The sequence below is a fragment of the Erythrolamprus reginae genome, chromosome 2 (genome assembly GCF_031021105.1).
Source record: "Erythrolamprus reginae isolate rEryReg1 chromosome 2, rEryReg1.hap1, whole genome shotgun sequence".
NCBI classification, from domain to species: domain Eukaryota; kingdom Metazoa; phylum Chordata; class Lepidosauria; order Squamata; family Dipsadidae; genus Erythrolamprus; species Erythrolamprus reginae.
In genome coordinates this window covers 61,794,254-61,907,766 of record NC_091951.1, presented here as the reverse complement: position 1 = coordinate 61,907,766, position 113,513 = coordinate 61,794,254, and the positions used below count along the sequence as shown (strand labels likewise).

Below are 113,513 nucleotides of genomic sequence, written 5' to 3'. Positions count from 1 at the left end.
GGCTATAAAGTGATTTCGCTTTTAAATCTCGGCGTCTTTTAAAGGGCTGCCATTCGCATTTACCAAAAACGACGCGCGGGGGATCCTATTCTTTTTAAACTGGTTTTTAACTGATCATTTTTTAAATCCCCGTGCAAGGAAAACTTCCCAGACAAGGATCCTTTACGATCCTAATCTGGGTGAGTCACCGGGAGCTATCGGATTCCGAAAGCTCAAAAGGCTAAACTTCTGGTCCCTGAGACCCACCCAGATTGGATCCTGCAACATTATCTGGAGACACGTAGATTCCTCTTCGTTAAGGATCGTTTTAATCCGTGTTTTCTCCACCTTAGGTTCTATTATTTTAAACGCCGTTAACGAGATGCTGTTAAGTCAATATGGCCTACATCATTCCATGCGTTTTGGTAAAATGGCTATTAATAGTCGGTCAGAAAGCGAGTCAAAAAATAAGCCAATTCCCGCCCCCCATTGTTTTTCTCTTCGTAAAACCAAAGCCGCGCGAGCTCAGAAGGAGCGCACGCGCAGAACGAGAACTCCGGCTTTCCTCCCGCCCTGATATCTGTCACGTGGGTTCTTCTGCTGCCTGGGTCGTTCGGGTTTTTTTTTTCTTTTCCAGCATCCGTATCACTTTCGTGCTACCTCGACCACTTCTGATTGGACGAGTTCTTCCAATGATCTTTCGATCCGCCTCCCCCCCAAGAGCCCGCCTTCCTATCCGCTTGACGGTTTCCTATTGCGGAAGAGCAATTGGATTGACGGTACGCTGCAGCCCGTAAGGAGTCTTATCGCCGTCAGAGAATCGAAAGGCTGGAGGCGGAGAAACAAATCGGGAAAACGTGGGAAGCTGCGTGTGGAAGTGTCCGAAGGTTCCATGGGCGGTGAGTGTTGGCGAGGGGCTCATTGGTGGCACTCCTGTTTCCTTACTTTAATTGCTCAGTGTGTAGATGAAGGAATTACCGCAGGAGTGAAAGACTGGGCAGCCCGTAGAGAAAGGGGCAATTAATAGCGGTCGTCTGTCATTTTCATTCCAAATGTAGGAGGAAAGGGGGCATCTCAGAGTTTCTATATATTAACTGCCTTCTGGACAAAAATCTGCAGTTTTTATGGCAAGTTTTTTTAATCCCCAAAAGTGATTTGCTATTTGCCTTTTACGGCTGAGAGAAACTGAGAAGGTCGTCCAGCTGACCGTGTCTAAAACAAAACTACTCTTTTTCTTTCAATTTTTTTCTATTTTCTCCATAACTTCCCATACAAATCAATATGCATATACCTTAAAGTATTAAAATAAAATACATAGTTATATATTTTTTATCAATCATTCAAAACTTTATTCTTGATCTCCCAATTTCCAGCCTAATGTCTTAACCACTACATCAAATTGGCTCTCAAAAAGAAATGTGGGGGACCTGCAGAAAAATACATAAGCATTCTGCACATAACCATTTGTTTAGTGACCAGTTACAACGGCACTGAAAAAAAGTGACTGACAGTTTTTTTACATGACTGCTGCAGCATCCCTAAGATCACATGATCAAAATTCAGAAGCTTAGTGTGTAAGTTGAACTGATGGCTGAATAGCCAGGCCAGCAAGTAGTGCTGTTCTTACAGTTCTAATGTTGGATAAGTGGAAGTGATGGATGGATGGTCAAGGATTCATTTCCTCTCCCACAAAATATTTCATCCGTGCTTCACTCCAAACTTCTGCTGTGATTTGTCAGTCCAGTTAGCAAGACTGGTTCAGGGTGAACCAGGCCAATCAGTGGTAAGTGAGCCTCATCCTTGCCTACTACTGCAAGGATGGCAGCAACCAGACATAAAAGGGCAGCAGTTCTTTCCAAGTATTAAAAACAAGTATACTCTTGTGAAATTCCTCATTACTGGTAGTCTTTAACTTATAACCATTTGTTTAGTGACCAAAGTTACAATGGCACTGAAAAAAGTGACTGACAGTTTTTTTTATATGACTGCTTCAGCATCCCCATGGTCATGTGACCAAAATTCAAATGCTTGGCAGTTGGCTCATATTTATGGCAGTTGCAATGTCCCAGGATCATATGATCACTTTGTACAACCTTCTGGCAAGCAAAGTCAATGGGAAAGCCAGATTCGCTTAACAACCATGTTACAAACTTAATAACTGCAGTGATTCCACTTAACAACTGTGTCAAGAAAGGTTGTAAAATGGAGCAGAACTCACTTATGTGTCTTCCTTAGCAACAGAGAAATGTTGAGCTCAATTGTGGTTGTAAGTTGAGGACTACCTATAATGCACTTACCGGGAGAAGAATCTGGTATGCAGTTACAGTGATCCCTCGTTTTTCGCGGGGGATGCGTTCCAAGACCATCCGTGAAAAACAAATTTCCGTGAAGTAGAGGAAATATATTTTTTATGTAGTATTTGGACTTTTAAAACCCACCTTGCATTAAACAGTCATTCTATAATATTTCTCAGCTGGAACTAAATAATAATAATAAAAATTATTATTATTATTACATTATTATTATTATTATTATTATTAATTAGATTTGTATGCCACCCCTCTCCGAGAGCATGTGATATCCTACCAGTTTCTTTAGAGTACAGTAGTACTATAGAAGAATTTTATGAATTTTTAATGGATTTAAATTTTTTAATGGATTTAAGCCCCCTTTGAAAACCCGTGAAATAGCAAATCCGTGAAAGATGAACCATGAAGTAGAGAGGGATTACTGTACCTATCTGGCTCCCTTTGCTGGGTTAAATCAATTTTCTGTGTAGCACAATAATAGTGATAGTCTGAAGTGAGCATTTGATGGAGTTAGAAACTAGTCATTGCTGGATGCTAACCTGTCTAACTGCCTTTGCAGTTTTTATTGCTATATATATAATATTTTCCAAGCAGCAAAAGGTAACAAAGAGCAACAACATTTTGAATATTCAAAAGGGTTAGGGTTCACAAACTTTTAAGTGTTATTGTATGTTAAGCTAGCAGGTTTGAAGAAGATGTGATGTAGCATATATAATAAGATGTGTATTTTGGGATTATCTATTTAGGAAAGTGTTTTATTATCTCTAGGAAGAAAATGGTTTTGTAATACCAAACGATACAGCTGTGGCTACAGTTGACATATGTTGTTTATAGCTATGTAACTTCAATGTATAATTGTATATACACTGTACAGTAGAACCTCGACATACGAGCTGCTCTATATACGAGCATTTCGAGATGCGAGCTAGGAGGGGAGAGATATTTTTGTTCTACTTACGAGCCCAAATTCGGGATACGAGCGCTCACCGCCTGTCCCTGTCAGCGGCCCAGCCACCTTCACCCGCCTGGACAACCGCCAGAGGGGCTCCTCCGGAGGGGCGCACAGGGAAGGGCTTGAGCCGCCGCCTTCTCCTTTCCCCGTGGGAGCGCCGCACCTCTTGTATGCCCGGCCTGAGAGGCACGAAACCGGTGCTCATGCCGGGCGGCCCGCCTGGAACGCCAGCAATGCCGCCGGGCCGATTGCCGAGCGGGGGCGCGGAAGGAGGCGAAGGCGAGGAGAGCGCTGCTAACTGCAAGAATCTTGTAGAAGTTTGCCCGGGGACGCTGCCCACATCTCAGAAGGGAAGTGGCGTAGGGAAAAAGCGGGGCGAAAAGTCCTGAAAACACCGCCAAAGCCGGTATCCCAAACCGTACGCGAGGGAACTCTCAGGAAGAAGGATGAGTCAGAGGCAGGTCTTGCCAGGCTGATTGCCGAGTGAGGGCGGGGCGCGGAAGGAGGCGAAGGCGCCGCCGCACCGGCCCCCTCAGGCCGCTCCGTCCGGGATGGGGGCCGGCGCGGGGGCACCTTCGCCTCCTTCCGCGCCCCGCCCCCGCTCGGCAATCGGCCCGGCAAGACCTGCCTCTGACTCATCCTTCTTCCTGAGAGTTCCCTCGCGTACGGTTTGGGATGCCGGCTTTGGCGGTGTTTTCAGGACTTTTCGCCCCGCTTTTTCCCTACGCCTCTTCCCTTCTGAGATGTGGGCAGTGCCCCCGGGCAAACTTCTACAAGATTCTTGCAGTTAGCAGCGCTCTCCTCGCCTTCGCCTCCTTCCGCGCCCCGCCCCCGCTCGGCAATCAGCCTGGCGGCATTGCTGGCGTTCCAGGCGGGCCGCCCGGCATGAGCACCGGTTTCGTGCCTCTCAGGCCGGGCAGACAAGAGGTGCGGCGCTCCCACGGGGAAAGGAGAAGGCGGCGGCTCAAGCCCTTCCCCGTGCGCCCCTCCGGAGGAGCCTCTCTGGCGGTTGTCCGGGCGGGTGAAGGTGGCTGGGCCGCTGACAGGGACAGGCGGTGAGCGCTCAGAGGGGGCACAGCCCAGAACAAGACTTGGCCTCCGCTGCGGCTGCTGCCCGTCTGCTTCTCTCTCCCTCCTTCCCTCTCTCTCCTGACATGCATGGCAAAGGTGCGGGGAGGATCGGGAGACTCAAGCCTCCTTCGGTGGTGGCGGCCGGTTTCTTATTTTTGGGCTTGCACGCATTAATCGCTTTTCCATTGATTCCTATGGGAAACAATGTTTCGTCATACGAGCTTTTCGACTTACGACCCTCCTTCCCGCACCAATTAAATTCGTAAGTCGAGGTTCTACTGTATATATTTCTAGGTAAAAGTCTGCTGTGTAATACTAAATGATAGTATTAAAGCAGAGATAATTGTCTAATTTACAATGTATGGATTTTGGAACTTCTTAAATAGTTACGTGTGCTTCAGTTTAACAATATGACTTGACTTGACTTACAACCATAATTGGAGTAAACTCCATTCCATTACTTCCATTGCTAAACAAGATAGTTACTAAATGAATCCTGCCCAGTTCTATGAGCTTATTTGCCAGTAGTTAATCACACGGATGTTAAGTGAATCCAGCTTCCCGCATTTAGTTCTGGAAAGCCAGCTGGGAAGGTCACATAACCCTGAGATCTTGCAACTGTCATAGGTACTGATTGCCAAGCATCCATATTTTGATTTGTGGGAATGCTGTGATGGTCATAGCTGAAAGGACTGGTTGTAAGTCATTGTAATTTCTAATGGTCACAAACAAATAGAATAGAATTCTTTATTCAAGGTATTGGGCAGCATAGAAGTCTAATAAAATAAAATAAATAAATAAATTGGCCAAGGGCTACCTTTGAAAAGTGTTCTGAGGTTCCAGCTAGTCCAGACTGCATGAGCTGTTTGTGTGTATACCTAGCTACACCTACATCATACCAATACTCCATGTGCTGCACTGGCTACCGATTGGTCTCCGGTCACAATTCAAGGTGTTGGTTATTACCTATAGAGCCCTATATTGCTTAGGACCCGACTATTTACAGGACCATCTCCTGCCGCATACCTCCCAGTGACCGATAGAGCCTATAGAGTTGGCCTTCTCTGGATCCCGTCGACTAAGCAATGTTGGTTGACGGGCGCACGGGGGAGGGCCTTCTCAGTGGCAGCCTCAGCTCTTTGGAATCAACTACCCCCCCCCCCCGAGGTCTGTACTGCCCCAACCCTACTGGCTTTCCAAAAGGGCTTGCAGTCCTGGGTACCATGAGACCTGACATTAATTCCGGCCTAGACATTATTTCTTTGGGATGTTTGAAGGTATGACTTTACTGGCATATTTGAGGGGTTTTATAGTATTATTAATTGTTGTATTTTAATTATTTTATGGTATATTGTTTTTATTCTTGTTGTAAGCTGCCCTGAGACCTACAGGATTGGATGGCATACAAATCTAATAAATAAATAAATAATAAACAAATAAGTGTGATTGGACACACAAGGAACTTGTTTTTGGTGTATATGTTCTCAGCATACATAAGAGAAAAGCTACATTTGTCAAGAATCATGAGGTACAACACGTAATAATTATCATAGGGTACAAATAAACAATCAAAATCAATCTTAATATAAATCATAAGGATACGAGCAACAAGTTACAGTCATACAGTCATCAGTGGGAGGGGATGGGTGATAGGAACAATGAGAAAATAGCAATGCAGCCTTAGTGAATAATTTGACAGTGGTGAAGGGATTATTTGTTTAGCAGAGTGATGGCGTTCAGGAAAAAAATGTTCTTGTGTTAGTTGTCTTGGTATGCAGTGCTCTGTAGTGTCATTTTGAGAGTAGGAGTTGAAACTGTATTGTATGTTGAATAGTTGTATGCTGAGGGATATATGAGCTTTTAGAGCTTCTGTTTATTTTTTTTATCATATTACATATGTGTAGGTATATTTTGGATTTATATTACCACTGTTTTGTTTCTCTGTGTGTGTTTTCTTTGCTAAATATTAAAAATAATAAAAATTGGGAAAATGCAGCTGGCATAGGACGTTGAGATTCCTGCAAATAAAGATGGCATTTTCCTTATAGCATGACAGTTTCTTTGTTTCTAAAATTAAAATAATTTAGAAAATTATAAATTGTCAAGAGGGACTGGAACTTTGCTACTAGCAAGATGCATTGACATTCTCAGGCATTATGCTGGAGAATTGAGCTTTTGACCAGTAGCAATGCTGAGACTGAAGAAGGAAGCAACTGTAACACTAATAACAACAACAAAAATTAATTCATTTCAGGAATTGAGTCGAACAGCTTGCAAACCCCGCTGCCTGCTGAATTAAAATAAAATCTGGATCCATTATAATAGGTACTTCCCAAATTTGTAGATTTCCAAGAAATAAAAATAATCATATAATTTCAGTTAACTGGAAATACTTTATTAGAAATCTTCAGTCATTTTCAGGTGTTCAAATGCTATTGATACACACATCCCAAAAATAATTTGTTTGTTGTTGTGACTGTTTTATAGGTGGTGGTATTGATTTTTCTGAGAGTCATCATGATAACTCCGGTATTTGAACTGAGTCAAGATCCAGATTTTCTCACAATAATTATCAAAGTACCTTATGCACGAGTTTCAGAATTTGACGTCTGTTTTGAGGGGAATGTGTTTCGTTTTTATGCAAAACCTTACTTTCTCAGGTAAGCAATGTTCATTTTCATCTAAGCTCATCTAATCTCTGAACTTAAATTTGTATATTTAATTAAATTATTTTTGCGAGTTTTTTCCTGCTGGTTTTTTTTAAGTGCACAGCTGAAGATCATAGATTGTTAACTGCTATCAGACAAAGCTGCTACTACTATTATATTGGGGCATTAAACATGGTTTGTTTACATCACAGTATCTCGTATGCAAATTAGAAATGGTTTAATCAGCATACGGAACATTGACATTTCTTCTGCAGAGGAGAGAAAATGGATTTTTGAATCCTATGTGATGTAACTTTGAATTGAAACAATGTTTGGTTTCTATAGGTAACTATATGGAGAAATTTTTTTGCATACACACAGAGAGAGAAACTTGTACACATGCAAGAGCAAATGTGTAAATAGGATACAGCAATTAAGTTGCTATGCTAAGAGAAAAGAGATCCTGCTACTTAGGCTTGGAAACTGGTTTGGTGATTTGGAGCCAGTCATTTACTCACAGCCCTAAAGTGAGAAGTTAAAAATATCTACCAATCCACACTGGCATTATAATTATGGTACATTGCACAGTCAGCCAGATGTTTAGACTGGATTTGGCATTTTTATCCACCTACAGAGTCATTCCCAAGAACCTTGGATAGGCAGATGATGTTATTTAATGCAGTGTTTTTCAACCAGTGTGCTGTGGCACACTAGTGTGCCGCGAGACATGGTCAGGTGTGCCGCGAAGAAGGAAGCTCAGGTTCCGGTCTCGCAACTTTTTGCTGTGAGAGTGAGAAAGAGAGAGAAAGAGAGAGAAAGAAAGCAATAGAGAGAGAAAGAGAGAGAGAAAGAGTGAGAGAGAGAGAGAAAGCAAGAGAGAGAGAGAAAGAAGGCAAGAGAGAGAGAAAGAAAGCAAGAGAGAGAAAAGGAGAGGAAGGGAGAGAGAGAGAGAAAAATGAGCAAAAAGGGGAGAAAAAAGAAATGAGAAAATGATTGAGACAGAGAATGAGAGGAAAGAGAGAGAAACAAAAGAGAGAGAGAAGTGACTCTTGATTTAAAGCATATGATAAAAAGCACCCAAAGAATAAGAGAGAAAAACCCCCAGCCCTCACCTGTTTTTGGAAATGGTTCAAGAGTGTGTATACACACACACACACACACATGGATGGGGAGGCGACAGGGATGGAAAAAGAGAGGAGAGTGTCTTAGTGTGTCATTTTGGTTGGTGGTGTGCCCCAGGATTTTGTAAATGTAAAAAACGTGCCGCGGCTCAAAAAAGGTTGAAAATCACTGATTTAATGGTGTTAAGTGGTATTATTGTGGGATGTAAGGTATTCCAAGCAAAGCTGCCTTTTGCAATTAACTGATGGTTGTTTGTCAGTGCTGATCATATTCCAGATGTTTTGGAATTGTATACAAAACACTTATACTACTGTTGTTGTCTTTGCTTTCTTTTGCCACAGTTGTTCTATGTCAATTGTTCTATGTCAGGGGTGTCAAACTGGCAGCCCGCGAGCTGGATGAGTCATGTGCAAGCTACACCAACCCCAGCTCTGAAGGGAAAAAATATCACAATACATAACGTTATGGCAATGTGACTTGGCGAGTTTGACATCCATGTTCTTTTTTTTTTTTAATTTTATTTTATATGACTTACAAACATTTAGACATCAAACAATACAACATTAAACATTTACACTTAATATATTTACAAGATTTATTTTTTAACAATTCTATTTACTATACCTTTTTCTTGATTTCCACCCAGTTGTAAATAGTCCTTATTTTGTTGGTTTTGAATTTCGTATGTTAATTTGCTAAATTTGGCGCAGTCTAATATTTTTTTAATTACCGTTTCTTTGTTTGGAATCTTATCTTGTTTCCAGACTTGTGCATATGCTAATCTTGCAGCAGTAAGTAAGTGATTTATTAAGTAGTAATTTTCTTTGCTATGTTTGCCTCTAATTATGCCCAATAAATACATTTCCGGTTTTATTTCAATTTTATAGCCCAATATTTCTTCCATCCATGCCCTAATTTGAATCCAAAATTTTTTTGCTTCGTTACATTGCCACCATATGTGGTAGTATGTTCCCACTTCTTTTTTACACTTCCAACATTTGTTACTAATGTTTACATTCATTTTGGCTAGGCGTGCTGGCGCATAATGCCATCGGAAGAACATTTTATAAAGATTTTCTTTATATGGTGTTGACAAAGTCATCTTATAATTAACTGACCATAGTTTTTCCCAGTCTTCTAGCTGAATTGCATATCCAAAGTTGGTCATCCAAGATATCATGTTAGGTTTAACAATTTCTTCAATGTTTTCATAGTTTAATAGATAAATATACATTTTAGTTATAAATTTTTTGTCAGATCCTGTCAATATTTTGTCTATTTCATTTTGTTTATTACATATTCCAAATTGTACCAAGTCCCTTTTATATCTGCTTTGAATTTGGTAATATGGAAGCCAATCTATTACTATACCTTCCTCTTTAAGTCTTTCTCTAGTTTTAAGACTTCCTTTAGTGTTTAATAGGGCTTCGTAGGTTATTTTTTGTTCTTGGCTTATTATGTTTGGATGAATTTGAGCTTCTAGAGTGGATAGCCATCTGGGAATTTCATTATAGTATTTTTTCCTGACTTTCCGCCAGTATGTCAATAGTGTATTCCGAATTTGGTGTTGTTTAAAGTGAGAATGTTTTGAGTGTTCTTTTTCCCACAAATGTGCGTGCCATCCTTCATTTATATCGTGGCCTTCTATTGTTAGAATTCTAGGATTTTCAAGGTTGACCCATTCTTTAATCCACAGTAATTTAGTGGCTTGGTAGTATATTTCTAAGTTGGGTAAACCGAATCCTCCTCTTGTTCTTAAATCTTGTAGGGCTTTCATGTTTATTCTAGGTTTTTTATTGCACCAGATAAATTTAGAAATTATTTTATTTATTTTAGCAAAGAACGATTTGTTTAGTTGTATTGGTGCTGTTTGGAAGAGATAGAGCCACCTTGGAAGTATATTAGACTTTATTGTATTGATCCTTCCCATTAAGGATAGATTTAACTTTGACCATTTTTCTAAATCTTCTTTTGTTTTTGTTAATAATTTTGTATAATTTAGTTCTTTTAGTGAAGAATACCTTGTCGTAAACCAAATCCCTAGATATTTAATTTTCTTTTCTATTTGAAAACCTGTTTCTTTTATTAATAATTTGTTTAAATCTTGATTACAATTCTTGGTTAATATTTTAGTTTTGTTCCTATTTATTTTTAAGCCGGCCACTTTCCCATAGTTCTCTAATTCTTTTACTAAATATATCATTGAGCTAACTGGATTCTCTAAGAAGAAGACCAGATCATCAGCGAAGGCCTGTGTTTTATAAATTTGTTGTTTAATTTGGGTGCCCTGTATTGATGATTCCCCTCTAATTCGGTTTAATAGTATTTCTATAGACATTATATATATTAAGGGAGATAGTGGACAGCCTTGTCTCACTCCTTTTTTAATATCGAATGTATTGGTTAAATCTCCATTTATAATTATCCTTGCCTTTTGTTTGGAGTATATTTTATTTATTGTATTTTCAAAGTTCTCTCCTAAATCCATAGTATTTATTAATTTTTTGAAAAAGTTCCAATTGAGGTTATCGAAGGCTTTCTCAGCATCTAGAAATAGCATTGCAAACTCCTTATCATTATGGCTTTCATAATATTCTAGCATATTTAATGTAATTCTTATATTATTTCTAATTTGTCTGTTAGGTAAGAAGCCATTCTGATCAGAGTGTATTATTTTGTTTAATATTTTTTTAAACCTGTCTGCTATTATTGCCATATAAATTTTGTAGTCTACGTTTAACAGAGATATTGGTCTATAATTCTTAATATACTTTGGATCTGTGTCTTCTTTATGTATCAGCGTTATGTTAGCTTCTTGCCATGATACCGGGCATTCTCCGTTCGTTAACATTTTATTATAAATTTCTAATAATAATTCTCCCGTTACATGGAATGTTGCTTTATAGAATTCAATTGGGAAGCCATCTGGGCCTGGTGTTTTATTATTATTCTGTTTCATAATTGTTCTTTCCAATTCTTCTTTTGTTATTTCTTTGTTTAATATTTCTTTATCTTCTTTACTTATTAAATTGATTTTACATGTCTCTAAATATTTTAATATATCTTCTTCCTTAATATTTTCTTCACTATACAATTCTTTATAGTATTCTAATGCAATTTCTTTCTTTTTTTTTAACTGGTAATGTGTTATTTCTTTTTTATCTGTTAATTGTTGGATTAATTTCTTCTCTATGTCTATGCTTAAGCAGGGGGTTGAACTAGAATACCTCCAAGGTCCTTTACAACTCTGCTATTCCATTCCATTCATTATTCTATTCTATTTGGAAGTCTTTGTATTATGATTTTCTCCATTTCTTTTTCTACTATTCTGCTATCGCCATTCTTCTTCTATTCTTCCACTATCCAAACTTTATTGTCTTATCAACAATTGTGAAGTCTGGGATGTTGTGTTGCAGGTGCCTGGTTTTTTTTTAATTCTAAAGTCCCAGAACACTTCAGTTTCTAATTATTATTTAAAATATATGCACACACAAACTTAAACACAGATTCAGATATTGTAACAATAAGATACTTAACATTTATGTATATGTTGAAACACAATAGTTAACACTCCATTTCTATAATTCTTATTCTCTTAAAGAGATGTTATGTATTACAGTAGAAACTCAGTGGATTGTTTAGGGAAGAGAAATAATATTTATTAAAAGCAAATGTACAGTAAATTCAAATTTATATAATAGTTGTTTTTTATGTCCATTGAATGTTGTTTTTAATTTTGCAGTACTGTACAGAATGCATAAAAGTTATCTGGAACTGAATGGGGTACCCTGAATCTCTTGGCATTTGAATGTATAAATAAAACAAGCTTTCTTCCTGAATTGAGTAGATCAAAATACAGAGAAAGAAAGCAAACAACAACAAAAAATTGAACAGCAGCTGAAGTCTGACAGAACTTTAGCATGTTCCATTCACAATTCTACCATGGACATGGTGATTACTCTGGCATTCCTGATAAAAGTAATACCAGTAATTGTCCATTCACAAATCATATTCACTTTCCTGCTTGCCATCTCTCTATAACTTACTATGTGGAGTTGTTTTACCATACATTGTAGAGTCTGTGTAATTTGATTTTTTTAAATTGTTCCATCTGAACGATGGTAGCTTATTTTTCTTATACTAATAATAGATATTAAATAAAATACTTGCTCTCCCCCCCCCCCCCCACTTTCACAGATTGACACTTCCTGGAAGAGTTGTAGAGGATGGAAGGGAGAAAGCATCGTATGATGATTCAGGTTTGCTTTGCAAATATTTTCATATATAGATATATTGCAGCAGCATATATTTACTTTCAATTTCACCAATAATTCATGTTATCTTCACTTCTGGCAGGTCCTTGATTTAAAAGGCCTGTTCTGCAGAGAGATAAACAACACATTTAAAATGATTTATGGACACTAGACAGAGGATAAGGAAGATTCCCATGTTACAAATATCTTTTCACCAAAATAATATCATACTCTATTGAGACAAAAAAGCCTTGAATTGCTGGTGAACCCATTTTTGCCTCTTTTTTCTGAACGTTGGTAAATAATAAATGAAAGGAAAGAGGATTTCCTGATCTTTCCCTTTAGAGAAGGAAGGAAAGCCAACTGAGCCAAATAGTTTGAAGGTTTTCTTTGTTGTACCAAATTCAAAAAAGCTAATGTATATTATGTAAATGGAAGTCTACATTTATAGTAGGGCTTTTTCATTATATTACACATCCCTACAGCTCTTTTACTTTATTAGAATTTGCCCTGAGGGATCCCTCAGACCTCTGGTGTACGTTTTGGAGGAATGTTTGGCAATGTAAGAAGTAATCCAATCTCATCTCTCCGCACTCTCCACCCCATGCAAAATTTTACAGAAAATGGAAAAAGCAGAGAGGACGCTATGAATATGTCCTCGTGTTCCTGAATGAAAGGCATGATAAATTTAAGCAGGGCTGGGTTCCATTTACTTTCGCCACCAGTTCGTATCATGATGTTTCGCGCATAGAATGCAGCTGCGAGAGCAGTCATGGCCTTACCTAGGTATGCCCATGTTTCACCAACACTCCGCAGTTTGCATTGGTTGCCGATCAGTTTCCGGTCACAATTCAAAGTGTTGGTTATGACCTTTAAAGCCCTTCATGGCACTGGACCAGAATATCTCCGAGACCGCCTTCTGCCGCATGAATCCTAGTGACCGATTAGGTCCCACAAAGTGGGCCTTCTCCGGGTCCCGTCAACTAAACAATGTCGGTTGGCGGGGCCCAGGGGAAGAGCCTTCTCTGTGGCGGCCCCGACTCTCTGGAACCAACTCCCCCCAGAGATTAGAACTGCCCCTACTCTCCTTGCCTTTCGTAAGCTCCTTAAAACCCACCTTTGTCGTCAGGCATGGGGGAACTGAGACATCTCCCCTGGGCATATACAATTTATGCATGGTATGTTTGTATGTATGTTTGTTTAGTAAATGGGTTTTTTTAAATCAAACCGGGGTTTTTTAAATATCTTAAATTATATTTAGATTTGTTATAAATTGTTTTATTCTGTTGTGAGCCGCCCCGAGTCTGCGGAGAGGGGTGGCATACAAATCTAAATAATAAAATAAATAAATAAATAAATACATGCTTGCTACACTTGTGCACACATGCATGTCCCTTCATGCAATTCTGCTTCCTCGCATGCTCAGTAGCTATCATCAGCCAGAAACACAGCTGAGGAGCCAGGTTCGCCTGGTTTACCAGTTGCGGCCCTATTTGGACAAGGAGGCTCTACGCACAGTCACTCAGGCCCTCATCATCTCCCGTCTTGATTATTGCAATGTGCTCTACATGGGGCTACCCTTGAAGAGTGTTCGGAGACTGAAATTGTCCAGAATGCAGCCTCACGAGCTGTCATGGGTGTTCCTCAGTACATCCATATAACATCTACGCTCCGCGAGCTGCATTGGCTTCCTATTGGTCTCCGGTCACAATTCAAGGTGTTGGTTATTACCGATAAGGTCCTACATGGCTTAGGGCCAGACTATGGGTTGCTACCAGTTCGATCCAGTCCAAACCAGCAGGAAGCCACCCCTGCATTTAAGAAATAAATAAATAAGAAAATGAAGCAATTTTTGAGGGGGAGAGCCTTCGGTTGATTATTTCCTTTTATTTTTTAGGGATATTTACAATTCACCTTCCCAAAGAGACTCCTGGAGAGAAATTTGATGGCTTAGATATGTTGACGGCTCTGTTAGCACCAAAGAAATCCCGATCAGCTAAACCTTTAGTGGAAGAGATGGGTTTGTATGATTTTATTTTAAAAAAAATGATTTGCGGGCTCTTGTTTCTCTGTGTATAGCATACATTGGAGGTTAAGACATTTTGTAAGTTAACTTTTAATGATTTGAATAAAATAGTAAAGCTGCTTCTGAGTGACAAATCTATTGGAAGATGTCCTCTAGCATATTAAGAAATGGTTTATTCTGATGTTTTACTCAATATAGTAACAAATTCTTTTATGGATTGGATATTAAGTAAAATAATCCAGATTCATACTTCATTATTTGTCCTACTTCTTCTCCATGATTTCTTGGAGTCATATATCTCATTTCTAGCTAGAGGTATTAAGAGCTGAGTTGTTATCCTTTTCTGTAGCTATCTCTATATTTCTGATTACTGAATATCTTCCATCTGTGCACTAAATTCAGGCTATTGCTTTGCTCTTTTTTAGAAAAAAAGAAGAGCTAAAATGAATACAGTAAATCTGTTCTTGGGTACAGCTTTCCACCAAGCAGGTGGAGAATTGTGAAAGGCTACAATTCCATTTTCACTGAGTCATGGTTTGATTTGACCATCATTTTTAAGCAGATCACACCAACTGACCCATGACTTTATTTTAAACAAGATTAGTGGTTTAGAAATTATTTTTTAATACTTAAATGTATTGTTCACCCAACTCCAATAGACACAAGGCAATGTATAAAACTAGGAAGAACAGAAAAACACTAAAACACTAAAATGGGCATCCCAGGCTAAAATACAATTAGCCTAACAATCAGTCATAAATTATTATTATTATTATTATTATTATTATTATTATTATTATTATTTATTGGATTTGTATGCCACCCCTCTCCGCAGACTCGGGGTGGCTAACAACAGTGGTAAAACAACATGAACAATCCAATTAATAAAAACAACTAAAAAACGCTTATTATAAAAAACCAAACATACACACAAACATACCATGCATAACTTGTAATAGCCTAGGGGGAAAGGATAACTTAACTCCCCCATATCCATAAGGAGATTTAAATTGCCTCCATAAATTGTGAATGCTCTAATGCTATAAGTTTTTAAGAAGAGATTTGTCTGAAATGGTATAGGGCAGTGATGGTGAACATTTATTGGTCGGATGCCAAAAGGGTATGTGCGAGCGCAATGGCTTGTACACATGTGCCCACACCCATAATGCAATGCCCTGCCCCCATGCATGCACACAAACCCCCACTGTCCCCCATGCATGCGCACAAGCCCCACCACCACTGCCCCAGTGCACCGGCCTCACTGAAGACTCCAGACTTCCAGTAGGCCTGTTGTGTTGTTTTTTGCCATCCCCAGGGTTCATAAGGTTTTCCTGAAGCCTGGGGAGAGTAAAAACAGCCGAAAAGAAGGCAGAAAATCAGCTGATTAGCACGCACATGTATGTTGGAGCTGACATAGGGCAACGCCTCGTGTGCCCTCAAATATAGCCCCGCGCGCCACCTGTGGCACCCATGCTATAGGTTCACCATCACTGGTATAGGCCTGAACATGGGGTTGGTCTGGAAGACCTCCAAGATCCCTTCCAACTCTGTTATTCTCTCACAAATATGTTAGATGGCCATTTTTTAATAAAGGCTGAGGATGGGGTAAATTTGGGTATTGGAAATAACCTGCCCTCAAAACAAGCTTAAGGTAAATTTCTTCATTAAACCAAACTTTAAGCAAGGTCCTTTCACATGTATATTTTTTTCCCTGTAACTTAAAAGTTATTGAGCTGAGAAATATTAGCCAGATCATCCAGCCTTGTAATTCTGAGCTTTTTAATCATATATTTTTGAATTACTACGAAGTACTTTTGTGTTGACTAGGTGGTTTCTTTTATTTTTTAAATTTATTTATTTTGGCAGTGAGTGAAATCTTGATCCTGAGCTTATGTGTTTGTGGTTAATCTAAAAAAACAGCATAAATCATATGATCCCAATTCTTTCAGAATGTTTTAAGACAATTGTTCATCAAGTAAAGATATTTTAGGTGGAATTTCATATAACACATTCTAGATGATGCAAAAGTTTGATATTGCTGTAATAGTAGCTTTTGATGGCAATGTTTGTTCAGATGCTCCAGATGACATGGAGGAAGAGGAGGAATTTGACTGGGAACTAGAACAACCTCTTCAGAAAGATAACTTGGAGGAATCCTTATGTTCATCTGGTTCCTATGGATTTGGAAGTCAGAAATCAGGAGTTTTTAGACGTCTCCAGGTAAGTTTTTAGATATCTCCAGAACATTAAATAAATACAGATATTTCGTAATCAGAAATATATTTTTCACATCACAGAACAATGATATCTGAAAAAGTGCTGAGTAATATAAATATAAAATATAGCAATAGCACTTAGACTTATGTATGGCTCCACAGTGCTTTACAGCAGTCTGAGCGGTTTATCGAATCAGCATATTGCCCCCAACAATCTGGGTATTTATTTTACCAATCTCAGAAGAATGAAAGGTTGAGTCAATCATGAGCTCTATCAGAATCAAACTCCAGCCAGTGGGCAGAATTAGCCTGCAATACTGCATTCTAACCACGGTGCCATCACAGCTCCCTATGGCCAGAGTCTTCAAATTAGATGGTAATTGGTTGTTTAAGTTAAGATGTCTAAAAGATAGTTTAATTTTTTTAGAATTTTTTTTAATAGTGTTAGTAGTCAATAGGAAATAGAAATTGAGTCATGTAAAATGTGATAGAATGTGTTTACAAAGGGGGAGGTGGTATAATGGACAATAGCAAAGTAGCATTTTCCCAGAAAAGTGGAAGGAACACATTCCAAGAAGGGGGTGAGACAAAAGATAACACAGTGCAGAGCTTGATAGGAGACAGAGGAAGTAGTTTCACTTCCCAGAACTTCCGGTTGACTTGTTGGGCTGTTTTCACCATGGGGAGAGTGAAAATAGCCAAAAAGAAGGCCAAAAATCAGAGCTGACATAGGACAGCGCCTTGCGTGCCCTCAGATATGGTTCCACATGCCACCTGTGGCACATGTGCCACAAGTTCGCCATGACTGCCCTATATTGTGCAGTTTATATGAAAAAAAGAGTAAGTTGTAAATCTTACATATACATATTGCTTGAGGATGGTGGATTTTCTATTGCTTTGTTTTTAAGAAAGATATTTCTGTATAAGAGAAAAAGCCAAAGTGGAAACATTTTTGAAAAAGATAAAACATGAAAAGGAAAACTTTAGTGATGGATGAACCATTTTGCTTTAACCATTATGACATCCCTTACACCCATACATCTTTATGTTTAGACATGTGCTTTAATACATTCTCTTAAATAACATGAAGATAAGGGTAAGTTTAAAGTGGTCATATTTATAGATGTATTCTTCAAAGCCTTGAGAAAGCCTTTTTTCAACACAGCAAACTGAAAAAGGAAATGACAAAGGATGAGTCCCAGAGGAAATGATACAAGCAGTACATGGACAGGAAAACACAGTCTTAGGAGAATAGAATAGAATAGGAATTAGAATAGAATAGGAATTCTATATTGGCCAAATGTGATTGGACACACAAGGACTTTTTATCTTTGTCTTTGGTGCATGTGCTCAGTGTACATAAAATAAACATTTGTCAAGAATCATGACATATAACACTTAATGATTATCAGAGGCTTCAAATAAGCAATCAGGAAAAATATTAATATAAATTGTAAGGATACAAACAACAAGTTACAGTCATACAGTCATGAGGAGGAGATGGATGATAGAAGCAATGAGAAAAATTAATAGTAATAGTAATGCAGCCTTAGTAAATAGTTTGACAGTGGTGAGGGAATTATTTGTTTAGCAGAGTGATGGTATTCTGGAAAAAAATGTTTTTGTGTCTAGTTGTTATGATATGCAGTACTCTATAGCAGTGTTTTTCAACCAGTGTGCCGCGAGACATGGTCAGGTGTGCCGCGAAGCTCAGAGAGAAAGAAAGCAAAAGAGAGAGAAAGCAAGAGAGAGAGAGAGAGAAAGAGAACAAGAGAAAGAAAGAGGGAGAGAAAGAGAGAGAGAGAAAAAGAGAGAAAGAAAGCAAGAGAGAGAGAGAAACATAAAAACATAGAAACATAGAAGTCTGACGGCAGAAAAAGACCTCATGGTCCATCTAGTCTGCCCTTATACTATTTTCTGTATTTTATCTTAGGATGGATATATGTTTATCCCAGGCATGTTTAAATTCAGTTACTGTGGATTTGTTTACCACATCTGCTGGAAGTTTGTTCCAAGGATCTACTACTCTTTCAGTAAAATAATATTTTCTCATGTTGCTTTTGATCTTTCCCCCAACTAACTTCAGATTGTGTCCCCTTGTTCTTGTTTTCACTTTCCTATTAAAAACACTTCCCTCCTGGACCTTATTTAACCCTTTAATATATTTAAATGTTTCGATCATGTCCCCCCTTTTCCTTCTGTCCTCCAGACTATACAGATTGAGTTCATTAAGTCTTTCCTGATTCGTTTTATGCTTAAGACCTTCCACCATTCTTGTAGCCCGTCTTTGGACCCGTTCAATTTTGTCAATATCTTTTTGTAGGTGAGGTCTCCAGAACTCCAGAAAGACATATAGGGACATAGGGAGGGAGAAAGAAAGAGAGCAAAAAAGAGAGGAAGGGAGGAAGAGAAAGAAATAGGGATGGAGAGAGAGAGAAAGAAAGAGGAAGGAAGGGAGAGAAAGAAGGAGGGAGGGAGAAAGAAATAGAGCGAAGGGGAGGAAGAGAGAGATAATTTTTTGTCCAAACTTTTTTTAGCCCCCCCCCCCCCCCCCCCCGGTCTCAATGTGCCCCAGGATTTTGTAAATGTAAAAAATGTGCCGTGGCTCAAAAAAGGTTGAAAATCACTGCTCTATAGTGACATTTTGAGGGTAGGAGTTGAAACAATTTATGTCCAGGATGCGAGGGGTCAGTAAATATTTTCACGGCCCTCAATGGAAGGCAGATTTGCAGTAATTGTTTTTTCTGAAGTTCTGATTATCCTCTGAAGTCTGTGTCTGTCTTGTTGGGTTGCAGAACCAAACCAGACAGTTACAGAGGTGCAGATGACAAACTCAGTGATTCCTGTGTAGAACTGTATCAGCAGCTCCTTAGGCAGTTTGAGCTTCCTGAGTTGGCACACAAAGAACAAAGAGCTTTTTTGATGTTTTTTTTAATGTTAAGTGACCATGTTAGGTGCTTTTTAATGTTAAGTGACCATGTTAGGCCCTGAGTCGCTTTGGGAAGGGTGGCATAGAAATCAAATCAATCAATCAATCAATCAATTAATTAATTAATTAATTAATTAATTAATTAAGGTCTTGAGAGCCTAGAGATTTGAAGGTCTTTACTGTTGATATTGTGTTGTCTAGTAAGAGGTGGTAGGATGGGAGCGTTGTTCCTAAAGTCTACCACCATTTCTACAGTTTTGAGTGTGTTCAGTTCCAGTTCAGGTTGCACCATGAGGCTAGTTGATCAACCTCCCATCTGTATGCAGTTTCATCATTGTCTCGAATGAGACAAATCACTGTTGTAAAATCTGCAAACTTCAGTAGTTACAGATGGATCATTTGAGATGCAGTCATTGCTATATAGAGATAAGAGAAGTGGTAAGAGTACACAGCCTTGGGGGTCCCTTGTGCTAATTGTACAGGTATCTGATGTTTGCCTAGCTTCACCTGTTGCTTCCTGTCTGTTAGGACGCTTGTGATTCACTTACAAGTGTGTTCAGGTACTGCTAGCTAATTTACTTTAGTTAGTAGAATGTCCGGTATGATGGTGTTGAATGATGAACTAAAGTCTACAAAGAGGACCTTGCGTAGGTCTTTGGAGATTCAAGATGTTGTAGGATGTAATACAGAGCCATATTAACAGCATCATCTGTTGATCTATTTGCTCAGTATGGAAATTTCGGGGGTGGGGGAGCAACAGTGGATCCGTGATGGTTTTCAAGTGGGACATCACTAGCCCTTCAAAAGTTTTCATAACTACATATGTCAGAGCAACTGGTCTGTAGTCATTCAGTTCTTTGATGGAGGGCTTTTTCGGCACTGGGATGATAGTGGAGTGTTTGAAGCAAGAGGGAATATGGCATATCTCTAGTGATTTGTGGAAGATTTGGGTGAAGATGGGGGCAATTGGTCAGCACAGACTTTTAAGCAAGAAGGAGTTATCTAATCTGGGCCTGGTGCTTTTCCTGGTTTCTTTCTGTGAAATAAATCTTGCACTTCTGTTTCTGTGATCACCAGGGGTTATGAACCCAATGGGATGGGTTCATTTGTAGGAGGTGTGGCAGTTGTTATGTCTGGGTTGGAGGTTATTGAGATAGGTGGCTGTAGTTTTTCTACAGTCACCTGTCTCCATAACCTTTCAAACCTGCAGTAGAAGACATTCAGGTCATCTGCCAGTTGCTGATTTCCTTCAGCTTGGGAAGGTGGTTTGCTGTAACTGAAGATGTTTTAAAGAGTTTTCCACATGTTTGCTGGTTCATTTGTTGAGAACTGATTCCTTAGCTTTTCAGAGTACAGTGGTACCTCGAGATACGAGTTTAATTCGTTCCGGACCTGGGCTCTTAAGTCGAGCAGCTCTTATCTCGAACGACTTTTCCCCATAGGAATTAATGTAAATAATTTTAATTGGTTCCAGCCCTCAAAAAACTCACAAAGTTAGTCTAAATTATGCAGAAAGACATGTTTTTAATGAAGAAATGTACATGTACATATAAATGAATAATGAAGTTTCTTTCACTTAACTTGTAAACTTTCTTAAACTTTTAAATTTACATATGTTCAACTTCTCTGCCACCCAATCCTGTAGGACAGAGGTCCCCAACCCTTTTTGCACCAGGGACCGGCTTTAAGCGATCAAGAGAGGAATGGGTGAATGAATGGACGGAGGGTGGGAAGGAAGGAAGGAAAGAGGGAAGGGACAGGAACAGAGGAAGGAAGCAAGGAAACTTATGAAAGGGGAGAGTAAGAGAGGAATGAGTGAAGGGAGGGAGGGAAGAAGGTGGGAAGGAGAAAGAAAAGAAGAAATAGAGGAAGGGAAGGTAAAAGAGAGAAAGAAAAAGAGCAAGAAAGAAAGAAAGAAAGAAAGAAAGAAAGGGGAAGGGACAGGAACAGAGGAAGGAAGCAAGGAAACTTATGAAAGGGGAGAGTAAGAGAGGAATGAGTGAAGGGAGGGAGGGAGGGAAGAAGGTGGGAAGGAGAAAGAAAAGAAGAAATAGAGGAAGGGAAGGTAAAAGAGAGAAAGAAAAAGAGCAAGAAAGAAAGCTGCAAGCACCCCCCCGAGCCCCCCAGGCCGGCTGCAACCTTTTAAAACACGCGCGCCGCTTCGCAGCTGTCTCCTGAAGCCGAACGCGGAAGTTAGCGTTTGGCTTCAGGAGACAGCTCCTTGGCGCTTGTATCTCGAATTTGGGCTTGTAAGTAGAACAAAAATATCTCTCCCCTCCCAGCTCTTATCTCGAGTTGCTCTTAAGTAGAGCAGCTCTTATGTCGGGGTTCCACTGTAGTTTCTTTTTGCTGCTCTGAAGAAATTAAATTATTTTACTTTTATCAAAAAGCAAGTGTTATATGGTTGTATGAATTTGAATCCCTAACATGAAGCGTTATAACTGCCAAGGGGCACTGTTGCCCACTTTTCAGTTAGCTATGCATTGATATTAACCAACTATCAGTACGCTAAGAACTGAACAGTCACTAAAGTTAAAGAAAATTATTAACTGTTAAACAAAAAAATATTTATTTATTATTTATTAATTTGACTTCTATGCCGCCCAATCCCGTGGGACTCAGAGCGGTTTACAACAATATAAAAATATAATACAATAGTGAAAAATGTCAAATGTTAAATACTAAAAACAATTTTAAAAACCCATTATAAAACCCATTAAGCAATCAAATCAAATCAAACATGCATACCAATCAATCATAATTCAGTCATGACAGATGTTAGCATTCAAGGCCCCCAGGCCTGCCAACAAAGCCAGGTTTTCACAGCCTTTCAGAAGGCCAGCAGGGTGGGAGCAATACGGACATTGGGGGGGAGTTGGATCCATAGAGATAACTAATCAATTCCCTGATTTTATGTTCCCTTTGAGAATTTTTCCTTTTATACCATAGAAGTGTAACAAAATAATTTCTACTTTAGTTAATAGTTGTGCTTTTGTTTATAATTAAATATGCCTGTCTGTCTAAAAGAGTTTCCTGTGCTGCAAAATTGCAGCAATAATTGTAGCAATTTCTTCTTTAGATTTCTTTTTATCATGACTATGTTTTTATAAATATGTAAAGAGCTCTAGATAAGGGAAGAGTTAACAGCATTTGATAAATGGTGTATGGCCACCAAGCCTCTGTAATAGACACAATAGGCTATTTAATAAATAGAGAAAGAGATTTGAAATCTGAACCTGATGAGTCAGCTTTTGTGGCACAACAATCCTTTTAAATCCATTTAGCATGCCATTAAGAATTGACTATAATTCGTAGATGATATTATGTGCCTTTAGAATTACATTATATTAATTACAGACTTTTTAGATTGTACTGGTGGGATTATAATCAGATTTGTACACATTGCTATCATTCATACCAGTGCTAATTTTAGGTGCTTACGTGGGTCAAAAGTTTTTGAGGAGATTGTAAAGAAAAATAATGGGTGATTTCTAACAGTTAGTGTAGTTTTATTTCCTATAAATTGTGATGGAAGCTTTTTTTCTTTTTCTTTTTAACTATCACATTTATCAGGATGAAATGGCAGAAAACTATGCTGTATAGTTGTGTTGTTAACAGTGTGGAAGGATATGGTTGCCATTGCTTAGCCTGACAAAAGAGTGCCACCTTCTGGGGAGACAACTTAAAGTTTTGCAAGGATGATTTGGTTCACTGATTTTAAAATATGGGAAACTGCATAGAAAAATCAGCACAGTAACAAAATATCTGGAAGAATCTGTTAAGTAAGAGGTTTCTTTCAGATTTGTTCTCCTTTTGATCATATTCACTGTTTCTAAAAAATCCTTTTACCTGCACAAATTTCTTTGATGCTAAAATATAAACAATATATCTTAAAACATTTGTAGTGATCAATATTAGCAATATATTTGTATGTGTTTTAAAATTATATCTATTTTAGTCGCTTTTTTGTGTCTGTTGATGTTCTTCTAATTATCCTAATTAAAAAGGGGGGGGAACCACCTAGAATCATTTGGGTGGTATATAAATTTAATTAAAAATATAAAATTGGAGATAAAAACAAGAGGAGGGATGAAATCTGGAGTAGGGAGCAACAGCAAGACCAAAGACCAAGGAAACTAATGCCCCTCCCAGGGCCATCGTGTGAGAATAACTAGCCCAAAGATTCACAGCCTGTTTGGCTCATTTGGAATTTTATTATTTTTTAAATGTTTTTTAAACATTTTCTCCATATTCATCATACAACTTCATGTATCTTCAATACATCTTAACCCCGCTGTTCTGTTCGAAAAAACTTCCTAGTATTATGTTCCCGGGTCTATTTGACCCGGACTGCAAATTGATCATTTTAGGTACTTATATTTGGTCTTTTTGAAAGCTTTTTTCACCTGGAAACATGTTTGAACATTTCTGCACACAATGGAATGAAAATTGAACTGAAAAAATTAATCCTTATTGGTTTATTTTGCACATAAATGTGCCCCCCCCCGTTTTTGTGAAAGTTTTTTCAATTTATGGATAGTTTTGCTTGCAAAATCCATTCTATTTTACTAAAGTTGGTGTGGGATTGGTAGCTTGAACATTTCTGCACACAATGATATGAAAATTGAACTGAGAAAATTAATCCTTATTGGTTTATTTTGCACATAAATGTCCCCCCCCCCCCGTTTCTGTGACATAGTCTTCACTTTATGGATAGTTTTGCTAGCAGAATACATTCAATTTTGCTAAAGTTGGTGTGGGATTTGTAGCTTGAACATTTCTGAACATAATGATATGAAAATTGAAGTGGAAAAATTGATGCATATTGGTTTATTTTGCATATAAAGTTATTTCAATTTATATAAAAATTATGCTGTTAATTTCAAACTTACATACTTTTTTTTAGTAAAATGGATTTCTTTCATAAAATTAGTTATCTGGCTACAATGTGGTTGATTTTCAAAAGGATATTCCAAATATTTCTAGACAAATATGTATAAACAGTGACAATAATGGCACACAGCAAGGCCGGGGGGGGGGGGGGTGTCCCTTTTGTGGCAAAAATAAACCAATAAGAACCATTTTTTTCAGTTCATTTATATTTTTCTTATATTCAGAAATGTTCAATTTAGTATATCAAACCTTTTGGGGGGAAATTCCTTAGGGATTTGTAGCCTTAAAAAATAGAAATTGACACGAAATTCAGAAAGGATGGGGGGAGGGGCTTTTTGATCAAAATAAAAATATAAGTCTCAATTTTTCCAGTTCAATTTTCATATCATTATGTTCATAAATGTTCAAACTAGTTTTCCAGTTGAAAAAGTTTTCAAAAAGATCAAATTCAAGTACCTAAAAAAAATATTTTTGGTCCGGTCATATACGAACAGAAACAGATTCGAAGTTATGATTTTTTTTTGCCCAGAAAACAATTAGCCACCACCCCAAAAATATTTTTTGATGATCAGCATTGTTAAATTGAGTAAATGAATGCCTAAGATTTTAAAGAATATTTCGGATTTGGAGCATAAAAGAATAAAAAGTGAAAATGATTGCAAGCAGCCGAGGGGGGGAGGGCTTATTTCTGATTTTAAAAAACCAGTAAGAATCATTTTTTTCAGTTCCTTTATATTTTTCTTATATTCAGAAATGTTCAAGCTACCAATCCCACACCAACTCCAGTAAAATAGAATGGATTTTGCAAGCAAAACTATCCATAAATTGAAAAAAATTCACAAAAACGGGGGGGGGGCACATTTATGTGCAAAATAAACCAATAAGGATTAATTTTTTCATTTCAATTTTCATATCATTGTGTGCAGAAATGTTCAGACTACTTTCCAAGTGAAAAAAGTTTTCAAATTGACCAAACATAAGCACTTCAAATGAAGAGTTTTCGGTTCGGGTCGTATGTGACCCGAACATAACATTAGGAAGTTTTTTTGCCCAGCAAAAACTAAGCCCCCCACCCCCCAAAAAAAATTATCATAGAGAGAACCCCTGAAATGATGAAAAGTCATGAAATTTCAAGTTTCAGATATGCAGGGAAATTTTTTTACAGGGACTCAAACTTGGCTTCGGGTCACATACGACCCGAACAAAACAGCAGGGTTTTAATACACATGAATCATTATCCAAATACAATAAACTAGATCACATTCCAGGTTTGCTTTATATTATTTCATCTGGATCTAACTTTCTTCTCTCCACTTCCCTCGTTTTACCTCAGGCGGCTATTCTGCCTCTACTACCTACTTTCGTACTCCTTCTCCCTCCTTCTACTACCATTCCCTTCTCCTTCCTCCTTCTTTCTACTCTTTCTCCATTCTCTCCCCTTCTTCTCCTTCCTCCCTACTTCCCAACCACCCTCTAAATCCTTCCCTAAGTGGATAGTTCTATTATCATTACATAACAGATTAAAATGTTTTTATTTGGAATTTTAAATGGACTATCACCATATAGGCCCCTTGGGGTAAGCTTGCCCTTTTCCAGCAAAGGTTATTCCTTGTGTGCCAATCATAAGAGAAAACAATGAGGTTTCTCTCTACTGTTCTATAGTTTTCTGGGTGTTTCTTACTAGCATTGATTCTCTCTGCTCTCTGGGGTTTTTTGTAAAAATGCCTATGGCCATCTGAGATCTTGAATCATTTGAATTAATGATGATATTAGAGATTGTTGCTTTCCTTTGCATCAGTGTGTCCCTTTCTGTGATTAAAAAAAAGTACAGATGTTAAAATCAAGTAACACATTAAATCTTTATAGGTGTCACGACCTATCTATTTACAACTTAGCATTTGCAATTGTGGCTTATTTAATAAATTCTTGTTTATTTATTTACTTATTTGACTTCTGTGCTACCCAATCCCGAAGGATTCCGGGCAGTTTACAATATAAATAAAAATACAAATAGATACAGAACAATAAAAAATAGTGGTAAAGTTTAGTAAAGTATTAGTCTATTCACAATTTAACATCCAGGTTTTAAATTTTAAAAAGTACTCTGGTTTATTCTCCCTTATCAGTCACACGAGGAAGAGTGCTCTGTTTATGATCTAATTTAAAATAATAGTTATATGTATATGTATCCATTAAAATAGAATAACATATCCTAATCCAGGGTTAGTGAGGCATGGAAAATAATATATCCACTTGGAATAGGAGGCTAATATATTGATCATGCAGTGATTGAGTGTGATCTCCCAGGACTATTTGGAAGGTTCTTGTTGCATGAAGAGTACAGCTGATTGATGAAAGTGTATTCTTGCTATCTTTCAGTTCTTTGTGTTTTAGAATATTTGCTTTTCATGAAGAATTCTTTATGATACCTTCAAACAGCGATGGGCTACGAGCCAGAATGCTAAATTACGCTCGCCATCGCAGCTCGTAAGTTCTTGCGGGACCAGCACGATTTTACTACTACACCTGTGGAGGTAGCAAAATTGCACCCGTGTTTCGGTGAGGTTTTACCTGTGGCTCCATGCTCAAGCCGCGGCGGTGAACACAATTTAGCATTCCGGCTCGTAGCCCACAGCTGCCTTCAAAGCATTTTTATTATCTTCATGTACAACTTTCTAAACTCTAAGCAATGTATGTTTTGCTTTTTTTTTAGCCAGTGATTCTTAATTGGTTTGTTCTTTTCCTTACAGGATGAACTTAATGAAGTTGTTGATGTTAAAAATCCAGACATAACACCTGCATCTGAACGCAGAGAAAAACGACTTGCAGCAGAAGCTGCTAAATTTGATCCTGATCATTACCTGTATGTATCCCTGCTTATGTATTCTGGCAATAAATATTTAGGGCCACTGTACTGTGCAAATGGATTTAAATCCTTCTTAACCTTTTCCATTGACATTCATTGCCCTTCTTAGTTTTCCTACTCTTTCATCTGGTCTTTCCCACCTCAGTTCACATTTAAACAAATTAACATATCCCAAAACAGGTTTTTATTAATTGTATTTATGTTGGCCGATTTGAGGATAGGAGTTGAAACAAACTATGTCCTTGTCTCCTGGACATAACGAGGACATAAATTATTTCAACTCCTGCTAGTGAAGGGCTACCAAAATTTTTACTACCACACTGTGGGCGTGGCTTATGCAGGAAGCCCTGCATTTTCTTTCAACATCTTTCAGTGCAAATTGAGTGCTCTGGGGTGGAGCTCCATTTTTGCTACCCCACTGCATTCCTCCCTGTCTAGGCAGTAGCCCACCCCTTACTCCTGCCCTCAAAACAATGCTATAGAGTACTCCACACCAAGACAATTAGACACAAGAACAGCCCCCCCCCCCCCCCCCCCCCCGAATGCCAAAATAAAAGAATCTGGCAAGTCTAAATGCCTTTTCCCCTTCCATCCCTCTATCTTTGGGAGAACTAGGGTTGGTCTTGTCTAAGGCATTTATAGAACAGAACAGAATAGAATTTTATTGGCCAAGTGTGATTGGACACACAAGGAATTTGTCTTGGTGCATATGCTCTCAGCATACATAAAAGAAAAAGATACATTTGTCAAGAATCATGTGGTACAACACTTAACGATGGTCATAGGGGTCAAATAAGCCAGTGTTTTTCAACCAGTGTGCCGTGGCACACTAGTGTGCCGCGAGACATGGTCAGGTGTGCCGCGAAGAAGGAAGCTCAGGTTCTGGTCTCACAACTTTTTGCTGAGAGAGAGAGAGAGAAAGAGAGTGAGAGAGAGAGAGAAAGAAAGAGTGAGAGAGAAAGCAAGTGCTAAAGAGAGAGAGAAATCAAGAGAGAGAAAGAGAGAAAGCAAGAGAGAGAGAAAAAGATAGAAAGAAAGCAAGAGAGAGAGAAAAGTAGAGGAAGGGAGAGAGAGAGAGAGAAATGAGCAAAAAGGGGAGGAAAAAAGAGAAATGAGAAAACGATTGAGACAGAGAATGAGAGGAAAGAGAGAGAAACAAAAGAGAGAGAGAGAAGTGACTCTTGATTTAAAGCATATGATAAAAAGCACCCAAAAAATAAGAGAAACCCCCCCCCCCAGCCCTCACCTGTTTTTGGAAATGGTTCAAGAGTATGTATACACACACACACACACACAAGAGGGGGAGAAGACAGGGATGGAAAAAGAGGGGAGAGTGTCTTAGAGTGTCGTTTTGTGTCATTTTGGTTGGTGGTGTGCCCCAGGATTTTGTAAATGTAGAAAATGTGCTACGGTTCAAAAAAGGTTGAAAATCACTGAACTAAGCAATGAAGAAACAATCAATTATTCAAATTCTATTGCAGCTTTGGGCTTAGCCCTCTTTTTATCTGACTGTTCTCTTGGCGGAAGCTCTTCCCCCCATCCCTTAAGGCCATTTCCTGTGCTCTCTGCATTGGTTTTATATCCTTTGCCTTTACCATGCTCAGCTACTACTTCCTTCCTATTCTCCCCAGTTTGAGAGATCACTAAAATCCGTACATGTTTTTTTACCTTCAAAGATGTACCAATAGTCAAGTGCATGCTATTTTCATTTATTTTACTATGAGTATGTTGATTCATACATCAAAAGCAAAGTGCCCGCTCTGTGAAACTGCAGAATAAAGACTGGTGAATACCGTTTATTTCTGTCCATTTCAACCTATTTCTTCAAAATTCAATGTCTAGAGAGAAAGCTTCTCTGTCATTAGCCCCATTGTGTGGAATCTTCTTCCCCTGGAGGTGAGGCAGCCACCCACCTAGGGGCAGGTTGCAGTTGAATTTTATTGATTGATTGATTGGATTTGTATGCCGCCCCTCTCCGGAGACTCGGGGCGGCTAACAGCAATAATAAAACAGTGTACAATAATAATCCAATACTAAAAATGATTAAAAACCCATTAATATAAAAAACCAAACATACATACAGACATACCATGCATAAAATTGTAGAGGCCTAGGGGAAAGAGTATCTCAATTCCCCCATGCCTGGCGGCAGAGGTGGGTTTTAAGTAGCTTACGAAAGGCAAGGAGGGTGGGGGCAATTCTAATCTCTGGGGGGAGTTGGTTCCAGAGGGCCGGGGCCGCCACAGAGAAGGCTCTTCCCCTGGGTCCCGCCAAGCGGGATTGTTTAGTTGACGGGACCCGGAGAAGACCCACTCTGTGGGACCAATTTTGTTATAATTTTGCTGTGCATGCGTTCCACTGCATGATTTCACTTCCCCACATGCTCAGGGCCACATTACAAGCCTAAACACTCAGTTGTGCTACAGAGGAAGAATAAAGAATAAAGGTCGGCATTAAGACAAGGGCAGGCAGGAGAGCTTCTTCCGACATGGAGATGTCGGGGAAAAAATAGCCAAACATTGTATCATCAGTGGGCTCCTGCCGATGCAAGCGCTCAGGACCGCACCAGTAAGAATCCACCACTGCCCCCCCTCTTTCCTGGCCTTGCAAAAGGAGTTAAAGGATGGCTGTGCTGCCTCGCGTGGGGAGCCCAGAGGAACACACAGCAATGGGGCTGGATATTCCCCCACAAACCCTCTCTTGGAACTAATCTTCATAGTACTTAATCACTGTTGCTCCTTCTATTTTTTTTTAACTTTTACATACATTGTTTTATGAAGGGAGGCAAACGTATGTGTCCCAAAATAATGTTGCAGAATCCAATCTGGGATAAAAAATATATACTGTTTTATATTTTAAAATTTTATCGTATACTGCCCAGAATCCCTCTTTGCAGAAGATGGGAGTCCAGAATTGTGAAATTGGGATTATTTGGGAGAAAGTGGAGGTTTTTTGGCCATGTATGTATCTTGACATTTCAAATTAAAGGGGAAGGGGGAGGGGAGAGAGAATCCTGGTCCAATAAATAACTGATAAACAAAATCCCTCTAGTTCTCTTCTGCAACTTTGAAGACAAATTTAATCTACTTTAAGAATTACTAAAAAAAAGGAAACAAAATTTTTCCTTAATTTAATTTAAAAGTTTTTGCTATTCCTAATGAAATAACTACAGCAGGATCTACCTTTGCACAATCAAAAGCTATAAGTCTAATTAACATTTTTGCCTTACCCCCTTCCTTCTCTGTGATGAAGTAACCCTGCTTGATTAGCATGAATTGATTTAGTTAGATGTTTGTGCTGTTACAATACTGAGACTTACATGACAAGCTCCAAATACTGACGTAAAACCTCAGGTGGGCCAGTAAAATATTTTGTAGAGTAAGAAAGGCAGATGGCTGTATGCTAGCACCTCACTTGGAAGCTTTCCAGACCATTTAAAATAAAATAAAATAATCTCCATTGTAGATGCAACACTTCATAACCCTGAAAAAAAAAACATAGATTTGCATTAACTTTTCAAGAGAATAAAATGATGCATTGTTTATTGCATTATGTAATAGATCACATAAATTTCAGTGAAAAAAATGCAACAGGACATTTCAGAGATCTTGGTATGCGAGATTGAGGCTACGTGAACATGAGGACATACACATGTAGACACCTACATGTGTATGTATGTTTCCCAATATAATTTATCTGCTGTGTTCTTTAATATTCTGTAGGCTGCTTTCTCAAAACGGGTTGTTTAAAACAAAACTAATTCTATTTTTTCTTGATCATGAACTAATATTGGGGCCATCCAGAGATGGTATTTCCCAGTTCTCCGAACTACTCAAAATTTCTGCTACTGGTTCCCCAAAAACTGTCAGAACCTGCTGTATTTCAACCCGATACATATATTGAAGTATACCAAGTCAGCTACACTTTTAAGGGCACCAAAGTTATGAGAATTTTAAATCTTTCTAATACTTAGGTTAATATCCTAAACTCCCAGTTTGTATTGAAGTTGTACTCTTTAAGAGTCTAAAGCTGATGTAGGTGGCTGAGATGTCTGTAAGATTACTGTAGGATTACTATGGTACATATGTATATTCCTCATATCAAAAGCTTATCATATTCATAAGCTTTTCTATCTTTCCAGAGCTGATCTTTTTGAAGATGAAGCTATTCACCGTCTGTTGAACTATAAGCCCTGGTGGGTTAACGCCTACGAGTTGATGATGAATGCTCAAGAAAGCACTTCATGGAGTAAGTACAATCAATCCTCACTTGGTAGGATTGTATTTCTACAGCTTATATAAATCCCTCTTGTCTGTGCTACTTGACATAATAGGTCTCCCACTGTTGTAAAAGGAACTCAACGCAGTTTGTTTTTTCTAACGGCTGGAAATATTACTAGACAATATTTGAGCTTTTCTGATATTTATATATCTGTAATGGATGAATAGTAAGTGGACTGCATGCAGTCCCTGTTCCTCCCTCCATGTATTTCTGATTCCAAGCATCCTATGATCACATAGATGATTTTTGATAGAGAAATGGGTGAATTTTGGCACTGTTCTTGGGTTTTTTCCCCTTCAAAATTAAGGGATCAACAGAGGCACGCTTTTGTTTTTCCTGTGAGTTCTCAAGAAGGTTGAAAGCAAAGCCATGGCCCTTGATATTTATTTATTTATTTTATTTATTTTATTTATTTTATTTATTTTATTTATTTTATTTTACTTATTTATTTTATTTATTTATTTTATTTTATTTATTTTATTTATTTATTTTATTTATTTTATTTTATTTATTTTATTTATTTATTTATTTATTTATTTATTTATTTATTTATTTATTTATTTATTTATTTATTTATTTATTTATTTATTAGATTTGTATGCCGCCCCTCTCCGTAGACTCGATATTTGATAACCAAATATCACTCATTATTGGTCTATAAAAATTAAGAAAATGATCTACATTATGAATTGATGGATATCTTTTATTATCTTTCTTGAATCCCCCTTTTACTCGCTCCCCTCCCCTCATTTTTCTCTTCCCAACATCACAAAAAAGCCCCACTAATTGTTTTCACCAATTCAAAATCATCTCAGATTTCTAGATTTGGAGTGGATCTAGCATAGATACTCTCCAAATGTTACTGGGTGGATTTAGTTGCTCTTGAGCAAAGCATAGGTTCCCTCAAGTTACAAAAGGCTGAGGGAAGTAAGAGACAAACAAGTCAGGACTAAACATTTGCATCCATGTCACCATTGTAATCTGAGGAAAAATTACAGTGGATCAGAACATATACAGTAAACAGTTGTATCTAATAGATTTGGGTAAAATCTATTATTCCATACCTACTCTGGACCCAATCTGACTATTTGTGGGGGACTGATCATACAGTATTCTGGAATTCCAGGGCTATTCAACCTAAACAACTCTGTTTCATCCAGAACATCATGTTTGAACAAATAATTGCTGGTTCAGAGGATTGATAATTCAGAAAACCAATGGACCACTCCTGGAACAGCATGATCCAGAAGAGATATGTTGCATCTCTCTCTGTGGTGGTGCAGTGTGCTGATTTGTATGCTGCCCCTCTCCGTAGACTCGGGGCGGCTAACAACAATAATAGAAACAGCATATAACAAATCTAATATTTGAATTACTAAAAACCCTTATTAAAAACCAAACATACATGCAAACATACCATGCATAAATTGTATAGGCCTAGGGGGAAGGTATATCTCAATTCCCCCATGCCTGATGACAGAGGTGGGTTTTAAAGAGCTTACGAAAGGCGAGGAGGATGGGGGCAATTATGATCTCTGTGGGGAGTTGGTTCCAGGGGGCCGGGGCCGCCACAGAGAAAGCTCTCCCCTTGGCCCCACCAAACGACATTGTTTAGTTGATGGGACCCGGAGAAGGCCCACTCTGTGGGACCTAACTGGTCGCTGGGATTCATGCAGCAGAAGACGGTCCCAGAGATATTCTGGTCCGATGCCATGAAGGGCTTTATAGGTCATAACCAACACTTTGAATTGTGACCGGAAACTGATCAGCAACCAATGCAGACTTCGGAGTGTTGGTGTAACATGGGCATATTTAGGGAAGCCCATGATTGCTCATGCAGCTGCATTCTGCACGATCTGAAGTTTCCGAACACTCTTCAAAGGTAGCCCCATGTAGAGAGCGTTACAGTAGTCGAACCTCGAGGTGATGAGGGCATGAGTGACTGTGAGCAGTGACTCCCGGTCCAAATAGGGCCGCAACTGGTGCACCAGGCGAACCTGGGCAAACGCCCCCCTCGCCACAGCTGAAAGATGTTTCTCTAATGTGAGCTGTGGATCGAGGAGGACGCCCAAGTTGTGGACCCTCTCTGAGGGGGTCAGTGATTTCCCCCCCCCCAGGGTGATGGACGGACAGATGGAATTGTCCTTGGGAGGTAAAACCCATAGCCACTCCGTCTTATCCGGGTTGAGTTTGAGTCTGTTGACACCCATGCAGACCTCAACAGCCTCCAGGCACCGGCACGTCACATCCACTGCTTCATTGACTGGACATGGGGTGGAGATGTACAACTGGGTATCATGCGCATACTGATGATACCTCACCCCATGCCCTTAGATGATCTTACATGTTATTACAAACATAATATGGGATAAATATTTTTTTAGGAAAAGCAAAAAACAGATTATATCCATAATTATGTAAAAAAAAACCTTGAAAAAACTTTAAGCAAATTGCTTGAAATGTTTTTGGAGGTTTTTCTGCTGAAATATGATTAGTTTCACAATGAAACAATTGAAACTGGAATTCCTTTTAGATTCTGCCAGAAATCTTACGTTGAGATGTTTTTTAAAAAAGTACAAGTGAACATAATTTAAGAGCAGACCGTTGTCATTTTTATTCATTTTCAGTATTAAAAATCTTCTACAAAATGCAGAGATAATTGCATTGCATATGCTAATTTGCATATTCAGAAGTTTAAAATCTCTGGACTGCCTAAATTTAGTCCTTTAAACAGAGTGGGCAGCTTGGCTTTTGGATCCTCTGAAGTTTTTTTTTTTGTGCTAAAAGATGTATATTCATTCTCCAATGCACTTTCAAGGAGAGTCCAAGATGGGTTATTCTTCAGTCTGATTGGTAGGGACTGAGTTTTAATTTAAATATTAATTACTAGGCAGGCACCGCCTCCCCCTTAGCCCTCCAGTCTAAAAAACTCAGTCGCAGTAAAGGGACTCCTGAGTTACTTCTCTTGTATAGTTATTGTTTTTTATTGCTTATCTTTGTGTTATACTAATTCCTTTTTTTCTCCTTTCCTTTTTCTTTTAGGTGCAGCTGGGGGAATCTTGCCTCGGGCGGGCCTGGGTTCAAAACCTCCCGCGGGTTTAACCCAGTTGCCTGCAGCTCCTCCCTGCTTAAACCCACACAGACAGAGAAGACTCTGCAGAGCTGCCATCGTGGGTTCGGGAGTGAGCGCCTGGGTAGCCTACCTCCGCGGTGGCTCCCGGAGGACGAGGAGGTGGTTGACGCCTCAGAGGGTCCGTCCCTCCCCTGGCGAATATACCACAGGGCCAAGAAGAGCGCTTCTCACCAGCGGCCCACGAGGGAGGCCGTTGCCCCCCCCAACGAAGGCAGACGAGAGCCGATCCGCGTCCTCAGTTCGCTCGGCTCGCAGCAGCGGATCGGCTCCCTAGAGAGAATTGAGGCCATTGCAAGGCCGATCACAGAGGGCGGGAATCGTCGGCTTCCCGCCCGCCTCCAAAAGTAACAATCGGTTGCCAGGGAAACCGGCCGGCAGCCATTTTGGTGGGGTCGCCGCGGCAACGATCGGCGGCCATCTTGGGATGGTCCGGAGGCACCCGGCAGCCGCCTCTTGCGCCCAATCAGGTCCCGTCGCTATGGGAACCAGCCGGCGGCCATGTTGGTGAGGTCGCCGGCTCGGAACTGCTCAGGCACAGCCTCCTTTGAGACCGGCAAGGAAGTCGCGCAGGCGCAGAGGGGGATTCATTCCCTCATTGCACTTTCGTTTCTTGGAGGCTGGCTGCGGTAGTAAGGAGCTCTGTGGACAACGCAACAGTTTTCCAGGCACTAAACTGTGATCGTGAGTTGCTATTCTTGGCATGGCAGACCAGGCAGCACCAGTTGGGGAAGAGGCCACCGCTACCAAGCCTAGCACCCCCAAAGAAAAGGCCTCTAAGGCAAAATCTGCCCAGGGCTCCTCATTGAGGGATGCAGAGAAGCGCATCAGAGCGCTTGAAAAACAGCTGGAGGCCTCGCAGAGAGCAACGGGGCCGGCTTTGCCTCCCAACCAGCAATTGACTACCAATCCCTCTATATCCCCCCCTATGTTCTACCCGGGGGTAGCGACCTCAGCCTCAGAGAGGAATTGGTCCCCAGAGAGAGGGGCCCAGACCCGGCCACCACCCAGGGCCGAACCCTATGGCCTGGGGAGACAAGCTGCAGGGTGGCCTCCCAGCTACCCTCCCTCTCAATCCTTGCAATACGCGCAGACAGCCACTTTCACCCCTACTTCTGCAGGCCTTCGCAATCCCCAGGATTCTTGGCAGAGCATGCCCCAGGCCCTTCAGGACCTGATCACTAACACATATAACCAGGGCATGGCCACGGGGGCACAACAGCACCAGCAGGTTCCAGTAGGACTCCCTCCAACGAGGTCTAGAGACCCCTGGACGGCTCCTGCTACGCAGTCCTTGATGGGATCCATGGATGAGGAGGATTCCTACAGAGATGACTTCAGCGCCGCTGAGGATGACCTGTCTGGAGATGACCAGCCACCAGAACAGCCCAGCTTCACGGACCTGTTTAAATCCTCCCTCTTCAAGGTGCTCCTGAATAAGGCAAAACTGACCATCGATCAGGCTGGAGAGAGCGGTCAGGCGGTGCCCTCTGAGGCATCTCAGCCAACAGGAGGTCTGTTTGTCTTCCCCAAACAGGAGACAGTGAACATCCCATCTTCCCACCTGTTCCTGGACACCATTCAACGCCCATGGGAAAACCCGGCGGCAGCCCAGGGGCCCTCCAATCTTGACCGCAGATTTTACACCTTTGACCAACAGATGGAGGAGCTGCTAGAATTCCCATCTGTAGATAAGCCTGTAACGAGCCTGGTGTCTAATGCCCTCGTACCGTCTGAGTCACAGGAAGGTCTGAAGGCTGAGGACAAAAGGGCGGAGAACGTGGTTCGCAGGACCCACCAGATGGCGGCCTGGGCCGTGTGAGCTGCTTCGGCGGCCTCGTTTTTCAACAGGGCCATGATCCTCTGGATTCAAGAAATCCAGGCCAGAGCTGATCCAGAGGACGGAAGACTTCATCAGGACCTCAACAAATTGTTGGCGGCCACGGAGTTTTCAGCGGATGCCACAGTCAATGCCGCAAAGTTCGCATCACGAGCAATGGCTTCTTCTGTGGCCTCGTGCAGACTCATTTGGCTTCGCAACTGGCAGGCGGATGTCAAATCAAAATGGAGTCTAGCCTCCTCCTCGTTCAAGGGAAAGAAGCTATTCGGGGAGGTCCTAGATGATGTCCGAGGACAAGGACAAAAGAAAGGTGATGCCCAGGGCTAGCAGACGGCAGGATAGGCGTTTCACCCCCTATCAGCGGCGACAACCCTTTCGAGCAGAGCCCTCCTCGAGCAACTCCCAGACGACGAGGCCATACTTCCAGGGTTCCTTCAACCAGGGATCCTTCAGGTCAAACAGGACCTACCAGACGGACCGAAGTAGGTCGTACCAGGGTTGCCGCCCCTTCAGAGGAGCCAACAGGGGCTTCAGGAAAAACAAGTGACTTTCCGGGCAATGCCCCCCTAGGCGGCAGGCTGCTGCATTTCCCGGGCATCTGGGAAGCCACGTCCTCAGACGCATGGGCGACATCTACGGTTTCCCAGGGCCTGAGGATCGAGTTCCTTCGACCTCCCCCCCAACGTTTCCTACCTTGCCGTATCCCGTCAGACCTGCAAAAGAGAAAGCTCCTATACCGAGAGGTGTCTCACCTTTTAGAGATAGGGGCTATAGAAGAGGTACCCCTAGCCCATCAAGGCAAAGGATTTTACTCGGCAATTTTTCTCGTGCCAAAGTCCTCGGGAGGAGTCCGAATGATCCTCAATCTTCGGCAGTTGAATCTCTACCTAAGATACAGGAGATTCAAAATGCATTCACTAAAATCCATCCTGGCTTCCATAAGGCAGAACGATTTTATGACATCTATAGATTTGAAGGAGGCCTACCTTCACGTACCCATCTTTCCACATCACAGGCAGTTCCTGAGATTCTGTTTAAACGGCGCCCATTTCCAGTACAAGGCGATGCCCTTTAGACTTTCTTCCGCTCCCAGGACATTCACAAAATTACTGGACGTCCTCACGGCCAGTCTCAGACGCCAGTCGGTACGCATGATGGCGTACCTCGACGATATCGTCATTTTGTCAAGAACCAGGGAGCAGGCACACAGAGACTCGCAGCTGACAATTCAGACACTACAGGACCATGGCTTTACAATCAACTGGGAAAAAAGCCACTTAACACCTACAACTCGCCTTGCCCACCTGGGCACCACTATAAACTCCAGCCTAGGCATGGTTTTTCTGTCCCAGGAAAGACAGAGAACAATCAGGAATCTGATAGGGGAACTGGGGCCTCAACAATACCCCAGTCTTGCCCAGCTGTCAAAAGTCTTAGGAACTCTAGTCTCATGTATCGATATAGTGCCATGGGCAAGACACCATCTACGCCCGCTCCAATGGTTCCTGCTGCCATATCAGAGACAGAAGACCAGCCACTCTCACAGGAGAGTCCCCCTCAGTGCCAGGGTATGCAACTCTCTACAATGGTGGAGGTCCCCTTCGCTGACCAGGGGCTCCATATTCCTGGACATGGACTTTATTACAATAACAACGGACGCCAGTTTGACAGGGTGGGGAGCACACCTTTCCTCACACATGGTTCAGGGGCTCTGGGATCCTCAGGACCTGCAAGAGATCAATATAAATTTCCTAGAACTGAAGGCTGTTTCATTGGCCCTCCACAGCCTTGCTCATCTGGTACGGGGTCATCATGTACGTATCCTGACCGACAACGTCTCCACGCGTTCCCACATCAACCGACAGGGGGGAACACGGTCAAGGAGGCTGATGAAGGAATCGACATCACTTCTCAGATGGGCAGAGGCGAATCTAGCCTCGCTGTCAGCGGAACACATCTCGGGAGTGGAGAATGTGTGGGCGGACTGGCTCAGCCGTCAGACACTCGACCCGGGCGAATGGCGGCTGGACCCCGAGATTTTCCAGGAGGCGGTGAGGAGATTTGGGGATCCGGTGATGGACTTGTTTGCAACCAACCTCAACACCCAACTTCCCCGTTTCTTTGCTCGCTATCCGTCCCTGGGTGCAGAAGGAGTGGATGCTCTAACCCTTCGATGGCCTTGGGGTCTTCTATATGCGTTCCCGCCTCTATTCATTCTTCCCAGGGTGATACGGAAGATCCTGGAAGAGAGAGCAGAGGTTCTGCTGATAGCCCCGTATTGGCCCCGTCGCACCTGGTTCGCGGACCTGGTACAACTATCGATGTCGCCCAGCTGGAGAATCCCGGACCAACGGATCTCTCTCACCCAGGGGTCCTTTTCTCACCCGGAGCCACAGTGGTGGCAACTAACCGTGTGGCACTTGAGCGGGAACATCTAAAACGCCAAGCTTTGCCAGACACGGTCATTGACACTATACAAGCAGCCCGCAGACCATCTACCAGGACAGTCTACCAGGCCACTTGGGCTGCTTTCTGCAACTGTTGTGAACAGCGGGAGATAGATCCTCAGAGGGCATCACCGCACGTTGTCTTAACCTTTCTACAGACAGGCCTAGAGAAGGGCCTTGCCCCCAATACATTGCGTCGTCATGTCGCCGCTCTGGCCACCATTATTTCGACAGACAGCTACCGTTCCCTTACCAGACATCCCTGGATCAGGGACTTCCTGAAAGGAGCGGCCAATCTTAAACCGCCGGTGATACATCGTTTTCCTTCTTGGGACCTTCCCGTGGTGTTGCATGCGTTGACAGGTCCTCCCTTTGAACCCATACATCAGATCTCATTAAGGTTTCTGACTCTTAAAACCGCCTTCTTGGTTGCAATCACTTCAGCCAGGAGGGTCTCTGAGATAGCTGCTTTGTCAACAAGACCGGACCTTTGTCGGTTTGAACCAAACAGAGTAATCCTTAGACTAGACCCGGCGTTTATACCGAAAGTAAACACTTCCTTTCACAGGACTCAGGATATCATACTTCCAGACTTCTGTGCTCATGGGACTCACCCCTCTGAATTGAGGTGGCATAAAGTGGACGTGAGACGAGCCCTAAAAATTTACGTTCGGAGGACTCAGCCTGTTAGGACGTCAGAAGCCCTGTTTGTGTCCTTTTCCACTAGGACCATGGGCACCAAGGTGTCCTCACAAACTATCAGCCGCTGGTTGAGGGAATGTATTTCAGAGGCATATAGGACGAAAGGATCCCCAATTCCACCGGGGATAACAGGACATTCGACTCGTAGTGCGGCCACTTCATCGGCCTGGAGAACCCAGGCTTCTTTGGAGGACATATGTAGAGCAGCCATGTGGGCAGCGCCATCAACTTTTATCAAACATTATCGGATTGACTCCTTTGCTTCGGCAGAAGCAGCGTTTGGGAGGAGGGTACTGCAAGGGGTCTGTTCCTTCTCGGAGCCCCTGGTCCAGTCTTGTCCCTCCCTGTGATCATAACTTGGGCATATCCCATCTTGGACTCTCCTTGCAAGTGCATTGGAGAAAGACCATTGAACTTACCTGAACGGTCTTCTCGATGCACTGCAAGGAGAGTCCAAACCCTCCCGACTCTGGGACCAGGGCTACTGTGGGGGGTTGAGTTGTCCAGTTACCGTTAGTGTTTGGAAGTTAAATTGTTTAATAAATGGTATTTTGCTTTACTGCTCCTTCGCTTTACTTTAGACTGGAGGGCTAAGGGGGAGGCGGTGCCTGCCCAGTAATTAATATTTAAATTAAAACTCAGTCCCTACCAATCAGACTGAAGAATAACCCATCTTGGACTCTCCTTGCAGTGCATCGAGAAGACCGTTCAGGTAAGTTCAACGGTCTTTTTGGTGATGGCTCAGCCTTAGGCGATACTTGCTTTGGTGAGGCAAAGAGACCACTTAATTCACTTCAACAAACAATTTGAGTGACCTCATACCTCCAGTAGTACAGGAGCTGACTCCCATCATCTTTCTTCCTAAAGTAATGGCATACTGGTGGCTTAAAGGTGTACAGGAAGATCAACAAATACTCCATTGAGTCTAGTACAACTTCAGTTTGTGCAGGCAGTGCTATGGAAGAAAACTCATAAAGAAAGCACATAAGGGAAGTTCTTCCTTAAAATCTTCTCCATATATACACAGTATGGAGGATGAACCACAGTAGTGGTGACTAGTGCCATTGTGTAGTGGAAGCAGTTAGAGCCTCCTTGTTGCATCCCAAGGTTCTCCATACCTAGGCAGTTGCAGCACTAGCAACAATTATTTCTTGATGGTTGTCTTCTGACCCTTGGTGAATGATTGAGAGAGGACAACAGCATATGAAATACATTTTCAACCACATTCCAGCTGTCTAGTGGTTGAGAGATCCAGCTGAATAATGGATCTTCACAACATGAAACCTTTTGGAATTTGGTGGGCTGTCATATGTTATGTGGCTAGACAAAGAGAGTTGGCTGGGGGTTTTGTTGAGTGATAGTGTTAGCTGTGCAGCCTGGAAGATTCCTGATTTAACACTGCAGGAGAGAAAAGCTTCATCTTTTCCCATTGGGAAAGCTCTGCAGAAGAAGAACAATTGAATACTCTCCAGTGTAGAGTGCCAGAATGTTTGCTTTAAATTGGTATTGAACCTCATTTACTTTTGAAGCACCTTTGAGAACATCTTTTGTTCAAAGCTTCATAAATGTGAAGCACCTATTTGAAGCTTCACTCAACCTTAATAAACCACCTCTGGGATATTGCATCTGGATGTGTGATGGATATGTAATTGAAACTTGCCATCAGCAAAGGATTACTGACTTTAGGTTCATTCAGTACTAAAATCTATGATATGAATAACTTGATCAAGTTTGGGTTTTATTCTATGTGTAAACCCTTAATTCAGTTACCCTATTTAAGTTTTATTTTAACAGTTGATTTTAAAACCAGACACTTACGCTGTGTAGAATCCCAAGGAGATCACAAAAGCTGTCTTATTTGTGCATCACTTTTTCACCTGTCAGGTGAACAGTCACTTTTGATGGTATAAACCATGTAAATCACCAGCTGCTTCAGTGACAATGTCTTACAGAATTGTGGTAGTAAAGACAAAACTCTGAAGATCTTCTATTACTGAATTGCTGTGATACGATCAGTATCTTAAGCTAAGACATTTATACTACCTATAACTTGGTTCTGTATGACACCAACAATAAATTGCCACAGACTTTAGTAAGGAGCAAGAAAATAAACCAAGTTGTATACTGTGACGGAGACAAATGGGACCTGAAGCAAAACTATTTCCTTTCTTCCCACACAAAATGTTCTTGTCAGAGATTTTAGAACCCCGGAAGCTTGAGTGGGAGAGAAATTTCAGAAGCAGATCATTATTTAATCTTTCCCATCTCCCTGGGATTTACTACCAATATTCTAAATAATAAACACACACACACACACACACACACAGAGTTGGAATTGTGTCAGTGTTCCAATTAATATCCAAGAAATAAATCAGAATTCAAACCCTGGCCTTCTTCCAAGTTCCAATTTATTAACACAGTCATGCCGGTATCAACTGTGGGCAAGCCAAAACTAATTTTTCCTACAGTTCTCTGCCCAGGTTAAAATTCATCCCTGGTCCCCACAAGTTCATCATGTGGACCACTCTGGTTCTCCCAAAGTCCACAATCCTCCCCTGAACTTCCACTGGTGCTGAAAAAAAGATGACCTTGAACCTCTGGAAAGAATTTGTTGTAGCTAGTATTTTTCCCTCTCATGCACCAACCCCTCCTGAATTCCTCCAGAAATATTCTGCTTGTGGTCTCCAACTCGATGGCTTTGACCTGATTTTAAATATTGGTCACCAGGAAAGTCATATGATGATACAGTGCCAGTTGATGGGCCTCTCAGTCAGATATCACTGAGCATGGTTTTGAGGAAGATTTGGCTATTTTTCAGATAGTATTCTGAAGTTTATGATGATGTGAGATTAAAGCCTTTGGGGTGCCTCTGCTTCCTTAAGAAATTTGTAAGGAAAAAGAAGGATGACCAGAAACAATGTGAATGGATTTGATTAAAATATCCATGAGTGTACCAATGGAAAATCTGAAGGGTCTTGTTGGGACAGAAATTTCTGGAGAAGATCTATCTGTAGTCACTAAGAGTTTGCACCAACTTGATGGCATATAATCTAGCCTATACGTAGAGAGTGTAGGTATACTGAAGTATGACTTGGAAATCAACACTATACATTTCCTTAATTTTCAAAGACTGAGCATTTGCACAGTTTTTGAAATTTACACATTGTTATTTTGATGTAGGAGCTGTATTATTAGTTATCAATATCTTCCAATCTATAAAATGGTGTTTATTTATTTCATCATTTCGATACTTGTTCAAATTACTTCAGTCCCTAAAGCAACATTGTTAAGTAAATGTTTCAAGTTCCATGATTCAGTACTATAGTTTTATGAGTCTGGGATTTATCTTGAAGTAATGTCTCTCACGGAATTACTGATTGGTTCAAAATTGGGGACGGAGTCCGACAAGGCTGTATACTGTCGCCTTGCCTATTTAATTTACATGTAGAGCAGATCATGAGAAAGTCAGGACTAGATGAATCAAAAGTTGGAATACAGATTAATTGCCAGGAGAAATATAAACAACCTTAGACATGATGATAGCATGGCAGAAAGTGAAGAACTAAAGAGCTTTTTGATGCAGGTGACTGACCCAGATTGGATCCTGCAAACTATTTGCAGATTAGAAATAGGCTGATTCCTATTGGATTTGCATATGCAGTTGCTACATCTGGTCCAGAATTGTCTTTTAAATTAAAACCATGTTTCCTATGACACACATTGGGTAATTGCAATTTTTTTAGTTTCTGGATTCCTAATTATGTTATTTTGTCATTTGTTTAACAATTGTTTCAATAAGTTACACTTACCTAGCTTTGCACAACACATTAAGTCATAAAATATAGCAAGCCAACTACAAGTACAGGCTTCAGGCATCATTCCAAGCTAAGTCCAAACAAATTACAAATTGTAATAACATTAGTGTATTATATGATTTTAGCCAGTACTGTATATAAATATGAGGTAATTGTTGTGGATATTTAACTATTCCACATTCTTTTTTCAGACATTACGCATTATGGCATAAAAATAACACCAGACTGCTTTTCAATTGAATTATTTTTCTTTTTTAAAGTAACTTTTTTAAATGTATTTTTGAAAAGAAAAGAGGTGTTTTTTATTATGGTTATGAAAGACTTTTCCCTTCTCTTTTTAGAGGTGCTTTGGGTGCCTTTGAGAGGAAAAGTGAATAAATATATTAACTTATTTCTGAATGAGAAAGAATAATTGGGCAGGTGCTGAGGAAAATCAAGCATTTAAGTTAAGAATAGTTATAGAATTTAGAGATGGTGATTATCAATGCCATCTTTTGTCAATTGAAGTATGGTTATATGTATTTTAGAATGGCTGTGTATACTGTGCCTTAAAGCAGTGTTTTTCAACCAGTGTGCCATGGCACACTAGTGTGCCGCGAGACATGGTCAGGTGTGCCGCGAAGAAGGAAGCTCAGATTCCGGTCTCGCAACTTTTTGCTGAGAGAGTGAGTGAGAAAGAGAGAGAGAAAGAGAGAGAGAGAGAGAAAGAGAGAAAGAAAGAGAGTGAGAGAGAGAAAGCAAGAGAGAAAGAAAAGATAGAAAGAGAGAGAAAGCAAGAGTGAGAGATAAAGAAGGCAAGAGAGAGAGAGAAAGAAAGCAAGAAAGAGGAAGAGAGAAAAGGAGAGGAAAGGAGAGAGAGAGAAATGAGCAAAAAGGGGAGGAAAAAAGAGAAATGAGAAAATGATTGAGACAGAGAATGAGAGGAAAGAGAGAGAAACAAAAGAGAGAGCGAAGTGACTCTTGATTTAAAGCATATGATAAAAAGCACCCAAAGAATAAGAGAGAAAAACCCCCAACCCTCACCTGTTTTTGGAAATGGTTCAAGAGTGTGTACACACACACACACACACACACACAAGGGTGGGGAGGAGACAGGGATGGAAAAAGAGAGGAGAGTGTCTTAGGGTGTCATTTTGGTTGGTGGTGTGCCCCAGGATTTTGTAAATGTAAAAAATGTGCCGCGGCTCAAAAAAGGTTGAAAATCACTGCCTTAAAGTAACATTCCTATTTTCAGTTTCCTTTACAGAAGATGAAAAAGAACAGTTAAGAAAATTCACTAACAGGACATTCCTGCTTGATAAAAGAACCAGCCAACAAGTCTATCTGAGCTTAATTGATATACTTTTAGCATATTGCTACGAGGTCTGTGCCACTGAAGGAGAAAATAATGTGAGTTAGTCTATCTTCTCTTCACTTGCTTCACAGTATGGTATTTAGTTAAGTGGCTCCATCATGAAAACTATAGAGAGCTACTCTGTAATTTGGGAGGCTTAGTTCTTAAACTAGACTTTGTTCTTTGCTGAAGTACAAAACTGCAGGGTATTATCACTAGGTATCTTGCCATGTGAAATAATGGAAATGAATAGATTTTATCTTGGTCTGACAGGTATGTTGAAGTAAGTTTAGCAGAAGAGAAAATGGAGGAGGGGATTTGGAGAGAAAATTCAGCTTGACTATGTGTTGAAAAAGCATAGACATATTTTAGGAACAGCAGTTGATGGCATTAATATAAATAAACTAGGACTTCCATTTTGAATGAAACAAGCAGACCAGGCCAAGAATACTGCAGGTAGACCTCAACTTACTATCACACTTAAGCCAAAAATTTTCATTTTTAAGTGAGGCAGTTGTTAAGAAAGTTAATTGATTTTGCTTGTTGGAAGCAGGCTGGGAAGGTTATAAATGATGATCACATGACTCCAGGTCACTGCAAGTGTCATAAATACATGCCTTTTGCCAATGCCTGAGTTTTGAACATGTGTCCATGGGGATGCTGCAACAGTCATGAGTGAAAACCAATTATAATTCACATTTTTCAGTGCCGTTCTAACTTCAAACAGTCACTAATAGAAGGGTTGTAAATTAAAGACCGCCTGTATTCAATGCATTTAGTATGGACTTCACAGTTCAGAATATATACAAGATAAATAAAAATGATTGGATTAGAAATGAGAATTAGGTATGTAGAGCAACATTGCCTCAAGGGAAGGATACTATAAATGTATTACAGTTCCAGAAGTATAAATATTTTTTTTCTTCTCAGCTTTTACTTCAATAAGCAAAAGAAAGCATAAATGAACCAGTTTGGTCTAACCGGGTGTAAAAGTACAGGTTAGAAACCAGGAGACTGTGAGTTCTAGTCCATTCTTAGGCACAAAGCAAGATGGTAACCTTGGGCTGGGCACCCTGTCTCTGATGTAGGAAACAGACAATGGCAAACCATTTCCAAAATATCTTGCCAAGAAAACTATAGAGACTTGTCCAGACAAATGCCAGGAGAAGCCCTCCTGCAAAGCATAATTGAATTCCATTTTATGTTGTTCACATAATAAAAGGGTCGACATGGAGCATATTACCCAGGTTTCCTCCCCCTACAATTCCATTCTCCCTACCTGTAAAGTAGTTTTTCAACTTAGAAGGAAAGGGGCTCAAGTTTTCCCATAGCATCTAGTCTACGGAGAGAGGCGGCATACAAATCTAATTAATAATAATAGTCATAGAAACATAGAAGACTGACGGCAGAAAAAGACCTCATGGTCCATCTAATCTGCCCTTATACTATAGTAGTAGTAGTAGTAGTAGTAGTAGTAGTAGTAGTAGTAATAATAATAATAATAATAATAATAATAATAATAATAATAATAATAATGGAATAGATCCTTGAGGAAGGATCTATTCCTTCACAGGTTGATTTTCTTTTTCCTATTTGGAGAAAAATAATTTGGAGCACTCACTTTTAGCTTTGATTACTTCTCCAAAATGTTCAATCTTACCAACTTTGTAGTCCCGACTCCGGGGAAGAATCTATAAAAATAATTTGCCCATTAAGCTCTTGTCACAAGCATGTAAAAGATCGAATTTATCACTGCTGGTTTGTGTGGAGAGGAGTCGCATAGGATAAGCCAATACTTTGCATTGCTAAAGTGAGGTGCGTTTGTGTAGGTATGCACATATGTGCGCACAAACGGACTTACAATCGTTTGTTTAGTGTCCGTTCGAAGTTCCAACAGCCCTTCGCTTTTCACGAGACACAAAAAAGAAAATGCAATCATAGGCTTCCAAAATTTCTTTATCCCAGAGTTCTTCACCCGACTTTTCTACCAGAGTGATATTAATGCTTACTCCAACTTCTTATTGTATAGGGTGGTTTCCACAGCTTTTACTGTGTACTCTACATTCTTTAGTAATGCTAAAAACACTTGTAATTCTATGACATTTCATTCAGTAACCAAATAAAAGTAAAGTTTGGGGATAAATATGGTAGATAAGAAATTGATTGATTTTGAACTTTTCACATTTTTAAAAATTCTTCCAAAAGGATACGAGATCACATTGCTAAATAAATTTAGGAATGTCTGTTCCTCTATTCCTCTATTTTCTAATTTTATTTTTTTAAAAAAAAAAAAACCTTGTCCTGTAAAATCCTCTTCAAGATAATTGGTCTTAGCCAATTGTTTAGCAGAAAACCTAACAAGCTCAAAGGAGATGATTCAAAATTATGTTTCACTTTATTTTAGCAATAACCATATCCTTAGGATTGGTTAATTAATAATAATTTATTAGATTTGTATGCCACCCCTCTCCGTAGGCTCGGATAATGTTATCTTTTCTTAAACCCAGTTTATAGAATTATGTTATAAATGATTTCTCTATATCCATGATGGCAAACCTATGGCATGCGTGCCACAGGTGGCACCCGTAACCATATCGGAGGGCACGCAAGACGTTGCCCAATGTCAGCTCCAGTGTACATGCGCACTATGGTCAGTTATTTTCGGCCTTGGGGAGGGCTGTTTCACCCTCAGGATGCTTGAGGAAAGCTTCCGTGATCCCTCCGGAGTGCAAAAATAGCACAACGGGCAAACAAGAAATCTGTTTTTCCGAACTTCCGGTTTGCCCGTTTTGTTGTTTTTTCACGTCCCAGGCTTCAATGATGCACATGTGCGGGGGTAACATGGGGGGGGTTGCACATGCATGGGGAGAGGGAAGGGGTGTGGGCACGTGCACATGTGCTAGCATACCCATACACAACCTTTTGGCACGCAAACCAAAAAAGGTTCGTCATTGCTCCTCAGAGAGGGGTGGCATAAAAGTCCAATCAATCAATCAATCAATAAATAAAATCACTGCTATATATCCTTCTCTTTAAGGTTGAGTCACCATGGAACATAAGAAAATTGAGCTCAACTCTATGCTGGTTGGAGGTAAGATAATTATATAGACTTTCTAAAGAAAATACATTTTAGATATGTGAGTAGAAATGTAGAAATTTCTTTAAAAGCATGATTGTTATATTCTGAAATTTCACAGATAATTTTTTATCCTTAGTCTTAACCAATACTGAACTAAACATTTTTTTAAAAAATCTCTTATAACCATTTGTTTTTAAATCTTCCATGCAGAGTTTTACTAGCATTTCGGAAGTCCTTATATCCTTTGGAAGAAGAGTTCTCTGCTACCCACTTTACAGACACTTCAGTTTAGTGATACGAGCCTTGAATGATACGATGATGATATTGAAATTAGGTAAGATAATATGTTTTGACTAAATGGTTTTGAGTTGAAACTTACATCTATATTTTAGATACATCAGAGATAGGGCTTGTTGGGGGAGGCATGTGTGGGCTGGTTGAGGGTCAGTTCTGTCTCTGGTTAGTTTTGTGCTCGATTTGGATTCTGAGGGGTTTATAGGCTGGATGTAGGTGAGTGAGTCTGTTGATGGAATTGCTCAGGAGCATGCCGGTCGTAGCATAACCAGTGATTTTTGTGTTGCTCCAATCGAACTAGTATTGTTGATAAATAAGTTATGAGAATAATTTAAGGACTCCAAAATAATCAAAGAAAAAAAACCACCCCACAATATGCATATTGGACCAAAGAGACAGGACACTAAATAATATCCATGTCACAGAAGTAACTCTCAATTACAAAATGCCATACAGTGATCCCCCGCTCGTTGCGAGGGTTCCGTTCCAGGACCCCCCGCAACGAGCGGGTTTTCGCGAAGTAGCGCTGCGGAAGTAAAAACACTATCTGCGCATGTGCAGATGGTGTTTTTACTCCCACAGCGCTAGCGAGGAGCCGAAGATTGGGGGCGGCGCGGCTGTTTTAAAATGTTGCCGCCGGCATGGGGGGCTTCCTAGCAGCCCCCCAAACCCGGGTTGGGGGTCCGGGGGGTGCTGGCAAGCCCCCCATGCCGGCGGCGACATTTTAAAACAGCCGCGTCGCGCTGGCTGTCGCCGCTTTCGAGCTGAGTCCCGGAGCGAATTCGCTCCGGGACTCAGCTCAAAAGCGCCGACAGCCAGCGCCAGTGAACGGCTTGTCCGCGCTGGCTGTCGCCGCTTTCGAGCTGAGTCCCGGAGCGAATTCGCTCCGGGACTCAGCTCAAAAGCGCCGACAGCCAGCGCCAGCGAACGGCTTCTCCGCGCTGGCTGTCGCCTCTTTCGAGCTGAGTCCCGGAGCGAATTCGCTTCAGGACTTAGCTCGAAAGCGGCGAGAATGAACGGCGTGGGCGGGCGAAGGGCGGGCGGCAGCGAGGAGTTTGCGTGGGCGGTGGGGAAACTCCTTGCTGATGCCCGCTGCTCGCCCTCCCGCCAGCAAGAGGGGAAGACCCAGGGAAGCCGCCCAGCAGCTGATCTGCCGGGCGCCATCTACGCATGCGTGCCCATAGAAAAAAAGGGCACACATGCGCAGATGGTGTTTTGACTTCCGGGTTGAAAAATCGCAAATTACCCTGTTCGCAATGGTCGGGGACGCAATAACCGGGGTATTACTGTATATTTATACCACTTTTCCTGGTCTATTCTTTGGACTTCCCCCTCATTACACAACACCCTTATACAACATCATTGGCAAACTGATAAGATATAGAAATAGTAGTTACACAGTGAACAAAAAGTAATATATGCTAGCTGGTATGTTTGAAGGAAAGATAAACAATTATTCCCTTTAGTATAGAAGAGAGTTCAAATACAGTGGAACCTCGATTAACGAACGCCTTGGATAGCAAACATTTCGGATAACAATCAAAAAAATTTTTAAATTTTGCACCAGATACCGAACAGAAAGTTTTGGTTGTTATTCGAAATGTTACACCCATTGTCCCTTACTTCCTCCCTCTCCTTACCTCTTTATTCCTTACCACCACCCCTCCATTGTCCCTCACTCCCCCCCCCCTTACCTCTTGCCTCTTTGCCTTTGTCTCCTCACTAGGGGAGCAGCAAAGCGGCGCTTTGGCTATGACAAGGCAGGCACTGAGTTTGCTGTTCCGGTGGCGTCTTCTCTTTGAGGACAGTGGTGGTGGCTCCGGCGGCTTCTTTTCAAGGACAGTGGCGGACGCGGCGGCAGGGGCCTGGGGGCCTGGGCATGGACGTGATGTTCCCGGCGCTGCAGCGGTGGTAACTGCTGAGGCGGCTCCAGCAACTTCCTTTCGAGAAGCAGCAGCGCCAGGAACATTATGCCCAGGACCCCAGGACCCCGCCGCCACCGCTGCCATTGTCCTCAAAAATAAGCCACCGGAGCCGCAGCTGCCACTGTCCTCAAAGAGAAGCCCCCCAGGGACCAGCAAACTCAGCGCCTGCCTGCCGAGGAAACAAAGGCAGAAAGACAAGAGGTAAAGAGGAAAGGGGGGGGGGTGAGTGAGGGACAATGGGTGTGCGGGGGAGAGAAAAAAATCCTTTATCGTGGGTGGTCCTGGAGTGGAACATCCGCGATAAACAAGGGATCAATTTTCCCCATAAGAAATAAAGGATGGGAACCAATTAAATCCATTTCCTTTATTTTTTATGGGGAAAATTGTTTCGGATACCAAACATTTTGGCTAATGACCAACATTCCAGAACAGATTGTGGTCGTTAGCCGAGGTTCCATTGTATTTATATTAATTATTTCATCTGCAGGTGTCCCATGCAATTAACTATTCATCTATTTATCTGGGTCGACAGGGAATTTCATATAAGATTCTAACTGGTTATCACTCAGCACTGATTGCAGAGCAAAAGTTGTCCTTCCCTTCACAGCATGTGAAATTGCAAAGAGGAATAAAGGTATAAATCCTTCCCTCTGTTGAACCACTTATCGAAAGTAATTTTTTTTCACCAGTAAATGTCCTTTTGATAGACCGAATAAAAATTTTTCAGATGGCTAGCATTACCATTTGTATAGAAGGCTGCATAAATGTATATTATTTGAATAGAAAGCTGCATAAATGTATATTAACTGATAATGGGTCATTTTTATGAACAAATTCTGAAAATATGCCACTGAAAACCTTTTTTGAATATCGGTAAATGACCATGGTACAAAACTTTTTTCTTTTGGTAGATTAGGTAAAGCCAAACATCCCTGAAGCCCCTGGAGTTATCTAGCCTCTCTACTCATGTTTAGCAGGTTTCAAATTTTTAAAAATATGTCTTTATTAGATTTTCACATTTTACCTAACACAGTAGTTCTTTAAGCAGATCTATAGCCTTTTGTATACATTGTTTTTCTATTTATACAGTTTATACATTATCTTACAATATTTTCTCATTCTACATCTTCATCCCTCACTTTCTCTTCAACTTTCTATCATCAATCCAATCATACCACTTTTCCCATATTGCATTATATGAATCTTTTTGTCATTTGAGTTCTATTGTTAATTTGTCCATCTCCACGCATTCAAATATTTTTTTTAATTATCAGACTCTCAGTGGGTGTATTTTGGTTTCTCCAACATATGCAATCCTAGCAGCGGTTGTAATATGTAAACCAAACCAATATTTTTGTAATATTGTCTTTTAAATATTCCTAGTAGAAAGAGTTCTGTGGTGAATTCTACTGTTAACCCTACTACTTCTTATAGGCAACTATGTATCCTCTTCCAGTATTTCCTCAGCTGGGCGGCGGCGCTTCCTTGAAAGTTCAGCAAAGGTTCGGGTCCTGAACCCGAACCCGAACTTTTGCCGAACTTCTGAGTTTGGCATTCGGGAGATCACCAAGAAGCGCCCTGGCTGTTTCTGAAGGTGACAGCTGAGCGGCGGTGCTTCCCAGAACAGCCGGGGAGCTGTCGGCTGGTCGGGAGGCGCAAAAGGAGGCGGGGAATCTCACAAGGGGATTCCCTGGAATCTTTTAAACAATTTACTCTACCTACAAGCAGTGTTCCCTCTAATTTTTGGGGGGAGTGGGCGGAAAAGTATAGTGTCTGAGCGGCAGTCCCTTCGGGACTGGGCGGCACAGAAATAATAAATGAATGAATGAATAAATAAATAAACAAACAAACAAAAAACCCACCCTGTTTTGCCTCAGAGAATTTCAAAATAAAATACTATACTGTGTGTCTATAACAGTGAGCTCATAATAGGGCAACTCTATCAATATCAAAATTACACTTAAATAGTTGAGCTAGTTTCAAACTAGATTTTGATTTTCTTTCTCTCTTCCTTACTCCCATTCTTTTTCTTTCTCTTTTCCTTCCTCTCTTTTTTCTATCTGTTTCTCTCTCTTCCTCTCTCTCTCCTTCCCTCTCACTCTTTCCCTCTCGGCTTCTGGGCAGGTTTGAAAAACTCTGAGTTGATGATGATTTTTAAGTAAGCGATTGCTCACTGCTCAGCTTAGAGGGAACTATGCCTACAAGTATTTGACTGGTTGTTGCTACTTTCCATATAAAATGATACAGATAATTTTACTTATATGAATTAATATTTTCTTTCCTCTTTCAGGCAAAAGTGCCATTTTAAAGTGTCTGCTAGATATTCACAAGATTTTTCGGGAGAATGATCCTGCCTATATTCTCAATGACCTTTACATCACAGATTACTGCATTTGGATTCAAAAAGCTAAGTAAGTTCAAAATCTGTAGTTTTTTATATGATTGTGGGTGTTTTATTTTGTAGAAAAGTAGTAAAAAGGTCTGTTGAAAGTGTACTTATTATATACAGTCGTCCCTCGATTTACGCGATCTCGATTAACGCGAAACGCTGCAACGCGGTTTTTCAAAAAATATTAATTAAAAAATACGTTCGCGTTTTTTTTTGCTATACCACGGTTTTTCCCGCCCGATGACGTCATGCTGATTGCTGATTGGCCAAAATCTCAACCAATCGTTGCAAACGCAAAAAAAAGCTTTGCAACTGAACTTTTGGAACTTGTTCAGACTTGTTGCAAGATGCCTCCTAAACGTTGTGCTCGGAGTGCTGGCGGCGACGCTAAAAAGACCAGGAGGATACTCACAATTAAAGAGAAAATTGACATTTTGGACATGCTGAAAGGGGGACGCTCTTATGCAGATGTTGGTCGGCAGTATGGGATCAACGAATCGAGTGTGCGAACCATTCGTGACGACGAGAAAAAGATAAGGCAAAGTTCCCTGATGGCCTTCAACAAGGCTGCAAAAAGAATGGTGACACCTCGAAACAAACGGCTCATGAAGATGGAAGCTGCTTTGTCCCTGTGGGTACAAGACTGCCGCAAAAAGAGCATTGCTTTGGATACCAACACTATCAGAACCAAAGCACAACAATTGTACAACCGTCTTGAAGACACAGAAGAAGGCGATGCAGATGAGGGAAACGCAGGTAAGGGCTGGGGTTTTTTATTCTGTCATTAGATACTGTATTTAAGTGTTTTTTAAGGAAGGAGCAGGGAAGGAGGGAGGGAAGGAGGGAAGGAGGGAGGGAGAGAAGAGAGGGAGGGAGGGAGAGAAGAGAAGGAAGGAGGGAAGGAGGGAGGGAGAGAAGAGAAGGAAGGAGGGAGGGAGAGAAGAGAGGGAAGGAAGGAGGGAGGGAGAGAAGAGAGGGAGGGAGGGAGAGAAGAGAAGGAAGGAGGGAAGGAGGGAGAGAAGAGAGGGAGGGAGGGAGGGAGGGAGAGAAGAGAAGGAAGGAGGGAAGGAGGGAGAGAAGAGAGGGAGGGAGGGAGGGAGAGAAGAGAAGGAAGGAGGGAAGGAGGGAGGGAGAGAAGAGAAGGAAGGAGGGAGGGAGGGAGAGAAGAGAAGGAAGGAGGGAAGGAGGGAGAGAAGAGAGGGAGGGAGGGAGGGAGAGAAGGAAGGAGGGAAGGAGGGAGAGAAGAGAGGGAGGGAGGGAGAGAAGAGAAGGAAGGAGGGAAGGAGGGAGGGAGAGAAGAGAAGGAAGGAGGGAGGGAGGGAGAGAAGAGAGGGAAGGAAGGAGGGAGGGAGAGAAGAGAGGGAAGGAAGGAGGGAGGGAGAGAAGAGAGGGAAGGAAGGAAGGAGGGAAGGAGGTGGGCATTTACTCTTTATGCTTTCATTCAAGTCACTTCTCTCTCCCTTTCCTGTCATTCTGCAGCCTCAGCCTCAGCCTCAGCCCCAGCCACATTCACAGCAAGCAAAGGGTGGTTTGAGAAATTTCAACGGCGCTATGGCCTGAAGAGTGTGTCATTGCACGGAGAAGCTGCCTCAGCAGATACAGGTGCAGCAGAAAACTTTGTCCAGCGCACGTTTAAAGAGCTAATTGCAGAAGGGGGCTACCTTCCAGAACAGGTGTTCAACATGGACGAAACAGGCCTGTTCTGGAAGAGGATGCCTTCAAGGACTTTCTTGATGCAAGATGAAGCCAAAGCCCCTGGCTTTAAGGCCATGAAAGATCGAGTGACTTTGATCATGTGTGGGAATGCAGCAGGCTTTTTGCTGAAGCCAGGGCTAATTTATAAGTCACAAAATCCAAGAGCCCTCAAGAACAGAAATAAGAATGCATTGCCAGTGTACTGGATGCATAATGCTAAAGCATGGATTACAAAACCCCTCACGCGGGACTGGTTTCATCAGTGCTTCATCCCACAGGTGAAGGATTATTTGGCTGGCAAAGGACTGGATTTCAAAGTGCTTCTCCTAATGGACAATGCTGGCGGCCATGATCACCTGGACCATGAACATGATGGGGTGCAAGTTGAATTCTTGCCACCAAACACCACATCGCTTATCCAGCCGATGGATCAAGGTATTATCCGTGCATTTAAGGCACTGTACACGCGCAATTCTCTTGGAAGCATCGTGGAAGCAATGGATGCTGATGACAACTTCACATTGAAGGCCTACTGGCGTCAGTACACAATTGCATCTTGTCTGAAGAACATTCAGAATGCCTTGACAGATATGAAGACACAGACAATGAATGCCTGCTGGAGGAAATTGTGGCCAGAAGTGGTGCATGATTACAAGGGATTTGCTCCCGAAGAAATCCAAGATGCTGCAGTCCAGAACTCTGTGAAGCTGGCACAGGCACTGGGTGGAGAAGGCTTCGTTGACATGACAGCAGAGGAAGTCAATGGTTTGCTTGATGAGCATGGCCTACCGCTGACAGACAAAGATCTGGAGGAGCTGACCAGGTCAGCGAGTGAAGAAGAGGAGGAAGCGGAAGCTGAACAAGCTGAGGAAGAAGAAGATGTTGGCCTAACGCTTGAGCGGCTTGCAGAACTGAACAGAGCCACTTCAAATGTACAACGCATGGTGGAACTTTGGGATCCCAACATGACTCGCTCTATACAGTTTAACGCCTCCCTTGACAACATCTTTGCACCATACAGATCCATGTTAGCCCAGAAAAAGAAACGGCGCCAACAACTGCCCATGACCATGTTTGTCACAAAAACCAAGAGGTCTGTCACACCATCACCTGCAGCGTCCATTGTAGAAATGGTGATAGAAGAAGATCCCTAGTTACTGTATCCCAGTTATGCTAACCCCCACCCCACCCCAAAAAATGTAAATAAATATGTTATTGTTCATAACTTAAGAGTCTTATTCAATGTGTACAGTAGGTAATGGTAATTAAGGGGATGGGAAATGGTAATTTATGGGTTAAAAGTGTTGGGACTGAGTGGCACACAGTCTGTACAGAAGAATGAATGAATGAATGACTGAGTGAATGAATGAAATTCAAACACAGGTGAGGGCTGGGGGGTTTTATTCTGTCATTACACAGTACAGTAACAGTACAGTTACAGTTTAAGTGCTTTTTGAGAAAGGAGGGAGAGAAGGGAGGGAGGGAGAGGAGGGAGGGAGAGAAGAGAAGGAGGGAAGGAGGGAGGGAGAGAAGGGAGGGAGAGAAGAGAAGGAGGGAAGGAAGGAGGGAGGGAGAGAAGGAGGGAAGGAGGGAGGGAAGGAGGGAGGGAGGGAAGGAGGGAGGGAGAGAAGGGAGGGAGAGAAGGGAGGGAGGGAGAGAAGAGAAGGAGGGAAGGAGGGAGGGAGAGAAGGGAGGGAGAGAAGAGAAGGAGGGAAGGAAGGAGGGAGGGAGAGAAGGGAGGGAGAGAAGGAGGGAAGGAGGGAAGGAGGGAGGGAAGGAGGGAGGGAAGGAGGGAGGGAAGGAGGGAGGGAGAGAAGGAGGGAAGGAGGGAGGGAAGGAGGGAGGGAGGGAGAGAAGAGAAGGAGGGAGGGAGGTTTGCCATTGCCGCCAGCGCTGGCCCTGCCCCAAGAAAGCCGGTGAGAGGAAGGAGAGAAGGGAAGGAGGGAGGTTTGCCATTGCCGCCAGCGCTGGCCCTGCCCCAAAGAAAGCCGGTGAGAGGAAGGAGAGAAGGGAAGGAGGGAGGTTTGCCATTGCCGCCAGCGCTGGCCCTGCCCCAAAGAAAGCCGGTGAGAGGAAGGAGAGAAGGGAAGGAGGGAGGTTTGCCATTGCCGCCAGCGCTGCCCCTGCCCCAAAGAAAGCCGGTGAGAGGAAGGAGAGAAGGGAAGGAGGGAGGTTTGCCATTGCCGCCAGCGCTGCCCCTGCCCCAAAGAAAGCCGGTGAGAGGAAGGAGAGAAGGGAAGGAGGGAGGTTTGCCATTGCCGCCAGCGCTGCCCCTGCCCCAAAGAAAGCCGGTGAGCGGGGCGAATCGGGCGGGCGGGAGGTAGCGGCAAGGAGCCCGGAAAAATCACCATTGCATTGCCAGCCTCCGAATTTGCGTCGCTCCACCTTCTGCGCATGTGCGGCCAGGGCGCGCATGCGCAGAAGGTTTTTTACTTCCGCATCCAGTATAACGCGGAAATCGGTTAGCGCGGGAGGTCTTGGAACGTAACCCCCGCGCTAACCGAGGGATCACTGTACATCACAATGTGAAATTGCACCTTCCAATCTTTCAACTGGAGTTGACCTTCATACACATTAAGTTCTACCCAAGAACTTAGAATGTCATAATATTACAGTGTTCCCTCAATTTTCGCGGGGGATGTGTTCTGAGACCGCCCGCGAAAGTTGAATTTCCGCGAAGTAGAGATGCGGAAGTAAATACATTATTTTTGGTTATGAACAGTATCACAAGCCTTCCCTTAACACATTAAACCCCTAAATTGCAATTTTCCATTTCCTTAGCAACCATTCAGATTATTACTCACCATGTTTATTTATTAAAGTTTATTAAAAAAAATATTTATTAAAGGCAGATGAAAGTTTGGCGATGACATATGATGTCATCAGGTGGGAAAAACCATGGTATAGGGGAAAAAACCCACAAATATTTTTAATTAATATTTTTGAAAAACCGTGGTATAGACTTTCTGTGAAGTTTGAACCCGCGAAAATCGAGGGAACACTGTATTGGCATTGTATATGGGTGAATCCAAGCAGTGTGGCCTTTTGTAATTGACATATTGTTATACAGTGATCCCTCGATTTTCGCGATCTCGTTCTTCACGAAACGCTATATCGCGATTTTTCCACCCGATGACGTCACTCTCTTCCTTCCTTTCTCATCTTTCTTTCTCTCTCTCTTTCTCTATCTTGCTTCTTCCTCTCTCACACTCTCTTCCTCCCTCTCTCATCTCTTTCTTTCCTTCTCTCTCTTTCTCTATCTCTCCCCCTCTTGCTGGCGGGCGGGCGCATCAGCGAGGAGCCGGGGTTTCCCCTTTGCGTGGGCGGTGGGGAAACCCGGATCTTCGTCTGCTCGCTGCTGCTGCGGCTGCCCAGCAGCTGATCTGCTCGGCGGCAGCAGCAAGGAGCCGAATCGGGCTTTCCCCTTTGCGTGGGCGGCGGGGAAACCCCGATCTTCGTCTGCTCGCTGCTGCTGCAGGCAGGCAAGCGGCGGACAAGCGGCGGGCGGACAAGCGAGGCGGCGGACAAGTGGCGGGCGGACAAGCGGCGGGCGGACAAGCGGCGGGCAGGCGGCGGACAAGCAGCGGGCGGGCAGGCAGGCGGCGGACAAGCGGCGGGCGGACAAGCGGCAGGCAGGCGGCGGACAAGCGGCGGGCGGACAAGCGGCGGGCACGGCAGCAGCGAGCAGCCGAAGATCGGGGTTTCCCCTTTGCATGGGCGGCGGGGAAATCCCGATCTTCGGCTCCTCGCTGCTGCGGCGCTGCCGAGCAGATCAGCTGCTGGGCGGCGGAAGGAACCTTCCCTGGGTCTTCCCAGGTGCGGAAGTAAAAACACCATCTGTGCATGCGCGGCCATGGAAAAAGGGCGCGCATGCGCAGATGGTGTTTTTACTTCCGCACCACTATATTGCGAAAAATCGAGTATCGCGAGGGGTCTTGGAACATAACCCTCGCGATACTCAAGGGATCACTGTAGTTGGTCACAAAGTCAGACAGCAGCTTAGACCGGACTTGGTATTTTTATCCCCTTATTGACTTCTTCCCAAGGACCCGAGGTAAACAGATGTTGTTGATCATGTTAACAATATTGTCACAGGACATAGGTGGTTCCAATTAAAGTTGCCTTTTGCAGTTGACTGAATATGATGATTGACTGATGTATTCAGGTGGTGCTACAGTTGGTTTGGGATGGCATCGAGGTTCCTATTACTTTTTTACTTTGCTTTCTTTTGCCAGTCATTCTACTTCTATTGGCAAATCTATGTATGTTCCCCCCCCCCCAGTTTTTACTTCTATTGTGCTTTATCCAAGTACTGTAACATCCACTATCCAGACTTTATTTGTCTTTTTTATCAACAATTGTTAAGTGTTGCATTGCAGATACTTGTCTGTTTGAATTGTAAGAGCACGTTAGTTTCTTCAATTTCTATTTGTCTGTATTGTGTTCCCACCAGTTTCTGCTTGCAAGGCAAATGATATTTCTTGCAGATTTTCCAATACATCATTGTTTCTACTTCACCATGTTGTTGTTTGTAGTCCTTGTTTAAATTGTACACTACTCTGAGGGATATGGGTGGTTAACAAGTGTGGAATATAGATAAATAAATTATTATATACACACAAATTACAGCTTTGAGTTCTTTAGCCCTTGTTGGCTTTTATCCTATCTTGTTATACATAATTAAAGGGGACAAACATTCCTAATACTCCTGCTTCCAATTTTATACATCAACCCTGTTAAGTAGGGTAACCATTTCTATACATTTCTGCTTGCAGTGCCTTTCGGGTCCTGATATTCCTAGAAGGAAAATAAAACTATTATTAAATTAAATGTAAATCACAGGGTTCTCTTTTATAGACGACTCAAAAAATTGCAGCTAATATCCCCACAATTATACATATGCTCAACTATGATATAAAATTATATGGGTTAATAGGAAGATAGTCAGATAATGTGCCACATTGGAATATAACACTGTCATCTTTTTCCTGTTTACAGAAGAACAACCTGTTTGGTGTAGTTATTAAGGCTCCAGGCTAGAAACCAGGAGACTGACCCTGGTCCAGTCTCAGCCAAAACCATCTCACAGGGTTGTTATGGGGAAAATAGGAGCATTAGGTATTATTAAATATTTTTACCTGCTTTCAGTTATTTATAAAAATAATAATATGGGATTTAAAATATTATTAAAAACCCACCAAAAATGTTCTGTTTACTAGATTTGTGGCTCACTATCATGTGTAAATTAGATAGATGATTTTAATTTTAGTTATTAAACAGATCAGTTATAAGTCCTGTGTTTAAAATTGCATTGGTTTGTTAAGTAATTGAGTACCAGTATGTGGGTAAGCAGTATTGACTATGCAAATAAAGCCATGCTGTCATGAAGGTACTTAGCCTCAGTACATCTAAAGAAAATAAATGACAAATTTTGAGAAATACTCATTTTTTTTAAAAAAAAAATTACAAACTCCCTTCTTGTGGAGTTTAAATTTTAGGTACAAAATCTACATTTTTTTACCGTTCCAAGAATCCAGGGTAGCATGCTTGCTGTACTTAATATGCTTTGCTGTACTTAATATGCTTTGCTGATAAGGAAGCAGCAGTAAGACGAGACTGCTAATATGTCCTTTAACTACTGCTTTCCTTATCCCTGGTATTACTACAGTATAATCAATGTTTGCCTTAGTTGCGAAACATTCTGCTATGCTTTCCTCTTGATTATATATGGGAGTGTTAGAAACGTGAACTATTATTAAGATATTATTACATGCATTTAAAATATGAGTTGCATAAAATAATTATTTTAGCACAATGGACAAGTTTCTTTTCTCAGCCTTGGTTCAATAGATATGCAGCTCTTGATATACTATAACACTTTTGAAGTAGGCCAAGACAGACAACAGGTTGCTCAAGAATAATTGAAAGTTTTCTTTATTGATCTATGATATCAGAATTTCGCAAGACTCACTGATTTTCTTTCCCTCCTTCTCTCATACCCTAGGGAATAGAAGGCAGTTGGTTTGAATTTCTTTCTAATGCTTTCCCTTTTGTTGGGCTTAAAACATTTTTGTAACTATCACTGTGTAGCTTTGTGGCTTTCCAAATATAAGATTCGCTTGCACAATAGTCACCAAGCCCTGGATTATGATTCCAGCTTCTTGGGAGAATATCATGGTCACAAATTCCGGGGGGGAGAGAAGGGCATTGATACGTGGTATCAGTGAAGGGCTACACAAATTTTTACTACCACACTGTGGCCGTGGCTTATGCAGGATTTTCTTTCAACATCTTTCAGTGCAAATTGGGTGCTCTGGGGTGGAGCTCCATTTTCGCTACCCTACTGCGTTCCCCCTCCCCCCCGTCCGGGCAGTAGCCCAACCCTGCTTGGTATCCATCAAATATCATGCCTCATCTGATATTTTTAGAATAAAATAAATAGTAAGTTCCCATGCCACAAATGGAAGTCAATTTCAAACGCAGATTTTATTCTCAAGAAAGTCTCAGCATGTGGAAATACCTGGCTTAGCTTTTCTGAGATAAATGGAACTAAGCAAAGTGACCCATCCTAGAACTAACTAATAATTCCAGGGTTAAATGCTAGATTAGAATGCTAAACTTTAAAAAAAAAATCAGAAGACAGTTAACAAACCATTTAAGTATTATTGTCCACAATATACTACAATGATATGTCCATGTAGGTACTGGGAATTGAACTCAACAAGAGGTGCATCTGTACATTTTTATTTCCAATTATGCTTCCAAAATGCATGTGTGCCAAAGCTGTTCTCAAAAATAGAACTGAAGCTGATTGTTCTCATTGAAAGTGTGCCCAAAGGACCTTGAAAGCAAGCTGAGAAAAGATAAGGATCAATTTTTTTTAAATCATAAATTGATATTTTGGGAAAATGCTCATGATATCTTCCAAAACCTTAATATTTGCTCACTAGTTCAAACATTTAGGGACCTTGTATTAAATCAAACACTAGTGAAGCTTTGTCTGTTATCTGGAAGACCCTGCAGAATGAATGTTTTATATCAGCTTATTAGTTCCTGAATTTTAGAATTTTAAAGAACTCCGATATATGAGTGAATGCAGCCATAGTAAACTCAATATACTGTGGACTTTTAGAGAGTAGAAATGAAAATATGTCTGTAGTTTGCCTATACAGTATAGAGGACCTCATCATACATATCAACCAAAGTTTCTTGAAAACCTTAAGTAGTTCTAATTACTAGCTAAATAGATTCAGAAAATAATAATTCATTAAACTTAATCCAGTCAACTACCACATATGAAAGGAATGTGCTTAGGAAGAAGACAATTATCAGTGGCCTGTGATGCTGATCTCACCGTTATATCCTTATAAGATCCAGCCAGAAATGAATTATGTTTCTTAATTGTTTTTACATCTCTCAGTTGTGGCCAGGGAGACATTTTTATATGTTGTGAGCCACCCCGAGTCCTCATAGAGGGGCGGCTTAAAAATCCAATAAATCAATAAATAAATCAATAAATAAATTTCCCCAGGTTCATCAGTTGCGACCTTACATGGACTAGCAGGCTTTACTAATGGTCACTCACACCCGTATCACTTCGCATATTGATTATTGCAACATGCTGTACATGGAGCTATCCTTGAAAAGTGTTCGGAGACTTCAGTCAGTCCAGAAAGCGGCCATGGGAACTGTTGTGAGTGTACCTAGGCAGTGTTCCCTCTAATTTTTTGGGGGGGTGGGCGGAAAAGTATAGTGTCTGAGCGGCAGTCCCTTCGGGACTGGGCGGCACAGAAATAACAAATAGATAGATAGATAGATAGATAGATAGATAGATAGATAGATAGATAGATAGATAGATAGATAGATACATAAACAAACAAATAAACAAACAAATAAACAAACAAAAAACCCACCCTGTTTTGCCTCAGAGAATTTCAAAATAAAATACTGTACTGTGTGTCTATAACAGTGAGCTCATAATAGGGCAACTCTATCAATATCAAAATGCCACTTAAATAGTTGAGCTAGTTTCAAACTAGATTTTGATTTTCTTTCTCTCTTCCTTACTCCCATTCTTTTTCTTTCTCTTTTCCTTCCTCTCTTTTTTCTATCTGTTTCTCTCTCTTCCTCTCTCTCTCCTTCCCTCTCACTCTTTCCCTCTCGGCTTCTGGGCAGGTTTGGAAAACTCTGAGTTGATGATGATTTTTAAGTGAGCGATTGCTCACTGCTCAGCTTAGAGGGAACTATGTACCCAGGTACACGTATATTACTTCAACACTGTGTGCTGCACTTTCAATTGATCTCCAGTCACAATTCAAGGTGTTTGTTATTACTTATAAAGCCCTACATGGCTTTGAACCAGACTATTTAAAGCAGTGTTTCCCAACCTTGGCAACTTGAAGATATCTGGACTTCAACTCCCAGAATTCCCCAGCCAGGGGAATTCTGGGAGTTGAAGTCCAAATATCTTCAAGTTGCTAAGGTTGGGAAACACTGATTTAAAGGACCCTCTCCTGCTGCATACCTCCCAGTGACCAGTTAGAGCCCACAGGGCTGGCCTTCTCTGGGTCCTGTCGACTAAGAAGTATCGGATGGCGGGGGCCCAGGAGAGGGCATTAAGTAAATTTTGTTTTGACCATTTATATGCATTTTTGAGGGGAAATTTGAATAGCTAAATGCCTTTGAACCATATTATTGTATGTATATATTTACCAGTCATAGTCTGGTATGGTTGACTATGAAATGCACAGTCATTTCAGGTTGGTTATTATACATCAGGGATCTCCAACCCATGGGCCATGGACCAGCACCAGTCCACAGCCTGCCAGGAACTGGGCAGCCCAAACAAGGGATGACCCATCTGCAAATGTGTGGGATCCAGGCAGTGTGCAAAACCACTCTCCCCCAGCCTGTGGAAAAACTACCCTCCAAGGAACTGGTCCCTAGTGTCCTAAAGATTGGGAGGCGCTGTTATACATGATTTATTACAAGGCTAGTAGCTGCCTAATTTTGCCATCCCAGGCACTTGTTTTGATTTCACTTAGGAATTGGTGGAACTCCCTAAATGGAAAATGCTGAATTCTCCTGTGAGTTCTTTAAAGAAATATATTTCCAGCAATTACAGACCAAAACAAAAGCATTAAACAACATTTTTCTGTTATACAATATGTCAATTTGTGAGTTTGATGGGGTTAAAAAATGAGCAAATTAAAATATATTTTTTTCCTTTTAGTCTGAAAAGCTTAATTGGCCTCTTTTGGCTTTGTTATTTTTCCTTCCCTGGGCCTTTTTTCATGTTTCATTCAACAAAGCATTTGGCAATATTAGATTCAGCATATGCACCACCAGAAATAATATACCCTGTGCCCAATAATTTTCTAATACTTATTGTCTTAAGGGCAAGGGGTGAGGTATCATCAGTACGCTGATGATACCCAGCTTTACATCTCCACCCCATGTCCAGTCAACGAAGCAGTGGAAGTGATGTGCCGGTGTCTGGAGGCTGTTGGGGCCTGGATGGGTGCCAACAGACTCAAACTCAACCCGGATAAGACGGAGTGGCTGTGGGTTTTGCCTCCCAAGGACAATTCCATCTGTCCTTCCATTACCCTGGGGGGGGGGAATTATTGACCCCCTTGGAGAGGGTCCGCAACTTGGGCGTCCTCCTCGATCCACAGCTCACATTAGAGAACCATCTTTCAGCTGTGGCGAGGGGGGCGTTTGCCCAGGTTCGCCTGGTGCACCAGTTGCGACCCTATCTGGACCGGAACTCACTGCTCACAGTCACTCATGCCCTCATCACCTCGAGGTTCGACTACTGTAATGCTCTCTACATGGGGCTTCCTTTGAAAAGTGTTCGGAAACTTCAGATCGTGCAGAATGCAGCTGCGAGAGCAGTCATGGGCCTACCTAGGTATGCCCATGTTTCACCAACACTCCGCAGTCTGCATTGGTTGCCGATCAACTTCCGGTCACAATTCAAAGTGTTGGTTATGACCTTTAAAGCCCTTCATGGCACTGGACCAGAATATCTCCGAGACCGCCTGCTGCCGCACGAATCCCAGCGACCGATTAGGTCCCACAGAGTGGGCCTTCTCCGGGTCCCGTCAACTAAACAATGTCGGTTGGCGGGCCCCAGGGGAAGAGCCTTCTCTGTGGCGGCCCCGACCCTCTGGAACCAACTCCCCCCGGAGATTAGAACTGCCCCTACTCTCCTTGCCTTTTGTAAGCTCCTTAAGACCCACCTGTGTCGTCAGGCATGGGGGAACTGAGACATCTCCCCTGGGCATATACAATTTATGAATGGTATGTGTGTGTGTGTATGTGTGTTTAGAAAATGGGGTTTTTAAAATGTTTTTTAGTAGAAATTTAGATTTGTTATAAATTGTTTTTCACTTTGTTGTGAGCCGCCCCGAGTCTGCGGAGAGGGGCGGCATACAAATCTAAATAAATAAATAAATAAATACTCCCTTATATTGTATACTCCCCACCAAATGTTCCATTGTAATTAGTTGAGCAGTTATGTATTCTTGAAAAAAAACTTTGAAACATGGAAAGAGCTGGTAATAAAACTCTTTCCAGATTGCAATGGTTATATAATAGTCATAGGAAGCGAGTCATCTAAGGATCTCTGTAGGCGTTGTCAGCATTTTATGTTGAAAAGCCAGGTGCGCCCAGGTGGAAAAATGCATCTTTAACCCCTGAGCTCATATAGTATGTTGCCACTCCATTTGATCCTTCTGCTAAGCAAGCATATAATACTCCTGGCTATCAATCTTTGATATTGTTTTGATTTTTTTCTATAAAAAATCAAGCTAAGTCCTGAAATCCCAAAGATTCTTTTTCAAGAAGCAACTGGACTTCCTTGGGGGGTTTTGAAGACATTTCGCTTCTCATCCAAAAAGTTTCTTCAGCTCTGACTGGATGGTGAGAAGTGGAAGGATTTATAGTCTTTGCAGACAGCTGGTTATTTGCATTCGTTTAGAGACTTGTTTTGGCCACTTGGAGGTTTATCTTGAGTCCTTGAGTAGAACAAATGGGTATGGAGCCTTAGAACTTCTTGGAACTGCTGAAAGGACTGTGTTGTAGACCTGAGATAGAGATATTTGAGAAAGAGCTCTTCAATTTTGACATAGATTGCCTATTTAACCATTCTTTCCAATAAGCGCTCCTCTCTATAGACTCTGCTGAATTCAAAAAAGTGGACATTATCTTTTAAATGCAGATGGACCTCTGAATCTTGTCCTGATGGGTTTGTTTTCCTATGTTGTGCCATGCATTTGTGAAGTGGTTGTTTTGTTTCCCCAATGTATAGATCTGCACATGCTCACTGTATATATCATGTTGCTCAGTTTGTGTCTGGGTGTTTTATCCTTGGTATGTAAAACTTCTGCCTTAGTGTATTGTTAAGTTTACAGTGCATGTGTGTTGTGTCCAGTCAGAGCTGAAGAAGCTTTTTGTCTTCACAAAAACCAAGGAAGTCCAGTTGCCTCCTGAAAAAGCACCTTTGGGACAACCATGACCTGGATGACTGAGAATCTCCATAGACAATAAGTCCTGGGGGATTTTGTGTCTGCTGGGGGATATACTCAGTTGCACTGTAAGACTTGGCCTTGCCAAGCAAAATTCAGTTCCCATTATTTGTGAATGGTTTTTTTTTATTGATTGGTTGGTTTTCTGCTTTGTCCTTGTTTATGCTGACCTGTATGAATCATTCTTGGAAAATCAATCTTAAGAAAATAATTTTAGTTGAGAATGTTTGAAGTTAGTTTTCCAGTACTTTTAAGTCCAAGCTGCTTTAATAAAGACATCCAAATCATTAAAGAAAATATTGAAGGGTAAAAAAGTCATGATTAATTCATTTTTAAAAATAATTTTATTGATTGCAACAGTAAAAGCAAATAGAAACTAAACCCAGCGACGGAATGAAAAAATAATAAAAAATTGCAAGCAAAGAAAACGGGGAAAGTAAGATAAAAAACAATGCATTAAAAAGTGGTTTTAAGTCAAGGCTCCTATAATAAAAATATGCCAATTTTCCCTCTCCTCTCCTGTAGATTTTCAGATTGCTAGACTTTTCAGATTACTAGATTTACCCATGGAGTTTGTTACTTGAGCTAGCTTTTGTCGTCTGGAGATAATCACTGTCTTCCTGTGGATTGACTGACTGAGTTTCTAAGTAAACTGTGGGAAGAATTGGCCACTTCCTAACTCCCTTGGAATCTGTTACGAATCTGTCATTTTTCATGACAGTTGGTTACAAAAATATTGTAGGCGTGACATTTGGTATTCATAAATGAAGAACCAATTTGCAGTTATGTCCGTTTACTATACCACATCTTTGGACAACTTCCATTTTACAAAGGAGCAGAAAGAAATGTCTAGTAGATTTTATTTTTCTTTTGCTACATTTTCATTTTTGTCTAGAAATTGTTCCTAAGAAAGCATGAATGCCATCTCTTTTAATAAAATCTCATTGCAAGGGTTAAAATTAGGGAAACAAGCGGTAGTCCTTGGCCAATCTTGGAAGGTGAACAGGCTCAAATGTTGGCTTCATATTTGGATGGCAGTCATCTATATGGGAGGAACTCTAGGTTATAGATGAATTTACTACAACGTTTACTGATTTTGAATTATTTGGGACTGTATGAAAGAGTTCATCATCATCACATCAGGGCTGGCAATGCAGTGTTCATGGTATTGTGTTAGTCATGACATGCGTGGATGGCTTCTGTGATTGCAAGAATAAAAAATAATCCCCCTTCGAATAAAATATTATCGTTGTCAATTTGATAACAGTATGAACTATTTTTTAAAAAAAATTAATATTTATTTATTTATTTATTCGATTTTTATGCCGCCCTTCTCCTTACACTCAGGGCGGCTTACAACATGTTAGCAATAGCACTTTTTAACAGAGCCAGCATATTGCCCCCACAATCCGGGTCCTCATTTTACCCACCTCAGAAGGATGGAAGGCTGAGTCAACCTTGAGCCAGTGATGAGATTTGAACCGCTGACCTTCAGATCTACAGTCAGCTTCAGTGGCCTGCAGTTCAGCTGAGCCACCCCAGCTCATCTTATATTAGTATTTACTTAGTGGGTAAGATGCTGATCTTATAGATCAGATTGGCAGTTCACTGGTTTGAAACCCCAGCGTCGTGGAATAGGGTGAGCTCCAATTGTGGGAAGGAGCCGATGAAGTCAGGTGCTCTGTCCTGGTAGGAAATTCCGGCACGTGCACATAGCTGCGCATCCCTGGTGCGTGCATGTGTGCCCCCGTGCGAGATTTGGCTTCTACGCATACACAGCAAGCAAAATCTCATGTGAGGACACTTGCACGAGCGAGATTTCTTCTGTGTATGCATGGAAGCAAAAATATTGGTGCAAATCGCCAAAATCTCTCTCGGGTGCACATTCTCCCACAAGATTTCACTTGCTGCACATGCACAGAAGCCAAATCTTGTGCCGACATGCACACGCCTGTGAGGCCCTCAGGGGGACACACCGGTAGTGCCGAAGACAAGCGGCCCTTCACTGGGGAGCTCCCATTACTTGTCCCAGGTTTTGCCAACCTAGCAGTTTGAAAGCACATAAAAAAGGCCAGTAGAAAAATAGAGACCACTTTGGTGGGAAGGTAACAGCATTCCGTGTGCAATTGTTGCGGGCAATATGCTGACTCTGTAAACAGCTTGTAAAGTACTGTGAAGTAGTATATAAGTCTAAATGCTATTGCTAATCTACAAACGCTTCCCATCTATTCTCATTGCCTCTCAGAATTGGTCTCGGATACTTAAATGTCTATGGAAATTCTCAATCATCTAGATCGTGGTTGTCCAAAACTTTTTCCAAAAAGCAAATGGACTTTCTTGGTGTGTGTGCTTTTTTCTTTGAAAACCTTTACTTCCCATCCAAGAAGTTTCTTTAGTTCTAACTTTTACCATCAGCAAAGGTTGTTTTCACAAATAATACTGGGCATATAAGATTTTTGAAAAACAGGTTATGGTCATACACTAATTGTAAGGGGAAACAAAAATGACCCTTGTTCCGGTTTATCAAATTAGATGTAATTTTTTAAAAGCTTTACGTTCTTTCTACCATCTCTAGAGCATGCCTGCACAACTTGTAGAGGGGAAGGGACTATTTTGATAAATTAAAAATAATCATGGGCCACATAGCAAATATCTGACATGCCAATCAGCTGTTCCATGCCTAGCAGAATGGCAACAGCCCTGGAGGCGGATTATGATGGTGAGGTTTGTATGCATCAGTAATGCTTGATAGCGTGTCCTTCAGAAGATTGGTGGCAGATCTCTCCTGATGGCATTGTTTGGCAGGAGTGAATTTACTGTGCTTAAAATTTTTTTTAAAAAGCTGGCAGGCTCCGCAGAGCTGCTTGGCAAGCTGTACGTTGTACAAGCTTGACCTAAAAAATCTTACAGCAATCTTTACAAAATAAGATAAAATAATGCAACCAAGTAAAATAAATGTTTGCTAAGTGCATCCAGTGACAGCACATTTTTAAAAAGCAATGCTGCCAGAGAGAGTGTTAAGCAATAAATGGTTGGCAAGTGCGCAAAATACAGTAATGTGACCACAGAGAAGGTGCAGTGTGATATTTTACGATAGCTGGAAGTTGTTTGCAAGGCTGTTGAAACTCTCAACTTGCAAATTGAGAACTATCTGTAATCTGAATTTGATATAAGCCTTCGTACTCAGTGCATTCAGAAAGTATACAGATTTGTTTGTTTGTTTGTTTATTTATTTATTTATTTGTTTGTTTATTTATTTATTTATTTATTGGATTTGTATGCCGTCCCTATCCGTGGACTCAGGGCGGCTCACAACATGTCAACAATAAACACTATACAAAATATAATTAGATCCAATTAATATAAATAGTTCGTTTCAAACATTATAAAAGCTAAATATCAAATATCCCCTTCACTTCTGTCAATTTTGTTTTGTTGCAGCCTGATTCTACAATGGTTCAAATTCATTTCCCCGCTCATTAACCTACACTCAGTACCCCATAATCACAAAGTGAAAAGAGAATTTTAAAAATGTCTGCAATGTTTACAGTGTAATGCACTGCAAGGTTAACCAATTCTAATACAGTATACGTTAATTCAGTAGCACATTTAAAGTAAAGTTATAGAGCAGTGATGTCTAACCTTTAAGAGACCAAGTGCCAAAACTGCTACCTCAAACCCACTTACGTATTTATCACAAAGTGCCAACATGGCAATTTAACCAGAATACTGAGATTTTATTACCTAATATAATGATAAACAAGGCAGAGTTCAGCTAATTGTTCTAAGAAAAACCTGATAAATGTTTTGATTAGAACTTTTATGCTCCTTTATTTTTTTCTGCTTTTGAAATATTACATTTAGAGCAATAAAGATTAAAAACTTTTATAGTATCATTTCTCTTTTTCTCTCCCCTCCTCTCTCTGCCTCTCTATTTGTTTCTCTTTATCTCTCTCTCTCTCTCTCTCTCTCTCTTTCTCTCTCTCTCTCTCTTTCTCATATCTGTCTCTATCAACCTTTCTGTCTGTCTGTCTGTCATTGCTCTCCTGCCCAGCTTTACGTATCATGTGAATCCAACCCCTTGGGCTGTTGAGGTGGAGTGAAGGCTGGCAGGCAAAACCAAGATCCACGCAAAATAAAGCAACTCCAACCTGGATCCTGTCAGGGAGATATCTCTCTCCATCCCCCTGCAGAGGGGGGCCAGGGGGCATGAGAGCACCTCCTTCCTCGGAGGTGGCCAGCAAACAAATATGGTGTTCTGGCTGGGAGGTGGCAATGCAGTGCCCCACTTCTGACTGGTGACTGCTGCCACAGTGATGGTGCTGGCCAGGAGTGATGCACAAGCAAACATTTGGAATCACACTTGGTGGAGTTTGCAAATGGGATCGACAGGGATGCTAACGGGGAAGAAGACATTGGCTCATTTGGTTCAACATGGGGTGGGAACTCAAAAGGTGGTGGAAATCTGTGCCTCTCAGCGCTCAACCCTCAAAGGCCCCTTTGGGGTGACCAGGAGGGTAGTGGGAGTGACGGGACCAGCCATTGGTGTGATCACCTGACAGGGAGCTGCAGCATAGGAACGAAAGAGCCCACGGCTTACCAACACCCATCCTATGGCATACTCTGTGCTGCGGGGGTGGCACATATGCCCACAGTGGGCTCTGCACACCACCTCTGGCACATGTACCACAGCTTCGCCACTAGGGTTATAGAGTAAGTTCTAGGTTCTTGAAGTAGATCTGAAACAGCAAACACAATTAATGGAAATCAAGAAATCAGGTGGTTCCATCTTCTAAATTAATGGAATTAAAAAGCTCATATCAATCATATCAGCCACAATTGATTTTTTTTTTAAGTGATCATTATGGTCATTTAAATTCCTCTATTTCAAAAAGACTTCCTACAGGCTTCTGGTTGGCTACTGTGCAAACAGAGTCCTGGACTAAGGAAGCCTTTGGTCTGAACTGTACGATCCTTTTAATGAATGTACAGTCAGGATTTCTGTAACATACGGAGCTGTGAAACCTGGCAATTTCTGCTAAACCTCAATGACAGCAGCCATAAGTTGTGCCTTGAGCATAGTAATTACCTGCCAGCATTGCCCTTTTTGGGGGGAGTGAGTTCAGCTGAAGACAAAGATCACAAATCCTGTGATCTTTAAGAAGGTGCCACCAACTCCTAAAATTTAAGCTCAGAACTGAAGGGTTTGACTTGAAGGGAGAAGAGCAAATTGAAAACACCCTCCCACCCAACCCCACACTAACATCTAAATCCAGCTCTTTAATAAATTAGAAAATCTTAAATGTTGGAAATTCCAAAAGAGGACAAATCCGAGAGAAGAGACATAGAGTTGACAGATTAAAAGACAAAATGAAACTATGCCAAACAAGAATGGAATCTGTGCTAGGGAGATCCTTCTTTCCTTAATTTCTTGCCAGCAAGATTTGGGGAATGTTTGCCTGCCCAGCTGTGTAAAACAGAGTACTCTGTGAAAATGCAAACAAAGGAAGAACAATACAGTTCCTGCATCCAATTTTCCATGACTTCACCACTTCTAAATTTTTACTGCACGCTGATTTCAGGAAGTTCCATGAAGGATTTGATCAGGAGGGGAGGGGAAGCTTTTTCCTGCAATTCTGGATGAGGCTCCTAGTCTTTATCTTCAGAATTTCTCTCGTGATAGAATTTTAAGAGTGATTTTTCAGCATCCAGAAACTGAGCTTCAGCAATACAGATGTATCGTGCACCTTCTGATCACGTCTTGGCATTCATTCCATTGTATTTATGAAAATGCCTAGAAAAGAAATAACAGAAAAGTGAGACAGTCTCCCCATTTTAAGAGTACATTGGGTGAAAAAAAATTATCTGCTGGATAGGTACATACTCTATATTAATTTGCTTATGCTCTTACAGCATTTTTGTTTCAGTACTTCTGTCTTCACTGTTAGCTTTCATCTTTTTCTTTCTTTCAAAGTGCTGTGGGTTCTCAGTGCTCCCCCATAATAATATTGATAAAGCAACAGCTAACCACATTTGTTTATTACTTAACAAGCATTTTCATTCTGCCAAGCTCATTGTGACGACTGACAGTTTACTAAACAAGCAATTTCCACAAAGCCAAAATAATTAAATTAACAAAGTTGATTATTCCAGCTATACATATCCTTTGGAATTACCTGGGATATATTCCTGCCCAGTTATCTAGACAGAGTTCAAAATGTTAGCCCTAATGTCATGGGCAGAGTCACTGGAGCTGTGAACTTGGTTACGTGTGTTTTAGGTCTCTATCCTTCCAGGTTGATTAAGATCTTGTAGCAAGTTAGCATTTACCCCTCTCATACGCTGTTTCCCCGAAAATAAGTCATCCCCCAAAGTAACACATAGGAGAGGTTTCATAGAATTGTCTAATATATAGGCATCCCCCGAAAGTAAGACATAGGAGAGGTTTCGTTTCACATCATTCCTGAACAGAACATATATAACACTGCAGTCCATAAATTGCATCCCAAAACACTGCAGATTTAAAACAAATCCAACACGCATCCAACATGCAGTTGCATGTTTGGATGCGTTTTTGCTGCAGCAGGATATAGGATACAATTCATTGGAAAAAAAATAAGACATCCCCTGAAAATAAGACATAGCACATCTTGGGAGCAAAAATTAGTATAAGACACTGTCTTATTTTTGGGGAAACATGGTAGAAAAAATGAAATATCTTAGGAAATATTAAAAAGGCAGAATATTATATAGAATATCCACGGAAACATGCTGTTAGGCAGAAAAAAGTCTCATTCTAAGTAGCCCCCATCTTTGTCAATGTGCCATCAAGAAATGGCCTAGCTCACTCATCGCCCCCCCCCCCTTTTGTTAATAGCCTGGACCAGTCTATTCTACATAATGAGGATCTGCCTCCTTCAGACAGCCATCTTAGGAATTGCCCAAAGCGCTTTCATTACACCATCACCCAGCAAGGCTTAGCCAAACTTGAACTCAAAAACACAACCTACAGAGCTGTCCTTGCATGGCCACATGGGAGTCTGACAGCCAATCAGAGTGCATTTCTTGCACAGGAGCAGGAAGCCCATAGGGCAGGGCTGAAAAGAAGGCATAAAACAAGGAACTCTCAGCATCTTGGCCCTTTTTCTCTTCACCCAACATCTGCAAGCATGTGATCCACCTTTTCTGTTCAGGATTTCATGCCATGTGCTTCTGTCCTCCATTAAACCTTCTTTCCAAGCAACTTCCATGAATCCATGAATCCCGCTCCAAGTCTACAGAGAGGGGCGGCATACAAATCTAATAAATTAAATTAAATTAAATTTATCCAGTGTCTTTTTCCCACTTGGAATTGAACCCAGAAGAATATTACTTAGAACAATTTCCCACAAGTTCACAGCAGATGGTAGACTCTGGACAGTAATGAATATTTCTCTATTTGTTTGTTGTTGTTGTTGTTTTTTATTTTATTTATTTATTTATTTATTTATTTATTTATTTATTTATTTATTTATTTATTTATTTGATTTTTATGCCGCCCTTCTCCTTAGACTCAGGGCGGCTTACAACATGTTAGCAATAGCACTTTTTTAACAGAGCTAGGCTATTGCCCCCACAATCCAGGTCTTCATTTTACCCACCTCGGAAGGATGGAAGGCTGAGTCAACCTTGAGCCGGGGATGAGATTTGAACCGCTGACCTTCAGATCTACAAGTCAGCTTCAGTGGCCTGCAGTACAGCACTCTACCTGCTGCGCCACCCCAGCTCTATGGGAGGTGGTGGTTTTACTGTACAGAGTTACAATTGCACTGAGAAAAGTGACTTATGACTGTTTTTCACACTTAAACTGTTGTAGAATCTCCATTGTCACATGATCAAAATTCAGAGGATTGCAACTGGAGGACACAGGCAAACTTCCAAGTAGCCTCAATGTCTTTCTAAAAGAATGCAAATGACCAGCTGTCTGCAAGGAATATAGGTAAATCCTTCCATACCCCACCAACCAATCAGACCTGAAGAAGCTTCTTGGATAAGAAGCAGCCATCTTTAGAGAAAAACAAAAAGTCTAGTTGCCTCTTGAAAAAGCACCTTTGGGTTGTGATCTGAAAAGAATGAGTTTCAAAATACGATAACCAGAAAGGTGTTTTGTGCTTTTATGTGGATGCCTGTAGTAATAGCGTAATAGCAGTTCCACAGACCATGGATTTTAAATCATGCATTTTAAACGGTCCCAGCTACTTATTCACATTGCTTTTTGGCATTTTTTCCCTCTCTTTCTTCCTTTCTTCTACATTTAATACATCTCCTCCACACACACACCCGCCGCCGCTACTGTCCTTCTCCTTGAGCGTCTGCCTGAATGGTGTCTCTTTGGAGTTTGTGCTTTGATTTCTCTCACGTTGCATGCCAAGAGGCAGTTTGTCACTCACTTGCAAAAAGGGGGTCAGCAATTCATGTCCTCTCTTTTCAGTCAGCACTTATCCGCTGTTCCTCCTGTTTCGACTACAGAGGCAACATGTAGCCCGCATAAGCTGTTTCTTTTTTTAAGCAGGTGCAGCTTGCAGTAGGCAACTGTGATCAAAGAGAGTGAGCCGGTTGCCATGCAAATAGCATCTTTCTGTTCTGTTCTAAGGCTTGTCAGGAGCTGACATCCTTTGACAGCGATTCTACCATTAGCCACTTAACCGGGGTGATCAGAGGCAGGAAGAAAGTAAGAGCAACTGTTCCTTTCACACGTTTCCTTTGATGTCATATTGAAGTGATAATCTCTGGTTTGGGTGGGTGTGTCATTCCACTATCAGCCCTTTCTGCAATAATTCTTCACGTTATCAAGAAGAAAAACGCCTGTGATCTATGTCAGCTGCTAATGTCAGATGCCCATTAGATAGTTGAAAGTCCATCCTTTTCTTTCTTTCTTTCTTTCTTTCTTTCATCTATCCATCCATCCATCTATCTATCTATCCATCTATCCCATGCATCCATCCCTGGGATATTATTATATCCCATGGATGTTATATCCCATGGATCCCATTGTTATAAATTTGTATCATTTGATGAGAGAGTTCAAGCCAACTCAATTTCATCTCTTATTTTTCAGAGTCTGTAGCTAATATAATGCATGTTTACAAGATTCTCCATGCAAAAAAGAAAGCTTTTTTAAATTTGTATCAGTTATTTTCTTTCTTTCTTTTCCCATCTGTACACTGGGAAAATTGTGATGACATCAATTAAGGACTGTGGCTCCAGTAGAAACTCAGCTCATTTCAACAAATAATTTCTCATAATTATAATGTAAAAGCTACTCCACAGATAGGTATAAATTTGGGTCTTTTTTTTCTTTACAGGCTCTTATCACATGGTCGCTTATGGTTCAAAGTATAACCCAGTGTTATTTTTAGTTCTTTAACTTTAAATAGACTCTTCCTTTGATGGCATTTTGTTTTAATGCTTGCCATGTAGACTTTGCGCCTATTCTTTTTTAGCCATCATTTTTCCTTACAGTTAAATAAATACCATCAAACACCTGCCAATCCTGTAGGCAGATGTAGGCATCATCTATAGCAGTGTTTCCCAACCTTTTTGGAGCCGCGGCACATTTTTCATATTTTCAAAATCCTGGGGAACATGGGGGGGGGCGCAAAAAAAAGTTTGGACAAAAAAAATATCTCTTCCTCCCTTTCGCTCTATTTCTCTCTCCCTCCCTCTTTCTCTCTCTTCCTTCCTTTCTCTCTCCATCCCTCTTTCTTTCTCTCTTCCTTCCTTCCTCTCTTTCTGTCTCCTCCTTCCTCTCTCATCTCTCTTTCCTTCCTCTCCCTCCCTTTCTCTCTTTCCTTTCTCTCCCTTTCTATCCTTTCTATCTCTCACCCCTTCTCCCTCTTTCATTCCCTTTCTCTCTCATTCCTTTCTCTCCCTCTTTCCTTTCTATCTCTTTCTTTTTCTCCCTCCTTCATATCTTCTTTCTCTCCCCCCTTCCTCCCTCTTTCCTTTCTCCCCCTCCCTTTCTCTTCCTTTTTCTCTATCCTTTCTACTTCTTACTCTTTCTTTCTCTCCCTCCTTCATTCAATTTTCTCTCCCTCCCTTTCTCTCTCTTTCCTTTCTCTCCCTCCCTCTCTTCCTTTTTCTCTATCCTTTCTACTTCTTACTCTTTCTTTCTCTCCCTCCTTCATTCAATTTTCTCTCCCCCCCCTTCCTCCCTCTTTCCTTTCTCCCCCTCCCTTTCTCTTCCTTTTTCTCTATCCTTTCTGCTTCTTACTCTTTCTTTCTTTCTCTCCCTCCTTCATTCAATTTTCTCCCCCCCCTTCCTCCCTCTTTCCTTTCTCTCCCTCCCTTTCTCTTCCTTTTTCTCTATCCTTTCTACTTCTTACTCTTTCTTTCTCTCCCTCCTTCATTCAATTTTCTCTCCCACCTTCCTCCCTCTTTCCTTTCTCTCCCTCTTTCTCTTCCTTTATCTCTATCCTTTCTACTTCTTACTCTTTCTTTCTCTCCCTCCTTCATTCAATTTTCTCTCCCTCCCTTGTGGGGCTGCCTGTGCCTGCCCTGCACCACCCAACACGGACGGACAGCCCCCGGTCGTCGGTTTGTCGCCCCCTACCCCCCCCCCCACGGAGGGAGATCGGGCTGGCGGGGGCGGCGAATCCACCTCCCCAACCGCGCGGAGGGAAATCCGGTAGGCGGGCGGGTGGCCGCGGCTCCCTGCGCGCCCCTGGAAAAGCCTACAGGGCCACCTACAGGGAACGGTGCCCGGGGCCGCTTTAGCCCCCCCCCCCCACCATCTCCCCGCAACTGCCTGCGCCGCTGCAGCCGCGCCCCCCCCCCCCCGCTCGCACCGCCAGTGCCCTCCCGCCGGGCCCCAAAGGACACTTGCCGATGATGACAGGGAAGCTTCAGCTGGGCGGGCGCTGCCGTGCCGGTGCCTCCGACCTCCCGGTTCCTGCTCGATGCCGCGGCCCAGCTGAAGCTTCCCTGTCGCCTGGGCGGGGCGCTGCGGTGCCTCTGAACTCTCCGCTCCTGCCCGATGCCGCGGTTTCTGGCGCTCTCCTGCGCGCCCCTGGAAAAGCCTACAGGGAACGGTGCCCGGGGCCGCTTTAGCCGCCCCCCCCGCCATCTCCCCGCGACTGCCTGCGCGAAGAACGGAGCTCTCCTTCCTGCCTTCCTTCTTTGGGGCCCAGCAGGAGAGCGCCAGAAACCGCGGCATCGGGCAGGAGCGGAGAGTTCAGAGGCACCGCAGTGCCCCGCCCAGGCGGCACACCTGGCGATGTCTCGCGGCACACCAGTGTGCCGCGGCACACCGGTTGGGAAACGCTGATCTATAGCAACAATCTAAAGTTCTCCCAAAAAGATACTACTGATTTCTTAATCCCATCCATCTTATCCATCATACTTCCCCAAATCTTGCCAAGAATAAGTCACTCATGATGCTTGCCCAAAGTATGTGAGATTTTGATTGTCTACCATCACTACAAAACAACAGTCACACTGTATTTCATTCAGGATAGACTGCCTGATTGTTTTACATCACATGCTTCCCTTAGTACAGTGATCCCCCGGTTATTGCGTCCCCGACCATTGCGAACAGGCTAATTTGCGATTTTTGAACCCGGAAGTCAGAACACCATCTGCGCATGCGTGCCCTTTTTTTCTATGGGCACGCATGCGTAGATGGCGCCGGGCAGATCAGCTGCTGGGCGGCTTCCCTAGGTCTTCCCCCTCTTGGCAGGCATCAGCGAGGAGTTTCCCCACCGCCCACGCAAACTCCTCGCTGCTGCCGCTTCGCTCGGGCCGCTTCCCAGCTGAGTACTCAGCTGGGAAGCGGCCCGAGCGAACGGCTTGTCCGCAGCCTGCCTGCCCGCGCGCCCGCGGCTCGCGCGCCCTTCTCCCGCCCACGCCGTTCGCTCGGGCCGCTTCCCAGCTGAGTACTCAGCTGGGAAGCGGCCCGAGCGAATGGCTTGTCCGCAGCCTGCCCACGCCGTTCGCTCCCCCTCTTGCTGGCGGGAGAGCGAGAAGCCCTCCCCAGCACCCGCTCGCCCGCCCTTTGCCCGGCCACCCGCCCTTCGCTCGCTGCTCACCCGGGTTCGGGGGGGTGCTGGCAAGCCGCCCATGCCAGTGGCGACGTTTTAAAACAGCGGCGCGGCTTTCCAATGAGTCCCGAAGACAAACGCGGAAGTTTGACGTTTGTCTTCGGGACTCATTGGAAAGCCGCGCCACTGTTTTAAAACGTCGCCGGCGGCATGGGGGGCTTGCCAGCACCCCCCGGACCCCGAACCCGGGTTTGGGGGGCTGCTAGGAAGCCCCCCATGCCGGCGGCGACGTTTTAAAACAGCGGCACGGCTTTCCAATGAGTCCCGAAGACAAACGCGGAAGTTTGACGTTTGTCTTCGGGACTCATTGGAAAGCCGCGCCGCTGTTTTAAAACGTCGCCGCCGGCATGGGGGGCTTGCCAGCACCCCCCAGACCCCCAACCCGGGTTTGGGGGGCTGCTAGGAAGCCCCCCATGCCGGCGGCGACGTTTTAAAACAGCCGCGCCGCCCCCAATCTTCGGCTCCTCGCTAGCGCTGCGGGAGTAAAAACACCATCTGCGCATGCGCAGATGGTGTTTTTACTTCCGCAGCGCTACTTCGCGAAAACCCGCTCGTTGCGGGGGGTCCTGGAACGGAACCCTCGCAACGAGCGGGGGATCACTGTACTCCCTTCAAACCCATAATCAAAAGCTGATCATCTTCTTTTCCACAATGAAAGACTATTGTTTGATCTTTGCTTATCCTTCATACTCTTCTCTAGATTGCCCCTTTCTCCCTAAAACTATTCCCCTCTTTACTTCATTGATTCTGCCTATTCTTGACAATATAGAAAACAAAACTTCAATTCTTCCCCTCCATGGCAAGTCCAATAAACATGCTAATTGACATTACTTTTGTCTTCTTAATATTTAATATTAATCTGGATTTCCCCCCCCACCTTTTGGAGTAGATCCTCTAAATTGTCTTTTCTTTAGCTAGCAAAATTATGCAAAATATATATTAAACTGTTAACTTTTCAACCTTCAATCTTAATTCCAGTTTAATTATTAATTATTCTGCTACTCTTATAATACATGTGAAGAAAATAGGTGAAGAAAATATGTACCCCTTAGCTCAGTCCCTTGCATACTGAGGCCCAATCTCTTTATCCCAGGATCTTTGTTTTTTGTAAATGAACAATAAGCAGATATTTTGGTGCTCTCATTAGCCCTAATATATTCCACATTCTTCCACAATGTGAGACTTGCTATGGTTGCTAGAGCAAAAGTAAAACTTCCTTTTCTATTCTTTTGTTCTCATGAACAAACTGGAACTGATGAAAAACGGTTGAATCTTCACTGAAGCGGACAATTGCCCATGAAAGGCCACTGGTTTACGTCGTTGGCTAACTGGGAAGAGACCAAGAGACTTTGAGTCTAGCTTTTAAGATGGCAGATAGAAGATAACAACTTAATGGAATGTCACACACCAAATTCCTATCCACAATCTTATCATACTCTTGCTTGTGTGTATCTGGCAGGCTTGTACGCAGCCTTTGCCAAATCTTCTTCCTTTAAGAGGAGCTGAGCCATTATCTTTCCTATAAGAATCGGAAGCATGAGGAACAACAGATAGGAGACTTCTGGGGGGCAATAGCCATAGACAGCCTGAAAGGAACATATACCTATGGAGGAATGTGTTATAGGCAAATTCTACAAGAATCAACAGTTTGGTCTATTTATCCAGTTAATAAGAGGCATAGTACCTTAAGTATTGTTATAATATTGATATATTGAGAGATATGTATGGTTTTATTAGGGTCTTTAAAAAATTATTCTTAAATCATTCCTTTTTAACTGCTGTTTTTTGTTGTAAGCTGCCCAGAATCTTTGGGGAGTTGGGCAGCATATAAATTTAATACATATAAATTTAATAAACAAACAAACAAACAAGTGGTTTTTCACTCAAGGAAAAGTCTTTAGCCTTTACTCAAGGCTAAAGATTTATGCATGACAAACAATTCTGAATATCTAATAACTAAAAGAAAGATTTCCAAAACTTCGAAGTACCGTAATTAGAAAACCACAGTCTGAAATTACACAGTGGACTGTTTCCCTATTACAAAGTTCTTGACCTATAACCGCAATTGGGGCCAGAACTTTCTTTAAACATTTTATTTATTTATTTTTATTTATTTCTTAGATTTGTATGCCGCCCCTCTCCGAAGACTCTTGCTTTTGCAAAACCCAGAAAATGTTGGACATCCTTCCATGGTTCTATGTGCTGTCAGTAATAGAGATTGATCATTTGCATCAACAATTGAGCTTCAGGTTTATGTTAATACGTCTACACTTGAGGATGCAATGTTTTACTTTCTCTCCCCCCCCCCTCCCCATATCACTCGCTCCAAAATAATCAGCAAAATTCACATATTTTTTCTGGAAAGGAAGGGGTTTCAGGGTTGGAGAAGAAGTGGAAGACAGAAGACAACAAATTGTGCAGTTGACAGCTTTGAGATTAAAAACCAAATAAATTGTCCCTTGTTTCCAGTAGACCTCTAGATCATGGGTTGACAGCCAATCAGTCTTCAACACAATGGGAACACATAGCGTCACTATAACAGAATGACAATAATTCTATATGATTATTTGTTGTGAGTTGCCAAGGTGTTGGATGTGAGTTGCCAAGGTGTTGGATGTAGGATATTGGGATCTTTTCAAAGTGCTTGCCCTCAATCGTTTTCATAAGCAAAGGTAAATTGCTATATTGTCATCTTATCTAGGACATTGGCTATCATTGCCCCTCTATCTAAAACCACTGAGAGTTGTATTTCTAAGCCAGAGATTTTATAAAGGGTAACAATGTTAATAAAATGTACTGGCCCGTGGTTGGCTGTTGAGCTCTTTTTAATCATTTGAGGAACCTTCTATGGAGTTCTTAGAAAATAAGTCTGCAAAACTTTCCAAAGAGTATATACTCTGGAGGATTTGAAGATTTGTTTATTTATGGTATGTAGCCTGTAGGCTTTGCAACTATTTCAGAGTTCTAACCTTGCAAGTCTTGGTTAGATTTTCCTGAGGCTTCACAATAGAAACACAAACTTAGGTCCCTGTTAGAAAAGGGGCTGGTGGTATTTGCCTGGATTCTCTGCTGTTGACACCTGAGGCAGTTGTGGGGTACATAGAGGCTGTGAAATTCCTTATCTTCTTTTCTCAATCCTTCCAATAGTCCAATTACCCATCAATTATCACACAATGTATGGAACAGTTCTTGCAAATTGTATGGCATTCCTGCATAGTTTCTTAATTTCTTCAAGGTGGAATACACTGCAATTTCTGATCTTGTGTTATTCTTTGTTTTCTGTAATACGTTTATTCACTTGGTATTTCTCCTTTCTCTATATGGTTTTGTTTTAGTGCAATAATTTCATAATTTATATATATGTATATCCTCTTGCATTCTCTTTCTTCAAAAACTGATAGATTGCTGTCATTTCCTATTTCTGTGCCACATCAATCTTCTATATCTTTTCAGATAGGAAATTATTCTTGTCTTACAGGGTTAAAAAATGTCAGTGGGTCAATCTGTTACTACTGCATTCTTATTTGGCAGCTGGTCTATTTCATGTTCTACCTCAGTCCCTATTGGAATCTGTCCAGAATACATTTACTATCTCCAAATGTTTTTGGTGGGTTTTTTTCATTCTACAATCTCATCTGTAATGGGAAAAGAAAGGGAAGACAGAATAAGGTGGCTGGGTCGAGTCACTGAAGCAGTAGGCGTGAGCTTAAATGGACTCCAGAGGATGGTAGAGAACAGGAAGGCCTGAAGGAACGTTGTCCATGGGACCGCAATGGCTTGGACAACTAACTTCGCAACTAACAACAGCAACAATAAATAGCCTTTCCATTTTTCTTTAACTTCATTTTCCTTTATCAAATTTCCATAATTACACTTGGAAATACATTTCCCTGTGATTTCCCTGGACTTCTGGGGTGGAAATTATTTTTATTTTCTTTTTGTGTTTTCTTATTATTAATGTTCTTGATTGAGATCTTTCCTTATCTGTCTCACTCTGAAAGTCTTTTGGATCTTCATCTAAATGTTGGGGAAATTTTCTTCTTTCATTTTCTTAGTGTTATGTATCTGTTCCATATTCCTTAGATTCTCTTTTACTGAGCCTATTCCTTACATTGATTATATATTCTAACCATATGTCCTCCAGTCCAAATCTTGCTGCTAACTTTATGCAGTTTAATTTTAACATGTGCATTTTTCACCAGTAATTCATGGTCTGTTCTTCAATCTGCATCCTTGGAGAGAAGTGAAAATCAATTATGACATAATGGCAATAAACCTGTGTGTATCATTTTGCTTTATACTAAATATATATCAGAGTTTGTTGCATAAAAATCAATTCCAGAAGCACACACAGATAACTGATTCAGCTGGATTCATTAACGTCTTTGTAAACATAATAATATATATACTTACAATGCCAGTAGCAGTTACAAGCAAAATACAAACATCTTCTAGTTCAGAGTTCAGAGCAGACTGAGCTACGTCCAGCCTTCTAGCTTGAATTTTGATTCTCTGCACAGACTCAGATGTGTTTAGCTCCCATTGGCTAACTTTGTAGCTATGCCTATTCATTGGCTGACCTTGTTATCATTGGTTCTCCCACTTCATGAATAAAAATTAGTATTTTTAAAAAAATAGTAATATAGTTCTACTTGATAATGAGTCTGCGGAGAGGGGCGGCATACAAATCTAAATAATAAATAAATAAATAAATAAGTATCTACCTGTTCATGTTTGGGGGGGTTTCTTTTTGAGGAGTCAGCAGGGCCATGGTAAGGTCTTTTAGATGTCAGGACTTAATTTGCATCCTTGATTAAATAGAAAAAATAAATCAAAACTGATATCTAAAATATTTTCTCATAAATATAACATTTTGTGTACTAAATGAGTCATCTGTTTTATTATTGTTATAATGGGTTAGATTATCAGTCAGATGTTTAGAACAGATATGAAATTTTTATCCACAATCTTTCTCAAGAACCAGGGAAAGGCAGATGTTGTTTGATGTTGTTGTTCTTGTTGCTCCACTGTTAGAATATGGTTGCTATCTCTTCCTCGAGGAAAAGTCCCTTTTTATTCAGTACTTAGTCATCCATGGATAAGGAAGTATAGTTAATCCTTGACATATAACTATTGCAGTATACCTCTGGTCACATGATTACCGTTTGCAACCTTCCCAGCAGCTTCCAACAACCAAAATCAATGGAGGAAGACAGATTGGCTTCTTGACCACATGAGTCGCTTAACAGCTACAGTGATTTACTCAGCAATCATGGGAAAAAAATTCATGTTACCTAGTTGGATAATGAAATGTCTGCAAACAATCAACCAAGTTCAGAGAGCATCAATGACAACAATGGGCCCTATTCAACAAAATGAAATTTAATGCCGGAGAACAGCAAGGATAGACACCTGGACAGAAAAACCCCCACAAATATACAAGTACAGATTAGGCAAAACCTGGTTCAAAAATATAACTCTGAGAGAGACCTTGGAGTCCTAGTGGATGATCACTTAAATATGAGGTAGTGGTATGCGGCAGCAGCCAAAAGAGCTAATACAATCAATAGAATCAAAATCATGTGAATTGTTAGTACCGCTTTATTAGTAAGGCCACACCTAGAATACTGTATCCAGTTTTGGGCACCACTTTTGAAAAAAGTGTTAAGAAGTTTGTTAAGACTTTGGAAAAAGTGCAAAGAAAAACAACTAAGATAATTAAAGGTCGAGACAAAGACATAAGAACGGTTGCAGGATTTGGTTAGTCTAGAGTAAAGAAGGACTAGGGATAGCATGATAGTTGTATTCCAATATCTAAGAGGTTGCCACAAAGAGGAGGGGGTCAATTTATTTTTCGAAGCATCAGAGGGCAGGATAAGAAACAAACGATGGAAACTAATCAAGGAAAAAAGCAACCTGGAATTAAGGAGAAACGTCTTAACAGTGAAGACAAGTAACCAGTGGAACAGTTTGCTATCAGAGGTTGTAGGTGTTTCATCACTGGATGTTTTTAAGAAGAGGCTGGACAGTCACTTGTCTGAAATGGTATAGGGTAGTGATGCCGAAAGAGCATGGTCGCGCGCTATCATGCTTACATAGTGCCCACACCCATAATTCAATACCTGGGGAGGATGAAAACAGCTTGCCCCGCCTCCCGTAGGCCCCCCTGGAGGCCAGAAATGGCCTATTGGCCAACTTCTGGTGGGCCCAGTAGTCTTGTGTTTGCCCTCCCCAGCCTCCAAAGCCTTCCCTGGAGCCAGGGGAGGGTAAAAACACCCTCCCCCATCCTCCCCGGAGGCTCTCTGGAAGCCAAAAACGTCCTCCCAGAGCCTCTGTGCAAGCCAAAAATCAGCTGGCTGGCACACATTGGAGCTAGGGCAACAGCTTGTGCGCCAGCAGACATGACTGTGCGCCACCTGTGGCACCTGTGCCATAGGTTCGCCATCACTGGTATAGGGTCCCTTGGTTTAGCAGGGATGCAGACTAGAAGACCTCCAAGGTCCCTTCCAGCTCTATTCCGATTGATTGATTGATTGATTGATTGATTGATTGATTGATTGATTGACTTCACCATTCTACCTTGAACTAAGTGGGAGATGATGGGTGATAGAACATAGAAGAAACAGAAGGAAACAAAAATTCCAGAAGCAAAGATGCTAACATCTTTTTTGTTTAAGGGTGATGGTAGAAAAAGCAATTGTATTTTCTCACAAAGTTTAATGTAAAAATGAAAATCAATAATATAGGGAAAGCATGAAGAACAGGGTTTCTAAATTTTTTTCCTAGCTTCTTTGCAAATTAGTGAGCCTGTTTTCTTCTGTGTGATTAATGATTGGCATTTGTGTAAGTATATTTACGTCCCCGCCCCCAAGAACTAATCATGATATTAAGACTGGTTGTATATAAGTTGCCTCTCTATGTTTCTCATTTTCCCCTCATGTTGTATCTATGCGTATTTATGTGTGTCATGGAAAGCACAAGGTAGATTACACATGCATATATATACACATTTTTGCTCATGTATACTAGAAATGGGAAACGTTAATTGAGCACCTGGCAATATTTCAAGATCCTGAAGATTTTTTTTTCCTGGAATGCTTTTCTCTGCAACCTCTAACCAAATCTCAAAGTCCCAATTTCAAAGTCTTTCTTTTGCTGCAAATCTGATTTTTCTTCCGTTCTATTCAGTAAATTATTCTACTGTTAGAGAGGTAGCTGGAAATTGAATTCCGAGCCACATTACAGTATGTAATTTGTTTTCTGCATTCTGTTGGATACTTGCCAGCAATCAAAGGAGGGAGAGACCATCAAGAAAGAGAACAGAGAGATAAGCTGGAATGTAAAGAGTCAGAAAGACTAAAGCTCAGAATGAAATTGCTGAAGATTGTCAAAGACAAAAAAAAATGGATTTCTTCAGATATAGTCATTTTTTTAAAAAAAATGTACATATCTATATACGAGTTGCTCAATTGAGACAACAGAATGCTAGCAGATAATAAAAGAAATAATCTTAATTGTTCAACAACTCTTCCTCACTCCCCATTGCTGTGCTGGCTCATTGCAGAGTGTTCCTTGAAAGGATAATGCACAACAGCAGTAAATACCAATATATGTTAATACAAGGTACATGGTTGTTAGGGTTTGCCATTGTAAACTACCTATTGTAGTCTCTTGTACTATCACTTTAAATATTTTGGGCTGGTTCGCCATAAGAGGGCGCCAGTACTCCTTCCCTCAATTATGCTTTGACACTCATTCGCTTTTGCTTTGCCTTGAGGGGGGAGTGTATTTGCTTAGTGCTTATTATATTGGATGGCTTAGTGCTTGTTATGGATTGTTTCTATTTTGTATATATGTAAATAGTACTTATTAAGCATAACTAAGTCTGTGTCTTTTTCTTTGGCTTTACCACACATCCACACTCTGTTAAATTTCTCTGCTCAGTGTATGTCAAAGGTCTCATAGCCTAGCTATACCGAGACATACCAACAAGATACATCCAGACCAGAGGTGGGTTGCTTCCAGTTCAGCCCGATTCTACGAACCTGTAGCAGACCGGGACACATGCATGAAGGTTTTAGAACCTACTACTGATCCAGACCTATATTGGGTAGCATCAATATGGGAAGATGCTGGAGGTGGATAACCACTCTAGTGAGAAAAACAAAGGCATGATTGCATACTGAACAGGAGAAAGCATAGTAAAACACACTGTGCTTTATCATAAAATACACTTTGATAAACATTATAAAGTGATCGATAATATAGTGCTGGATGAGGTACCCCTAAATTTGATAACACTGAATATGGTGCTGAGGCTTTTTCAGAATACTAATGAAGTTTATGACCTAGCAAGATTAAAGCCTTTCTGACATCTAGTTGCTGATGTTACCCAGGAGGAAAAGAAAACCTCAAACTTCAAGGGCAGAAATCCAGCGGGAATATGAAACGCAAGAAACATAAACATGAGGAACCACAACACGGTAAAAGATAAAATGATTCAACTACATACTGACATCTTAGATATCAGCAAACTGAACGGAACTTCAATTGGGCACTTTCGCTCAGAAGATTTGTCCATTTACTATTCAGAGCTTAAAAAAAACAGGGCATCACTTTCATTATTCCGAAGGAGTATAGCAAAGAGAGGGCTTGGATACAGTGCAGTGAATGACTGAATAACAACAGTTAGACTTCATAAACTACTAATATAAGAGTTATTCAAGTTTAAACTCTACTGGTGCAGAAGAGGAAATTGTTGAGTTATATTGTCAAGGTCAATCTGAAATTGACAGAACTTGCAAGGAAGATGTAGTGCTTGCAGCTAGAAACTGGAATGCCAAAGTTGCAAATATTAAACAGAAAAATGTACTTGGTTCATATATCTTGGAAACTGAAACGAAGCCGGAGAATGACTTATCGATTTTTGCCAATCCAATATACAATCCTGTATTGTGGAAAGCATGATGAAGGGACAGAATTGAATCTCGAGACTGAGAATATTCTCTGAAATATGTTTTAAGGCTATTAGCTCTCCAGGCCCAAATTAGTTACATCTTACAAACTGAAGAAGCTGGCTGATGGTCTGGCTAACCCAAATTGAATCACTTTTGTAAAATGCTGGAGAACCAAGGACAAGTCAAATTAGGAGTGTTCCAATCTTTAAAAGGAGTTCCAATCTTTAAAAAGAGGATTGGGGGGGCTATCGATCATTCTACCTGAATGGTTATCTGAGAAGCTTTTAGAATATTTCATAAAGTAATTGACAAGCAAGTGTTTTGAAAATATTGGGATCATTCTTAAAAGTCAGCATGAGGTTGTCATGAACAAGTCTTTAAGTTACATTGTGATCCTGAATTTATTAATGATATGTGAAAACATAATGGACATCATATACCTGAATTTTAATAGATTGGTTGAGAAAAAAAACCCAAGGCATGTACCCATGGGTTACAAGTACCTAAGCATGGGTAATATTTTAATATATTACGTGGACTCACAAATAGTTTGAAAAGGGAGACCAATATGGTACAATGGCTTACATATTTGACAAGGAGTTCCTGTTCTAATCCATCTCCTAGATGACTTGGTTAAGTTTCACTCTCAGCTGAATATGTTTTATAGAGTTGCTTGTAAGATAAAATGAAGAAGAATCTTGAGCTCCCTGTAGAAAGGTGGGATATGCATCTAACAAATGCAAATTTTAGAACGCTCAACAGTTCCTTCAAGGAGGCATGGGATTTGTTTCTGGGCCAATTGTCATTTAATATTTTCACTAATAATTTAGATAAAGAAGTGGAAAGAGTGCTGTATCTAATTGATTGTTCAAGATTTATTTATTATTCTTAATGAACTTAAGTTACAGGAAAGCAGATACCGGTAGAAAGCTGGCTTCTTTCTCAGCTGAAGCCTTCAAGAGACCATCAAAGGAAACCTGTGTAAAGTACATTGTAGTAGACCATCTACAAACAGATGAGATTATGGGAAATCTAAGCAACTATGCACCATTTAAAACTGACAAAGCAAGCACTGATCATGGTCTCCATTTGCCTGACACTCACTGTGAGTCTAGGTGAGGATTTTTAGATCTCATACCTGCTGCATTAAGAGAGGTGCCTCCTCATCCAGAGTTATCATGTAGCCCTACATGGCATTGGACCAGAATACCTCCGGAACCGCCTGCTACCGCACGAATCCCAGCAGCCGATAAGGTCCCACAGAGTTGGCCTTCTCTGGGTCCCGTCGACTAAACAATGTTGTCTGGCGGGCCCCAGGGGAAGAGCCTTCTCTGTGGTAGCCCCGGCCCTCTGGAATCAACTCCCCTCGGAGATTAGAACTGCTCCCACCCTCCTTGTCTTCCGTAAACTACTTAAGACCCACCTATACCGCCAGGCATGGGGGATTTGAGACACCTTTCCCCCAGGCTTATTATAATTTATGTTTGGCATGTATGTGCTGTTTGGTTTTTAATTATGATAGGGTTTTGTTTTGTTTTTTTAATATTAGATTTGTGCCTGTATAATGCTGTTTTTATCGTGTTGTGAGCCGCCCCGAGTCTTCGGAGGGGGCGGCATACAAATCTAATAAATAATAATAATAATTATTATTATTATTATTATTATTATCATTATCATTATCATTATTGTTATCATCATCACTGGAACAAGCAAAATATCTGATCATTTCTGCGCTATCTTGAAATGGTTCAGTTTCAGCTTATTTGTTGATTCTCATCCCCAGCCTAATAGTTTTTCAATGATCAATCAGAATTTTCACCATTTTCATCTGGCAGACTTTAAATTACAACTCCTAGAATTCCTAACCAGTTGTTTCACGAAGCTGAAGAGAAAAATTTGGGGGAGTCTGGCCTAAATAGCGTGAAACCAAGTTCAATTAAAGTTTTCAGAAGACTATCAAAATGATGTATATATCAGGGCTCCCCAAACTTGGCAACTTTAATACTTGTGGACTTCAACCCCATAACTGGATGGAGAATTCTGGGAATTAAAGTCCCCAAGTCTTAAAATTGCCAATTTTGAAGACTTCTGATGTATATGGTCCAACATCCTTTAAGCTACTATGCATATTGTTTTATGTTTGACTCCCACTTCTCCTTTGGGAGAGTTTTTTTCTCTATACAGTGTTTCTTCTGTGTGAACTTTTCAAGCTGCATCTTTGCGAACAGTGTAGAGGAAGACAGATAAAATGTGATATCTGCCCCCAAAATATTTGATATCAGTTGAAAGAGCTGCAGTTACTTTGAACTTTTTGGAGAAGGTACTATTAAATTCTGAAGTTTGCATTCTGTATTTGGTACTTTCTCCATTTCCTTTTTCTCTATTCCCAGATTAATAATTCTCTCAGAAACCTCATCAAATACATATTAAATATTGCTTACAGTATAGAGCAGTGATGGCGAACCTATGACACGCGTGTCAGCACTGACACGTGTAGCCATTTTCAGTTCATAAGTACCACTGTAGTAGGATTGGCTTTCCTGTCTGGTTTCTCTAGGAAAACTGACAATATCAAAGGAAGAGCCTTCAATTTTATCTTTTATTTCCAACACAAGATAATATATTTTCAAGGAGATTAAATAATATAATTGATTTGAATGTCTAGATTGGTTCTGCCTTCTAAAGGTAATACAGGAGAACGGTAACAAAAATTGTTGCATGCAGGCTTCTGGTTGATGTCACAGCAAGAACGGCTGGAAACTAGCAGGCTCCGCTGAGCTTTGCAAAATCCAGCTGGTAATCACTGTCGCAAGACCCAACATCATAGCCACCTTGTAAGGGGTTATGGTGAAAGAAGGAGAGGTATTTTGCTGAAATGCAAATGAACTCACAAAAAATGCAGAGGAACTCACAATTTTCTCATTAGGTCCAAAGCAAGCTCTCCCAAATGACAGCAGATATGACCATTTTTCACAGTCACAAACTAGGACAACCAGGGCCATAGGATTTGTGCTGGAGCGCTGCATAGAAGAGCATTGAAACTGGATGAGATAACTGCCAACTCTTACTCTAAAGACTTAATTTAAGTACAAGAATGTTAAAAGATAATTTCCAAGCACTAAGGAAGTAGCAATTAGACACATGGAGAAGATTAAAGACTGAAAATTAAGAGGTGAAAGAAATGCCCAAGGGAAGCTTTAAAATTCAGAAAGCCTGGAAAAAAGCTTAAATAATTGGAAGTGGTTTTCAGGATAAATTTTTGCTTATTTGTATTTCTAAACCCCCCCCCCCCTGGATTTCTAGGATAATCAGCTGTTCTTGACACACAGTTTAATGTTGGACTTGGGAGCAGGAGAGCCATCTACTGAAAGAAGAGAAGTACTACAGCATTAATATTTTTAGTGAAGTGAGTTCAATACACGTAAAATCGACTACACAGAATAGAAGTAAATGACATCTGGAAGGCGGCCTGGCTTTGCCTCTATGCTAGAAGATGACTTAGATATTTTGAAAATACAGTGATACCTTGTCTTACAAACTTAATTGGTTCCGGGACGAGGTTCTTAAGGTGAAAAGTTTGTAAGATGAAACAATGTTTCCCATAGGAATCAATGGAAAAGCGATTAATGCGTGCAAGCTCAAAATTCACCCCTTTTGCCAGCCGAAGCGCCCATTTTTGTGCTGCTGGGATTCCCCTGAGGCTCCCCTCCATGGGAAACCCCACCTCAGGACTTCTGTGTTTTTGCGATGCTGCAGGGGAATACCAGCAGGGGAATACCAGCATCGCAAAAACGAGCGCTTCGCTGGCAACAGAAGTCCGGAGGTGGGGTTTCCCAGCAAGGGGAGCCTCAGTGAAATCGCAGCATCGCAAAAACACCGAAGTCCTTGAAACCCCACCTCCGGACCTCTGTGTTTTTGCCATGCTGCGATTTCACTGAGGCTCCCCTCGCTGGGAAACCCCACCTCTGGACTTCCGTTGCCAGCGAAGCGCTTGTTTTTGCGATGCTAGGATTCCCCTGCTGGGAATCCTAGCATTGCATCACAAAAACACAGAAGTCCGGAGGTGGGGTTTCCCATGGAGGGGAGCCTCAGGGGAATCCCAGCAGCGCAAAAACGGGTGCTTCGCTGTCAACGGAGGTCCAGAGGTGGGGTATCACAGCGGCGGCGGTGGGTTTGTAAGGTAAAAATAGTTTGTAAGAAGGGGCAAAAAAATCTTAAACCCCGGGTTTGTATCTTGAAAAGTTTGTATGACGAGGCGTTTGTAAGATAAGGTATCATTGAACTTAATGAGTTTTTTTGTTCCATTTTGAAAGTTTCTAAGATGAACTAAATTGCAAATAACTAAATGTTATTGAACTTGGGTATTGGATTGTGAATTTGAAAGATTGGAGAAACCGAGTGGATTAATTTGGATTGGATTATTAACTCTATTTGACAGAACATTCTACGAGATAAAAGAAAGGTGATAGAAGAAAAGAGAAGAGTTAAATAAGACTTTAAAATTTGGACAATTGGGAAGATTTGTAATTGGAAACCAAAAGGCTGTAAATCACTAAATTTAAATATAATTTTAAATATAACTATGGGATTTATTGAATTCTATTAAGCAGGAGTTTTTTCTTAATATTGAGACGTTGGAATCATAGAGGTACACAGTAATTTTTATTAAACTGTTACAAAATGGATTTACAGGGGATAATAGAGGTAAATGAAGAAATGAAACTATAAAGAACAATAAGGAGACAAGGGGCTTGTTTAAAGATAAAGAAATGAGTGCAGAAGTCACACAAAATAGAAATTAGAAGAAGCAGTGGAGCAAAAAAATCAAAATGAGATGCAAGAAGATAAAGATAATGAAGAGAAAAGTGTAAAAAGTAGAAATCAATCAGATAATTCTTTTTTTAAAAAAAATAAAAGTTTAGAGAAAAAAAGAAAAAAGCTCTTTTTAAAAGGAGGTCTTATTGATTGGTGTTCAAATAATACAGCATAAAGAAACAAAGGGCACACCGAAGGGAATGTTCAATAGATATAAAAATATCAAAAAGTTATAAGATTCCAAGAAAGAGCGATAAAGGGCTGATTAAAAAATAAGTAAATGAACTCCAAAAAGGCTAAGACATGATGGACAATGAAAAAATATATATGAATAAACTAAAAAAATAGAAAATATAAATAATGAAAATAGAAGCATATATATTAATAGATAATAAAATCTATTATAACTAAAAGTAAGCTATACTTAGTAGACGGAAGTTTAGGGTTAGGTCATCTAATTGTATTATTAATATTAAGAGTGTGTTATATTGTGAATTTAAACTTTTAAGGATTAGAAATTGTGAGGATTTTGAGATATATTCCCAGGATTAAATTTTGTTAATAATTGGCTTTATTAGTACTCCTAGATATTTGGGGTATTGAAATTATGGTAGAATAAAATGTTTCTAAAATATTAAATATTGGTAATTTAGTAGGTGACAACAAATACAATACACAAAAAATGTTATTTATCTTTAAATGAATTAATGGAAAAAATGATGAATTATAAAGAGAGAATAGTATCATAGGAGGGTCGAAGACTAGGATTATTTATATTATTACTGTTAGCATTGTTTTAAAAAGATTTAAAGCCAGTCAGTACATTGTCCAGAAAATGTGTATGGTGTGAAAAAGAAACCTCAAGCAAAACTTGATTTTTTTTAAAAAAAATGTTGCATGCACTGATAGAATACATTTCATATATGCATTTCTTGTGACTATTCTGCATTACAGGCTCCATAAATGAAATGTGATATCTACATCTACACTCGTTACCTCAACTTGGCCATTTAAAAAAACAAAAGGAAAACTTGGGAAAAATGTGTGCATTGAAGTGGGTAATGTGGGGGTTTCCATTTTTCCAGTAACTTCTGAATTAACACTTGATTTTATTTATTTTTTATTTATTTGGATTTCTAGGCCGCCCTTCTCCAGTGGACTCAGGGTGGCTTACAAGATAAAATCAAATACAAAATACAAAGTGTGAGAAACCCAAACCTAGTATCTAATCTAAAACCCCTGACAGTTAAAACATTCAACCTTATACAGTCAGCTGGAGCAGAATGCTGACCCTCAATGGCCCCAGGCCTACCGGCAGAGATGTATTTTTAAAACCTTTCGAAAAGACAGGAAGGTAGTGGTGGTGCATATCTCTGGGGGTTGCTGATTCCAAAGAACTGGAGCTGCCACAGAAAAGACCCTTCCCCTTGGCCTCACCAGGCAACATTGCTTGGCTGATGGGACCTGAAGAAGGCCAACTCTGGGATGTGACCAGCCGCTGGGATGTGTGAGGCAGAAGACGGTCCTGTAAATATCTAGTCCTAAGCCACGTAGGGCTTTATAACCAACACTTTAAAATTGCATTCGCAGACCAATTGGTAGCCAATGCAGCTCACAGAGTAATGTAATATATGGGTATACAGTGTTCCCTCGATTTTCGCGGGGGATGCGTTCCGAGACAGCCCGCGAAAGTCGAATTTCCGCGAAGTAGAGATGTGGAAGTAAATACACTATTTTTGGCTATGAACAGTATCACAAGCCTTCCCTTAACACTTTAAACCCCTAAACTGCAATTTTCCATTCCCTTAGCAACCATTTAGATTATTACTCACCAATGTTTATTTATTAAAGTTTATTAAAAAAATATTTATTAAAAGCAGACGAATGTTTGGCGATGACATATGACATCATCGGGTGGGAAAAACCGTGGTATAGGGGAAAAACCCGCGAAGTATTTTTTAATTCATATTTTCGAAAAACCGTGGTATAGACTTTTCGCGAAGTTCGAACCCGCAAAAATCGAGGGAACACTGTACATCAGAAGGCCTATAATGGCTTATGTAGCTACATTTTGGACCAGTTGCAGCTCTTTAAAGGTAGCCCCATGTAGAGCGCAATGCAGTAATCGAGTCACGAGGTGATGAGTCACCCCGAGTCCTTGGAGAAGGGCAGCATACAAATCAAATCAAATAAATAAATAAAGAGAAAGAAAGAAAGAAAGAAAGAAAGAAAGAAAGAAAGAAAGAAAGAAAGAAAGAAAGAAAGAAAGAAAGAAAGAAAGGTGTGAGTGACTGGGAGAAGAGACTCCATGTCCAAATAGGACTGCAACTGGTGAACCATGCGGACCTGTGCAAACTTCCCCCTTGCCACAGCTAAGAGATGATGTTCTAGGCTCAGCTGTGGATAAAGGAGGACTCCCAAGTTGTGGACCCTCTCTGAGGGGGTCAAGAGTTCCCCCTCCCCAGGGTGATGGAGGGACAGATGGAATTGTCCCTGGGAGGCAAAACCCACAGCCACTCTGTCTTTTGGGGGTTGAGCTTGAGCCTGTTAACACCCATCCAGACCCTCACAGCCTCCAGGCACCGGCACATTACCTCCACTGCTTTACAGAATGGACACGGGGTGGAAATGTACAGCTGGGTGTCATCGGCCTACTGTTGGTAACTCACCCCGTGTCGTTGGATGATCTCACCCAATGGTTTCATGCAGTTGTTAAACAGCAGGGGGGAGAGAACCGACCCCTGAGGCACCCCACAAAGAATGGGCCTAGGAGCCGACCTCTCACCCCCCGCCAACACAGACTGCGACCGACCGACCGCTCAATGGTATCAAAAGCAGCTGAGAGGTCAAGAAGCACCAGGATAGAGGAATAACCCCTATCCTGGGCCCGCCAGAGATCATCCATCAGCACGACCAAAGCAGTTTCGGTGCTGTAGCTGGGCCTGAAACCGGACTGACCAGAGTCAAGATAATCAGCTTCATCCAAGGACCCTAGGAGATGAAGCGCCACCACCTTATCAACAACCTTCATAAAAGGGAAGGTTGGAGACAGGACAACAGTTGTTTAAAATAGCTGGATCCAGGGAAGGCTTCTTGAGGAGGGGACACACCACTGCCTCCTTTAACGGGGATGGGAAGGACCCCTTCATTAACAAATCATTAATCACCGCCTGGATCCAGCCTTGTGTCACCACCCTGCCAATCAGACCAGCCAGGAGGGAAACGGGTCCAATAAACAGGTAGAGAAGTTCACAGCTTCCATGGCCTGGTCCACTTCATCAGGTGTCACCAGTTCAAACTCTTCCCATACAACCTGTGACCTCAGTAGAAACTGCCCAGTCTGAGTGCAAGTCCACTTTATCTGTGAAAAACTTGTTAAAATCCTCAGCTCTGCCCTGCAAAGGTTTCTCCACCACCACCATGTTAAGGAGGGAGCAAGTCACCCTAAACAGGGCGGCTGGGCAATATTCCGCTGATCAAGGCAGAATGATATGTGCATCTTGCCACCTTGAGCGCCACTAAACAAATCTTAATATAAGAACTTAACAGTGTTTGGTCAGATCCAGATTTACTGTCCCTCCAACGCTCCTCTAGATGTCTCTTCTGGCATTTCATCCCTCTGAGTCCCTCGGTAAACCAAGGAGATCTCCTGGGTCTACTGCCACAGAGAGGTCGCAAAGGCGCAATCCGGTATAGAGCCACTGCTGCAGCCATGTTTCAGGACATTACCAGGGACTCTGCCGAATTGTGTATAAGCGAATCCGGTATCTCCCCAAGAAAGAGTGCATGAAATTTTGAAATATACCCCAAAATTGGAAAAGTAACTGAAGCAAATACAGTGTTCCCTCGATTTTCGCGGGTTCGAACTTCGCGAAAAGTCTATACCACGGTTTTTCAAAAATATTAATTAAAAAATACTCCCGTGGGTTTTTTCCCTATACCACGTTTTTTCCCACCCGATGACGTCATATGTCATTGCGAAACTTTCATCTGCCTTTAATAAATATATATTTTTAATAAACTTTAAGAAATAAACATGGTGAGTAATAATCTGAATGGTTGCTAAGGGAATGGGAAATTGCAATTTAGGGGCTTAAAGAGTTAAGGGATGGCTTGTGATACTGTCAATAGCCAAAAATAGTGTATTTACTTCCGCATCTCTACTTCGCAGAAATTCGACTTTCGCGGGCGGTCTCAGAACGCATCCCCCGTGAAAAGCAAGGGAACACTGTATTCTAAAAAGATAGCTTTTCTTTATGCTAGATTTATTTGGTTTTTTGCATCATGCTAAAGTCTCATGATCTCTCTGTGTGGACAAGTTAAGAAATTGAATGTTTGCTCTCAGCCTCTCGGTTATTTCATAATGCTATACATTTTCATTAGAATTTTCTTGTGCTCTATGTTTCATGCACTCTTTCTAATTTCTTTCAAGAAACTCTGGCAGGGGCAACTGCATTTATAGCATACCTCTGCCATCTTGTGGATTATTTGGAGCACTATATCTGTTTATATATTTTGGAGTGCCCCCCACCAACACCACACACACACACACATACCAATTTACCAGTTGTAATTTGTCCATCTGGCAATTTCTATTTTTTCTTCTTCAACACCCAATATTTACATTTGTATTTTATAATTTAACCTTAAGTAGAAGGGAAGAAGTTGTAATCTATTTTAAAATAAAATTTGATTTTGTTTTATCTCCTGCGCTTTATCATCAGCAGGGTTTGGAGGTGGAAAAGCTGACTCTTCTAGTCATATGCCTCTACGAGAAATGGCATTATTCAATATGAATATTTTCTCCCTTTTTAAAAACATTATGATTTCTTAATTGCCTGAAAAGTAACCCAACCCTCAAGCACACTTCAGATAGGGAATGAATGAAATCGTTCTATATGGTAGTAGCTTATGGTGGTAGTTACAAACCACCACCTCAAAACAAAAGGCAGGTCCAGGATATAAAAGCAAAGGAGATTCTGTTCCATTCTTTTGTGCACTTAAAAATGTTATAAACCTATCTTACTGAATTGGATAAGAGAGGAAAAGTATAAGTCACTGTGCAGCAAAATTTTCAAAGGCTTTTAATGTGGCAGGTAACTGAAGTAACTGCCAGGCCCACCCACAGTAATACAGTAGTGAATATCAGTTGTTGTGCCTGATGTATGGGCATGTTTTGGGAAGATGCCTCTCACTGCTTTGACTGTTCTCTGAAGCTATATGCTAAATAAAAACATGCATACTATTTAGCTTGCAATTAAACATTTTCCTTAAGCGGTTGGCAGCATAGCAACTGATAATTATCACAAACAACATTTTGAAAAAGTCATATTATGCTTGTTTATGTAGGATCACTTTTGGCATAATAACAAGCTATCATTGCTGTAAATGTACATATGATTTGAGTACACCTTAATGTATTCACTAGGCTCAATCGCATGGGAAAATTAAAATGAGTTACTTTAATCTTCCTAAATTATCAAAGGAGTTTAAAACTTCAGGGTACATTTACCAAGTTTCTATGTCTTGCTTTAGGCAGATATACATATATATATATATATCACATATTTTTGCTGAATATTAAAATTAAGGGAGACTAGGATAGCGCTATTTCGGCCTTGTTCTGGCCTCATCAGCTAGCCATACCCTTACTGGGATTATGTATGTATTAAAGTATATATATAAATCTACAAAAACATAAAACATATACTGTATACAGTAATACCTCATGAAACGAACTTAATTGGTGCAAGGAGGAGGTTCGTATGACGAAAGGTTCGTAAGACGAAACATTGTTTCCCATAGGAAACAATGTAAAGTCAATTAATCCGTGCAACCCAAAACCCCCCCGCAAAAAAACGGCTTTCGGCGACTGCTGGGAAGCCGCGCGGCTGTTTTAAAAGGTGACAGCCGGCCTGGGGGGCTTCCCGGGAAGAAACATATTGACAAAATTGAACGGGTCCAAAGACGGGCTACAAGAATGGTGGAAGGTCTTAAGTATAAAACGTATCAGGAAAGACTTAATGAACTCAATCTGTATAGTCTGGAAGACAGAAGGAAAAGGGGGGACATGATCGAAACATTTAAATATGTTAAAGGGTTAAATAGGGTTCAGGAGGGAAGTGTTTTTAACAGGAAAGTGAACACAAGAACAAGGGGACACAATCTGAAGTTAGTTGGGGGAAAGATCAAAGGCAACATGAGAAAGTATTATTTTACTGAAAGAGTAGTAGATCCTTGGAACAAACTTCCAGCAGACGTGGTTGGTAAATCCACAGTAACTGAATTTAAACATGCCTGGGATAAACATATATCCATTGTAAGATAAAATACAGGAAATAGTATAAGGGCAGACTAGATGGACCATGAGGTCTTTTTCTGCCGTCAGTCTTCTATGTTTCTATGCAAAGAAATTTGATTTTTGTGGTGATAGTAATGAAATTGTAGTGCAATTACTTTGAATGGGTCTACTCCTGGTTTCTTTCTTTCAGCGTGGCGGTTGGATAAGACAGAGATGAAAGATTTCTTCAAAGAAAGGATCTACTGGATGGGCAAGGTTGAAGTGGACAGGAAAATTGAGGCAGAAACTGACGCAAACCATTAAGAGCAAGCAACAAATTATTCTAGGTTTTAAAATGCTTAAAAAAATCAAAGGACAAAAAGAACAGTGTTAAAAGCACAGCTGCAAATCTTTATCTAAAAGCATGCTCTTGCTTCCACAGTGATAATTTTTCCATTTGTTTTAAATTATAAGTCTAGTAATGTGAACTTTAACTCCACACCCTGCTATTTACCTAGGGAATACATACACTGGAATGACTAGACCAGGATGCTGAAAAATATTTCCAGAGAAAAGCCATGCCAAATCAGCCCCAACCTACACAGATTTGGGGCTTTAATTACCAGGATTTATATCCAAACTCAGCCAGGCTTCTTCCTTCATATGCCCAACACCAAGAAGCCCCTGAATAGGTTGAAGTTTGTTCAGGCGAGGTTTCTCCTTCCCAGGAATGGTTCTTGGTAATGTAACTGTCTTCCTCAGATGGCATGTATTTGTCATCCTCTTGACTTTGTGGCTGAATTTGTTTGAAAAAGGCCTGTTTTACTTGCTCTTGTTTGTCAGGAAAAGAGAGATATGTTGGAGGTACCCATGTGACAGGATATTTCTGCCTGTTGCGCTTGTTTTCTGAGCAGAGTGCATGTTATATCCTTGCTTTTGATAAGATGTCAGGGCTGTGATTTGCAGCACAAATGGAAGACAAGGGATTATGTCTGTATCTTTAAAAATAAACACCAGTGTCTTGTTTGAATGAGTCATACGTTTGCCTGGCTCCTCGCCAGGATTGTGAAGTGCTTATAATGCTCCTGATGTTATGAAGTTTGCTGATCTGGCTGTCAGCCAAACATATGTAATATTCATTCTGATAACATGAATGTTTGTCTTTTGAAAGGAACGGCTGCTGTTCCAAGGTTTCTTTGTGCACACTAGAGTTTAAATACTTGAATAGATCTCCATCTTTAATGCTGAGGAAACAAAGAGATTACAGCAAAGCACCAGTATTTTTAAAATTCTCTTTAAAAGGAATCTGCAACTGATTTGCAACTGATTTTTAATGTGTCAAAAAAAGTCTTTAATAAATAATAACAATATCGTATATCTCACTAAGGTTATAAGGAGCTTAAATAGCATATAGGTCATGGGAAGTTTATTTTTCTACGTAGTCAGATAGATAACTGACAAATAGCAAGCTTATATCAGTCCATTTCTAGAATAACCAAAGAATACAAAACACTAGCCCTACAGTAGGGCTGTAGATTGTACAATTATAGATTCAGTTAAAACTGGGCCAGCTCCAATTTAGTGGAATATGAAATGCGTGGAAACATGGAAAAGGACATTGATCCAAACTTATGCTAATTGTTTCATTTATCAGTCTCTGTTAATGTATTTAAGTTGTTGGCACTAGGAGTTTTCTGGGACCCTTGTATTCACCTTTTGGTTCACCCCGACTCTCTGGAACCAGCTCCCCCCAGAGATTAGAACTGCCCCTACCCTCCTTGCCTTTCGTAAACTCCTCAAAACCCACCTTTGTCGTCAGGCATGGGGGAATTGAGATATCTACCCCGGGCCTATATAATTTATGTATGGTATGTTTGTAGGTATGTCTGCTTAAAAATGGGTTTTTTTAACTATTTTAAATTTTAAATTGTATATTATTAGATTTGTCATGAATTGTTTTACTGTGTTGTGAGCCGCCCCGAGTCCACGGAAAGGGGCGGCATACAAGTGATATAAATAAGTTGGATATTTATTAAATCTTGCGATTGAGGGGTTTAAAATAGAGACCATAATCAAGAGAAGTCAACTGTCCTGTCATATATAATTAAACGATATAAAAATGCCTACAATGTTGGTAGGTTAAATATATTATGTTCTGGTTGATTTGTGGGGGTCTTGGGTGTATGTAAATATATATATTTTACAAAGAAGAGAATAAAAAAATAGTATTGCATGAAATGAGCAAGAATGAGAGTAAGGATGAAAAGGAAATCAGGCGTGAATAGCAGACACATGCTGGCATTTTTTGTTTTAGTTGTAGTTTTTTGTTCGGGTTTTATTTTGTTTTTGCAGCATAGTTTTCTTTTTTTCTCAGGCTATCAATCAACTTTTCACCACTTCCTGCAACAGCAGGTCTGCAATAAATCCCGCTGTAACTGATTGGGTTTCATTTCCTCTGCCAAAGTCTACTAACCTGCGAGGCATGACACAGTGACACCAGAGCGAGCAGCTGATAATGTAATACACAACTCCTGTGAGGCAAAAGTTAAAAGTGCTTGTTCTCTCAGCCGAATGACTTTAAAGATCTTTATATTCTAGTTCCCAGGAGGGATAATTACTCAGTATAACACAGAGAGCATTTCTTAATCTCCTAAAGGAATTTTATTTAAAAGTGTGTGGAAAGGATGGAGACAACTGGATGGCAACTGTGGGTTTGGTTTTTTTTTAAATGTTCTCAGCCCTTTCTAAATTATCTTCATTCCAGGGGGCAATGCAGTCTCTGAAAACATGTTCCAGCAGAATGTTCAACCCCAATTATAAGACTATTAAGAGAAAGGTGGTAGCTCAGCAGCTAAGTGTGGAGAGGACATGCTAGGTTCAAATTCCTAATGCTGCCACTTAAAAGAATCTGAGGAACCAGAGCCTGGAGAAACAGCTGTTGCAGGCCTGGAGAATTGGCGGCAGATAATGATGATAATTATGCTGAAGGATCTGCCCTTGCCCTTCTATATTCCCTAAATATTGTCTATTTTAAAAAAATATTTAAAAGCGTTCAAATAGACTTGAATTCTCTAGAGTATTTTAAGGGAAAAAAAACACATAGAAATTTCAGTTCAGTTTCCCTTAATCCAATTAACACATTTTGTTTCTGTATGACATAGTTAGCTATAGAGACAAGGTATTTAAATAAGTGTACAGACTATACATTTTTTTTTATTTAACAAGCAGGTGGCTTTCATAAACTGGGGAAAGATTCTAAACAACTCTCACTTGCATCTGTTCATCTATACAATCGGCATGCCTTCAAACATGCCATTCATACTACGCTGACAGGGAGAGATGCTAATTGTGACTGTTGTTCCTACCCAGTGAGAGTGATAAAGAGGCAAGAGCCATTTCTTTTTTAAAATTTGAACAGTTTGCATGTGTCTGTATTCACAGGCTTTTTACCAAACTGAAGCAATGACATGGCTGAAATGAATGTGACCAAAAATGTAAACAGGAAAAGGAGGAAGTACATTTCCAAGCATGTATAAAAATAGAGATGTCATTGGCCCAAATTAACATTCTTCTTTGGGGGCCCTTTAAGAAGCATATTTCCACGGTCTCTAATTATGCTATGCTTCTAAGGGAGGCTGAAGAATTTTAATTTATAATGAAATCTTTCTTCCTTTCTTTGGCATTCCTGAGATTCTGTCTCCCACTACTAGCAATCATTTATAACAATAACAATAGCACTTGGATTTATATATCGCTTCATAGTGTTGTACATCCCACTCTAAGCAGTTTATGCAGTCAACATATTTCCCCCAGCAATCTGGGTCCTCATTTTACTGACCTCGGAAGGCTGAATCAACTTTAAGCCTGTGAGAATCGAACTGTTAGCAGTCAGCAGAATTAGCCTGCAATATTGCATTCCAACCCCTGCACCACCACAGTTCTTATGCTTATTCCCTTCCTTTGCTGTCTGGAGGTTAGAGATGTCCAGATTGGCTGCTGGGCTAGTTGATGTGGAAAGGAAAATCCGTTGTTAACTTTTGTTACTGGGAGTTGACGTTGGAAGTAAAGAAGACCACAGTTTACATTTGCTGAGTGAATAATGGTCTTGGCAGAGATTGCTTCCACCAGTAAAGGTGCTTAAATGTGCTATCTGGATCCATTTCAGCTGGGCTTTCAACCAAGATAAGTACTGTGATGCCATAAATGCAGACTTGCTAATTCTCTCGAACTGCTCACAACTTTTGTTATTATGACTATCCTTCAGGATTGTCAGGAAGGATTGGATATTGAGCACAGCGCTGCAGGTTTACTATATAAGCCTGGATTCCTGACCTCTAATATCACACCAGGTTCTAACTTGTCTCTTCAACAGCTACAAGAAATGCTAAGGGTGATCATTCAGAACTTGGCATGATCTGTTTCTGCTTTCCAGCTACTCTTAAGGAAGCATTGTCTAAACTCAGTGACACATGGATGAGGAAGAACAAGCTACCATTTAATCCAGACACAAGACTGCCATTGTCAGTAGAAAGTTGATTTAGGATTAAAATTCAAACCACCATGCATTTTTTGAAAGAAATATATATACTGTATTCACTCTGAAAGTGCAACTTGATCTTCTGTCACTAAATATACAGGAATCATGTGAAGCTTGTATAATAGGGTGTTGGGCATTTGTTGCCAGGACCCTCTCAAACATAATTTGAAGTTGTGATATTGACCTTTTTTGCATGCAATCCCAAAACTCACCCCTTTTGCCTTGCGCCGCTGGGAATCCCCGCCCGTTCTTGCGCTGCTGGGATTTCCCTGAGGCTCCCCTCGCTGGGAAACCCCACCTCCGGACTTCCGTTGCCAGCCGAAGTACCCATTCTTGCGTTGCTGGGATTTCCCTGAGGCTCCCCTCGCTGGGATTCAAAGCTGCACCGGCAAAAATGAAGGGGATCCAGAGGCGGGGATTCCCAGCAAAAGGAGGCTCGGGGGAATCCCAACGCTTCGGCTGGCAACGGAAGTCCGGAGGCAGGTCATCCCAGTGGCGGCGGCTTGGGTTCATAAGGTGAAAATAGTTCGGAAGAGGCAAAAAAATCTTAAACACCGGGTTTGTATCTCGAAGTAGCTCTTTTTTCCCTACTATTTTAGAAATATCTTTTCCGTTTGTTCAATTCATACTTCTCCAGATAACAAATAAAATGCAGCCTTTTATTATCTACATGGTTAAGGGAAAATGGCAGGCAAGAACCGCAGGATATGTGGTTAACCTATCCCACTCATTCCAGTGGAAGGGGCCTACTTCAGTCCCCATCAGCCAAAGAATTTCAACGAGAGGGGTGCAGGAGAAGAGCCTTTTGGAATAGTCTCCTTTCAAAGATGAGATCTCCGCCCCTCCCCCATGGCTTTCTGGAAGAGTCCAAAAACTTGTGTTTTCTTTTTGTCCTGCTACCCCACAGGAGTCCGCTATATTGAAGGAGGCTGATGAGATAGAGGAAGAAGCTCCGCCAAGCTACCATCATCTTTTTAATTTTAATTTATAGATTTTTATTTTATTTTAATTGGGGGTTTTTGTTGTTTTTTTACCCTTTTAAATACTTTTTAACTTTTGCTTTACAGTATTGTAAAAAATTGCCCAGAGTCACCAAATTGTGATGGACAATATAGAAATCCAATACATTAAAAATAATTAAATAAAACAATACAATGATTAGAGTCTGTGAAGCATTTTATAAAGACCTGCTAGTCAGCAATTCTGCTGCTACGGTAGGACATGCAGAAGTAATCTTCTCTCAGCTAAAACATATCACTTATTTTTCAGAGGAATGCTGCCTTTAATCCTGAAAATATGACTTGGTCTTTGATCCTGATTAAGAGCAGTGGGAGAGAATGATACTTTATATTTTATTCTTCTAACTATTCTGACACAGCCGAGATCTCCTATCCTGTTTATCAGGGGTATCAAACTTGCAACCCGCAGGCTGGATGTGTCACAAACTGGCCACATCCATCCCAAGTTTAGTGAAGGGGTAAGCAGTTGCAATACGTCGCATGAGGACAATGTGAGTTTGACCTTATCTACATCAAGCAATTGATAGAGGTCATCTTTAGCTATGGTTTGAGGTATCATGATTATGTATCATTATACTTCACATCAGGTGAAATAAACAATGCTATTTAGATCTTGTCTTAGTATCAACCTGAGGATTTAGATAGGGGACAAAAGGCTTCAGCTCAACACTGGTGGCTTTAAGGCACCCCAGCACTTGAGAGTTTACCATCTTTAGTTTTGGCCCTACTCCAGATAGACTCATTGCACAATCTGGTGATCCTTGTGGAACTCATGACTCATGTTTGCTGAACAAATGGCAATCATGGCTGGGAAGAACTTTGTACTTTGGGTCATATGCCACTTGTTCTTATTCCTAGACCAGTTGACCCCGCACTCACTCACTCACTCACTCATGCCCTTGTCACCTCCCATGTGTATTACTGTAACATGATGCACATGGAACTGGCCTTGAAGAGCATCTGGAAACTCCAGTGGTACAAAATGAATGATGTGGGAACCTATTTCAGTACACTTTACATCTCTGCTCTGCTAACTGTATTGGTTAGTAATTTGCTTTTGGGTTCAAGTCATGGTGCTGGTAATTACTGCTAAAGCCCTACATAGCATGGGACTGGATTATTTGAGAGACCGCCTCTCCCCAATCATCCCTACCTGCCCCCCTAGATTTAACACAAAGGGCATGTTGCTGACCCCATCCAGGAAGGAGTATTGCCTGATAGGATCCAAAAGGAGAGCCTTTTCTGCAGTGGTACCCATCCTCTGCAACATCATTCTTGCTCAGATCAGATTGGCCCCAACCTTGCTGGCCTTCCAAAAGGACCTGGCGTGATGACTTTGTCACCAGACATGTCTGAGGAAGACCGATAAAGTGGATCTTAAGCCTGCAAAGTGGCTGCTTTGCTACATTGAAAATGAGTTCATCATCCTGCAAATTATGCTTTTAATATCATGGATTTATTGTTTTTAAGTTTAAAATGAATATTCCTGATTTTTTTTTGTTATTTCTGTTCTATTTTGTGTGTGTGTGTGTGTGTGGTTGGTTTTTTGTTTTTTTAATCTTTGTACACCAACCAGGGGTATGTGTGTCAGATGAGTGGCTATATAAACACATCAAGTGCAAAATAAATTTAGTCCAGTGATTTTCAACCTTTTTTGAGCCACGGCACATTTTTTACATTTACAAAATCTTGGGGCACACCACCAACCAAAATGACACTCTTAACATAGTACATATTATTATATACACCATCAGGATAGACATAACCAGCTGAGGCTTCATCTAGTGGTGGCAACATTTACCTCCAGTCCTGACCAAGATTAGAAATCGGGACCATGGGGGGGAGGGGCAGCTTTAACTACTCGCTGTGGCCACACAGTGACAAGTACGCAGCAGCCCGAGCGGGGACCTTCCTGGGTGTGGATGAGAGGCGGCCTGCTATTGGTTCATCGCTAGTGGTCGGGATGAATCCTAGATGGTGATTGGTCAGTGCCTCCACTCTTCCTGTCGCTGATAACTGGAGGAATTGTGAGGGGAATGTTTATGTTCGGATGGAGGTGGCTGGCGGCGAGCCGGATAAATGGTCTCCGTGGGCCGTATCCAGCACGCGGGCCATAGTTTGAGGACCCATGTCTAATTTCCCCATGTCACACCTGACCATGTCTCACGGCACACTGGTTGAAAAACACTGATCTAGTCTACAGGGATATGTGTTTATCAGAGGAACGATGGGAAGGGAGAGAGGAAGAGAAGATTTCTTGGCCCCATTCACCCATTATCCACTGCCAAGTCTAACAATTGGGCAGCTGTCAAAGGAGTCTCTGGTCATGAATGCTTTCACCTCCCCTGAAGAATGTTGTCAACCCTTTCATCCCATCAGTACCGAATTTACTGAAGAATTTTAGCAATCGTGGAATTAAGGGGAAAGGTGCTTTTATAAATCAGACAGACCAAAAAACAAACAAACAAGAAGCATGATTGACACTCAGTTGACGAATATTCAGAAAACCTGCTCATGGGAGCCCATGTTACTTACTGTCTTGTGTATTATTTGTATTGGTTTAGTCACTTTTTGCATTTTGCCCCGTTCAGAACACCGAATATTTCTAGCTCTTTCCTTTCTTCCACAGGTCAAAAAAGTTGGCAGCGCTCGCTGAATGCGTGCAGAAAGCAAAGCTGAGGAAGGAAGACTTGGGTTTCGAATTAAATGAGCTGGAAACAGCCGCCCTTCTGGTGCACGAGGAAGAGAAAGAGTTAAAAGCTATTGACGCAGGCGATTCTGAGCAGCAGCTGCCTCCTCCCTCCCAAGAAGATGCCAGTGAATCCGAGGACTCGGGCAGCACTTCATCATACGAGACAGAAGTCTCTGATTCGGATGAACAAGAGTCCTCAGCCAGTGAAGATGGGAAAATAAATCCTTTGCAATGCACACTCCTAGAGGAGAGGACAGCCCCACTTATTGACGATAATGGATTAAGGCAAGACACAGGGACTTTGACACTGGAGGGTAGTAATGAAAAATCAAAGCTTTCTCTACGGTCTACATCTGTTTCGGGAGAACTGATAGAGGAATTAGGAAAGCAAATGCAGGCAGCAATAAGGCTAACGGAGATGCCCGAAGCTGCACCTTCTCTAAGGGATGATGGCCAGGATTGCAGCAGCTCTTCGCAAGAGAGGGAAACCAGCTGCACAGCTCAGTCTGGAGGATCCTAATTACAAGGAACATTTTACTGGATCCTAATTAAAAAGAACATTTCTTGGAAGTGTCTCCAAAGTTTTGGGTATTACAGATGAAGCATCTTAGACAACAATTAGGGAGAATTTGTTAATACATATGGAAGCAAAACTATTTTTAAATATATATATATATGGGTGTCTCTCATCAAGACCTTCACAAGATAAAGGTGTTCTAAATATATAATAGTAATCAAGTCTATTTTAATGTTGATACTAAGATAAGATTATAATATTAACATTGCAATAGATAGTTTAATTGCATTAGGAAAGTATAAAATATGAAAGAAAGTTACTGGTTTCTGGGGGGGAAAGTTTGCTTAACTATTTTTGTATTTTAAAATTAATTTTGTTAACAGCTTGATATCTTGTTTATTTTGAGGTGCTTGTGCCTGAGTAGAAGTAAAAAGCCTTGTAGTGTCCAGATATTTGCATGTAGTATCTTTGACTTTCAAGTTGGTCTCTATATGTAGCATGTTCAATATTTGTTCAGATTAATGGCAATAATATTTCCCAGTATTAAATGTTGTGGAATTTACTGGTACTTACTGCAGGCAGTGATGGGAAAGAGATTGGGTTCAGTTAATATTTCCATATAAACCAATCTAAATTCAATTCTTTAAACAATCCACAAGTTGGAATCCAGATATCTCTCAATATTTATTTTATGCAAATTATGCAATGTAATTGTCTTATCAAAAATTTGAACATAAATTAGGTTGTGTGTGTATGCTTTAGATATATCATAGAGTGTGTTTGATATATATTGAAATATTTTATTATGATTATTCATCACCTTAGAGGAAATCAATATGCAAGTATCTGAGGTTGAATTCATAATGTTGTAGAAATACATATAAACATTATTGACTAAAATCAATATTAAAAACAGCTAAGATATGTTTTAGTTACATGAGTCTGACAAAAAAGAGAAGGAATTGGTATGTATTCTCTTTGGATATATATTCAAAAAATCCCACCTTATCTTATATATATTTGGATGAATGAGAATTGTAAGTACAAATAGGTTCATACTTTCTTTGCTAAGATTTTAGCAATCTGTTAAAAATGTAAAAATAACATTAGAAAACTTAAAAAGTAGGCTTGGAAAATCAAAGCTCATGGAGAGTAAAATTGTTAGATTTCTATCCATCAAGCCTCGTTTGTGAGATGTGACTATATTTAGCAATATTATTTTAGAACATAGAGCATATGTTTAACTGCTGATTATTAAACATTTGATTGTAGATTATCTTTATGCTACGGTCTATGGCTCAGCTGGAGAAAATGTGATTCGCTAGCTAGAATGCAGATCTGAACTGTAGGAAACAATATAGTTGTAATTATGCCAGTGGTTTAATAAAAGATGGGTGTGATTGAAGAGCAGAGGTGAACATTTTTCATATATGCCCTAATCATGGTTTTTTTACATTCTTTGCTACTAATAGGCAAAGCTGCATTTTTATTTCATTTGCATTCAAGATGCGCAATATGCATATTTGTATTCATACTTTGGCATCCTGAATTATATGTACTTTTTCATATTATTTGCAATTTTTCACAATGTAATTAGTGATAATATAATAAACAATACAGAAAATGCACCTAAGGCACCAGCTAGGTCAATATATTTAGCTTGTGCAAATTTGAAAATAAAACTGGGGGTATCATGTATATATAAGTGGCCATTATTCATTTTCAACCCGCCATTTTGTGACAGGCAATGAAGTGTGCTTCCTCATTGAGAATTGACTGCCATATTGATGAAAATACACTCTTTATTCCACCCTTTTCCTTACATAATCAAAATCCTTGCTTCAGTCTGACTTTGTTGTGACTTTAGAGGTTGACTTTTTCACTCTCACTCCTGATATTTATGGTTGTTCACTCCTCAGAGAAAACAACAGCTTTCACTTTGTGTTTTAGAAATATATGAAATGCTAGAACTAGCTTTTGACTTGGCATAAGGCTGCTTCTGAAAACAGCATATTATGTTCAAGTGTTTCCTTAAAATAATATTAGAATGTGCTTCTACGATAATAAGTAGTTATGCTATGAGATCATAATGTAGCAACATATCTTCCACATAAGTCCCAATATAGGTTTAATATAAATATTTTTTTAAAAGAACACACAAATCGGAATCCCTTCAAAACTCCATCAAATCTTATTCCTATTTCAATGTGGCTTTTAACCACCCATTATCACAGCCCTCTCAAATATCAGATGATTGTCAATCTTTGTTTTGAGTGACTGCTTTTCTTTCCAAATATATTCATTTATTATATTTGTAAAAGTACTTGTAAGGAAATAACATTTATGATGCCACCAGTTCCTATTTAACACATGGGGGGAGGGGGGAGATGTTCCTACTCAGGTCGTCTTCATATTTTCCCACAACAGATACATGAGATTATTGTTTACTGGTATTTATTAATGTAAAATAAGTGCATTCTTAGCAATACCTGAACCATAAAATTTTCCCTAGATCACAAAACAGCTGCACAAATCCAGGAACAGATATAGCTGCTTCCAAGGATTGCTGACAAAGCTACATGTACATGTATATTCAGACCAAATCTCATGTTCCTCCACAAAATCAAAGTGCTACCAAACCCTAAAGCTTCTTAACAAAAATTTAAGTTTGGTGGCCCCTAATTTGTGATCATTTAAATAAGACATGTCAAACTGAAGGCCCACGGGCCAAATCCTGCCCATAATATGTTTAGATCTGGTCCACAGGGCCACTTTGGAGATGATGAAAGACTGTCCCACTCCAGTCTAATCGGGCGCTTCTCCAGTTGCACAAACAGATGGCGAGTGCACAGGTTGCCGGTGCCCGGCAGCAGCTGTAGCTGTTGGCCCCTTGGCCAGCAGTGAGCCCAGGGCAGTGATGGGCTTCCAAAATTTTTACTGCCACGCTATGGACATGACTTATTTTGTGGGTGTGGCTTGCTGGTCATGTGACTGGGTAGGAGTGGCTTGCAGGCCATGTGACCAGATGGGAGTGGTTTGACAATCATGCCACTGGGAGTGGTTTGCCGGTCATGTGACTGGGTGGGAGTGGCTTACTGGCCAAGATAACTTTTCAAATAGGTGCTTGGACTCTTTTTCAGTTGATTAAGTCACGTTATTTGAATAGCCACGAAAAGTGCAAATGATAGACAGCATTATTTGTTGAGGAGCACGGTAACATTTGTACTGAACCCACAAGGTTCAATATGCTAACAGATTAGGCAAGTAGCTCAATTTTCTTTAATTGCTATAAAAGTTCAGTTCTAGATAATGATTAAAATGATTAGAGAATTTATGGGTAAAAACTATTTAATTATTCCCTATTTTAAAAGTAATTAAGGTTCATACTAAGGTACTAAAGAAGGAAGGACAATAAAAAACCTATTAAGTATCCAATAAATAGTGCATAAGCTTACTACCCCCACTGTGTGTGTCGTTGTCCCCCCCGTGGGGGCAGCAGACCATTACTGGCCCAGGGTATCAAATAAGCTACACTCAGCCCCGCCCCGTTTCACCTCATACTGCTGTAATAGGTCCAGCAGTAGCAGCCCGGTCCAGCAGGAGCCCCACCACTGAGGCTGAAGAGAGAGTAGCAAGTGCAGCACCAGATGGACTGAACTGTCCTCACGTTGAGTTAGCCAGTGCGAGTTGTTCTGTCCTGACACAGCCGTCCTGAGTCAGTCGCACCCAGTTGATACTCCTGATTTAAATGTTCAGAGATTACAATCCACTTCATCAGCTGGTTGATCAAAACATAATGTGGCTCTCCTGGAAAAATAAATTAACAACACCGTGTTATGTTACACAATATACACAGATGAATTTCCATTGCCTGGAATTAAGTTTGGCGTGACAGAACAATTGCATCTTCTGAAAATATTGTGACTTCGAGTTTGCTTTTAAAAGCCCAGGGTGTTAAGTGAATAGTTAAACTTTCTATCTCATGTTAGTAAATATGAATCTTTTATTGATACTTTATAGTTGCAGACCTAAGTTGAGGTGATAGTTTTTTCTAGAAAAGAGCAAATTGGTCAGTGAAGCAGGACCACAGAAAACAATAGGTTTATTTTATTTTGAATGCCATAGCCCCTCGGGCTCTGCATAGTCTAAGTGGAGTCATTGTTTATTATTAATGATCTATTGAAGGGGCAAAGGAACCCCAACAGAATTAGTCTTTCTTTATGTTTGCTTCTCAGTATGTCAGGCAATTGACTATACAATAAAGCAGAATACTGGTTAGACTGAAGTTATGTGAGAATCAATTCAGTAATCCTTTCAAATGAGTTACTGGGCTGAATCAGTTATGTCTTAGTGTAAACAGAAGGCCTGTCAGTTCAGATTATCTAATGTAAATTCGGACTAAACTTTCAGGAGAGAAAAGCCTTTGGGGTGTTACTCCACGCTCTTAAAATGCTAGCAAGAGTAACATGATATATTAGTTTTTACTTAACTTTGAATCTTTCTCTCTTATCCTTGAAATCTATATAGAGGTTATTTTGGATGAACTGAAGGTAACATTGATGAGGTTCTGGTTGCTTCAATAAGCAATGAATGTACCAAGGGCAATTGATTTGTAACTTTTGAGTGTGCAGTTTGCCATCAATGAGAGAGATAAATGTTCTGAAAAGTGTGCGTCAAGGCCAAAGAAAATGGGAAATACAGGTCAGACAGATAAATGGGTTGGCTGTGTAGAAAGGACCATGGAGGTAGGACTTTCGCAGATCAGGCAGGACACCGCCAAAGAATCTTAAAGGGGTAGAATGAACATAGAAACGTAGATTCCCAATCTGAGGTGCCCACATCCCTAGGAGGTGCAAAATGGAATTTCAGGGGGTGTAAAAAAAAGTGGCTTCTGTCCCTTAGTGACAAGTCACAATTACATAGTCCTCAATTTATGACCACAGTCAAGCCCAACATTTCATTCATTGCTAAGTGAAACAGTTGTTAAGTTAATTTTGACCTATTTTATCACCTATAAAGCCCTACATGACTTAGAGCCAGACTATGTTCGGGACTGCCTTGTACCGCACAGCTCCCAGTGACCGATAAGGGCCACAGGATTGGTCTTCTCCAGGTCCTGTCAGCTGGTGGGGCCAAGGGGGAAGAGCCTTCTCTGTGGCATCACCAACTCTGGAACCAGCTATCTCCTGAGGTCCATACTGCCCCCACCCTACTGGCTTCCGGAAAACCATAAAGACCTGACTTTGCCAGCAGGCCTGGGGGCATTGATCAAATGTTACATCAGTTAGATCCGGACGCAAAAGATATGCATGATTTTATCAATGGGTTTTAAGCTGTCTTTTTAAATTATTCTTTTTAGGTGTTGTTGCCTTGTAAGTCGTCCGGGAGTTGGGCAGCATATAAATTAAATTGATAATACATAAATAATAAATACATTGGAACTGGGTTGTAAATACAAGTAAACATTAAAAAAAGTGAACATAAGAACAAGGGGACACAATCTGAAGTTAGTTGGGGGAAAGATCAAAAGCAACATGAGAAAATATTATTTTATTGAAAGAGTAGTAGATCCTTGGAACATACTTCCAGCAGACGTGGTTGGTAAATCCACAGTAGCTGAATTTAAACATGCCTGGAATAAACATATACCCATCCTAAGATAAAAATACAGGGAATAGTATAAGGGCAGACTAGATGGACCATGAGGTCTTTTTCTGCCGTTAGTCTTCTATGTTTCTATACCTTTGAGGGGTTGTAATTTCAAACCATTGTTTTATGACCTATTTTATGACCTTTCTTGCCAATAGCAATAGTACATTGACTTTGCTTGAAGTCAGGAGGTCACAATAGCAATAGCATGTAGACTTATATACCGCTTCATAATGTTTTTACAACCCTCTCTAAGCAGTTTACAGAATCAGCATATTGCCCCCAGCAATCTGGATCCTCATTTTACCCACCTTGGAAGGATAGAAGGCTGAGTCAACCTTGAGCCGGTGGTGAGATTTGAACTGCTGAACTACAGCTAGTAGTTAGCTGAAGTATCCTGCAGTGCTGCACTCTAACCTGTGCCATCCCAGCTCACAGGAGTCACATGACCTTGAAACCCTCACAAATATGAGTCAGTTGCCACGTATTTCAATTTTGATCATATGACCATGGGGATGTTGCAACAATTGTTTAAAAAAATTGCAAGTCACTTTTTTCAGTGCCATTGTAACTTTGAACTGTTGCTAAATGAACTGCTGTTAGGAGGATAAAGGTTCGTTCTTCAAGCTTGTGGGTTGCTTTTCAAACATTTCATTCTCAGGCTAGGTAACATCTTCAGTGGACTGACTGGTCCAAAGTAATCCAACTGACTCCGTGGCCAAGATGGGACTAGAACTCCCCATTTCCTGGTTTCTAGCCTGATGCCGTAACAGATAGTCCTTGATTAATGGTCACAGTAAAGCCTGCCAAATTGCATATGTTGTGACAGTTGTAAAGCAAGTTTGTTTGTTTATTTGTTTATTCATTTTTTTTATGCCACCCTTCTTAGACTCAGGGCGGCTTACAACATGTTAGCAATAGCACTTTTTAACAGAGCCAGCATATTGCCCCCACAATCCGGGTCCTCATTTTACCCACCTCGGAAGGATGGAAGGTTGAGTCAACCTTGAACCGGTGATGAGATTTGAACCTGCAGATCTACAGTCGCTTTGGTGGCCTGCAGTACTGCACTCTACCTCCTGCGCCACCTCGGCTCTTATCACATGGTTATCACATGGTTCAGCAAATTTTACAATCTTTTCTGCAGCAGTCCTTCAGTGAATGTGGAGGTTGTAGAGAGAATGCTGTAGTTATTAAGTGAACACCACAGTCATTAAGCGGACTCATTGTTCGGTATGAAACATT

At 41.0% G+C, this 113,513-nt stretch overlaps 1 protein-coding gene across 5 annotated transcripts; it reads left to right on the top strand.

Annotated features, from left to right (window-relative positions):
* The first annotated feature begins 717 nt into the window (after positions 1 to 717).
* SHQ1 (SHQ1, H/ACA ribonucleoprotein assembly factor) lies at positions 718 to 107,895 on the top strand. 5 transcript variants are annotated; one of them, XM_070738243.1, is made up of 13 exons: positions 736 to 878; positions 6,566 to 6,636; positions 6,799 to 6,971; positions 12,279 to 12,340; positions 14,232 to 14,354; positions 16,435 to 16,580; positions 27,149 to 27,261; positions 31,406 to 31,512; positions 44,714 to 44,868; positions 47,850 to 47,903; positions 48,102 to 48,225; positions 52,401 to 52,521; positions 106,040 to 107,895. In XM_070738243.1, the coding sequence occupies exons 3-13, from the start codon at positions 6,829 to 6,831 to the stop codon at positions 106,620 to 106,622; spliced, it is 1,731 nt and encodes a 576-aa protein (XP_070594344.1). In that variant the 5' UTR covers positions 736 to 878; positions 6,566 to 6,636; positions 6,799 to 6,828; the 3' UTR covers positions 106,623 to 107,895. The 5 variants fall into 5 exon arrangements, with proteins under 5 accessions (XP_070594343.1, XP_070594344.1, XP_070594346.1 ...); XM_070738242.1 differs by lacking the exon at positions 6,566 to 6,636 and having other exon boundaries at positions 718 to 878; XM_070738245.1 differs by lacking the exons at positions 6,566 to 6,636; positions 106,040 to 107,895 and adding an exon at positions 53,979 to 55,419 and having other exon boundaries at positions 762 to 878.
* The last annotated feature ends 5,618 nt before the right edge of the window (positions 107,896 to 113,513 follow it).

Coding starts and splice junctions, on each gene's coding strand:
- SHQ1 (XM_070738241.1), top strand. CDS start 52,748: ATGCTGATTGCTGATTGGCCAAAATCTCAACCAATCGTTGCAAACGCA. Junction 53,256..53,978: donor TGCAGATGAGGGAAACGCAG/GTAAGGGCTGGG, acceptor GTCATTCTGCAG/CCTCAGCCTCAGCCTCAGCC.